We start from the raw sequence: 144,179 nt of genomic DNA, 5'->3' as shown, positions 1-144,179 counted from the left end.
AGCAAATAAAAATATAACTTTCTGAGTCAGATCCTTGAGGGGGCATGAATCATTGTCCAAGTTGGAGGCGAAATGGAGCACCTTGTCTAGTGACCAGGAGATCGGTTTCGGAGGGGGTGCTGGGCGTAGGCGAGCACATGCTTTCGGCAGTTTGTTAAAGATGTCGTTGGACAGATCAATTTGGAAAGCATATAGAATTGGTCTAGTCAAAGCCGATTTGCAGGTTGAAATCGTATTGGCTGCTAATCCTTGTCCATGAAGGTGAATGAAGAAGGACATACAGAAATCAATGGTGATTTCTTTAGGATTTTTTGCTTTAACAAAGGAGACCCATTTCCTCCAGGATGATTCATATTGCCGTCTCGTGGATTCGGTCTTGTATTCCTCTAGGAAGTCTAGACTTTTCTTCGAGATCCCAAACCTCTTCTTTGCGGCAAGGGAGAGAAAATCATGAGATGAAGGTCCTTGATTTTCGATGATGAAGCGAAGACAGTCGACTTCTGTACTTGTTGAGAGAGAACTGGGCCCGGGAGAGGGATCAGCTTGGGCTGCAGCTCCAGGACCAGGGGGTACCAGTTGCTCCGGGGCCACTTGGGAGCCACTAGGGCCGCTGTCCCTTTGAAGGTTCTCAGTTTGGAGAGGACTTTCAACAGAAGGTTGGTGGGAGGGAACAGGTATATCTTCGACCATCTGTTCCAGTCCAGTGACATGGCGTCCACCGCTTCTGCTTTGGGGTCCTCGTACGGGGCTACGTACAGAGGAAGTTGATTGTTGTCGCTCGTTGCAAAGAGATCTATCTGAAGTTCTGGGACTTGATGAGAGATGAAGGAGAATGATCTTGCGTCTAGAGACCATTCCGACTCTATCGGGTTTGTCCGAGATAGAGCATCCGCTGTCACGTTGCGGAATCCTTGTAGGTGAACTGCAGACAGGTGCCACTTCTTCTTCTCCGCCAGACGGAAGATTGGGAGAAGCACCTGATTTATCTGGGGCGATCTTGAGCCCTGGCGATTGAGACAACGAACTACCACCGAGTTGTCTAGGGTTAGACGGATGTGGATCGAGGGCGGCGGGGATAGCTTCTTCAGAGTAAGAAGGACCGCCATGGCCTCCAAGATGTTTATGTGGAACGTCTTGAATAGTGGAGACCAGGTCCCTTGAGCTTGTTTCAGGTGGGAGTGACCTCCCCAGCCCTCCAGTGAGGCATCCGTGTGGATGTTGAGTGATGGAGGAGGGTGTTGGAGAGGAATGGACCTTTTCAGGGCCATTGCTTCCGACCACGGCTTTAGGAGGCGTCGAAGTCTGTTTGGAAGCCGTCTCTTGAGGTCTCTTCGAGCGATGGATGCCGATCGTCTCCAGACTCCCGCGGCATCCTTTAGCTGTGCACGAAGCACTGGGTTTGTCACTGAGGCGAATTGTAGAGAGCCTAGAACTCGTTCCTGCTGTCGTCTTGAAATGCGTTTGGATTTCAGTAGTCGCTTGACAGACCCTGCTATTTCCTTCCTTTTCTTCTGGGGAATGGAAAGGCGGTGTGACTGAAGATTCCAGTGGATTCCCAGCCACTGAAACTTCTGAGCCGGAGAGAGGCGAGATTTCTTCTCGTTGATCTTGAATCCCAGGTGTTCTAGGTACTGGGTAACTTCGTCGCAAGACTTTGTACACTCTTCGGGCGATGGAGCCCAGACTAGCCAGTCGTCGAGGTAGGCCATCACCTGGACGTTTCTTAGGCGGAGCTGTTGTACTATGGCATCCGCCAGCTTTGTGAAGATCCGAGGGGCCACATTGAGGCCGAATGGCATGGCCCGGAAGGCGTAGCTTTTCCTTTGGAGTCGAAATCCTAGGTAGGAGGAAGCGTGATGGTTCATTGGAATGTGCCAATAGGCATCCGCCAGGTCTATAGAGACCGTGTAGGAACCTTGAGGCAGAAGGGTCCTTATTTGTTGAAGCGTCAGCATCTTGAATTTGTTGTTCTCTATGAACTTGTTGAGGGGGGATAAGTCCAGAATGACTCTGAGCTTGTCTGAGTCCTTCTTGGGAACGCAAAACAGTCTCCCTTGGAACCTGGTGGACTTTACCTTCCTTATCACCTTCTTGTTCAAGAGGTCTAGAACATATTCTTCCAGAATGGGGGTCGATTGTTGGAAGAACCGCTGGAAGATTGGGGGTGGTTGCACCCAACTCCAGCCTAGACCGTTCTTGATGATGCTGTGTGCCCAAGGATCGAAGGTCCAACGATCCTGGAATTGGCGGAGTCTTCCTCCCACCGGAAGCACTTCATTGCTTCTGGTGTCCCGAGGACTTGTTGCCTCGGCCGCTAGCTCCCTTTCCTCCTCTACCTCTGGAGGGACGACGAGAGGCGTCTCTGCTTGCACCCCTGGACGAGCCTCTACCTCTGGCATGAAAGGTAGTGGATGGCTGCTCAAAGGCAGGGGTGAAGACCGGTGACTGTGACAACACCGGTTGGGGGACCAATTGAAAGGTCTGTTGTGGTTGGGCAACCACTTGGGAGGTAGCGGGTCCCGGAAACTGACGTCTTTGTTGACGTTGCTGGGGTTTCGGCTTCTGAGGTTTCCTCTTAGGCTGAGGTCCATCGTCCTGAGAGGTTTTCCTTTTTCTGGACATGCCCCACTTGTGGAGAAGGTTCCTATTCTCCGTGGCGGCTCTGTCCGTTATTTCCTTGACAAGGTCAGAAGGAAACAGGTGCTTTCCCCAGATGTTGGAGGAAATCAGCCTCCGGGGTTCGTGTTTCACGGTGGCACCGACAAACACGAATTCACGACAGGCTCTACGAGCCTTTATGAAATGGTACTAGTCCTTCATTACCGTGAGTAAGTGGGATTTGGCCAGTACCATGTAGTGATCGGGTACTGCTGTGTCACAGGCCATAACTTCAAGTTGGACTTGATGAGAAAGGGACGCTGCAAGCCTCTCCTTCGTGTCTTGTTCCCGGCGAAGGAGGTGATCATTGAGCTTAGGGAGGTCTTCATTAAACTGACGTCCGGCGACGTCAGGATCGAGCCTACCCACAACGAAAGTATGTTGGACATCTTTCCATTGTCTAGTGTCAGGGGGTGTCACGATGGAGAAGGGTCTGCACTCCTCCAGTGCAGGGCAGGGTTTTCCTTCTTCCGCCGCTTTAAGGCATGCAGCCAAGGCCTTTTCCAAAAATGGAAGAATCGCAGTGTCAGGTGCGACATATGTAGGATGCTTCTTGCTCAAGGCAGGAAGCTTAGAGCAGGTAAAGCCCCTGCTCTTAAATGCGGAGGCTAGCATAGCCTGGGCCTTTGCGAGATCGAACACTATCTCTTCTTTAGGTTCGGTCTCCTCCTTCGAGGCAGGTTCGGAACGAAGCCGGACGTAACAGTCCGGGTAGGCCTCGAAGCTTGGGAAGAATTCCACATCTTCCAACGGGACCGTGCCGATTTTGTCACTAACAAAGATCCTGCCGGTCGCAATAACCATATGCTCTGCATACCTCCACGGGTTGGCATGAGAGCAAGCTGGGAGATCCTTGACCGAGATCTTCTTCGGTTCTCTGGATCCAATCATAGACCTGATGGACTCCTGGTTCTCCTTCAGTCTGTCGTCCATGACAGCTCTAATCAGTCGGATCAGTTCTTGGGTAGAAGAGGAAGGATCCGGGGTCGAGGAGGTAGACGGGATGGACACATCCGTCGGTGTAGGAGTAGGCGGAGGGATGGACGAGGGAGTAGCTCCAATCTCCGACTCGGTGTATTCCACCTTGTCTTCGTCCTCTTCGGCTCCTTGAGCCATAAGCGTCTTCTCCGTGTCTTCCGAGACGTCAGAGATCTGTTCATCATCCTCGGAATCTAAACGACACTCGTGCATGGACTGAGCCATGACCACATCAGGTTCCACCGTAATTTGGACAGTGGGGATTGCTTCCTTTGGAACCACTGAGTCAGGGGAGGCCTTAGGGAACAACAGGGACCTCAGTTCTTCGGTGGCCAGGTACGGTCCAGTAGCATTTCTCTGAAAACCACGCACCCACTTGCGCAGTTTCTCACGAGCAATGTCTCTAACCTCCGCTGAGGGAGGGTTATGGAAGGCCTCAACTAGGTAGGCCTGGCAGACCGTACATTCCAGTGGATTCCAGAACTTCCAATCCCCTTTCTTGTCTGAGCAAGGGGCGTGAGTCCTGCACGCCGTATGTCCGTAAAACTGGGAGCGTTTCACAGCACAGTATGCGAAATCGCACTTCATCTGCTCCTCCTGTGGAAGAAAGAGAAAATGAGTATGGGGGAGTCATAGGAATGGCTCTTAAATTAAGTTAATATTAATCATTAATTTTAACTTAAAGAAGGTGTGATGCATAGAGAATGAAACAGTAAAGGAGAACACGCTCCATGCATCTCGCCCGGCTGGTTACCATAGGCTTGGTCCTGGGATAATCCAAATGACCGAGATCATTGGATATAGTTTCCTAGGATTCCCATTATATTGGAACTCCATGGAAAGCCAAGGACAAGGTTGGGATCGAATTCATTCGGTTCCCAGATAAGAGCCAGAAGGTCTCATTAAGGGAAACTGCTTCTGGCAACCAGCCGTGCTAAGATGCACATAGCATGCTGGAAATAGAAGAATGCAAAGAGACAGCATGATCACTAATAGAGCAGTACTAGGTACTGATCTTAGAAGCAAAGCAGCTTATCTAATAGCAAGGTAGGGCTATCTTAGTCTTATGATAGCTACAGAGAGGGGGTGCAAGTATTCTTGACGCCTCCGGGGCATCCGGCAAGCCGCCGGCACGCCGGAGCTCGCTCCAGCATAGATTCTGGCACTAGAACAGACAATTTTAAAAGTCAGTTAGATACCAGGATGGCGGCCGCCGGCACAACGGCGGCACGCCGGCAGGGAGCGGCGGCTCCGGCAGCCGGAGGATGCCGGATTGGTGACTGGGGTAAGGATGGTACAGGTAGTATCGGGTTGCCGGCAGTATATGCCGGCACTCCGGAGATCGACCGGCAAGCGGACGATTAGATAGGAGTAGGAGAGCTGCCGGTAGTAGCCGGCGGCAGCCGGCAGTCCCTCGGTACACGGGGGGCTGGCGGCAAGGGTAGGGAAGTCACCAAGAGGGAGGCAGGTATTGCCGGCAGAAGAGGCGGCAAGAGACCGGCACCCGGATAGATAGAGAGACAGGGGGAGGGGGGGAAGGATGCAGGAAGTACCTTCAGGGTTCCAGACATCCCTCCCCCTCCCTGAGGGGGTGTACCCATGATAGAGACAGGCTCTATCATCCATAAGCAGGGGTCACTAGGGACCGGGAGCAGGTAGCCCAAGGGAGGACTAGGGAACACCCAAGAGGGGGGGGGGAGACTCCCCTATGCAGAGCTACACTAGTAACTAACCTTATAGGACACTATGAAGGTATATGTACCAGAGCGGACTGCACAAGGAAGCTCGGGTAGCCCTACTCTTCCACCCTAAGGAGGAGTTGTAGGACAGGGGACAGATGAGTATAAACTAACCTAAGCATAGGCTAGGCTATACAAGAGATAGGTGGGGAGGGAGAAGAGAGGGGTCTTCCCAGGAAGGGTTTCTGTACCAGAGCGGCCACAAAGGGAAGGGAGGACACTCCCTAACCTAAGATTAGGCTGATCGGCTAAAACGGTGCAAGAGTACAGTTTCAGCATGGAACAGAGAAACCTTCCTAACCCGACCTAGATCAGGGCTAAAAGTCCTGAACTAGGCAAGGAAGAAGACGTATCGCTATCGCAGGAAAGTCGTAGACTATCCTAGCCATAGAGGTAGGCTAGCCTAACCTCACTCTCAGACGCAATCCTAAAGGGGGTTCATTCCTTTAGGGAGGACTGAGAGGCGATATAATACTCTATTAGACAATAAATCCCTTTACTCAGAAAAGGGATCAAGGCTAATTAGAGGGAGTGCCAAGGCAGGGGATGAAGGAAGCATATAGGGGTCCTAAGGTTAGGTTAGGCTAGTAAGAATCACTGACTAGCCTATCCCCTATATGGTCCCTGAAGGCGAAAACATTTGCATCACTAGTCAAAAGTATTGTAAAATAATAATGCCACTATCTTCATAACTTAGTCTAGGATCACTGATAAATCATGCATGAACACTTGTATATAGGCTCCTGGCCTGGGGGCTATAGTAGCCGACTGGTATGAGGTCAATCGATGACCGATAAAAAGCGTCTAAACACGATATAAAAGTTCCTAGCTATGAAGACTAAATAAACTAATGTATTCGATTAGTATATAAGGCCGGAAGCGTTGTTGTGGCTAACTAAATAGAACATGCAAAACAACAACGACGCCATAAAATGGCGGGTCCGGTAGAGGCACAGCTCTGCCACAAAACATCAATTATTTCGCGAAATAATATTTACTTTACGGCCAGAGCTTAATTAAACAATACTGGAACCTTGTACTCAACTTTCCAGAAGAAGGCGAGGCTGAAGGTAACGACATAGCGAAGATGCAAAGCGATAAAGTTCACACAAGGGAAAATCCGTCTCAGTAGGGCAGCTACTAAACAAAGGATAAAGACGCGCGTGACGTCATTAGAGCAATGGCGTCCGTTTGTTTACGTCTCGAGTATCAGTAGTAGCCACGAGTGAGATTAGCTGTGGAACGGCTCCCAGCTATTCTCAGCCCTTACACACCGAAGCGTTAACTCTGTTCGGGGTGGAGATAGCTATGTGGCACGACCAGACATGCGTGTCCCCTGTTGTATTACGATGTCTTAAAGGGAAACCTTTGAGATACTCGCTCCAGAAGTTAGAATTCTGTGATAACCTGTGGTTAAATTCTCTGGGAATATCTTAGTAGTCTTATACCCAAGGAAGCTACCAAACAGGAACCTTCCATCAGGACGCCATGGCTTGAGCCCAAAAAGGAGATATTCTATAATATCAATTTGTTTAAAATTTGAGGTCATTTCATGGCTGGCCTATGTGTAGGCCAAGACAGGTTCAATGCAGGTCATGACAGAAGGTTTTACCAAAGAGAAAAAAAAGCAAAGTGCGAGAGATCAGGTTTCTGAGAATCTTTTGTTTCATGACGAGATTTTGTCAACTCGCAGTTTAATCTATTGAAAATTCTTATTTGCCTACTTCTGTACAATGCCAGTTTAGCCTAAATAAAATTAGCAAAACTAAATGCAATAAAACCCATTACCCAAAAATGCCACAATTATCGCAGACCCCTACCGACGCTGGTAAAAGTTTATTTATGGTCAGGGAAACATTTCCAACAGAAAATGTCTGATTTAACCAAATTTTACCTTCATTTCAATCGCAACCAAACAGAACAACCAGTTCGGCTAACTTCATTTGACACAAAAGTTAGCCGAATTGGTTGTTCTGTTTGGTTGTGATTGAAATGAGAGTCAAATTTGGTTAAATACCGTTATTTACTACAGGAAAACAGAGATTTTCTCTTCGAAATCTTTCACCCTAAATATAAAGGTTCTTCAGTGAAACGAAAAATAAAAACCCTAAGCTCCGTATGTACTGGCAAAACTGGTATGTACATACGAACGAACGAACGAATGGGAGCGAATACAACCGATGCGTAGAAGTTCAAAATCTAAATGAAAAATAAACCATTAGTATAAGATATACATAATTTGTTAATTTTTCAATGGATTTATTATACAAGAACATAATGTATAGAGAAGAAAAGGTTTGTTTTCCCATTATATCCTGTTTTCCCCAACCAAAACCCCAAAGTTGGTTTTGACTAAGAAAGGTTTCCCCGACCGAAACTATAATAATATCAACCAACCTGTGACTCAAGAGGGTCCTTTAACCTCATGTTCTTGGGGTCCTGAGGTTAAATCTATCCCATAGGCACAATTTATATGGGAAACTCTGTCTATTAATATAAGGATAAAACGTCTCTAGGGATTAAATATCCTACAGGATATGGGATATGGGGAGGCCACCCACAGACGTATATAATGGCCTTATACAATAACAATACCCTTTATATGATGACAAGATTACATTGATTATACTAATTATATTCTGAAGCAACATTAAATAAGAAATGTAACTTACTTTAGATTATATTATATAAGGAAAACGAAGCCATTTTTCCTTCGAATAACAACAAATTCTCGATTTCTGGTTATTAAAGAAAATGGGTTATTAAGAAATTCAGTTGTCATGGTAGACTTCGATATATCTACATTAAAGTTTCAATTCGTGAATTTTGCATTTTTATTGATTTAAACCAAACAATTGTGTACCATATTTTAAATATATTATAAATATAGATTATTTCTATCAATATATAAATCTTCAAGCCACTAGGTCCATGAAATAATTTCGTTTTTCAAGATTTTTATTACATTAGACAAAATTCTTTCTTATGCTTCAAATCACTTAAAAAAAAAAAAGATCCTATATGTTAATAAAAGATATATGATTGTTAAATAAAAACAAAAAAGACAAAAAGCCTTTAATATACTAGAATTAATAATGAATAAACGAAATATAACGTCTACACATCATGTAGTTTATAGCAAATTTCCCCCAACAATAATTGTACTTGAAGTAACACTAAGTGTTTTTAACCAGAGTTTGCAATATTGCATTAACAAAACTTGCATTGAATAATAGCGAGTTTTCTTCTTTTTGGAGGAAATGTCTGTGAAAAGAATATCTATCAAATAAATAGATTTCTTATATAAATTTTGAAGAAAATGGCGACCTTTTGCAAACTCACTTCCTTTGCACATTTAAGAAGAATTAATGTTATTATCATGATTGCTTTCCAATAGCCATTAGGTAAAGCCAGACTTCTATTACCATTAACAGAAATTGCCCCAAGATTAATTGCTTCATTAAATCAAATGTATCAATACATCATTTCTAATAAGAAAGATATTTAGTGCATGATTGGACAAGAGATTTTGAAACGAATCTGTACTAAATTAAGGGTTTTAGAAATGATCTATTAGATAAATGTCCAACAAGATATTTGAAGATGTCTTTGTTTCTCTATTGAAATATGTCTTACCCAGAGACACAAATACAGGAATGGGCGAAAAGGAATGAACACATAAGTAAAGGGGATGAAAATGATTAAGAATTTTGGACATAGAAGTGTGAAAGGTGAATGGTAAGGAAAGGGTAGCGAAAGTTTCAACTGATTCTTTCTCATTACACAGAGAAGAGAGAAGTTTGAAAGCAAATAAATATGTATGTGGAATACATAGAGAAAATGTTGATTGAATAATATATAGATAACTAATATAGAGATCTTTGGGAAGTCACGAAACAGAAAATAAGTTGAGAATAATTGAAAGATTTATGATGGAACCAAAGTGTGTCTACGTAGGCCTATTGGAATCTTGTAGAAATGAAAGTGGAGATGAGAAAAAATGTGTATTATTGGATTATCTGCATTTCTTTTGTTCAACATCTTTGTGGATGGAGTGATGGGAGATCTCTGAGAGAAGACACAGGATGATGGAACAGAGTCAGTTGTGGGATAAGGAAATGAATGGTGAATAGGGAGAGAGGGCTGGTTGGGGATTGCAAAGGATAGTGGTGCTTGGGGATAGTGAAAAGCAATTGAAGAAACTGGTGAAAGAGATTAAAAGCATTTTCAAAGTAGGAATTTTAGAGCAACTTCGAGCAAGGGGACAGAAATTAAAGTAAAGATAGAGTTAAAGTATGTCAAAATAGATGGATGAGGAAGAAAATAATTTTATTTATATATGCAGTTAGGACTAGTGCGATGTGGGATACTCTAACTACCCAGGAATGTTATACAACAGACAGATCTTGTAGGTCCTGTAGGGCACAGGGCTCCCCTGTGTGATAGGATCAGGGAATTAAACCCTAAACTAAAGTAAAGTAAGTACAGCGGATGATAGAAAGATGACAAAGGAGGTAAGTTGAAGAAACAGTTAAAGTCAGAAAAGCAGCCGGATGTGTGCAAGAGACGGCTACGATACTCGAGTTGTAATGAACCCCAGATTGGAATGTACAGAGGCAGAGTTGAACCCACTTTTCTTTAGAGAAGTTAAGTGCGGATGTTGAATGGGATGAAAGAAAAAAGGTTGAAGCTGTCGAGATGAAGTTTGCATAATATATGAGACGTAAGAAGAATCAATTTGATGAAAATTTCAGAAAAGTGTAAAGGGTTGAGTGAAGGTGACAGTATTGATCAGAGCATTGGGAAGTGGTCTGGTCATGTGGGAAGAATGGGTGATGACAACAGGTTTATTATTATTACTGAGACATTGTTGGAGGCAGGATGAGAGGAGGAGGCCCATCAAAGGATGTGAGAGATGACACTGAGGGACTTGAAGGAAAGGATTGAAGGACCCACAGCAGATGTGCAGGAAGTACTAAAAGATCCCTTGCAAGATGGAGCTGCATAATGGGGCAGTGTCTGTCTCTGTAGGGATTTGATGTGCTGTTGGGGAGGTTTCTGTGTAGGTGTGTGAAGTGACTGGTGTGGATGTTCTACTGTACAGGAGTCTCATCCTTGATTTATCTCTTAGAAATTGAATGAGGCAGTGACAATTGTCTTCTTTTCCCTGAGACAGCCACCACTTAAAAAGAAATGACTACTGTACATTCATGTGTGTTCATAAAATGATGTTTGTACATCTACTTACCTTTCATTTCCTCACATTTCTTCATTTTCTTAACTAAGAAAATCGTAAAATTCGTTAATTCCACAATATTTCCTTATTTTGTCAATTTTTATATTAATTCTTGACATCCCTTCTATCAAAGATCTGTTCTCTCTTTATAAAACTTCGAATAATGACAACAAAACACTTTCCAGGGTCTTAAAACTCGCTATTACATTGACGTATATTTGTAATAAAAGGAAACCATCTTGCCTCCCGTTAAGGCGTTGGTGACGCTGACATGGAAGGCGTCGGTTTGATGACGTCATCGAAACCAAAGCGTCTATTGACTGAGGTCAAGTGAGAGAGAGAGAGAGAGAGAGAGAGAGAGAGAGAGAGAGAGAGAGAGAGAGAGAGAGAGAGAGAGAGAGAGAGAGAGAGAGAGCGACTCCCATTACAAGATGACTTCAGGTTTCTTTCAATGTAAACAAACCACCTAAACTCTTCTTCTTCTTACTAAATGAAGTGTGATTAAAATCAGATTCGTTTCGATGTTTCTGAACTATTTGAATTGTTATTCTTAATTATTTTATTAAGTAATTATGTATATTTACTTATATTTATCCAGAATTACACCATGTGCTAAACAAGTTTATCTACGAGGCCCACAGGCCCCTACCTTAAGTCCAATGTTAGTTTATTTAATAGATCTTGAACAAGTAGACAGAATCTAGAAGCCCCTACTAGATCCTTTGTGCCATTTAATGCATTAAATGATTTACCAACTGGTCCAATTAATTTATCTTGCTTAATCTTGACTAACTTCTCCAGGTACCATTCAGTCCACAACCTTAGAGCCATTGTTTAGTTTAGATCGTCTACCTTCACCATTGCTCAAAGTCATTACAGAAATACTAAATACAGTTCACCACATTACACACTTACCCTCCATTACTGTGTCCTTAGATTTGGCCTCACAATCAAGTTGTTTACATCACTAGTATAGGCCATGCAATAAGGTAGGCTTCACCTTAAGGGAAGATTTTAAGCTCACAGGAATTTTCAGGTTTTGGTATTATAGAAACCCAAATAAAGGAGCAATTTTCCTTTAAGTCAGGTGTGGGGAATTTAAGTCTTTTGGATAAGTAAATACAACAAAGCCTCTTCACTGTCAATACAGAACATGTGGGATGACACTATTATCATTACCAAAGGATCTTTGCAGCAACTCTTTGCCCTAGAGTGGCACCAATGTTGTCAGATACTTTGACATCCATTTCAAAATGTTGTACAATCACTTGAGAGAGAGAGAGAGAGAGAGAGAGAGAGAGAGAGAGAGAGAGAGAGAGAGAGAGAGAGAGAGAGAGAGAGATAACAAATCTTCTTTCCTTCTTAGGTAAGTGGCAATTCTTTTTTCCTACAACAAAAAAGATCATCGGTGATATTTTTAATAACATGATTAAAAATATTTCTGAGCACTTTATTGTTATCATCTTACATTCCAGTAAGCATATCAAGAGTATTGTGCCAGACGTATATCAAAACAAATACCTCCGTCCCGCATTGACCCTTCTGGGACACCGCTAATGTTGAGTGTGTATTCTCTCTCACTAACATCCAGTGGAATGACGAGTGAAACAAGTTGGATGTGGTTTCTGTAGAAGCTATGTCACAATGTGCATGGAACTTTAACTCTCAGTGTAAAGAATCTTTTATGCTCCAAATGAAAAGAAAGTTACATTAGTTTCTGTATTGTTTATATTGATTAGTCATTTTCCAAACTGTTCCTTTTTTTCATTTTTGATTGTTTGCATTGGATATGGATTTTCCAAATAATATTCCTTTTGTTTTCTTTATAACCCAATAAAGTTCTTGCTCAAAGTTTTTCACTTACAATTGTTACAAGTGTATGATAATTATATTACGTTCTGTAATACATTGGCCTGGCAGTGTATGTCGGTATTAATTTATATATATGGTGAGGAATTTCAAGTGTTCAGGATTTCTAATCTAGTAGTTTGCCAACGTAAGCAAGAGTAACATTTACATCATGCTGCCTTTCATGTAAGTTCTGGTTGTTGCAAACTGCAAAACTATATGGACATTTACTAAGAGAGAATCTCGCCCCTTTTCAAGTGTCAAACTTTCCCTCTGCACCAAAATAGAGATTATGGAAAAAGCAGTCAATTCCGATTAGATGGACAACAGAATGGAGTCTTCAATCTGTGTCCAGACAAAACTAAGTTGTCTGTCCAAGGGAAGGTTCAAATGGTTGGCCATAAAACCCAAAAAACCCAATGTTAGGACCAGGGAGACTCTTCAACGCTTGAGGTGCAACTGGGGAAACACTCTACAAATGATGGACAACAGAATGGAGTCTAGAGTGCTGTGCTTGAAGAGGACAGTCAGCAACTCCTCCTGACTACATTCATAGAATTTGGACCATATGTCTTGGTAGTGGGACAATGGAAAATGAACAAGACAACGGGATGAGTGAAATGAAATCTCAATCAAAATGTACTCAAAGCAACAGAGTCAGAGGTGGCCAAGACCCTTTCTATCCAAAAACCCAATCTTGTGATCATGTTCCTTCCGCAACTCTTCAACACAAGATAATTAAATGAAAGGCCCCACTGAAGTATGATTGTAAGAAACCACCCCAACCAATTTCAGAACAACTTAGAACATCTCAAAATTTGCCCCAAACTCTTAACAACCAACATAAGTTTGATTTGCCTCAGAATATTTTCCTGTCAAAACTAAAGATTGGAAAATTTCGATCAATACAAAACATTTCTTAAAGTTAATTTCCCTATTCACAGATACAGAACAATTTTGACTACTGTTCCTTGAAACTCAAAAGGCATCTGAAGGAAAACCTCTCAGTTGAACTGTGAAGTCAAAATTGAAAAATTTGAAAATATAGAAAAACAAAAGTTATTACTAAATACTTTGACTAGACCTGTTGATCAATGTTAACAAGTATCTCATTAGAGAAAGGAAAAACTGCAAAAAGTTGGAGTTTTTGACAAAGTAGTTACATAAATAGCCAGGGGAGCACTCAGTAGAGTGCAGACCTCCACCACAGCAGCTTATTTCTCAGAACCAGCTTAATTGTCTTTACCAGAATCAATTCAGACAGTAGGCCTATTTGAAGTCTGTGTGACAAATCCCTGAAGGTTTCACTACTCTAGGAGTCAAATTGTGGAAGTTGTTCAGAAACAGACAAAAGGGCGAAAAAATGACCTCCTCCCATCTTTGTTGGCGGAGGTATTCATGGCTAGGTCGTAGTTTGAAGATCCTCCAAACACATCAATAGACATATCTTTAAGACCAATATGGTTTGTACACAAAATCAGTGAGTTATTTTAGACAAAACAAATGTTAAGAAGTCCTTTCGTGTCTAACCCACATCCAAACATTAATGATAATGTTGAATCATCTCAACAGGTGAAGCAACTTGGCAACTAACACATTATTCTCTACATCAAATGTAATATGTTTGTTCAACATGCAAGAAAAGGACACACTTCTTTGGCTCAGTGAAACATCAGACAATAGAGTCATTTGCAATATTCTAAATTTAAACAAATCTTGAAAAACTTTCTTTCATCCATTTTTTTCTTAATTAGGATTTTCCCTAATTAATGAGTGCGGCTGGAGGGTAGGAGGCCCGGGTGGGTCTGCCCACTCACTGTGACCTTGACCTAAGACTTGCAGGTGGTTGAGGTGGGCAGAGGAATTTGTGACGAAGCAGGGAGAAGAGTTGTGAACTCAAAGGCAGGATGCAATCGACTGAGTTATATTATTATAGAACACTCTCCTTTATATACAAAACCTCAAGGCAACAGGATATAACATGTTCACAAGACAGACAATGTTACAGAGGAAAACCGGAGACATGAATTTTCATGTTCGTTTTAGTGCGAGGGAAGAGCGAAGATACAAGCATAATATATACACAAGGAATTATGTACAATTGTGTGACACACGGTTGGTACATGGCTCCCCCCCTAAAAATGACATACTGTGCAAGTTAAATAGGTGCCCTAAATCTGGAGAGGTAGTAGTAAAAACTGCGCCGATTAGCGGCAGTGAGGGGCTGTAGAAGTCGTTGGTTGGGGCGCGAGGGAGTGGTGGATGATGGGTGGCTGTGTTGCCGCTCCGGCTCGTCACGGGGTAGGCGAGTGTGTCCTACGGCATTCATAGGCGTGTGTGTCCTACGGCATTCATAGGCGAGTGTGTCCTACGGCATTCATAGGCGTGTGTGTCCTACGGCATTCATAGGCGTGTGTGTTCTACGGCATTCATAGGCGTGTGTGTCCTACGGCATTCATAGGCCTACGGCATTCATAAGCGTATGTCCTACGGCATTCATAGGCCTACGGCATTCATAAGCGTGTGTCCTACGGCATTCATAGGCATGTCCTACGGAAATGGTTGGTACAGTATGGTCATCTATGAGGAACAGGTTTGCATACATTTCATCCCCTTCCTTTGGGTGATCCTTCAATACAATACAAATATAGCTGGAAGAAAATACTACTTTGTTGAGTGGCTCACTTGTATCTAGAGTTCAGTTCAACACATTACGGCAGAGTGTACCTCAGGAGATGCTTTTCATCTCATGAGGTACATAGGATCGCTACACAACCACAGATCCTAAAGATAGTCTGGCTTTTCCAAACTCCAAAACTTGCGCTACTGAGTTTTCCTGAAGGATAGAGAAGAACCAATAGCCATGACTCTGTGAGCTTCTTGCACCTTGGAAGGTCCACCAGATGTCTCTCTAGGTGACGAGTAAGTGTGCCTGATGGTATTATGAAGACAGAGAAAACCCTTGTTCTTTGATATCCTCTTCTTCACTCTACCAGCACTGAGATACAGCCGCTGGTACTCTTGTCTGTAAGGTTGGGTTCTTTTCAGGGAGTGCCGTAGCAGCCTCACTAGTCTGGTCCTGGAGGGTAAAGATGGAGACGGAGGACTCTAACCTGGAGTTGTGATGGCTTGGTTCTGTGTCTTGGCCGTAAAGAAAGGAGACCTTCCTTTGCTCCAAATGACTCATGAGATACCAGATACCAAAATTTCAAGAGCATAAAGAACAAATATATAATAAATCCCAATATTATAAGCCAACGTTTCAGATAGAAGCTGCAACATAATAAATGATAGGAAAAGTCTTTTGGAGAGATGTGGCCCTCCCAAGCCTGCTGCACTCAACAGAGGAGATAGATAAGTTACAATATTAGAAAACAAAACTTATGGATTAATATTGAGAGCTCCAAAGTATACACCAATCAGTGTATAGAGTGCAGAAGTTGGGTCCTCCTGCTACTGCAGCAGAGATATGTACAAAACTCAACTATGTCAAATATATCATGAAAGACAATGAAAATGCATTGGTAAAATAACAATTTCTTGATATGTTTTGAAGAACAACACATGAAAATTAATATCCTGGGTCTCCTCCTCAACATAGAGCATATAGACAAAGTAATAAAAGTGTTGGATTAAAATATATGGGAGGAAATATAAAAAAGAAAAGTACTTTACAAGTTCACTGTAGACGGGAACCACCGTACATAAAGAAGGAAACATATCACTTAAGGAGAAAGGGCATACACCAACAAACTGGATCTGCAATGGAAGAAGAAATTGAAAAAGTCAGATCAAAGAACTCTCTTCACTTTCCATTCCCGAGGCCTGAGCTCTCTGGCAGGACAGGATTGCCCCAACTCCTCATGAGCACAGACAATTCCCAGGAAGAGGAAAGGTAACCATTTCACCACTGAGACTGATATCGGCTATCAATTACTGAAATGTTCCGACCCCAGAAGTATCCAATCAACGACCTCAAGATGGCCCACTCTTCCTCTTTCTCTCTGGCACACAGCTGCAGAGGATATTCACAGATATTCAGACATCCACTTTGCAACGCCTCACAAAAAGCCTTTTGCTGGAGGACGTACTGGATAATTGCCACCCGTGAAGAAAGAGGGATGCCACTGAGTTGGGATACCTTTGCAGGTGGGACCCATAGAGGAGGTTGGGCCATTGGGTTAGTTCTCTCGGTAACACGTCAAAGAAACAAATTGGTTTGAGGCTACTTGGAATGAATGATTTTGAGTTTTCCTGCCTCGTAACATCAAAGGTCATTGATGCTGAAATCACTTGTTATGAATAAATTATGAAAGGCTATTCAACTCAAAACCATAAAAATAAACAGATCAGTATGAAAATTGAGTAGCTCTCATTAAACTGCTTCTGAAATTAATATAAAAAACGGATTTTGACATAGGAAAAATCTATTTTTGGGCGAGATAGTCATGTTTTCCAGATGGAAGTTCCTCATTGGCAGCTTCTACTTGGGATATTTCTGCAAGTGATATACCAGAGAAATTTACCTTAGAGGTATCAACGGAGTTCTGTCCTCCAGAGTGAATATCCCGAGAGATATCGTGTATAAATCAGGGACGTTTTAATAACAAGCCATGGTTATCCTTCCCGAATAGTTAACCTTGTTTCGAAGGAAAGGCGAGGGTAGGATACGTGGGCAGGACAGCTGTTACAACTCCCGATCTCAATACGCTACAACTAACACGTTTCCTGTTGAACCATTCCAGAAGCAGATATCGCATGTCACAAGGTCCCACACTGAGAAATGGGAGGGGATGGAAAAATAACGGGCGGGCCATCAGGACGACATGGCTATCTCATCCAAAAATAGATTTTTCTCATGTCACAATCCGATTTTAGGGCTCGAGCCATGTCGTCCTAATGGAAGTGTAGCAGAGAATTATCATTCTCAGTTGTGGCCAGAAGATTTTTAACCCTGTAACTCCAAAGATAAAAGCATACCTCCGATAGTATTGGTAACTATGGTACCCAACGATAAGAGTAAGCGAGAAGTTTGTACAAAAGTAGCGACAAAGAAAATCAATAGCACAGTCCCACTCACTGTGAAGAAGAACTTATGTCTTCAGTGGATGAAAAGACCAAAGTCTATAAAAGAGTTCAAATATTTTGATTCACTATTTTCATTTTATGTAGATAGCAGGTCCAAAGGAAGGAAATGCAAAATATGGATAGTAGTCTTTCAATGTTTCCAAAAGTACATACATGTAGCAATAATAATACAACAATATATGCCCTATATACATATACAGAAAACCGGAGTTTTTAGACCACTAATTATGTAACAGAGTAGTAAACAGTAATACTCGTGACATAAAAGGAAAATATCACCTGTGAATCGTTATAATATTAAAAAGACATTTGGAACAAAAGATCATAGTTGCTTTGCACAATGTAGGCTGAGAAGTTCCAATTACACAGTCCTAAAGAGTACAAAAGTTCCAGTACAGTCAGGTTATGGCCTAACTAGGAAGGGGGAGGGGCAGAGAAACACCCAAGGGTGGTCTCTAAGGCGGCAGAGAGATTTTAACTTGCGGAGGAGAAAATCTCACCTACCTAGGCCAGGAAAGTTATCCCACAAGTAGGCCCAGTAACAGACACAAGGAAAGGGGAAGAAGGTGGTGGTGATGGGAGACTCAGAAAATGGTGAGGCGGCATGACAGGAAGGCCCAAAGGCAACATTAGAACAGCAATAGTGTTCCAAAGGGGCTACCGTGATAGGGCATAGAGGACAAGTCCTCACAACCCGGCATAGCCTACCAAAGAGTAAGAGAGAAGCCCAATGATGGTTAAGACGACACAAGGAGGTCTACTAGTCAGCATCAGAACAGGGGTTAAGGCATTCCAATGAGTAAACATAAGTAGCCACAGGGAGCAGGATCCCAAGACCTGTGGTGCCTCGCCACACATATACTCTAAGTGGAAAGTGAAAACAGTCTACTTAGGGCAACTGAGAACACTATCCAACTCCCAGAAGGACCTTCAAGACTGCAACTCCCTGCCGTGACAAATCAACAGCATGGGAGGATAGACAGCCTCACCCAACTGGTAAGGTTTGGTGAAAGATTAGTGAAAATTACCAGGCATGGCTGCTGGCTAGGGTAGGCTAGCCTAAGAAAATGCTGATAAAAACACACAAGAAACACCAAGGAATGATTGGGGGATACCATAAGCATACCACACTTTAGAATAATAAAATAAAACATATTCCTGAAGTAAAATAACTAAATAACTAAGCGTTTCTGAGCGATTGAGACGACGTAATCGCGCCGAAAGCATGCCGGCCTCAGAACAATTAAAGCATGCAATACAATAAAAATATAGGGTGGAGGCACAAAATTCTCCAACACACAAAAAAGGGGGAACTCAACTTAGTCGATGAGGAAGAAGCTGAAGCATCCATGATCGAAAATCACTCAAAACATTCAGAAAACTAGCAGAAACTCTCCAAGCAAAATGACATGGATGGCACTGCAAAGGGGAATGGTTTAAACAGGAAATATGTTAGTTGTAGCACATTGAGATCGCGAGTTGTAACGGCTCTCTTGCCCACGTACCCTACCCTCACCTTATCTTCGAGACAAGGCTAACTTTATTTAGGGAAGGATAACCATGGCTTGTTATTAACAAGTCCCTAATTTATACATGATATCTCTCGGGATATTCGCTCTGGAAGTTGGAACTCCGTTGATATCTCAAGGTAAATTTCTCTGGAATATCACTCACAGAAATATCCCAAGTAGAAGCTGCCAATGAGGAACTTCCATCAGGACGACATGGCTCCGGCCCAAAAATGCTGCTAATAAGATTAAACGGGATCAAATATCGTCAAGATATCTCAGAAGATGAGTCCAGTTCAAATGTATGCAAGATGAGGCGAATGTGAACACATGAGGAACAGTAGACAGTACAAAGCACAAAACTTTGAGCTGGTACACAAATCCAACGAGAACTAAGCAGAGGGGCTTTCTGTCGGACAAATGGATTGGTATTTGAAAATATGCGTCCTTGAGGTCTACATACCTGCACTTAATGTCTCTATCTTGAACAAATTTTGCAGAACCACCTTATTCAAACGAGAAAGGTCAATGACTGGTCTTCATCCTACAGTCGACTTCTCCACATGGAACAGCTGACTAGAATCATGGACAACAGAAACATGACTACATAAGATGCAAAGATGAAAGAGATCCATTTCCGGTTTTCTAATGTACTGGCCGCAATTCAGACCAGATTTACCAGAGCACAGCATCATGTATGGCCGTAGAGTCTCCATCCAAAACTGCCAAGAACAATCACTCTGAAAAGAGAAAGAAAAACTAACTGCCAGGTCAAAAGCAGCAGAGAAATCCGACCATACTGATCTGTGGTTGAAGTCATAGCGAGGGTTGCTCTACCTGGCAAGTGGGCGGAGCCTAGCCACCATCCGATAGGCATTGAGTTTATGCAAAACTGGTTGACACAAACCTTGAAAAACTTGGTACATTTCAAAATACTGTATTTAACTAAATGTTTTCACAAAATGAATAATTTACAAAGAGTGGTTCATGAATTTAATGACTAAGTCAACAGATTCTTGATAACAAAAGATTAAACTATTCGAAATTTAAGCAAAATCTCTCACATGAAAGGAAAAGCTTTCACTTTTGGCACCATGATCAAGGCTTGCTAGAGATTGAATAACGTCGTGAGGAGGTGAAAGATTGCTTGCATTAAGCAAACTCTCAGGCGAAAGGCTAGCTTTCACCTCTGACACCCCTGGCCACTGGGATGGCTGCCAGGTTCTCCCAGTAACTCTGAAGAGCCAGAGCGCTCTCGCGTTGGAACTTGAGAATGCTTCTGAGCTGCCTGGATACATGAACTACCTGGCTAGGACAGCAGGTTACAATAGCGACTGCTTCTGCTGAGATCCGCGAAGGGTCAGCACTCAGCAGGCTCAGAGGGAGAAAAAGGTAAGTATATCTCTCAAGTGAAAGACTAACTTCCACTCTAGTGGCAGAGAGCAAAGCTTAGAGATTTGATCTCTGACCAAGTCAGGCAATTGGTCGCAAAGCAACTGCTTCCAATAAGTGAGGCAGAAACGTTAAATCAACAACACTCGCTAGGATGAAAGTTGCTCGTGTGCATCCACCAACAGATCAGCAAACACAAGAGCAGATGGAACAGACTTCCTCTTCAGGGGAATTTTGATCCTCAGACTTAAAAGACGTCTAACTCCATGGCAGTAAAGGTAAGCATCTGGCAACAGTTGCTTACCTTTACCCAACTTAAAACAGTTAATGGAGTTCTGAGTATAATCAACTTGCCAGGTCAAGGAATAAAATCCTTGAGACGCAATCATCAACGGGAAAAAATCCCAAGAGTTAAGTTTCATTTGTCATAGCCAGTGAAGTGGAAGGAGAATGAATGACAGTCTGCTGGAAAAGAAGCCAAGGGATGTATAGAGTAACAAGACGGAGGAAACCTTTGAGTTTGGATGAGACATATGATACAGTAATGATGATAGAATAGCAGAAGGTTTTTATAGAAGAATTTCAGAGAGGAAATGAAGAAATCAAAGCAGATGGAGATAAGGACCAAAGTGTAGGCAGTGAAGTTAAAAGAATAGCTGGAAGAGATGAGACAGAACATCTCAGGAAAATAAAATGAGTAGCAGCACTTGTTTTTTGGTCATTCATTCCATAAAATTATATTGACGAAATATCCTTGAGTAAGGAAAATAGGAAGAAAGTATCACTCAACAGGAGGGATGGGTCAAAGATAACATTAAAAGAAGAAACGGAAAGATAGATGGAACGTTTTGGTAGCATCATGAATAAGATATAAGAGGATAATCTGATAGATATATACCAGTTAATAATTCTTTTGCCCTGTGGTAAGAGTGTAAGAATATTACTAGTGGAAAGGAATAAATGGACATCTGCTGTCTTGTAGTCTTGGTTTTTAGCAAAAGATGAGGCCCACTGCCAATAACTGTGGTTAAGGACTGCAAGATCATGCGATCGTAACAACCCTCTGCTAGGTGGAGCTGGAACAGACACTGATGCAGGTGAGCACACTAGTGACAGGGGGGTTATTTTACTAAATAGTAAAAGTGTATAATTCCCAGACTCATTCGATAGGAGTATGTTAGTTAAGGCAAACTCGAAACTTATATTAGGCCTTAAAAGGAACATAGTTCAGTTTAATCTTCTTACCAGTCTGAGCATCAAGATCCCAGGTTGCATCCCTAAATATACTGGGCCATGTGATGATTGCAGAGAGGACTTCTCATGATTTACCAAAGCCTCCAGATCATAGCAAAACTCGAAGAGTTTGTCTCAATGAAAGAAAAGGATCTCCATCGAGTCTGCGAGTATCAGCCAAACTTCTAGGTATCAAAGTAGACAACTGCTGTGAGACTAAGTTGCCACTATGGGAAGACCCTCGTGAATACCTGGGGGGATGAGGACACACTAAAGCACAGCACCTTGAATTGGTACATCAGGTTGTTCAGGGTGAATCTTAAGTACTTCCTTGAAGATGGATGGATAGGGATCTGGAAGTATGCGTCTTTCAAATCCAGTTTTATAATGAAGTCCCTTGGTCTGACGGCCTGAGTAACCATTTCTGTGGTCTCCATCTTGAACGGAGTTTGCTGGACAAACTCGTTCAAGGTCGAGAGATTGATGACTGGTTTCCTGCCTCCAGATATCTTTTCTACAAGAAAGAGTCGACTGTAGAAGCCTAGAGACCTGTCTAGGACCTCTTGGAAAGCATTCTTCTCTAGCATGGTCTGAACTTTGGCATGAAAGGCCTGTTCATTCAAGGATTCCTTCCCATAGGAACTCGACATCACTCAGAGGATGGACCAAGGTTTGCCCCATGAAACCTCCACCTCTGCCACCTACTCTGCCGCCATCATCCCATCGGTGGACTGGTAAGAGGATTAGCCCCTTAGCGGGCAAGGTCACATCTACCTCGTGACCCTCTAGCCTGAAAGGGCTGTTTGGGGCCCAGCTTCTAAGAGGCAGCCTGCTTTGGGACATTTGACTTTTCCTTGTGCCCCTGTCATCTTGTAAGAGACGATCTCTGTGGCGGTGGTGCTGAGGAGTATGGACGTGTATGTCATTGCCTAAAGGAAGAGGTCTTGGTTCGCCTTCCTTCACTGCTCTGCAACTAACTCAAAGTCCTCCACGTTAAATAGGAGTGACCATTCATTAGGTTATTGCAAAACTTAAAAGCTTTTCTCCTTGGCATGTGCTTCTAGAATTTTGAGATGACGGCATCACACCTTCTCAAAACCCACTTGACTCACTGGCTGAGAACATTGTGGGTTAGGAACTATACTGTTTTGGTGCCTAAGAGAAAGAAGGAGCACATCACTTCTCTCTTCTGCTCGGTGAAGTCTTCATTCTTGAAGAGGTATGCCATTGATCCCAACCATAGTTTAATCCTGAAGAGCACTTCTCAACCCACTTCATAATTGCAGCGTCCGCCACTGTGAGAGTCACCAACAGAGATGGAGGTCTTCCAAGGGTCGAATTCTGGCTTAAGGCAAAAATTGCAGGATCCAGAGGCGGGGGGGGGGGGGGGGGGAGGGGCGATGGATTGTCCTCTACAGTCTCGCAGTATTTCCTCAGTCATACATACAGCTGAGGAAGTGAACGAGATGAGCTTACAAACCTGAGGGACTGGGAAACTCGCGCCACCCAAGACCATGGCAAAGCTACCTTAGTCTTGCTGGGGTATCCTAAAAGAGTTCAAGAACAGTACCCTTTCACTCATGGGAACATCATCTGGATCTCCCAAGGAGTTGATCTTCCTTATGCAGGATAAGACCTGCAGAAAGACGGTCCGAGTCATTCTGTTCCAATTGAGAGATCATTGGACTAGCAGACACCAGCAGCAAGCCACCAGAATGTTCCAAGACATCATCAAAGGAATCTTCAAGCCACGAGCTCACATCCATAAAAACCCGGGTGGGTCAAAGTAATCAACTATGAATCTAGCAGGACTTGAGACCTACGAGGTAAGCCACAGTCCCCTGGTCTTGAAGAGGCCAATCTGGGATCGGTAATGCCTTTCTGAGAATCTGGGATCTCAGATGTCGAGTGCTTTTCTTCAGAATGGTCTACGAGTCCCATCTCTCTCACGGCTGATTGGTAAAGGTCGCGAGGAGCAAAGACGACGCCTTCCTCCTAGCCTCTTTACGTTGTATGACCTTCGGTGGTATGGGAGGAGGAACTATTACTTCAACAGTTAGAGCGAGAGGTTCGAGTTGATCCAAGTCTATTTGTAGCCGCTGCTAGTCCTAGGGTGATGAGAATCATCTGGGGATGGATTTGAAAGGATAATGCCCAGTCTTTCCCACTCAGAGTCAATGCCAGTGTTGCAGGCCTTCGAGTCCTGTGTGAGCAGGGTGGCAGGTCTACCCCTCGCTAACTATCAGTGGGTGGTTTTACCTTGCTATAAAGTCTTTTGGCTGGTTTCAGCTTTTGCTAAGATACATATTCACTGTAAAGAGCAAAGGGGTTTGTATTAGGTGTTGGAACAAATCATGAATTAATTGACTTTTACATTAATAGCTTTATACATTTCACACAGCTACGTCGACCTTTCTCTAAAGTTTGGGAGCCAAAGATTGTGTGTATATAAGAACATATCAATTCCTGCTTATTTAGTTACAGACTGCAGCTTAAATCATTACAGTATACCACTGAAATATAAAGAAAAAATTTTGTTGATCATAGGTACAGAGTACAGTAAAGTATTTGCTAAATAATATGAACATACAGAGGAAAATTATAGGTTTTAATATCAATATTATTGTGTTTATACAATTTTGCTTGACCTCATCAGAGACTAACAAGTTCAAATGTAAAGTGAAAAATTGTCTGTTTTCAAAATCCATCTTCAAAAGGATCAGGTTACTTATGTAAACAAAAACAAAATTACGTTAATTTGTTGGAGTAAACATAGTGATAACTAATCACCTAAATTGTTTGCCCATGTGGAGTAAACAGTGTAGCCATGTCCGCTACATTATTACAAAGGAATCATAACCAAATCTATCTTTCACCCAATTGCCCCTGTGACTTCAGAGCTCCATGGCTTATTCTCTTCTTCTTCTTCTCTGAATATTCATTTGTTAACTGCCAATGTTTAAGATTTAGAAGTAAATATCTCAAATTCTAAATACTTTCTGCCTTGAAACATGACAAATTCGTAGATAATTTGTATTTTTCCTAACTATACAAACCTTAGCTATCTAATAGGGGTACAGTAATACTTTCGGCGTAGCTGAAATGACGAGCCATTAAAATTTATCAAGGGTTCACTACCCACACCGCTAGTTAGCGGGGTTAGGGGAGGGTAGCTTGCTATCCCCCCCCCCTCACACACACCTGTGCTTGAACTCACTTTGCTTGGAGGTAGGACTTCAAGGGGGATAGGGCTGGCGGGCAAGTTTGGTTAAATAGCTAAGGTTTGTATAGTTAGGAAAAATACAAATTATCTACGAATTTGTCATTTTTTCCATAACTGAAATACAAACCACACTATTTAATAGGGGTGACTCACCCATTAGGAAGGGTGGACGTCCCAGCCAGTACTGGCTTTTGGCTTTGCCCGGGGGCTCGTTATTTGAGTGTGTAAGCACCCAAGAAATAAGGCGTCCCTGCATCTCGCTAGAACCTTGCTACGCAAGGACTGCGGCCTACGCAAGCTGTGTGTGAAGGTATGAAGAAGTGTGACTCGTCCTAGGAAGTTGTTCTAAAGCTCTTTAGATGGAAACTTGTAGACTAGGACTTTCCCAATACCACCTCGTCAGGGTATAGGGACGTAACAGTATTAACTTAATACTAGGAACACAAGGGAGCATGGTTTACCTGCAGTGGTTTGAGGTCAGCTATGCAGACAACCCAGGATGCTGCTTTCCTCAAGAGAGGGGAGGATGAAGAAAAGAATAAGGGCAAGTCCAACCTTTTCATTCATGCAGACTAAAACCGGGTAACAATGCCCTCAACCCTCTGCTACTTGTCCAATAAGGAGCTTGAAGTTTTAAACCAGCTGTTGTGCAGCCACCACAGGGCCGATAGAGAACATATCGAGCCTCCTGTGGGTCATGTCATGCAGGCAGTGGGCTGCGAACGCTGTTTGACGCTTCCACACCCCCGCTTGAAGGACCTGCTTCACAGAGAAATTTCTTCTGAAGGCCAGGGACGTAGCTATGCCCCTGGCATCATGTGCCCTAGGGCGACATGACGGAGGAGGATCTGGATTCAAGGCCAGATGAATGACCCTACGAATCCATGCAGAGATGGTGTTCTTGGTGACCCTCCTCTTAGTCCTCCCTGTCCTTACGAATAATGCTGGCACATGAGGACGGACTGCAGCTGTTCTTTTGAGGTATCAGTGAACCCTCGCTACTTCGCGGTTCGACCATCGCGGATTCACCACTTCGCGGGTTTTTTCCATAACCCATATACAGGTATATATACATATCGCGGATTTTCCGGAAATTTCGAAAATACCGCAATATCTGAAGACCCCAAATACGATATTTCGTTACCTGTAATTCCATTAATACTGTAATTAGTAATATCTGCTCTTACTGATTGTTCATTGCATCACATATGACATATAATTAAGCACAGAAAGAAATAAAACACGAAAAGAGAATGTGATCATACGATAATTCAGTACTGTATACAGTACGTAGTAAAATTAAATCGAACATGAAACGCAAATCAGATGCAATCATACCATATTAGAATGGTGTAAGGCTGCTGTTGGCTACTACTGTACTGTACATTACTACAAATGTAATGGAAGTGCTTCTTTTCCATGAATCTTTTGTATGTATACGTACGTAGTACTGCATCCAATAATATTCTTTGTTGCAAAAATCACATTTCGAATAAGCGTACGAGAGAGAGAGAGAGAGAGAGAGAGAGAGAGAGAGAGAGAGAGAGACACACATCCTACAACAAAAGCGTAAAATAGCGTACGTAAAGCTATTATTATTATTATTGTTGTTGTTATTAAAATTATTATTGTTATTATTATAATTATTATTATTATTATCATTATTATTATTATTATTATTACAGTATCATTATTTATTATTATTATTACTGTACAGTATACTGTACGCAGGATATCTTGTACTTTGAATTGGGTTGTGATTGGTTCAAGCGCTGATAGATGACGAATCAGAACCCAAGTTTTGTAATCTAGCCTCTGATTGGTGTTTTGACCGCTTCTCCAACCCGCAGCATCTCTTTCCGCGGTCACTTTGTCTCCCGCTGTATCACTGTGTTGACGTTGTTAATTGTGAACTTTAATCTGTGCTGTGCGTGACTGTTTTAAGTTGAACTTTTTGTTGAACTTTCTGTTAAACCCTACTGTACAATGCCTCCCAAGCCTTCTGCTTCTACTAAGGCTGGTAGTGAGCCTAAACAGCACCGAAAGATGATGACGATTGCTGAGAAGGTAACGCTTCTCGATACTATGTTAAAAGACAGTAGAAGTTACGCGGCCGCAGACCTCGAAGACCTGACGAAATCGGGCAGTGAAGACAGTGAAACACAGGAAGAGATCCAAGAAAATGTCGAAGAAACGGTCTTAACATTAGAACGGCTTGCCAAGCTCTGCAAGCTTGCGAATGAGGTGAAAGAAATGTCGCAAGAGTGGGACGAGGATATGGTTCGTTCTGTACAATTCTGCACCAAGATCGATGAACACATAGCTCCCTACAGGATGCTCTTGCGAAAAAAGAAGCAGCGGCATCAACTTCCGATCACAATGCCCTCAGAAGAAATTGAAGAAGTGTCTCAGGAAGAAGTTGAAGAGGTGTCCCAGGAAAAGACACCTCCGTCTGAGGAGACGTAAAATACTATTATTGGCTGCACAGTAGAAGACATCATCAGCTTCATCATCATCATTTCTACTGTGCAGCAAATTCATCGCCATCATCATTCAAGTTTTTCTTGCACTTCTTTCGTGGTGAGTACAGTAACATTCTTTATTTTTTACTTTAATATTCTAACATTTTAATATTTGTGCCTGTTTTATAGTTTAGTACTGTATGCATTAAGTTAAAGGGAAGGTTTTAAAAGCCTATCATATTTTTTTTGTTTAAAATTTACATTTACGTACGTAAAACAATCTCTCTCTCTCTCTCTCTCTCTCTCTCTCTCTCTCTCTCTCTCGTAAATTGTTTTCCTGCTTTGCTACGTACAGTATGTACTGTATGATTTTATATAGATACGGTAAATAATATTTGTAATAACATATTTTGTAAATGCTTTTACTGTAAATATCATTATTTATCACTTTCATCATGCGCGTTAAATGCCTTCTTTGTTCTGAGCGTGGTTGTTTACTGAGCGTACTTTATGACGCCGTCGTTTCATGCGGCGTCATAAAGAAAAACATTTCATTTGGAAGTCCTAAGGAAAATTAAGTAAAACATTGGTAATAACAAAATCAACATACTGTATACATCAATATAATCGATGCAAAAACTAACCTATACATATATGTGTACACTAAATGAGTTTGTTTCTTCATTATGATCAGAGATAAACGTAAACAAAACATTGGTTGCCATTTTTTATCGTGCTTTTTAGCGTGTTTAGGAAACGCATGATATAAAATCGCCTTTAATATTTGTGCCTGTTTTAGTTTAGGGTACTGTAGTACATGCATTAAGTGTTCTGTACATTAAAGGGTAGTTTGTTAACAGTACTACGTACAAGGGAAGGTTTTAAAAGTCCGAATATACATGTTAAATAGGTAAATATGGTGTCAATACTTAGCGGATTTTCACCTATCGCGGCCGGGTTTGGAACCTATCTACCGCGATAAACGAGGGTTCACTGTATAGCCTCAAACTCCTTAATGGGCATAGTAAGAGATGGTCTGGGTCATCTGTTACAGAGCGGAGACTAGAAATCCGGAAGGAGTCGAATCGAGGATCCGCTTCTCCAGGATACTGAGTCTTAGCAATAAACTCAGGGACGAAGTTGAACGTTACCTCCCCCATCCCATTGAATGGGCCATGTCATACGAGAGACCATGAAGTTCGCTAACACGCTTGGCCGAAGCCAAAACTAGCAGGAACACTGTCTTCCAGGTTAGGTGGCGATCTGATGCCTGGTGTAATGGTTCATAGGGAGGTCTCTTAAGAGACCTGAGAACTTGAACCACGTTCCATGGAGGAGGTCTAACTTCCGACTGAGGGCAGATAAGTTCATAACTCCATATGAGTCGGGAAAGTTCTAGTGATGAAGATATGTCCATCCCTTTCAGCCTGAAAGCTAGACTTAAGGCTGAACGATAGCCTTTCACTGCCGAGACTGAAAGGCGCATTTCTTCCTACAAATACAGGAGGAACTCCGCTATTGTTGGAATAGTGGCATCGAGTGAAGAGATACCCCTTCCATGACACCAACTACAAAAGACTTTCCACTTTGCCTGGTAGACTGCTGCGAATGACTTTCGCAGATGTCCAGACATCCTGGCAGCAACTTGCTGCGAAAATCCTCTCTCAGAGAGATGCTGGATAGTCTCCAGGCGTGAAGTCGTAGCGAAGCTACGGCTTTGTGGAAGAGGTTGGCATGTGGTTGCTAGAGCAGATTGTGCCGAGGAGGGAGTTCTCTTAGTAGCTCCGTTACGAGTTGCAGACGGTCCGGGAACCATTCCGCGTGATGCCATAGCGGAGCTATGAGGGTCATTGAAAGAGTGACCGATGTCTTGTTGAGCACCCTCCTCATCAGACAGAACAGGGGAAAGGCGTAAACGTCGATGTTGTCCCAACGTTATTGGAGAGCATCTTGCCAGAGAGCCTTGGGGTCTAGGACTGGGGAGCAGTACAGCGGGAGCATGAAGTTAAGGGCTGTTACGAACAGATCCACAATAGGAGAACACCACAAAGTCAGGACTTTGTTGGCAACTAGATGATCCAAAGACCACTCGGTACTCACTATCTGAGATGCTCTGCTCAGATTGTTGGCGAGCACATTCCTTTTGCCTGGAATGAAGCGTGCCGATAGCGGTATCGAGTGGATTTCGGCCCATCTTAGTATCTCTACTGCTAGATGGGATAGCTGCTGTGAAAAAGTACCTACTTGTTTGTTGATGTAAGCCACTACTGTGGTGTTGTCGCTCATCACCACCACAGAGTGACCCGTCAGGTATTGTTGGAACTCTTGAAGGGCCAAGAAAACGGCCTTCATCTCTAGGAGATTTATATGGAGATACTTTTCTGACTCTGACCACAGGCCTGAGGTCGTGTGGTGCAGTACGTGGGCCCCCACCCTTTCTTTGAAGTGTCCGAAAACAGCATCAAATCCCGGGAGAGGACGAGAAAGTCCACTCCTTTTCGTAGGTTCTCGTCTGCCACCCACCACTGGAGGTCCGTCAGTTCCGCAGGTCCCATAGGGATCAGGACGTCCATGGAACCGTAACCTTGATTCCACCGGGACTTGACTCGCCACTGGAGGGATCTCATCCTGAGGCGACCGTTGGGAACTAGACGAGCCAATGATGAAAGGTGACCGATGAGACGTAACCACGATTGGGCTGGAAATTCCTCTCGTCTGAGGAAAGGGCTTGCGACCTTCCTCAGCCTGGCTATCCTGTTGTCTGATGGGAAGGCTTTGTGGAGATTGGTGTCTATAACCATGCCTGGATATACCAGTCTTTGAGTAGGAAGCAGTGAGGACTTCTCGAGATTTACCAGGATCTCCAGATCCTCGCAAAGTCTCAGAAGTTTGTCCCAGTGTTCAAGAAGGAACGACACCGAGTCTGCTAGGATTAACCAGCCGTCCAGATAACGAAGGAGACGGATGCCAATCCTGTGTGCCCACGAAGATATTAGGGTGAACACTCTGGTGAAAACTTGCGGTGCTGTGGAATGACCGAAGCACAGCACCTTGAACTGGTACTCTTTGTTGTCTAGACTGAATCTTAAGTACTTCCTTGAAGACGGAGGGACTGGGATCTGGAAGTACGCTCCTTTAGGTCCATTGTACACATGAAGTCTTGCGGTCTCACGGCTAGTCTGATTGTGTTCGCCGTCTCCATGCTGATCGGAGTTTGTTTAACAAACTTGTTCAGAGATAAGAGGTCGATGACTGGTCTCCAGCCTCCAGACGCCTTCTTTACAAGAAAGAGTCGACTGAAGAAGCCTGGAGACCCGTCGAGGACCTCTTGGAGAGCGCCCTTCTTCAACAGGGTCTGGACTTCAGCCCGAAGGGCTTGCCCCCTTGCCGATCCCATGGCAAGGGAGCTCAATGACACTGGATTTGTCGTCAGGGGAGGTAGAGATGTTGTGAACGGGACGCGATATCCCTGACTGATTATGGAAATCGTCCAGGAATCAGCCCCAAGTTGCTGCCACCTGTCTGAGCAACTTTGTAGGCATTCCCTCACTGATGGACATACATGCAGAGGGACTGCCAATCCTAGCGTTTTCGGCCTCGGCTGCTCCCTCTAGGATTCTTACCTCCCCTGGAGGACTTTTAGCCTTTCCTATCCTTGACAAGAAAGGGCTTAGACACCACTGTCTTCGCTGCTGTCGTTGATTTTGCGGTCTTGGTCGGACGAGACTGCTGGGGTGCTAGAGGCTTATAGGGCCTAGATGTCAAAGCCCTATGAAGGAGGGAGTCTTGGTGAGACTTCCTCCACCTCTCAGCAGCCTGTTCCACATCCTTAGGCTCAAACAGGATCGTTCCTTCTAAAGAAGAATGCCTGAGCCTATTGATCTCGGTGCTAGGGACCTTCTGATGGAATCTCTCAGCCACCGCATCCCGACGTTTCAGGATGGTGTTTGCCCACAAGTTTGAGACTTGGTGGGCCAGAAACTCGATTGTGTGAGTGCCTGAGAGAAGGAACGTCTCCATAGCTTTCCTGGTACGTTCCTTGGAGAAATCCTCAGAGCGTATCAGGATACCTAAGGTTCGTGGCTTGCATATCACACTTTGCAACCTTCTCCTGGTTAAGGATCTCGGTTGCCAAGAACGAGACCTACAGGTTGGAGTCTTTCTCAAGAGGGACTCCCCTGGTAAGCTCTTCCAACAAATGGTGGAGAGAAAGAGCTAAACAAAGCTCCACAAGGATCTCGAAGTACCTCCTCTGCTGTACGCGAGGAGGTGGGAGAAGCTTGTTGCCGGCACTGGAACGGTTCGAGGAGGACAGCTCGGAGAGCTGTACATCGATCTTGTCCCTGGTACTCTTAACCCCCTGAGACCAGGGCAGAGCCGCACTGGTCTTGGATGGTTTCTGAGTACCGTATACGCGGTCCAAGACTGTGTCCTTGCCCTCTCGAGGAGGGATCTCTGGGTCGGAAAACCCATTGAGAGCCCTCATTAAAGTCAGAACTGGCCAAAACGCTGATCTCCTCTTGATGTTGGACTTGCAGCGAAGTCTCCTGTCACCAAAGGCTCTTCTTGGGGAGAGTCGCGGACGTTCTCCGAGTGGCTAGTTAGCTCCGTCCTTGGTCTTGTAGGGGACTTTGGTAGAGTCTTCGAGTCCTTCGCCTCCTTCCTGAGAAGGATGTAGGACTCCAACATAGAAGATGGCAAGTTCTTTCCAGCCCCACTTGGGAAGACTTCTCAGCGCGAGGAGGGGTTTCCCTCATTGGTGCGATGGGGGAAAGTCTCACCTCACATGATTCCCCTGAGGACAGGAAGTACTCCTCCGACAGGGAAGGAGAGAAAGTCAGGGGGATGAAGGAACCTTCCTCGAAGTCTTGAGTGGAGTCAACTTAGCCCTTGGAGAAGTTACTGCGTCCGGAACTCCTCTTTTTCTCTTCAGAGGGGTAGAGACAGCCATGGATCTGTGCCCTAATTCAGAGGAAACAGGCTTGAATGCCTGTGTAACTACTCTGATTTGTGCACCGAACCAAGGTTGTTGACTGACAGACACCCCCTTTGAAGGGACAGGGATAAAATGATCCCTGGGAGGAGTTCCCATAGGTGGGTTCGCCTGAAAATGAATAGGGTTCCTGGACCCCTCTGGATGTTTCCCTTCCACCGCAATACACGCTATTATGCGTTTGCGGGGAGGGGAATGAGGCGATGGTGACCTTGCCGTGCGTTGTCTAGCAGCCTCGCGAGCGGGAGGATATTGACGCTCGCGCGATGGAGAATACCAGGGGTCGCCCGTGGGCGACTGCTGGTGCGTGTGTGGGCGCGCGGGCGACTGCGAGGGTGCGCGGGAGACTGATGGCGTGCAGGACCACACATGGGAGACTGTGGGTGCACAGGGATCAGGGCGTTGAACGCGCGGGCACGCAGGCGAGAGTTCGCGTGCCCCTGAAGAAGCTGTAGGGCGAGCGCGCGCAAGAGAGATACCCCTGGCGCGCGAGCGCACAGTTGATGCCTGTGCTGCTCGTGGGCGCCCATCTTGTGGGCGCGCAACTGCAGGAGAGAATGGGCGAGGGCGCGCACGCGTATCCTCGTGGACGCGAGCAGGAGACTGCTCGTGTCGGCGTGATGGCGAGTGCTGGCGCGCTGGAAAAAGCTGGCGCGTAGGTGAGTGCTGGCGCGTTGGCGCGTGGGAGAAGTCAGTATAGACTTCCCAACAGCGCCCAGATCCCAAGATCGTGGGCGCGCAGGAGATGACTGCTTCGCGTGGGTGCTGGCGCGCAGGAGATCGCTGGCGTGCAGGAGAACGCTGGTGCGCAGGAGAGCGCTGGTGTGCAGGAGAGCGCTGGCGCGTTGAGAGAACGCTGGCGCGCAGGAGGTTGATGGCGCGCAGGTTAGGGATGTTGCATAGCTGGGCGTGGGCGCGCTTGCTCTGGCAAAGCCTGGCACGCAGGAGACCGTGGGCGCGCTTGCTCTGGCAAAGCCTGGCACGCAGGAGACCGTGGGCGCGTATGCTCTACTCTGCTGGTATAATGCGTGAGGGAAGTATGCGCGCGTTGGCGCATACGCCCTTGATGCCCTGTATTAGGGTTAGAAGATGATGCCTAACGAGCGTGGAGGTCAGGTTTTGTCGGCGTGTACCGCACATCAGCACTCAGGAATGGTGATGGCAGGTCGGCAGGTCTGACGAGTGGAAGGTCGACGCGTTCTTTTAAAGGACGATCTTCCACCGAAGGGGATCGTGAACGATCCGCTGAGAGGTCCAGGACCAAAGCAAGAACAGTCGGTGATCGCTGATGAGGCTCCTCTGCGGTGGACTGCAACGAAGATGTAGAACCAAAGAGGCGCCTACTCACCGCAGGTGAAGGAAGGCCTCTCTGGGTAAGAGGAAGGCAAGCCTTGCGACGAATACGCCCTCTGGGGGCTGTGGGATCAGCAAGCTGACCTTCTGCAGTCCTCCGAAGAGGAGTCTCTGTAAGTGAACTCCCCCGAAGGTGAGAAACACTAGCAGGAGAGACTGTTGGACTTAAGTTTCTCCCTCGTTGGTTGAACAGGAACAGGAGAAACTAAGCCTTCAGCTACTGTGGGGTTTGAAGAGTCAGAGGTAGTAGGAGATACAGCATTGGATACCTCTAACACCACAACATCGACAATCGACAGAAGACCAACCTCTGCCGGAGGCGGCAATTGCTTGACAGCGGCACCCAATCGGATGTAGTCAAGTAAGACTTCCTTGGAGGGCGAACCCTCAAGCCCCAAAGAAGACCAAAGCTGGAAAAGAGGGATTACTGACAAATCCTCCCCCGGGGGAGAGGTGGAGCTGCCTAACTAGGGGAGGCAACGCCATCTTTCGAACCCAGAGCTTGGAAAACAGTACAACGGTCTACGCTACCACTTGACGGTCTCTTGAAAGAGACCGCCGACTGGGAGCTTCGGAGGAGGTTTGAGCAACGGAAGAAGAGGGCTTGGGTTTTTCTCCTTTCAAAGAAACCTTCAAAGGAGAAATATCCCGTTTGGACTTCCGTCACCGTAAAAACCTCTCCAACTGGGAGGTAGACCACTCCCTGCACTCACTACAGGCAGTCCCCAACTTACTAACATCCGTGTTACGAACATCCGGAGATACGAACACAATTTGACGGAAGTCCAAACATGTTCGTAAACTTCCGTAGATTTTATCGCAAGTTTAAATTTTGAAATTAGCGCCACTCCCGACTTGTTTCCAACACCCCCGCTACCCACGCCGTGCAGCACCCGCTGCCCGCTTTGTTCAAAACACATTGTGTTCACTATCGAGATCGCTATAGCTGTTCCCGTGTATAACTCCCGCTGTATTTTCGTAAAATACGTATTAACAGTAAACATTAACTATGGCTGATAAGCAGATTGCGAGTGGTAGTGGAATGAAGCGCAAGCTTAGTGGTGATAGAGGTAGTGTAAAGAAGAGGCAATCAATTTCAATGGAAATGAAAGTAGCCATCATCAAGAAGCTAGATCGTGGCGAGAAGATGGGAAGTGTTGCGAGTGCCTATAAATTAAATCGGTCAACAGTTGGCACAATTTATAAGAGCAAGGACCGTATTATGGAACATGTGAAAAGTGCGGTACCAATGGCTTCGACCATTATTTCCAAGAAAAGAGGAAAGTGTATGGAAGAGATGGAAAAACTCCTCGCTATGTGGATCGAACATCAGAAACAAAGGAGGGTACCTCTATCTCTGATGCTCATACAAGAAAAGGCTAGAAGCCTTTACGAAAATGTGAAGGCTAAGGCAGGTGGGGAGGCAGCTGGTGAGTCTTTTGTAGCAAGCCATGGTTGGTTTAATAGATTCAAAATGCGCGCTAATTTACATAACGTAGGTATTACTGGTGAGGCAGCAAGTGCGGACAAGAAGGCTGCTGAAGAGTTTCCAGTTTACTTAAAAAGTGTAATAGACAGTGAAGGATATATTCCACAGCAAATATTCAATGTTGATGAGACTGGCCTTTTTTGGAAAAAAATGCCATCGAAAATGTACATCAGTCGCGAGGAGAAGAGCATGCCGGGTTACAAAGCTGCAAAGGATAGGCTAACGTTAATGTTGGGTGCCAATGCATCAGGCGATTGCAAGCTTAAGCCGCTCTTGGTGTATCGTGCAGCAAATCCTCGGGCTTTCAAGAACATTAACAAAAGCACTCTTCCTGTCATCTTGATGTCCAACCTTAAGGCCTGGGTTACTCTTGCTATTTTTCAAGATTGGTTTAACCTTCAGTTTATTCCCGAAGTTAAATTGTATTGCCATGAAAATAACATCCCTTTTAAGATTCTTTTAGTCTTAGATAATGCCCCTGGTCATCCTCCTCACTTAGACGACTTCCACCCAGATGTTCAAGTAATTTATTTGCCCCCAAATACCACCTCTCTTCTTCAACCCATGGACCAAGGGGTCATAGCAAATTTTTAAAAATATTATACGCGGCGTACCTATAGGCAGGCACTGAAGGCAGTCGACGATGAAACCTCCAATCAAACTCTGAAAGACTTCTGGAAGTCGTACAATATTTACGACTGTGTAAAAAATATTCATGCTTCATGGCGGGAAGTTCAAAAATCTAACTTGAATGGCGTGTGGAAGTACCTTACTCCACAGTTTGTTAATGATTTTACCGGCTTCGACCAAGATGAAGAAAGCCAGAAAATTTTGAATAATCTTGTGGACCTCAGTAAGAAACTTGAGCTGGACCTGGAGGAGGAAGCTTTTCATGAACTTCTCGAGTCTCATGGAGAAGAACTCAGCAATGAAGACTTGATGGAGTTGGAGGCGATGCAACGTCAGGAAGATAATGAAAACAGCGAAGAGGAGCCACCTCCCGTCAAGAAATTTGATACAAAATTTTTAGCTGAAGCTTTCTCTAATATTGAGGAAGCTTTATCCATTTTTGAGCCAGGACCCCAATGTTGAGAGGTTTACAAAAGTCTCCACCTGTGTGCACGATGCAATTAATTGCTACAGTGTTATTTATGATGAGAGAAAAAGGAAAACAAAACAGACCTCTTTGTATAAGTTTTTTAAATCTCGGCTTACCACACCAGTACAATCTCCTTCATCAGCACCTGATTCCCCAGATATGCCTTCTCCTGCACCTGACTCACCCATGCTTTCTACATCAAGAGCCTCGTCTCCTTTCATCATATCTCCGTCACCGCAATAGAATGAATTAAAAACGTAAGTTACTGTACAGTATTTTATTGCTTACTTTATCTAATATTTAATATTGACTGCAGTGTGTGTGTTGTGTACATACATATGTAAGATAGAGCGTACATGTATATGTACAGTACGAGAGATATCGTACTTGTAGATGTACGGGTACGTACAGTACGAGAAATAGAGAGCTTTATGTAGATGTACGGACACGCGATACTTTATCATGATAAATAGTCTTTTAGCAGTACGGTACATACTGAACAGTACAGTACAATCATTTTACATCTTAAATAAAATTTACAGTAACTACTGTACTGTACCAAGCAGTATTAATTGAAAAAAGGAATTACTAGTACAGTACGCTAATGCGTAATTATTTACAGGTTGTCGCGCATCAGCTGACGTCATCCGTTAGGACAGCCTACTGTACAACCCAGCTGATTCCGTCGGTCGTCAAAATTAAAATAAAACAACACAGTAAACTAACCTTCTGCATTTTATTTAACAATGCCAAAACAACCATGAAGCAGTTAAATGCACAGTACTGTTACATACAGTAAATACAGTACGGTACAAGTCAGCTGATTTGATCACCGTGAAAAGGTAAACATTACAGTCGTACAGTAGATAATGCAAATGGCGCTTGTTTACGTAAGTTTCTGGCAAAAAAAAAAGGGTAATGGAATAATAAAATAGCTTTCAGTATATACATTTATTTAAAAAGGAATTATAATGCACAGTACACTATATTTACTACGAGAGAGAGAGAGAGAGAGAGAGAGAGAGAGAGAGAGAGAGAGAGAGAGAGAGAGAGAGAGAGAGAGAGAGAGATCAGCTGTTGTAATCGAATGGCATGTTTTTGTTTCGTGAGAAACTGATCGCCACGACTAACAACAACCTACTGTACTAAACTTTACAGTATTATACAGACTACTGTACTGTAATATGATAAAGTAAAATATTTGTAATAACCTATTTCATATGAAATGGGGCTATTTGTTGACTACTACGGCTGAAAATCGTAAACAACCGAGTTAGGTTACGCTTACTCTTGACAAAATTTATCACTAACGACTTACGAACAATCCAGCTTACAAACGCACTCTCGGTCCCCATTGTGTTCACAAGTTGGGGACTGTCTGTACACTTATTATCACTGTTACACCGTTGACCTCTACAGGAAGGGCAAAGGGCGTGAGGGTCTGTCTCGATCGCCGACATGAATGTTCCACAGGGGCGGTCGGGTAATCCAGGGCAGGTGCACATAATAGCAGAGGCCAACTTCACATACAAAACTGTCAAAAAGAGAAAGCAAAAAAACCATTGATGGCTGCCAATGAGCGGCGAGGATGACAGTGGACACATCCGACTGTCATCCGAGCCGAGAACAAAGCGAGTTCAAGCACAGGTGTGTGTAAGGGGGGGGGAGCAAGCTACCCTCCCCTACCCCCGCTAACTAGCGGTGTGAGTAGTAAAACCTCGTTAAATTTTAATGGCTCATCATTTCCGCTACGCCGAGAGTAATACCCCTATCAAATAGCTAAGGTTTGTATTCCAGTTACGGAACAACTGTCCATTTAATAATACTGAAGTGTGAAAGGAACTAAAGTGTAAATTGAATAAGGACATTTCTTTAAAAATAATTTATTCAATTAAAAACTTCACGTGAAAAATACAATATCTCAAATTAATAATTATTTGTTTTAAGTAAAGAATTATATAACATACACTTAAGTTACATACATGTAAGCAATAAAAAAATAGAAGAAATATTCAAAGTTAATTTACAACTATACAGACACAAAAACATTCCCTTTTCTTTATAGTCTAACTGACAAAAATATTCATTTAGGAAGAACTTCAAAGTAAGGTAACATTTTGTACTTAGGAATTCTGAACTTTCCCTCAGAATTCAAATTGAAAAGGAACCTTTCTATCAGCAAAGACACCACCAGGTAAGAAAGCTAGTGTCAAAGTCTGACAGATTCTCACTGCACAAGAAGAGAATGCAAGATAATCACAGTGCGTTTTGCACTGCTAGCTTTGGCAAAGGTAGGAAGAAAAAACTGGAGAAGGATACAGCCCAAAAAGGGGCTCTCAGCAGCAGAGGGACACATACATATTTGTTCTCTGATATCCTGTGTTTGCAATAAATTCTTTCCTTGAGGTTTGTCTCTTTACTGATAACATTAACTTAATGGTCTTTCTTTGACTTGTGTTTGGATTTAAGATACAAATATGAGGAGGAGGAGGAAAAAAGGTTATTAAATTTTTCAAGATACAAACAATATGCAGGATTGGAGAATGAGGCAAATGGTACAGGTGGCCAACTGCATGCACAACAGGAGAGAATCACCATAGCAAATGGTGAGGTCTTTCTTAGAGGTTATTCATAAGACAGTGGTCCCGACTGCTATCTTTGAAGAGGTAGGGTGAAGAGGCAAATTCCACAAGAAGCAGATGAGGAAGGCTATTGAAAGAAGAGAGTGAACAATTACTGCTTCTGCTCGTGAGATTGTAACATCTCGTGTCCTTGAAATTGGCAATGATCGTGAACTTATATAAACTCTAGGTCAAACCAGTAATCATCATGTTTGTGGGAATGATAGTACGTGTAGAGGAAGACTAAGAGGTGTATGCGAGGAAAAGGTGCTCACTGCTTATGAAAAGTGATCTGAAGAGTCAACCTTCATAGGAGAGCTCCTTATGGTAGCTCATTGTCACCTGCTTGTTCATGAGTGTGAAGAGAAGGTTACCAAATTGCTGGCAAGCATCCTGGCAGGAGAGGAATTAGAGCAAGGGTATGTATCTTGACCAATAGACCTTGTGGCTCATCTCTCATGAGATTTGGCACTGATAGCAGAAGCGTGACCCCTTGTACTTTGTATTGCACCTCAACGCCTTCCCAATGGAAGGGTGTTGCTATAATATTGTTCCTCCAACAAAACCATGCAGAGGAACCAGACTGAGATTGTGGAGAATCAGACTTGTAGGTCGTCCTGTGCTTCTGTAACTTCTTCCTTGGCAGCGCCACATCAGAAGATTCTGTTGTGATCTCAGGAACCCTTCAACGGGGACCCGATATGGCAGCAGGTATTGACATTACCGGCATGCACTGATTCTCTCTCCCAAAAGAGAGAGAGAGAGAGAGAGAGAGAGAGAGAGAGAGAGAGAGAGAGAGAGAGAGAGAGAGAGAGAGAGAGAGAGAGACGGCAACTCATAGATCAGCCCTCCTTGACCTCTTTGAAGATGAAAGATAGAACTTGAAGTTCATCTTCTGCAGTCAGAGATCGGCAGAAACTGAAGGTCACGTACACATGAGGGATAGGAGAGCATCAGACATGCAACCCAACAGGAACAGGTATACAGTATTTGATAAAGGCAGTTAGCACAGATACTGTAACACAATTACGCTACCTGGTGTATAGGGAAAGCCTACTCGCCAACTACTACCACTACTACTACCTGAAGTCATCATTCTATGAAAGGTCAAAGGTTTGTATGATGTGTAGCAATAAACCAATAATAGAAATTGAAATACAAAACAAATTCAGCGCAATAATAAACCAATTGAGTTAAATTTAACTAAGTACAAAAATCCTTAAAGAAAGCTGCACTACAGTAATTATGTCCTTCCTCCACCACATACTGCAAAAGAGATCAGCAGACAAATGCAAATAAAACACTTTTGTTTTCTGTTGTTCAAGTATTTCCTCTAACCATTTAATCTCCACAAATACAGTTAAGGTTCCTAACTGTCAAATGTTCCTAAGAAACAAAGGATGTGAATAATTAGGGAGTCAGAGGTACAGTACAACGAGGAGGTGCATAACCAGCTAACATGAGATGACCCATCAGAGTGCAATAGCACAAGCAGCTGAACATCACCAGGGAGACACAGATCTCCTTTAATCGGACATGTTTCTCTGGCTTGATCAAAATTACATTAAACTTGTTTGTAAAAGTCCAGTAAAGAGACATTTGCAATGGAACTGTCTCAATTCCAGTTGATTGACCCAACAAGAGAGAGCACAACTAGAGTTTAGCAAATGTGGAAATTTAATCGCTTTGTACCAGCTTTCTCTTCTTTTAAAAAAAAACACGACTTCCCCACTTCCTTGAACATTTTCTCCAGCACAAATCTTCCTCCTAGGCTTTGAAAAAAAGTGTTCTCCAGGCAAATGTCATATCACACACACTGCACTTAAATGGCTTCACTCTTTGTCTTAATACCTTAATTGGCTCTAAAACTTTAAATCAATCAATTATATTAGTGATGCAATGGACCTCAACTTGGGGTCTACGGTTGCACCTCTATACTCCACTAGCCTTGTATCCGAGGGCTGTTTTCAAGATGGTCACTGTTCCCTTGATGGCAGCAATCTGCTCCTCATTTATGCTTGTGCAACTTGGTATCCCCTGAAGGTATTGTCTCAGGCTTTTCTTCATAAGTCCTGTTGCCCCCACCACCACAGGTATTACTTCTATTTCTTTCAGTTCACAAGCATTTTTCAGATCGTTCTTCAGTTCTTGATATTTTGTTATTCTCTACCTCTCAGCTCTATTAAGGCCAAAATCCCAGGGTACTGTCACATCTATAATCTTTGCTGTTTTTCTTCTTTATTTCAGATCACAATATCAGGTCTTATAGCACCTCCTTCTATATATCTTCCTGTCGGGATTATCTCATCATAAAAGATGGTAATGTATCTGTTGGTGGTAACTGGATCTGGTTCATGCTCCCATATCTTATCTTTTACTTCAATTTTGTATTCTTTACATATTTTCCAATGTATATATTTACAGATCTTACTGCGATGAGCTGTGTAGTGACCATCTGCGAATTAGAGTCTGGCAGGCTGAAACCAGATAACCAACACTCTCAACTGCTGCATGACAAAACCTACACTGGTCGTTTCCTGATATGCCCACCATTTTCTTGAAGCTGTTTGTTAGGAGTCCTTGGTCTTGTGTTCCTATCATCATCCTTTCTCCATCAAAACCCATTATGAATTTTATGATGCCTTGAGAGATTACTTTTCCGAGAAAATGCTTTGTCACAGACACTGCACTTGAATGGTTTCTCCCCAGTGTGAGTTCTAAAATGTATTGTAAGGAGACTTTTCGAATGAAATGCTTTGTCACAGACATTACACTTGAAGGGGTTCTCCCCAGTGTGAATTCTAGAATGTGTCGTAAAATTACTTTTACTATTAAATGCTTTGTCACAGACATTACACTTGAATGGTTTCTCCCCAGTGTGAATTCTAAAATGTCTTGCAAGGCCACTTTTCGAATGAAATACTTTGTCACAGACATTACACTTGAAGGGATTCTCCCCAGTGTGAATTCTAGAATGTGTTGTAAAATTACTTTTACAATTAAATGCTTTGTCACAGACATTACACTTGAAGGGGTTCTCCCCAGTATGAATTCTAAAATGTTTTGTAAAATTACTTTTACTATTAAATGCTTTGTCACAGACATTACACTTGAATGGTTTCTCCCCAGTGTGAGTTCTAAAATGTATTGCAAGATCACATTTTGTACGAAATGCTTTATCACAGACACTGCACTTGAATGACTTTATCCTATTGTGGGTTTTATAATGTACTTTAAGATCAATTTCATTAGAAAATGTTTTGTCACTTTCTCTGCATCTGAACAGGTCTTCAGTGTGAATTAGCATTCGAGTGTTGGGGTTAACTACTCCACTAAATTGCTTTTCAGAATTTCCACCCACAAACGACTTCTCTGTCATACCAACATCAATTTGAGTTTTGGAATCACTTTCCTGACAAAGAGGTTTTTCACAGCCTCTGTTTTCCATCTGCTCCTCTTTCTGTGAACATTCTTTCCCCCTTCCTCTTCCCTCTCCTTTGTCCTCTTTCCTACTGGATCCCAAATGTATGTCACTTTCCTCTTTTACACTTGTCTTTACACTCTTCTCCTCCTCTTTATTGACTTCCCTTTTGCTGATTTGTAAATCCTCCTCACTCACTGATGCATCAGAGTCGAAACAGTATTTCATGTCACCTTCATTTGACTCAAATATTTCTGGCTCTGCTGCGAATTCTGGCTCTGCTTTGAATTCTATTTCTGGCTCTTCTTTGAATTCTATTCCTGGCTTGGCTTTGAATTCTATTTCTGGCTTGGCTTTGAATTCTATTTCTGGCTCTGCTTCAAATTCTGGCTCTGCTTTGAATTCCATGTCTGGGTCCATGAAAAGAGAGTCATCATCAAAGAGTCCACAACTGTTGACCAAATCATCATTTTCTATCTTGACTGCAGTGTGTGAAAAGGAATCTTCCATTTCGGTTTTTACTGGAAATTCTATTGATTCAGAGTTCTTAATCCCCTCCCTATCACTGGATGACATCCTCTTCAATATTATCTTCAACAGCAGACAAATATAAAGTTAACAACAAACTTCCTATTCTCTACATGAAAGTCTTACAGCATGAACTAACACAGACCCTTCTTCCTTTTTCCAGTCCTGTATCTCTTGTAGATATCTTCAGTAGTTTACATAATCTTCGTCACAATAGATGGATGATTATTTCCTTTGGGATGAAAAATCTGAAATAGTAGAGAACATTTATCATTGGAAAAGGAAAAGATGAAAATATTTGTTGGAGTTTTCTGAAATGAAAAGACAATATTCAACCGAAAATGAGTTTTTTCTTAAGTAATTTGTATTTTTCCTATCCATACAAACCGAGTCCTATAATTTGGGCCACTCACCGATTAGAAGGTTGAAAGTTAATTGGAACCAAAACTGGAAGGTTCTGTAACTTCCCTGGAAGTGTTCCAGGCTTGATCTGTGGAGAAGCAAAGAGAGGTCACTATTGCCCCTAAGTGTTTATCATAGGAGAAAGTGATAGGCCCTGGGTCATACATGAATTATATCCTCCCATGTAAAGAGAAACCGTACCCACTGGAGGGGCGTCAGTAAGAATCACAAACCAAGTATAAGAATAATGGGTTGGTAGTGTTGCGAGGTAGCTGTTAGGTACGAACAGAAAGGTGAGGTGAATGTAAGTGACTTTACTCAACAAGATAACGAGCTTAAATACAAATGGTTGAGAGAAAAAAAAGCAATAGCATTACAGCATATGAACGTGTATGAAACACCTGCATTACATGGCTTTCCCCTAAAAAAGACATGTATGTGAGATAGGGCGACCTGCCCTAGAGAGGCAAACTGTGGGTGGGTCATCATGCAGGAGATACGCAGGTTTTTGGCAATTAAAGAAGACTCCGTCTTCTGTACCACGAATGGTGAATAAGAAAGCCTTCAGTGTGCGATGGATAACGAGAAAAGAGTCCGTGTAAAGGGGCGTTAGCGGTGGCTTGCTAGTGTCAGTGGCCACAAAAGACACGAGTTGTGGTGTTCAAATCTTTTGGTATGTGTTGCTTTTCTGGGGGCTAGTACCTCTGGCAGCGGGAGTAAATTTTCCCACAAAGGGACGCAGGCACTGGAGATTGTCTGAGGAGGTTACAAACGGAAAATAATTCATCACTGACAACGAATCGGTTGCCATTTTTCCTTTATTCCTTATAAACTGCAGATTTCTTAGCCCTGAAGTTATCTGTTATTTTGCGCAAGTTAGCAAGAAGAGGAGCTTTTAGCACTTGTTGGAGAATTGGTAATGTTACCCCACTATGTAAATATGTTTGTGGTAGATCAAGTCCAACTGATTACCGCCCAATTTCCCTAACTCCCATATTATCTAAAGTTTTTGAACATCTTCATAGGTTTGCTGAAGGTAATCGTCTGTTCCCTAGTTTGCAATTTGGTTTTCATAAAGGTCTTGGAGTATATGATGCCCTTCTTATACCCTCAAATGCTGTACAAAAATCCCTTGATTGTGGTCAGGAAGTTTGTATGATTGGCCTTGATTTTAGTGCTGCCTTTGACCATGTTAATCATGAGGCCCTTGTTGTCAGACTGAAACAGTTGGGAGTGGGTGGGTCGTTTCTTAGCATTATTATTGAATTTTTAAGTAATAGACACTATAGTGAGTATAGAAATGAGATATCTGGTGTTGCTCAGGGTAGTCTTCTTGGCCCATTAATTTTCTTAATATATACACATATGTGGTTTGGCCTAGAAAATAAGCTTATCTCACATGCAGATGGTGCTACTCTCTTTGCATCAATTCCATCTCCTTAATGTAGATTTGTGGTTGTTAAATTCCTTAATAGAGATCTAAGTGATAACTTAGTGATAAGAAACAGTACACTATGTCTGCTCCTAACTGTGTCTGCTTCATATGTAATGAAACGGATGGAGAACGGAGAAAATGGATAGTATGTGAATGTAATAGACTCTACCATAAGAGATGTGTGCATATAGTGACAGCCATCAGTGAGAATGAACGGAAAAACCTAGACTGGTTATGCCCACACTGCGTACGTGAAGCTAGACAAAAAATTTAGTAATATCAAAATTAAAGGAAAATGTAAACGTGAGAGATCTGTCCCTGAACGAACAAGATGCAAAAATAGATGACTTGGAAAATAAACTTGCGGACCTTAGCGCAGATGCAGCAAATACCACCCAGACCACCGACCTCACTGAGAAAGTTGACATTCTTGTCATGTTTATGGAATCAATTAAAGCAACACTTCGAACACTGAAAGACCCAAAACCGGAGAAACCGACATTTGCTGACAAAGTTAAGGAAAAAAATCTGTTGATAATTAAATCAACTAACAACTAAAATCACTGAAAGAAAACGTGAGGTTGAACAAGCACTTAAAGACATTCCTATACTTAACATGAGGTCAACTACGAATGGAAATGTTGTTGTAAACTTTGCAAACAATATGATCAGAGAAGAGGCGGTAAACAAAATTCAGATATTGGTGGCTGACACTGAAACGAGAAAAATCCAAAAACTAAAACCCAAAATAATGATATACAATCTATACAATGATGATGATGATGTAGTAAATGCTTTGATTCAAAGAAATCGCTGCCTGGACCAAAACCAAAATATAGAAGATAAGTGTAGTCCTGAAGAAAAATGCCTTGTGGGGTACCACCCACCATGTGCTGAAATGTGATCCTGAAGTTCGGAGGGTTATTCATGATAATGGGGACAAAGTATTGTTACGATGGGGTATCTATAACATACGTCATAGGTACCACGTGATCACCTGCTACCACTGTCAGAGGTATGGACATTTTGAAAAAGATTGCAAGTCAAAGAATGAAGATAAAGTCTGCGGGAAATGTTCAGGGAGACACTCCACCAGGGAGTGTAATTCACAAGTGTCAAAGCGTATAAACTGCACAAAGTTAAACAGACCAAGTGACCACACAGTAAATTCTAGAGAGTGCAATGCTTTTGACTTGGAATTGAAAAGACTAGCGGAAAATACTGATCATGGTTACGAGGGATGTCATAAACTGTGGCTATGTAAATATACAATCTGTAGGTAATAAGACTGTTCAAATTCGAGAATTGATAAACGAGAAATATTTAGATATGCTAGCATTATCTGAAACATGGTTAAATAACTTGGACAAGGCAAAGATCACTGAAATGACGCCCCCCACACATGCCTTCTTTCACATACCGAGAGAAGGTAGGTCTGGTGGGGTGTCGGACTCTTTATTCATAAAAGATACTCAAATCTCAAAACGTTGAAAAGAATTAGTGTTTAAATACTCTGAACGAACAAGGTAGAACGACAGTGGAGGTCTTGTAGAGATTGATTGATTGAAAGTTTTCTGGCATCCTGACATCTAAGGTCATTGACGCCGATACCATTTACTGTATATGAAAATTAAAAGAGAATTCGATTAAAACCATAAAAATTAAGAAGTTATTAAAATAGTTAAATAGTTTTCAGAAGACCTGCTTCTGAAATAAATCTAAAAATTCCGCTCGCATAGTAAGACACATCATGTCCAAGAATCTTGGCAAGGATAAACCTGCCATCCTCACCTCGAGCCTCAAACAGATATCTATTTCTTAAGTTAGTAAAATTAGGGCATTCGGTCAACAAATGCCTCACTGTTAAAGGTACTAAGCAGTCCTCGCAATACGGTTGGTGTTGGCCCTTCAGCAGAAACTCGTGTGTCAACCGTGTGTGACCAATACGGAGACGACAAAGAGTCGTCTCCCATTTTCGGGGAATCATGTTATACCTCCAAGGTGATATGATATTTGTTACTTCCCTCATTTTATTGCCATCTTGACTGTCCCAGAGCTGTTGCCATTTATCACAAACCAATTTCTTGATGTAAGGTAGGAGATCGTTACATGGAATGGGATACATCCTTGGTAGCAACTCGGATGCCGCATTCTTCGCCAGTAAATCTGCCTTCTCATTCCCAGACACACCTACATGTGCTGGAACCCAACAAAATCGAACAGTTATACCTTTCCGTCCAATAATAAAAAGCCATTCTAAAATCTTTAAAACTAGAGGGTTACTAGAATTAAAAACTTCTAAAGCTTGAAGAACACTCCTCGCATCACTAAAAATTGTAAAATTACCCTCCTTTTCCAAAGCTATTTTCTCAATAGCGGTTAATATGCCATACAGTTCGGCAGTAAATATGGAAGCTGTTAGAGGAAGTGCACCTCTACAATTAAAATCATTACTATGTACTCCAAATCCAACGCCATCATCAGATTTGGAGCCATCAGTATATATAAAAGTCCATCCCCTATGTTCTTCGACATGTTCCATAAAAAGAGACCTGGATTCTAAGTCAGTCATATTCTTCTTAACTCCAATAAAGTATTTACAAAAAGATATGTCAGGTAATTTCCATGGAGGCGTTGATGATACCTTGAATGGAAGTACATTATTTCTAATTATATCCAGACTATTTAAAAATCGTTTCACCCGAAAGCCATAAGGTTGAGGAGATTTTGGGTGCAACTCAAAGTATGATGCGTGTCTTACAAGGCTTGCAGTCTGAAAGGCTAGAGAGCTAGGGAGTCTTTGCAATCTAAACCAATACCGAAGAATGGAAGACATTCGGTAAAGGTCTAGAGGTAACTCTCCAGCATCAACAAGGAGACTTGGGATAGGCGAGGTTTTAAAAGCTCCAGTAGATAATCTAATACCTGCATGATGTATCGAGTCTAATATTTTTAACCGGCTTGGGGTGGCTGAGGAATATACCTCACAACCATAACTAATTTTGGAAAAAATCAAGGCCTTGTATAATTTTAAAATAGTATTGCAGTCTGCCCCCCATGATGTATGGGCCAATACTTTTAAGATATTCAGAGCTTCAACACATTTAGCTTTTAGCGCTTTTAGGTGAGAAACCCATGTAAGTCTACAGTCAAATATCAAACCTAAAAATTTGGTTTCCGATACACATGGTATCCGTTGACCTTTAATGTATATATCCGGGTCTGGATGTACTCCCCGGATACGACAAAAATGGACAATGGTAGTTTTACTTGTCGAGAACTTAAATCCATTCATGTCAGCCCACTGGATAATTTTATCAATAGAGAGTTGGATTTTTCTCTCAACCATTGCCATTCTAGTGCCAGCAAATGATATTGAGAGATCATCCACAAATAATGTTGAGAGAACATCCTGGGGAATGGCTGAGGATATCCCATTAATTGCTAGTGCAAAAAGGGTTACACTCAGCACACTACCCTGAGGAACTCCTTCTTCCTGGCACTTACTCTCTGATAGAGTTTCCCCCACTCTCACTTGAAAAACTCTACGTGAAAGAAATGCCTGAATAAATAGTGGCAGCTCTCCTCTCAATCCCAATTCATGAATGGTTTTAAGAATACCATATCTCCATGTGGTATCATATGCCTTTTCAAGGTCAAAAAATACTGTAACATGGTGCTGTTTGGAAGCAAAGGCTTCACAAATAGAAGACTCAAGTCGTATCAACACATCAGTAGTTGAGTGCATTTTTCGGAATCCACATTGAATTGGTGATAAAATACCTTTTTTTTCAAGGTACCATATCAGCCTTGCATTGACCATCTTCTCCATGATTTTACATAAACAAGATGTCAATGCAATAGGACGATAGTTTGCTGCTAAAAACTTGTCTTTACCGGGTTTTAAAAAAGCTAAAATAATGGCTAGTTCCCAAACACTTGGGTAACTATGATCATGCCATATTCTATTAATAATACTTAAAATAAATAGCTTTGTATTAAAATGTACATGTTTAATCATTGCATATGGAATTCCATCGGCTCCAGGGGCTGTATCGTTGCAATGAGCAAGTGCGGAATCAAATTCTCTTTCAGTGAAAGGAGAATTATACGACTCTTCCCTTCTTGTTGCAAAATTTAAAATTTTCTTTTCTTCAGTGCTCCTATACTGGTGACCAGGGGCTCCTTCACACTTGCTAGATACATTTGAAAAATGATTAGCCAGGGCATTGCTAACTTCATTTGCTTCAGTTACATACTGGCCATTCACCCTCAACACTGGTGGTGGGTTGGGGGTGAATTTGCCAGCTATCTTTTTTACTTTCCTCCACACAGAAGATGGTGGTGTTCTACTGTTAATGGAGGAAACAAAAGACATCCATGACTGGCGCCTTGCTTCTTTCATGGCACGACGGAACTGTGCTCTACATTTCTTGTACATAATTAAATTCTCATCAGTTCTGCGTCTACGCAATCGTGTTAGAGATCTTCTTGTGGCTCTGTGGAGTGCAGTTAGTTCTGAAGACCACCACGGGACTGGTCGTCGTTTGAATAACCCTGTTGTTTTGGGAATTGAATTGACTCCTGCTGTATGAAGAGTTCCATTCAGTAGGTCTATGGCATCATCAACACTTTCAAACTGTTCTGCTCTCCCTTCGATTTCACTTAGCTCACAAAATTTAACCCAGTCTGCCTTGTCTAGATTCCAACGTGGCAATCTTTGCAAAGGCGGATCCTTGTTGGTGTTTATAATGATTGGTGCATGATCACTAGTATGCCAATCGTCTAATGTCCTCCAATCAAAATCAAGAAGGCAGTTAGAGCTTGCAATTGAAAGGTCAATGCATGACAAAGTACCTGTCTGAACATGGAAGTGTGTGGGCTCTCCTGTATTAAGGAGTCCCACATCCTCATTCTCCACAATTGATGAGATAATATTGCCCCTTGTGTTGGCCAAAACATCACCCCATAAAGGATGTCTACCATTCATATCTCCCAGTAAGAGAAAAGGTTGAGGGAGTTGTTGAATGACCTCTGCTAAATCATCATATAAAATATTATCATTTGGAGGTAAGTACAGAGAGCATATTGTATATTTTCTCCCTATATCAATTTGTACAACAACTGCCTGCAGGGTTGTACGTATAGATATAGGTATTTGGGGAACATCTCGACGAATGTACATGAGACTTCCGCCATGGCTCCCTACTCCGTGATCATAAGGTGTCCTATAACTAATATATTCGCGAGGACAAGGGGTATTAGCATCAAGCTTGCTCTCCTGAAGACATACAATTATGGGGGAATGCTCGTGAATTAAGAGCTTAAGTTCTTCATATTTGGCCCTCAAACCCTGACAATTCCATTGCAAAATGGATGAAAAAACTATGTATTATTTTCTGGAAGACATCTTTGATGAGGTCTTCCCATTGACAGTTTTTGATTTGACAATATTTTCTGTAGGCTTCTTAAGTTTGGGTCTTGATAAATTAGGTTTTATATTAGCCTTTTCAGTGTTGTTGTTACCTATTTCTTGTGGGGGATGGTGGACCTCAACTTTAATTTTTGATTGATTCAAGAAGTTTTCCTGTTGATCTGAAATATCAACAGGCAAAACATCATATCTATTTGATGACATAACTTTTGTGTTTTTAATGGATGGGGGTGAGAGAGATGGAGGTCTCTCTCTTTTCCTATTGACAGGTGGTGATTTATTAGGTTTTGATGCTTTCCCCACTACAGGCGCACCTGATAATTCTGTTTCATGTGGAACCTCCATCAAATCAGGCAAAGATATAGCCTGAGAGAGGTTAGAATTATCCTTTGTAGTGGGGGACAAAGGTTTACTAGAGGTGAGAAAGGTCTTACGTGATATTCTTGCCTTATCCTCTAGAATTCTATCAGAAGATGGCAAATTTCTTTTCTGGGGAATAGAGGCAGTATTAGGTGGGCTGGATGTCTCCTGCCTCATTTTTTCTCCAGATTTCAATACTTTTGCATAACTTGCTGATTTACTCAATAGTCTCTTTGCATGCCCCACACTTATGTGTTCAATACTGGATTTATTGAGAGCAGCCTCTTCTAATTTATATTGCTGGCAGTTCCTATCCGTAGATTTGTGATTCAAATTGCAGTTTATACAATTGGCCTCTAGTGTACAGTCTCCATGGTAAACATTAGAGCATGTACTACACATTTTATCATTCTTACATACTTTAGATGGATGCCCATATCTATAGCAATTAAAACATTGCAGCGGCTTCTGCTTAAAAGTTCGCACTTTAATTCGTTCATTCTGTATGTAAATGTGGAAAGGCACATCAGCATCCTGGAAAGTCAGGATAATCATTGACGTTCCAGGGACTTTATGCACTTTCCACACAGTTAAAGGACACATGGCCAATATCTCCTCTTCTGTGAATTCATATAAGTCTCTATTAAAAACTACTCCCCTTCCATAACTGAAGTTTAGATGGGGTTTCACATCCAGCTTTATGTCTTCGTTATCTGTATTTAAATTGGAAAGTATAACCGATTGAGTTTCTGATTTGGCACTTATTAGGAAACTGTTCTTTCCAAACCGAGATATATCTCCTGGTGCGATAGTACCTACTTTCTTTTGAAGAAATTTACATATTTTGAAATAATTTCCAGTACTCCCTTTTGATTGAGCAATAAGCCACTTTGATGGTTTTGGCTTTCTCTGGGAAGGTACAACTACCTCTATACTTTTATCAATCCAATCTGCAGGCCTATATACATCCAGATTCTTGGGTACCCGATCGCAAAGAGCACCCTTGAAATTCAAATTACTGATTTTAATATTTATGATATCATTGATAGCTTTGAATGCTTCATCATGGTTATCAAATGATATCCATGAATCCCATTTGTCACCTTCAAGCCTCATCCTAATTTCCCTGATGTGACCATAACATTGAAATAATTTATATAGAACATCGTAATTGGTTTCAATGGGGATCTGAGTGATGTGAAGGATTCGCAAATTCTCCATGTCACCCAAATTACTTTGTTTTTGAACATAAGTAGCATGGTCCTTTAGAGTTTCCGGGTCGTCAACAGAGGGGTTAGTTTTAGGAGTAGAAGCAAGCCGGGTTATCCACCTCTTATCAGAGGATTTCAGTCCTCCTATCCCATGTGGCCCAACACGAGAAGAGGCTTCAGCGGGGACCAGTCCTCTATTAGAGAGGGGCTGCCTCTCTTAAGGTGGGCGTACACTGGTCAGTGGGGGTAGTTAGCCCCTCCCACCGACGACTCCAATGCCTAGCGTCACCCATTACCCGCAAATATGGGTGACTTAAAACCGGATCATTGGAGCCCGACTCTTAACAGACTTAGTCTGCACCCAATGGGGTCTGCCAGAGGGTGATGGCGTCTAAATTTGTACAAGTTGAGATGGCATGACATCCATCCCACCCTGCGCCAAATCCAAAGCAGCAGTCAAAACCTAAGTCGTACAAGCTAAAGTCGTCAACAAGTTCATGCCCAAGAGGAAGAGATGGGAGAAAATAAGAAGTAATCAAAGGAACGGAGAGAAAGTGCTGACTAATTTAGTTGGATCAACAGTTGGGCACCGAGGTCCAGTGGGGAAGTAGTTCCCATTGTTCATTAGAGCCCAACTGCTAGTCCCTAAGCCCCCCATCCTCATCAAGGCTTCAGCATCTGGGGGGGTCTTGTAGAGAGCGGGGTTCCCCTGCTGTATGGGACCAGAAAAGCAGCCATCAAAGTAAAAGTAAAGTAGCTAAAATTAGTACATGGTGCAAATTATGTGGTATGGAATTGAATCCAAACAAAACTCAAGTATGATTGTAAGTAGGTCAAGTACAGTGGCTCCTCAACATCTGGATCTCAGCATTAATGATGTTTCTTTAACTTTGTATGGCTCTTTTGAAAAATTAGGTGTGATTCTCAACAGCAAATTTACTTTTGAGAAACACACTGGGTGTCTTTTTCAATTGCACAAAAAATTGGCTTATTGAGAAAGTCTTTCAAGATATTTGGTGATCAACTATTTTGAAGAAGTGTTTTAATTCTTTCATTCTACCTCCTTAAGTATTGTTCTTCTGTCTTGTCTTTAGCTGCTAATTCTCATCTTGATTTGTTGGACAGGAACTTACGGTCTATTAAGGAGACCGTCCGCTATGGTGTTTAACATAACAGAAAAAAAACGAAAATTGTTTTATAGTTTCGATGTACAGTGAACCCTCGCTACTTCGCGGTTCGACAATCGCGGATTCACCACTTCGCGGGGTTTTCCCATAACCCATATATATATACATATCGCGGATTTTCCGGAAAATTCGAAAATACCGCGAAATCTGAAGACAACCAAATACGATATTTTGTTACCTGTAATTCCATTAATACTGTAATTAGTAATATCTGCTCTTACTGATTGTTCATTGCATTACATATGATATATAATTCAGCACAGAAAGAAATAAAACACGAAAAGAGAATGTGATCATACGATAATTCAGTACGTAGTAAAATTAAATCGAACATGAAACGCAAATCAGATGCAGTCATACCATATTAGAATGGTGTGTACTGTAATGGATGTGCTTCTTTTCCATGAATCTTTTGTATGTATACGTACGTAGTACAGTACTGCATCCAATAATATTCTTTGTTGCAAAAATCACATTTCGAATACTGTAAGCGTACGAGAGAGAGAGAGAGAGAGAGAGAGAGAGAGAGAGAGAGAGAGAGAGAGAGAGAGAGAGAGAGAGAGAGGCGTAAAATAGCGTACGTAAATCTTTATTATTATTGTTATTATTATTATTATTGTTGTTGTTGTTAATAAAATTATTATTGTTATTATTATTAATCATTATTATTATTATTATTACTGTACAGTATTATTATCATTATTTATTATTATTACGGTATTGTACTTAATCTACGTACGTTCAGTATGCGCGGGGGCATCTTCTATGAGTAACCAACGCACCATAGTACTGTAAGACGGGTTGTGATTGGTTCAAGCGCTGATAGATGACGAATCAAAACTCAAGTTTTGTTATCTAGCCTGTGATTGGTGTTTTGCCCGCATCTTCTACCCGCAGCATCAAAGTTCTCGCGGGGCTGGATCGTTCACTTTCTCTTTCCGCGTATTGCTGAGTAGACGTTCTTAAGTTTGTGAAGTTTAATCTGTGCTGTGTGCGACTGTTTTAAGTTGAACTTTTTGTTGAACTTTCTGTTACAATGCCTCCCAAGCGTTCTGCTTCTAGTAAGGCTGGTAGTGAGCCTAAACGCCACCGAAGGATGATGACAATAGCTGAGAAGGTTACGCTTCTCGACATGTTAAAAGATGGTAGAAGTTACGCGGCCGCCGGCCGCCATTTTGGCATCAACGAATCCACCGTTCGCTACATCAAGAAGGACGAGGCGAACATTAGAAAGACTGCTGCAATCACCTTTAGCAGATCAGCGAAGCGAGTCGTTACAACGCGTAATAAAACGATCGTACGCATGGAAGGTGCTTTAGCTGTGTGGATTGCCGACTGCCGGAAGAAGAACATAGCGTTGGATACGAACACCATCCAAACAAAGGCTTTGAGCTTATATGAGAATTTTGCTGCAAAGGAACCTAAAGACGACGACGGCAACCATGCTGAAGATGATGATGATGCAGATGATCCTCAACCAGGGACATCCACTCATTCCCAGCCTCAGAAACGTTTTTCCGCAAGCAAAGGATGGTTCGCGAAGTTTCAGAAACACTTCGCCCTGAAAAGCGTTTCCCTGCATGGGGAGTCTGCTTCCGCTGACACTGCCGCTGCTGAAACTTACGTGAACCAGACTTTCAAGAACATTATCGCTGAAGGTGGATACAAGCCGGAACAAGTGTTTAATATGGATGAAACCGGCTTGTTTTGGAAGAGAATGCCGTCGCGAACTTTCCTGTTCAAAGAGGAAGCCAAAGCCTCTGGCTTTAAGGCATTCAAGGATCGCGTTACCCTCGTGATGTGTGGCAATGCTGCTGGATTTTTGTTAAAGCCGGGGCTTATTTATAAGTCGAAAAATCCTCGCGCTTTGAAAAATAAAAATAAGAATCTCCTTCCCGTGTACTGGATGCATAATCAAAAAGCATGGATTACGAAGATGCTGACCTCCAACTGGTTCCACCAGTGTTTCATCCCGCAAGTCCATGAATATCTCTTAGAGAAGGGCTTGCCATTTAAGATCCTTCTCCTTATGGATAACGCTGGTGGACACGCAACTGACCTGTCGCGTGAGGGCGTTCAGGTTGAGTTCCTGCCACCCAACACCACGTCATTAATTCAACCGATGGACCAGGGGGTTATCAGGGCGTTCAAGGCCCTCTACACGAAGAATACCTTGGCGGACCTCGCTGCGTGTGTGGATGCTGCCCAAGATGACGAGGATGAAGATTTCAACTTGAAGGCGTACTGGCGGCAGTACACCATAGCCACGTGCCTGCAGAATATTCAAAAGGCACTTCAAGAGATGAAACCTGCAACCGTGAATGCGAGCTGGAAGAAGCTGTGGCCCGATATTGTTTACAACGACAAGGGATTTACTCCGTCGGAAATCCAACACTCTGCAATATGGAAATCTGTGCAGTTGGCTGCCATAATTGGAGGTGACGGGTTTGGCGACATGACGACTGAAGACGTCGATGAGTTGTTGGACTGCCATTCCCAGCCCCTAACTGACGCAGACCTCGAAGACCTGACGAAATCGGCAAGTGAGAAAGAGAGTGATACCCAGGAAGAGACCCAAGAAAATGTCGAAGAAACGGGCTTAACATTAGAACGGCTTGCCAAGTTCTGCAACCATATCAAGGAGGCGAAAGAAATGTTACAAGAGTGGGACGAGGATATGGTTCGCTCGATGCAATTCTCAAATAAGGTCGATGACATCATGACTCCCTACAGGATGCTCTTGGATCGAAAAAAGAAGCAGCGGCAACAACTTCCGATCACAATGTTCTTCCAGCCTCGCAAAAAAGAGCCAGTTCCTCCTGCTAGTACGCCTTCGGAAGAAATTGAAGAAGTTGAAGAGGTGTCCCAGGAAAAGACACCTCCGTCTGAAGAGACGTAAAATACTATCATTGACTGCACAGTAGAACACATCATCAGCTTCATCATCATTTCTACTGTGCAGCAAATTCATCGCCATCGTCATTCAAGTTTTTCTTGAACTTCTTTCGTGGTGAGTACAGTAACAATCTTTATTTTTTACTTTAACCTGTTTTATAGTTTAGTAATGTACGTACTGTATGCATTAAGTTAAAGGGAAGGTTTTAAAAGTCTACATGTTATAACCTATCATATTCTTTTTGTTTAAAATTTACATTCGTACGTAAAACAATCTCTCTCTCTCTCTCTCTCTCTCTCTCTCTCTCTCTCTCTCTCTCTCTCTCTCTCTCTCTCTCTCTCTCTCTCTCTCTCTCTCTCTCTCTCAAATTGTTTTCCTGCTTTGATACGTACAAGTACTGTATAATTTATATTTGTAAGGTAACATATTTTGTAAATGCTTTTACTGTAAATACTGTATGTACTGTATCATTATTTATCACTATCATCATGCGCGTTAAATGCCTTGTTTGTTCTGAGCGTGGTTGTTTACTGAGCGTACACGCCGTCGTTTCAGGCGGCGTCATAAAGAAAAACATTTCATTTGGAAGTCCTAAGAAAAATACGTAAACTAAAACATTGGTAATAAAAAAATCAACATACAGTACTGTATAATCAATATAATCGATGCAAAAACTAACCTATACATATATGTGTACACTAAATGAGTTTGTTTCTTCATTATGATCAGAGATGAACGTAAACAAAACATTGGTTGCCATTTTTTATCGTGCTTTTTAGGTGTTTAGGAAACACATGATATAAAATCGCCTTTAATATTTGTGCCTGTTTTAGTTTAGGGTGCTGTAGTACATGCATTAAGTGTTCTGTACATTAAAGGGTGGTTTGTTAACAGTACTACGTACAAGGGAAGGTTTTAAAAGTCCGAATATACATGTTAAATAAATAGGTAAATATGCTGTCACTACTTCGCGGATTTTCACCTATCGCGCCCGCGTCTGGAACCTATCTACCGCGATAAACGAGGGTTCACTGTATACAGAAACATGTCGTACATCTTCTCCAGAAGTTTCAGCCAATTATTTCAACAAATAATGAAGATATTATTTATTATTATAATTATTACTAGCCAAGCTACAACCCTGGTTGGAAAAGCAAGATGCTATAAGCCCAAGGGCTCCAATAGGGGAAAATAGCCCAGTGAGGAAAGGAAATAAGGAAATAAATAAATGATGAGAACAGATTAACAAAAAATCATTCCAAAAGCAGTAACAACGTCAAAATAGATATGTCATATATAAACTATTAACAACGTCAAAAACAGATATGTCATATATAAATTATAAAAAGACTCATGTCAGCCTGGTCAACATAAAAACATTTGCTCCAACTTTGAACTTTAGAAGCTCTACTGATTCAACTATCCGATTAGGAAGATCATTCCACAACTTGGTAACAGCTGGAATAAATCTTCTAGAATACTGTGTAGTATTGAGCCTCATGATGGAGAAGGCCTGGCTATTACAATTAACTGGCTGCCTAGTATTACGAACAGGATAGATTTTAATGTAAAGGATGGTCAGAGTTATGAAAAATCTTATGCAACATGCAAAATGAACTAATTGAACGACGGTGCCAAAGATTAACATCTAGATCAGGAGTAAGAAATTTAATAGACCTTAAGTTTCTGTCTAACAAATTAAGATGAGAATCAGCAGTTGAACACCAGACAGGAGAACAATACTCAAAACAAGGTAGATTGAAAGAATTAAAATACTTCTTCAGAATAGATTGATCACCAAAAATCTTGTAAGACTTTCTCAATAAGCCAATTTTTTTGTGCAATTGAAGAAGACACAAACCTAATGTGTTTCTCAAAAGTAAATTTCTATTAAGGGATTCACCAACCCACGATCTACATTCAGGGGATGGAATTGATGCAAAGAGAGTAGCATCATCTGCATATGCAATAAGCTTGTTTTCTAGGCCAAACCACATGTTATGTGTCTATAGTATGAAAAGTAATGGGCCAAGAACACTACCCTGTGTAACACCGGATATCACATTCCTATACTCACTATGGTGCCCATCAACAACAACTCTTTGAGATCTAATACTTAGAAATTCAATAATAATGCTAAGAAACGACCCACCCACTCCCAACTGTTTGAGTTTGAAAACAAGGGCCTCATGATTAACACGGTCAAAGGCAGCACTAAAATCAAGGCCAATCCTACGAACTTCCTGACCACAATCAAGGGATTTCTGTACAGCATTGGAGATTGTAAGAAGGGCATCACATGCTCCAAGGCCTTTACGAAAACCAAATTGCCAACTAGGGAGTAGATGATTACCTTCAGCAAACTTTACTAGAGATATATTGTTTCGGCATAGCTAGAAACTAACTATAGAATTTTCACATGAGGTAAAGAACCCGACGCTAGTTAGTGAAAAGTAAACCAGTTACCGCACTCACCTAGTATATTGATTCACTTTTTATTGCAGGGAATACTTTCTAGGGGGACAAGTATAGAGAGATCAAGTTTGTCTGGTTCTGAAAAATATAAATTACTTTCAAATTTGTCATTTGTTGCTACACAAATACAAACTGTGTGCTCTTCACTACGGAGACTCAGCCTTAGGTGGGTGGAAGTCCAGAATCCAACTGGCTGGATAATTGACCTGGAGTATGACTCTGAGCTCGTGCAAGCGTGAGAGGGGTACCTTTGACACCTCGCAGTCTCTCGGTCTGATGAGCTGGAGAGCTAAATGAGCCGGAATATTGGAGTGAAAGCAATCCTCTTGCTTACCCTGGGTATTTCCTGACTCCCCCCTCACAGGATGAACGGGGACATAACAAATATATACTGTAATATATTTCAGGCTACACAAGGGAAATGGGTATTACCTGCAGTTGGAGGTACGCCAGCTTGTAGAGTCCCCCAGATAATGTACCCAAAGGGAACTGAGGTAGCTTAAATCACTTGTTGTGCTGCCAACACAGGACCTAGGGGAAAGATAAACAGGTTCCTATGGGTTATATCTTGTAGGTAACAGGTTGTAAAGGTGTTGTGGCTGTGCCAGAGACCTGCCTGAATGACCTGTACCACAGAGAAGTCCCATTTGAATGTTAGGGGTGTGCTTATGCCCCTAATGTAGGGTGCTCTGGGTCTGCATTCGTCATGAAGAGAGTCAGGGTACCAAGCACGGACGGTGACCTAGTAAATCCCTGTTTAAATCATCTTTTAAGTATTATCCTCTTGACCCTGCCTGAGCTTACAGACATGTTTCTGATACGCAGGCGAGATCTGGTTGTTCTTCTGAGATCATGCCTTATTCATCTAGAACCATTGAAAAGGGGTTATCAGCCAGATGACAGAGAATCCCCCTTCAGAGAAACACTGAGTCGTGGCAATATACTCATGGATGCAGGCGAGTGTAACTTGTCCCCCATGTTGAGGAAGATACCATGTCCCTTGCTAACTCTCTTAGCGGAGGCCCAAGCGAGAAGGAAGAGCTGACTTAAGAGTCAAGTCATGATCTGAAGAATGACAGGTGTTAAGAAAGTGTTCCTTTCCAAGAGCGTGGTACAAGAACTACGCTCTGAGGAGGTAGTCTAACTTCCGACTGGGGACCAGTAAGCTCGACTGTATGAGGGAACAATTCCATTGAGAAGAAAGTGAAAACTCTGTTCATTCTAAAAACGAGGCTCAAGGCCATGCAGTAGTTTATCATGGCTGAAACAGAGCTGGGTCTTTCCTCCGGGAGATATAGAAAGAACTCTGTTATCCTAGGAAAAGTGATATCAAGCAGAGCGAGGCCTCTTTCTACATCGATCTTTTGAGGATATATCACTTCGCCCGGTATGCAGCGATAGACAACCTATGAAGGTATCCAGCTATCCTTTTCGCTACTGCTCATGAAATATCTCTCTAAAAGGGAAGATATTGAATATCCTTCAGGTGAAAAGTCGTAGGAACACAACTGATTGTGGGGAATCTCGGTGAGAGATTGCATGGGAACGTTGAGAAAAGAGTCAGAAGCTCTGTCGATGTCTGCAGGCAGGAGTAGACATTCTGGGTACTATTATTCTTGCTACCACTGCTGAGCTATCAGGGTCATCAACCAATCTCTCGATGCCCTTATCTTAAAAATGAGTCTCCTCATCATACAAATGGGGGAAAATGGATATTGGATGGCCTCTAGCAAGGATGCCCAACTATCCTGTACTGGCTAACAGTCCTGCGTAAACTTCCAGGTATGAGACATCCTAGACTGACATCTCATCTGCATTCCAACTCCCGGGTCAGGACTTTTGATGGCTAATTGAAGAAGAAAACTTTTCTTGGCTGCTCTGAAAAGGCATTCAAGTTGTCTTCCATCCAACTTCATATTCTTGCGGCCAGATGATAAAGCAGCTGCGCAAAGAATACCTTGGTTTGTCCGGGTATTCTACAACCGTCGTGTTCTCTGATCATTATAAAAGTTAGATAGCTTTCAGAAGACCTACTTCTGAAATAAATCTAAAAATGCCACTATTAATGTTGCTATAATTAGGGCATTAGGTCAACAAATGCCTCACTGTTAAGGGTACCAAACAGTTGTCACAATATGGTTGGTATTGGCCATTTTGCTGCCACTCGTGTGTCAACCGAGTGTGACCAATGCAAAGACGACAAAGAGTAGACTGCCACATTGGCAGCCCTGATACCTCTTCCCTGATACCTCATATTCTGAACTGCTGTTGGTAACACTTACTGCTGGAACAAGAGTCCAAACTGTTCTTTCATTATCTGCATATTACCAGAAGTGGGTGGGACTAGCTAAATTATCCAGATAAGTATTTAATAATATCAATTTTAGAATGAAAATTCCATATTGATAAACATCACCTTCGGATAATTAATCATGCCCAGTTATCCCCACTGTCAAGGAGGAGGGAACTGGAAGACTTTCCCCTTTCTAGAGCAGGAGGTAACAACAAAGGCTAATTTAAGCGAGAAAATACTGAACCTCCACAATTCTTACCTGAAACAAACCGGACTGCAAACAGAAAAACCAAAGGAGAATTGAATGTCAGTAACAATAAAAAGTGCCAGCCTATAGAATCGTACCAACTACCAGGTGAAAAGAGCCAAGACAAAATAAACTATTCATTGCTAAAGGGAGGTCACCAGACAACACCTTCAGAGAAGTGCCAGAGAGCGGCTGAAGGTGAACAAATGAGACTCCTGTAACCAACAAAGAAGACTGCTTCCTGCCAACTACCTTTTCCTCACACAAAAATGAGACCCAGAGGCAAGAGACATAAAGAACAAAAATACTAATTAAAACTACTAAAGCAAAATGAAATCTTGCAAAGAGCATGAGGAGGACAAAAGACTGAAAGAGACTCCGACTGAAAATTTGGCTCATAGGAAAAAACGAAAATCTTCATCATAAATCAATGGGAGACCGAAGACGACCACTCAAGAGCCAATCTCGGTCTGACATCAAAAGAAGTCCTTCGTCGCAGCAAAGGCCCCAACCGAGAAAGGAAATCAAATAAAGGAATCCTAAACGTCTTGATGGGAAGGCCCCACATAACTCCTTTGGCCAGAAGGCAAAAACGGGGGAGTACACAAACATAATTAGAATCGTAACAATCACCAGGACAACCTTGTAACTGATTCTTCTAAGGTGACGACCGGGAAACACTATCAAATGCCGAAACACTCCTAAAAATGACATAAGAGGAGGAAAAGGCCTAGTTGGCAACTCCGTCTACCAGAGAGATACTAACCATCTTGTTGGAAGTGTTAGATGAAAGGGGAAACTTCACACAAACCAGGGTGGCAGAACACACTTAGTCAGAAAGAGAGTGGATAGGTAGATGGTGACTCATGAGCAAGAAGTGAGCGCTGAGACTGATCAAACCTCACAGTGTTAAGCAACCTGTAGTTATGCCTAACGAAAGCAAAGGTCGCCAACACTAAGGTTACAGTGGCCATGTCCCTGACTGGTGAATGCAAGACTGAAGTTCCAGTCCCACTCAAACCTGTTAGTTCTATTGGTTGCTGCAACCTCACCATCCTTGTGAGGTAAGGATGGGGGGTTTGGGGGAGCCTATAGGTCTACCTGCTGAGAACATCTCCCACCAAACTCCTGAGGAGCTGTTGCCAAGCGACATTAGGAGTCGCCAGGCAACGATTCGCTTGACAATGAAAGAGCCTGGGTAAAACCCAAAGCTGTCAGCACAGGCCTCAAACTATCTTAACACCAGAGAAGATAATGTGCTACCGCCAAGAGAAAAAAAACGTGGGAAGGGAAAGCAGTGACCCCACGTTTATCGCAGTAGAGAAGTTCCAAGACCGGCCGTGATACTTGAATTTCCACGAAGTGCGGACACCATAATAATCTATTTAATGTGTATTTGGACTTTCTGAAACTCTACCTGTACTGTTAACAACCCACCCTTTATGATCAACAGGGATAACTGTTAGCAATAAGAAATCAATAGGTAAGTTTACAGTACCATATAACAAGGGATAAATATGACAAGTTTGGAATAATTTGTATTTTTCCTAACTATACAATCTTGGAGCTCTTTACGTAGGAGTATTATTTTGGCAATAACTGAAACATGCCGTTAAAGCTTTTGTGAGGTGTAACTACCCACTGCTAGATAGCAGAGGGGGGTAGCAGTGGTAACTATCTGTGCTACACATAAGCTGTCTACAGGGCACCCTACACTTCGTGATTCTTAGAAGATGACAGCCTGGGCAATTATTGCTAGCATAGGATTTAGCAATGAGAATTCACCAGGTAAGCATAAAATTGCAGCTATGCTCTTCACTTAACCTAGACATTACCCAACTCCACCTCACTTGGAGACTGGGCATATATCAAGTACAGTATTTACATATTTATCAGATAACACAAAGGACATGGTACCCACCTGCAGTCAGAGGAGTTCAGCTTGCTGAGTTCCTCGGATGCTGAGCCCCAACAGAGGGGAGGGTGAAATACTAAGTGGCCAGTCACTCTTACATTCATCCCAGACTTACTCGTTGGTAACATCTGCCCTCAATTAACTGCTACTTGTCCTACCAGGGAGCTGAGGTGTTATTGACCATGTTTTGTGCAGTCACCACAGGACCTGAGATAAATACGTCCAGTTTCCAGTTTGTTATGCCTTACAGGTAGAAATTTCAGTCACTAAATATGTCATTTACCTACTACAGAAAAATGTTGAAAAGAGGATAGATTTTTTACCCCAAAAAACATACAAATTATTCTCATCTCAGGAAACTTTCCCTTATGGTTAATCCCTCCGCCCCGGATCTCAGCAAATGGGGCTCAATTATTGTAGAATAGTTTTAGCTTATTTCCATATTCAGATTTTGGGTGAATTTTTTTGCAAATATGACAAATTCGTAGATAATTTGTACTTAAACCTAACTATACAAACCTTAGCTATTCAATAGGGTTATTACTTTCGGCGTAGCTGAAATGACGAGCCATTAAAATTTTAACGAGGATTTATTACCCACACCGCTAGTTAGCGGGGGGGTAGGGCGGGTAGCTTGCTACCCCCCGCCCCCCTCACACACACCTGTGCTTGAGCTCACTTTGCTTGAAGGTAGGACTTCAAGGGGGATAGGGCTGGCGGGCAAGTCTGATTAAATAGCTAAGGTTTGTATAGATAGCAAAAATAAAAATTATCAACGAATTTGTCATTTGTTCCGTAACTGACATACAAACCACGCTATTTAATAGGGGTGACTCACCCATTAGGAAGGGTGGAAAGTCCCGGCCAGTACTGGCTTTTGGCTTTGCCCGGGGACTCATTATTTGTGTGTGTTAGCGCTCAATAATAAGGAGTCCCTGCACCTCGCTAGAACCTTGCAACGCAAGGACTGCGGCCTACGCAAGCTGTGTGTGAAGGTATAATAAAGTGTAACTCGTCCTAGGAAGTTGACCTGTAGTCCTTTAGATGGAAACTTTAGGCTAGGACTCTCCCAATACCACCTCGTCAGGGTACGGGGACATGACAGTATTAGCTTAATACTAGGAACACAAGGGAACATGGTTTACCTGCAGTGGTTTGAGGTCAGCTGTGCAGAAAACCCAGCATGCTGCTTTCCCCAAGAGAGGGGAAGATGAAGAAAAGAATAAGGGCCAGACAAACCTTTTCCTTCATGCAGACTAGGACTGGGTAACAATGCCCCCAATCTTCTGCTACTTCTCCTCTAAGGAGCCTGAGCTTCTAAACCAGCTGTTGTGCAGCCACCACAGGGCCGATAGAAAACGTATTGAGCCTCCTGTGGGTCACGTCTTGCAGGTAGTGGGCTGTGAAGGTCATCTGACGCTTCCACACCCCAGCCTAAAGAACCTGTGTCACGGAGAAATTCTTCTTGAAGGCAAGGGACGTAGCTACGCCCCTGACATAATGTGCTCTAGGGTGTCGTGAAGGAGGAGGGTCTGGATTCAGGGACTGATGGATCACCCTTCGAATCCATGCCGAGATGGTGTTCTTGGTGACCGTCCTCTTAGTCCTCCCAGTGCTAACAAACAATGCCTGCACCTGAGGACGGACTGCAGCTGTTCTTTTGAGATATGACCTCAGACTCCTTACTGGACACAGTAGAAGATGGTCTGGGTCATCTGTTACAGAACAAAGACTCGAAATCTGGAAGGAGTCGAACCGAGGATCCAGCACCCCCGGATTCTGAGTCTTAGCAATAAACTCAGGGACAAATTTGAACGTTACCACCCGCCATCTCCTTGAATGGACGATGTTATATGAGAGACCATGAAGTTCACTGACTCGCTTGGCCGAAGCCAAAGCTAGTAGGAACACCGTCTTCCAAGTTAGGTGGCGATCTGAAGCCTGGCATAATGGTTCATAGGGAGGTCTCTTAAGAGACCTGAGAACTCGAACCATGTTCCATGGAGGAGGTCTCACTTCCAAATGAGGGCAGGTAAGTTCATAACTTCGTATGAGTAGGGAAAGTTCCAGCGAGGAAGAAATGTCCATTCCTTTGAGCCTGAAGGCTAGACTTAAGGCTGAACGATAGCCTTTCACTGCCGAGACTGAAAGGCGCATTTCTTCCCGCAAATACACGAGGAACTCCACTATTGTTGGAATAGTGGCATCGAGTGGAGAGATACCCCTTCACGACACCAACCACAGAAGACTTTCCACTTTGCCTGGTAGACAGATGCGGATGACTTTCGCAGGTGTCCAGACATCCTAATCGCAACTCGTTGCAAAAATACTCTCTCAGCGAGGAGATACTGGATAGTCTTCCAGGCGTGAAGTCGTAGCGAAGCTACGGCTTTGTGGAAGATGTTGGCATGTGGTTGTTTGAGTAGATCATGTCGTGGAGGGAGTTCTCTCGGAAGTTCCGTTAGGAGTTGCAGAAGGTCCGGAAACCATTCCGCGTGATGCCATAGCGGAGCTATGAGGGTCATTGAAAGATTGACCGATATTCTGGTCTTATTGAGCACCCTCCTCCTCAGACAGAACGGGGGAAAGGCGTACACGTTGATGTTGTCCCACCGTTGTTGGAAGGCATCTTGCCAGAGCGCCTTGGGATTCCGGGACTGGGGAGCAGTATAGTGGAAGCTTGAAGTTCAATGCTGTCGCGAACAGATCCACAGTCGGGGAACCCCACAAAGTCAGGACTTTGTTGGCTACTAGATGATCCAAAGACCACTCGGTACTCACTATCTGAGACGCTCTGCTCAGATTGTCGGCGAGCACATTCCTTTTGCCTGGAATGAAGCGTGCCGATAGTGGAATCGAATGGACTTCGATCCACATCAGTATCTCTACTGCAAGATGGGATAGCTGCTTCGAAAAGGTACCTCCTTGCTTGTTGATGTAAGCCACTACTGTGGTGTTGTCGCACATCACCACCACAGAGTAACCCGCTAGGTATTGTTGGAACTGCTGAAGGGCCAAGAAAACGGCCTTCTTCTATAGCAGATTTATATGGAGGCACTTTTCTGATTCTGACTACATGCCTGAGGTCATGTGGTGTAGAACATGGGCCCCGCACCCTTTCTTTGAGGTGTCTATAAACAGCATCAAATCTGGGGGGAGGACGAGAAGGTCCACTCCTCTTCGTAGGTTCTCGTCTGTCACCCACCACTGGAGGTCCGTCTGTTCCGCAGGTTCCATAGGGATCATGACCTCCGGGGAATCGTAACCTTGACTCCACCGAGACTTGAGTCGCCACTGGAGGGATCTCATCCTGAGGCGACCGTTGGGAACTAGACAAGCCAAAGATGAGAGGTGACCGAGGAGACGTAACCACGATTGGGCTGGATGTTCTCGTCTGAGAAAAGGGCTTGCAACCTGTGGTCTGATGGGAAGGTTTTGTGGAGATTGGTGTCTATAATCATGCCTAGGTATACCAGTCTTTGAGTGGGAAGCAGAGAGGACTTCTCGAGATTTACCATGATCCCCAGATCCTGGCAAAGTCCCAGAGGTTTGTCTCGGTGTCGAAGAAGGGATGACTCCGAGTCTGCTAGGATCAGCCAGTCATCCAGATAACGGAGACGGATGCCGATCCTGTGTGCCCATGACGATATTAGGGTGAACATTGGTGAAAACCTGTGGTGCTGTGGAGAGACTGAAACACAGCACCTTGAACTGGTATTCCTTGTCTAGGCTGAATCTCAAGTACTTCCTTGAAGACGGATGGATTGGGATCTGGAAGTACGCGTCCTTCAGATCCAGTGTACACATAAAATCTTGAGGTCTCACTGCAAGTCTGACCGTGTCTGCGGTCTCCATGCTGAACGGAGTTTGTTTGACAAACTTGTTTAGAGCCGAGAGGTCGATGACTGGTCTCCAGCCTCCAGACGCCTTCTTTACAAGAAAGAGTCGACTGAAGAAGCCTGGGGACCCGCCGAGGACCTCCTGGAGAGCGCCCTTCTTCAACATGGTCTGGACTTCTGCCCGAAGGGCCTGCCCCCTTGCTGATCCCATGGCAAGGGAGCTCAATGACACTGGATTCGTCGTCAGGGGAGGTAGAGATGTTGTGAACGGGAAGCAAGATCCCTGACTGATTACGGAAATCGTCCAGGAATCGGCCCCGAGTTGCTGTCTGCACAACTTTGAAGGCATCCCCCACTGGTGGACATGCAGGGGGATTGCCAATCCTAGCGTTTGCGGCCTCGGCTGCTCCCTCTAGGAATCTTCCCTCCCCTGGAGGGCTTCTTGCCTTTACACCACTGTCTTCGCTGCCGTTGTCGGTTTCGTGGTCTTGGTAGGATGGGGCTGCTGGGGTGCTAGAGGTTTATAGGGCTTGGATGTCAAAGCCCTATGTAGGACGGAGTCTTGGTGGGACTTCCTCCACCTCTCAGCGGCATGCTCCATGTCCTTAGGCTGAAACAGGTTCGTTCCCATCACGGAAGAATGTCTGAGCCTGCTTATCTCGGTGCTAGGGACCTTTTGATGGAACCTCTCAGACACCGCATCCCAACGTTTCAGGATGGTGTTTGCCCACAAGTTCGACACTTGGAGGGCCAGAAACTCGATCGTGCGAGTGCCTGAGAGTAAAAAGGTCTCCATAGCTTTCCTGGTACGTTCTTTGGATAAATCCTGCAAACGTATCAGGATACCTAAGGTCCCTAACCAGATATCCAGCCACGAAGTGGCCTGCATGGCACACTTCGCAACCTTCTCCTGATTAAGGATCTCAGTCGCCGAGAATGAGACCTGCCGGTTGGAGAGTCTTTCAAGAGGGACTCCCCTGGTAAGCTCTTCCAATGAATGAAGAGGAAGAGCTAAACAAGACTCCTCTAAGATCTCGAAGTACCTCCTCTGCTGTACACGAGGAGGTGGGAGAAGCTTGTTGCCGGCACTGGATCGGCTGGAGGAGGCTAGCTCAGAGAGCTGGACTGCAATCTTGTCCCTGGCACTCTTAACCCCTTGAGACCAGGGCAAATCTGCACTGGCCTTAGAGGGTTTTTGAGTCCCAAACACTCGGTCCAAGACCGTGTCTTTGCCCTCTCGAGGAGGAATCTCTGGGTCGGCAAACCCATTGAGAGTCCTCATAAGGGTCAGAACCTGCCGAAATGCATGTTCTGACTCCTGTACCTCTCCTCCTGAAGGACTAGCAGCGAAGTCTCCTGTCCCCAAAGGCTCTTCTTGGGGAGACTCGCAGACGTTCTCCGAGTGACTGGCTGGCTCCATTCTAAGTCTTGACGAAGGACTTCGGTACTGTCTTGGAGTCCTTCGACTCCCTCCTGGGAGGGATGCAGGACTCCAACAACGACGGAGGTAGGCTCTTCTCCGCCCCTACCTGAGAAGACTTTCCAGCGTGAGGTGGGGTTTCCCTCATTGGTGCGATGGGGGAACGCATCACCTCATGTGACTCCCCTGAGGACGAGAAATCCTCATCCGAGGGGAGGGGGAAGAAGTCTGGGGGGGAGGGGGCCTGCCTCGAAGGCTTACGAGGAAACAGCTTAGTCCTCGGAGAAGTCACCGCGTCCGAAACTCCTTTTTTTCTCTTCAGGGGAGTAGACGCCGCCAAGGATTTGTGGCCCAGCTCAGAGAGAACAGGCTTAAAAGCCTGCATGACCACTCTGATCAATGCCCCAAACCAAGGCTGCTGCCTGATGGCTGCGCTGTCAGACACTCCCTCTGGAGGGACAGCGATCGAACGATCCCTGGGAGTAGTTTCCATAGGGGGTTCTCCTGAAAAGAAGAAGACAAAGAAGAAATGTCTCTGCACCTTCTGGAACCTACCCCCCTACCGGCGAGCGCGCTATTCTACGCTTGCGGGGGGGGGGGGGGAGTGTGGCAGTGGCGACCTTGCCACTCGTTGTCCTGCAGCCTCGCGCGTAGGAGGATATTGATGATCGTGTGATGGGGAATACCTGGGGTTGCGCGCGGGAGACTGTTAGCGCGCGCAAGGGTGATTGCGAGGGTGCGCGCGATGGCGTGTAGGAGTGTGCACAGGAGACATCAGAGGGTGCCCAGGAAGAAGATTGCGCGCTCGCATGCAGAATCAAGATGAAGAGTCCGTGTGGGCGAGGGATAGTGCACTCTAGATGTCGTTGGGCACGCGCAGGAGATATATCTCCCCCTGCGTACGTTGGCGTGCTTCTTGTGGGCACACATCAGGCTGGCGATGCATCACTGCTGTGGGAGATGGGAGTGGGCGCGCATCCTCGTGGGTGCATGTAGGTGACGCGCAGGTGAAGGCAGATGGCGCGTTGGCGAGCGCTGGCAAGTAGGGGAAGTTTTAAACTACCCTAAACTTCCTTACTGCACCTAGATCCGAAGATCGTGGGCGCGCAGGAGATCGTTGGCGCAGTGGTGCGTTGGTGAGCGCTGGCGCGCAGGAGAACATTGGCGCACATGGCGCGCTGGTGCTTATGTGAGCGCTGGTGCGCTTTAACAGGACCATTGGCAACAGGTGCGCGCTTACGCGCTTTATCAGAAACGTCGGCAGCAGGTGCGCGCCTGCGCGCTGTATCAGCAACAGCAGGAGACCGCTGACGCGCTGTCTCTGAAACCTCAATGAAGTTAGGAGAACGTTGGCGCGCATGCTTTGCATGGCGCATAAGGGACGTGTGCGTTAATTTGCGCATACGCCCTTGTTACCCCGAAGGGACCATTGCCTGTTTTATAAAAACAGGTTTAGTTGGCGCCCACAGCACATCAGCAGCCAGGAACGGCGACGGCAGGTCAGCAGGTCTGACGGGTGGAAGGTCGGCCTGCCCTTTGTAAGGACGACCTTCCACCGAAGGGGATCGTGAACGATCCGCAGAGAGGTCCAGGGTTGTAGCAGGAACAGTCGGAGATCTATGACGAGGCTCCTCTGCGGTGGACTGCAACGATGATGTTGAACCGAAGAGGCGCCTCCTCACACCCTTACGAGGTGACGGAAGGCCTCTCCGGCGAAGGGGAAGGCGAGCCTTACGACGTATGCGCCCTCTGGGGGCCGTTGGGTCAGCAAGCTGACCATCAGCAGTCCTCCGAAGAGGAATCTCTGTGAGTGAACTCCCTCGAGGGGGAGAATCACCGGCAGGAGAGACTGTTGGACTTAGTTCCTCCCTCGTAGGTTGAGCTGAGGGAGAAACTAAGCCTTCAGCTACAGCACATTGAGAAGTTGCAGAGGTAGGAGATACCGCATCGGATACCTCTACCACCACAAAGTCGACGATAGACAGAGGATCAACCTCTGCCAAAGTCGGCGATTGCTTGACAGTGGCACCCAACCAGATGATGTTAAACAAGGCTTCCTTGGAGGGTAAACCTTCGAACCCCAAGGAAGACCAAAGCTGGAATAAATCAGTTACATTGACATTAACATTTAAATCCTCCCCAGGGAAAGAGGTGGAGCTGCCTCGCTAGGGGAGGCAACGCCATCTCCCGAACCCCGAGATCGGGAAACAGAACCATGGCCTACGCTACCCCTCAACGGTCTCTCGGAAGAAACCGATCGAGTGGGAGCTTCGGAGGAGGTTTGGGCAGCGGAAGAAGAGTCCCTAGGATTTTCTCCTTTCAAAGAAATCTTCAAAGGAGAAATATCCCGCCTGGACTTCTTCCGTCGCTGAGAAAACCTCTCCCACTGGGAGGTAGACCACTCCCTACACTCACCACACTTATTACTACTATCACACCGTTGGCCCCTACAGTAAAGACAAAGGGTGTGAGGGTCCGTCTCGACCACCGACATAAATGTACCACAAGGGCGGTCGGGTAATCCAGGACATTTGCGCATTTTTGCAGAAGCCAACTTCGAACAAAAACCTGTAGGAGAAAAAGTAGAAAGACATTAATGGCTGACAAAGAGACGAGGGTGAGAGCGGACACGTCCGACTACCACCCGAGCCGAGAGCAAAGTGAGCTCAAGCACAGGTGTTTGTGAGGGGGGGGGGGTAGCAAGCTACCATCCCTACCCCCCCGCTAACTAACGGTGGGGTAGTAAACCCTTGTTAAAATTCTAATGGCTCGTCATTTCAGCTACGCCGAAAGTAATAACCCCTATTAAATAGCGTGGTTTGTATGTCAGTTACGGAACAAACTTTTTTTCTTCATACTTATTTTCTTAATTTATTTGTAATAATTATTTATTTTAGATTTAGCTTTCATTTACTTTTTTGGAAGAATAGAATATTCTTTGAAGTTTTTTTAATAGTAAAAGATTGCGAATTGCTTCGTAAATGAATTTTTTTTTAGTTTTTTTGTGACCTCGGGTCGAGGTCGACCCATCGATAACTAATTAAGGTGGTCAAATAACGATACCTATCCAGGAATACAATCAATGGCAAGTGTTTGCGGGAGAGAGTGGCTGTATGACTATCCTCTACCCAGCCAGAAAGTAAAGTGAGTGCTCAGCCCAGGAATGTGAGTGAGAGGGGTAGTTGACTACCCCCACCCCCACTAGCTAACCAGCGGTTGGGGTGCTTATCCCTCCCTAAAATTGTCATGGCTTCTCTTTCAGCTTCGACGAAAATAATACCCCTATAAATAGCAGTGTTTTTCTTTGTGCAGGAACAAGTAAGCTAAATGTAAGGTGAGTAGTCAAACAGTGCCAGTCGTCCAGAGGAAAATAGCGAACACTTACTTTACAGTTAAGCTGTACTGTAGTGACAGTACTGTACATATATTACAGTAATATACACTACAGTATCAGCGAGTGTTATACATATTAGATAGGAACAACAGTGTTGTGTTGTTTTAAGCGTCTCGATTACTGTTGTAAGGTTACCGTGTCCAGTACATCTCTCTCTCTTCTCTCTCAAAGTAACATTACTTCAAATACAAAAGGCTTTCTTGGTATATAGTCATCCCTCAAACTCCCCCCCCTCTCTCTTAAGGTACCTTATTGCATATAAATAAGCTTACTATAGTGAATATGTATGCACATGTACTGTACACTTACTGAAATGTCTTCCTTCCATTACAAAATACTTATAATGTGATAGAAACCAAGTAAAATGACAAATTCGTAGATAATTTGTATTTTTCCTAACTATACAAACCTTAGCTATTTAATAGGGGTATTACTTTTGGCGTAGCTGAAATGACGAGCCATTAAAATCTAACGAGGGTTTACTAACCACACCGCTAGTTAGCGGGGGCCAGTCCCCCCCCCCCCCTCCCTCACACACACCTGTGCTTGAGCTCACTTTGCTTGGAGGTAGGACTTCAAGGGGGATAGGGCTGGCGGGCAAGTTTGATTAAATAGCTAAGGTTTGTATAGTTAGGAAAAATACAAATTATCTACGAATTTGTCATTTGTTCTGTAACTGGAATACAAACCATGCTATTTAATAGGGGAGACTCACCCATTAGGAAGGGTGGACGTCCCTGCCAGTCTGGCTTTTTGGCTTTGCCCGGGGCTCGTTATTTGAGTGTGTAAGCACCCAAGAAATAAGGAGTCCCTGCACCTCGCTACAACCTTGCTACGCAAGGACTGCGGCCTACGCAAGCTGTGTGTGAAGGTATGAAGAAGTGTGACTCGTCCTAGGAAGTTGTTCTGAAGTTCTTTAGATGGAAACTTGGAACCTAGGACTTTCCCAATACCACCACGTCAGAGTATGGGAACGTAACAGTATTAGTCTTAATACTAGGAACACAAGGAAGCATGGTTTACCCACAGTGGTTTGAGGTCAGCTATGCAGAGAACCCAGGATGCTGCTTTCCCCACGAGAGGGTAGGATGAAGAAAAGAATAAGAGCCAGTCAAATCTTTTCATTCACGCAGACTAAAACCGGGTAAAAGTGCCCTCAACCTTCTGCTACTTGTCCAATAAGGAGCTTGAGGTATACAACCAGCTGTTGTGCAGCCACCACTGGACAGATAGAGATCGTATCGAGTTCCTGTGGGTCACATCTTGCAGGAGAAAGGTTGTGAAAGTCACCAGGAGCATTAACATCCTTTCTTTTAAAACCTGCATCACAGAGTAATCTGTTAAGAAGGACCAGGGGCATAGTTATGCCCCTGACACTGTGAGTCGTCATGTCGAGATGATGTTTCAGTGATCCTCTTCTAATCTCTTTCGGTGCTGACAAAAGGAGGGACCCGGGCAGGTTATTGCCATTTACTTTAGGTAAAGTCTCATGCCTTACCCTGGGTAGAGTAACGGATGATCTGGATCGTCCGTTACCTAGTTGCGACTTGTGTAGGATCCGCCACCTCTGGAGACTGTGTCTGGTGACATACTCAGGGACGAAACTGAACCTTGTCTTTCTCCCTTCTCAATACTGGGTGATGTCGAAAGAGAGACCATGAAGTTCCTTAACTCGTATGGTTGCTGTGTGAGTGTGTAGGAACATTGTGTTCTTAAATCAGGAGGAAATTTGTTGCCTGGTGAAGTCGAACACAAGGAGGTCCCTTTAGGGATCGGAGATTGAACTATGTTTTGAGAGGAAGGTCTCAATTCCAACTGGGGAAAGGCAAGTTGTAAGTCCGTATGAGTTAGGAAAAGTCTATTGATGAAAGGGTGTCCCTTTCTTTCAGTATGAAGGTGAAGGATCAAGGTTGAGTGATCATCTTTACCTGTCAAAACTGAATAGGGGATCTTTTCCTCTTGCATATACTCGAGGATTCTGCCATTACTGGAATCGAGGTATCGAAAGAAGAGACACTTTCCCATGACGCCAACCACACAAGACGTGACACTGCCTGGTAGACTGATGCTGAGAAACTCCTCATGTATCTAGATAACCTCTTCGCAAGGAGGTATTGGGTATTCTTCAGGCGTACACTCATAGCAAAGCTATAGCTTGTGCTAGGTGTCGAAGTGGGTTGTCTGATATGCGGAGAGGGTTCTCTTGGAGGCTCTATCAGGAGCTGCAAAAGGTTTGGAGACCTTTCTATATAATACCATGGCGGAGCTAGGAGAGTCCTTGAGAGGTTGACCGATGTTCTAGCCTTGTTGAGTGCCCTTCTCCAGATAAAACAGGGACAAGACGTAAACGTCATTGTTGTACCCACCGTTGCTGCCAGAGAGCCTTGGGGTCTAGGGCTGGTGAGCAACGGTAGCCTGAGGTTCAGGAGCATTGTGAACAGACTCCCTAGTTGGAGGACCTCGTAAAGTCGGGACTTTGTTGGCTTCATGGCGATCCAAAGTCCATTCGGTATACCTATCTGAGATGCTGTGCACAGATTGTCGGTGAGCCTGTTCTTCCAGTCTGGAATGAAGCGAGCTGAATGAGGTACCGAACGGACTTTGGCCCATCTTAGTGTTTATACTATTAGATGGGAAGATTCGACAAGCCAGTTCCTACTTGCTTGTCGATGTGAATCTCTATATGGTGTGCGGTGTGTCGTCCATCACATCACTGAGTGGTCTGTTAGGAACCGATGAGGCTGTTGAAAGACCGGAAAGTTGGCCTTCGTCTCTTCAGAGATCTAAGTGAAGGTACCTTCGGGCTTTGTCCAGAAGGCTGAGGTCGTGTGGTGCAGCACTATGGTCCCTATTTTCTTCTTTTTCTGACTCCAGTCTCCTGGAATGGAAGTCGTTCTAGTTTCGAGAAGGTTTTTGTGGAGATTGGTGTGTAGAATCATTCCCAGATACACCAGTCTCCTGGGAGGGAAGTAGGGAAGATTCCGTAGGTTTACCTTGATCACTGGATCTTGGTAAAAAGACTTCAGAAGTTTCAGTGTTAATGCAAGGTTGCCACTGAGTCTGCTAAGGTCAGTCAGTCGTCGAGAGAGCCGATCCTGTGAGACGAGGATGGGTGTAGTGGAAAGACCGAAGAACAGTGCCTTAAACTGATGTTTCTTGTTTGTCTAGACTGAATCTTCCAACCTTCCTAGATGGATGGTTTGGACCTGGGAGTAAGTGTCCTTTAGGTCCTGTGTGCAAATGAAGACCTGAGGTCTTAACCCTCGATCGAACTCCAACATGTTGTGGACATCGACCCAAAGGAACAGCTCCTTGGTGATCCTTTGCATGGAAGATTGTCGACACTGGAGTCTTGACTCGTGTCGTAAAGGAACAGGAGCGATACCCAGTGTAAGGATTCTTCTCTGAGAGAGAATTTCTTTAGAAGGAAGGCCACGCTTAGCCTTACCACGCGCCCTGATGGGATTGATGCTATTCCTAAGAATAGAATTAATCTGGCGAATGTTAATCAATGGTTAACCGTTGGGTATCGTGGATACTGTGCAGTTGGAGAGTGCTCGCAAGTAGTTCCCTGTTGGCAAGCTGTTGATGAGGGTTGTCGAACGTTTACCGATCCCTTTAGTGTGATGGCAAACGGCCAGTAGCGAGAAGTATGTTGTATAACTTCTGATCTAGGAACTGCAGGAAACGGTTGACTAGTAAGTTCGAGACACGAACGGCTGGCAAATGGTGAATTCGAGAACAGCCAGCTGATTATGATCCCCCTGTTTGGTCAGTGATGAGCAAGCTGAAGATGGGCTGGTCAGAGATCAGCGAGCTGAGTTCAATGATCGAAGAAAGATGAGCTGCCCATCAGTGATCTAGTGATCAGCAAGCTGATGACTGGTTATTGACAGGCAATTGATGATTGGAAATGCTAGCAATTGGAGATTGTTAGTCATTGGAGGGACTAGAGGTCAAAGATCAGCATTGAGCTAGCAATTGGCGATCTGGTGATCGACGACCTAGCGATCAGTAAACTGTGAACTAGCCATCAGCAAACAGTGATCTAGAGATCAGTCTGTTGATGCTTTCCTGTTTGCTGCCGCTGGTCTGTCAAGGAAAAAAGAAACTTTAGAAGAGACAGGGACCAAGGATTCCCCGATTCGATTCCCTTGTAGGTTGGAATCTTCAGGACCTTGAATCCTTCTGTGGAGCCTTATTCCTCTTTTCCCGGTGGCAATGTTTATGTGCTTGTGGGGAGGAATGGGGCAATGGTGACCTGTCCAAAAAGTTTTACTCCTTTTTACTGACAATTGCGCTAGTGTGTAGGTGAGTCTGGAGCGATGGCACACTGGATGATGCTGGTGCTTAATATCTGCCTGGAGAGCAAGCAAGCGCTGGTTCTTAGACAAGAGCTGGTGCATTGGATCTGCGAGCCTTGACTCTTTGGCAAGAGCTGGCGTATGAATCCGGGGACCGTAACTGCGCAGGAGGGGCAGGAAAGTGAGGAAGATCGCTGGTGCGCCGTAAGGCACTGTGTAGTTTAGTGCATTCTCCCTAGAATGCACCGAAGCGTGTGACTGGTTGCCCAAGAGTGGGAGCATTGGTGCGTGCGTGAGAGTACTACGTGGAGATTGTTGGCACGTACGTGCGGAAGACCATCGGCATCCACACGTAGAAGACCGTCAGAGAGCACGGAAGGCTGTGTGCATGCATTCAAGATTATTGGAGTGCGCACAAGCGAAGGCAATCGGAGCGCGCCCGCGCGTAAGGCCGTCGGTGCGCTTGAACGGTAGACTATTGGCGCACGTGCAAGATACCATCGGCGCCCGCGCGCAGAAGAAAGTCGGCACGCACATGCGCAATACCGTTGGTGCGCGTGCGGGGAAGAAAGTCGGCTGTGCACGCGGAACTGTTGCCGCGCGCACGTGCAAGACTATGAAGCGCGCGCAAGAGAATTGGCGCTTGCGCGCTTGTTGGGACTAGCGCGCAAAATCATCGGCGCGCGCGCTTGGGGACCCACGCGCGGAAGATCATCGACGCGCGCACGGCAGACCATCGGCACCCACGCGCGGAAGATCTCATGGTGCGTGCGGAGGACTATCAGTGCGCAAGACTATCGGAGCGCAAGCGTGCAAGACTATTGGCGCGCGCGCGCGCGAGAGACCATCGGTACCCGTGCGCGGAAGATCGTCGGCGCTCGCGCGCGTAAGAATGTCGTTAAGCGCGCGCAAGACGGTCAGTACCCGAGCGTGGAATATCATCGGCGCTCGCGCGTAAGAATGTCAGTGAGCGTGCGCGGGAGACCATCGGTACCCGCGCGCGGAAGATCGTCGGCGCTCGCGCGTGTATATAAGAGCACGCACGTGAGCGAGAGACCATCGGTTCCCGCACACGGAAGATCGTCGGCGCTCGCAAGCGCGCACGGGAAGGTAGTGCTAGTAGGTTGGAGGGTCAGCTGGTAGGTTGACCAATGGCTGAACGATCAGGAACTGGGATATGCCCTTTAATAAAGGGCGAGCATCCACCGATGGGACCGTAAAAGGTCCGTGTTAGGGTCCAGGACCGAAGTCCAAAAAACTACGTTGCAGCACAAGGTTGCGCTGGTAGATCGGTAGGTCACTGGAAGGTCTGCTTGATCCTCCAAGGAGGTGTCTCTATGAGAGGCCTCTCCTGCGAACGAGAGAGGTGACTACTTTATAGAAGAGACTTGAAGACACTCGTGATGACGCCCCTTAGGGCCGGTGGATCAGCAAGCTGACCTTAGCAGTGGTGATCCTCCGAGGAGTCTCTATGAGTGGCCTCTCTCGTGAACGAGAGAGGTGAACACTTCGTAGAAGAGACTTGCTAAGACTGTGCTCCACCCCTGAAGGAAGAGAAACTCAGCAAGGGGGGAGAGAAGTCTGGCTGAAGGGCAGCAACAGTAGTCAGAGGCGATGGATTTTTTAAGGTATGGGAAGTTCTCCCTCTGAAGGGAGAGAACAACCTCACACTTGGGGAGGAAACCTCCCACGGAAGGGAAGTTGTCCAACTCCTGGAGGCAAACCTCCTTTAGCATTCTTAGATGATCTGAAGTGCTGAAGGGATGACGACGTCCACTGAGGGACGGTAGTGACAGCAGATTCCCCAGGCATGAACAGGACAGCTCTGCTTCGTTGGCACTCTTTAGTGGAACGAAAAAAAACTGCAGAGTTAACTGGGAAAATAAAATTAAATAATTATTTAACAGAAATTTCCTAGGGAGGAACTCCGAAGAGGAACCCCGAGGGAATAACATAAAATAAGAATTAAGTTTGCGCCCTTCATTCCCCAGATGACATCCACGGGAGAAGGGGGGAGCGGAGTAAATGTAATAAAAACAGAATAATAATTATTCAAATCATCTAAGAATATTCGGTAATAGTGAGAACCACTGACCCCCGAAGGGAAGTATTCCCCACGGAGAAAGATGACAAATTCGTAGGTAATTTGTATTTTTCCTAACTATACAAACCTTAGATATTTAATATGGGTAATTACTTTCGGTGTAGCTGAAATGACGAGCCATTAGAATTTTAACAAGGGTTAATTACCCCACTGCTAGTTAGAGGGGGGTAGGGAGGGGTAGCTTGCTATCCCCCCCCCAAACAAACACCTGTGCTGATAGGGCTGGCGGGCAAGTTTGATTAAATAGCTAAGGTTTGTATAGTTAGGAAAAATACAAATTACCTACGAATTTGTCATTTGTTCCGTAACTGAAATACAAACCACGCTATTTAATATGGGTGACTCAACCCTTAGGTAGGGTGGTAAGTCCGAGCCATTACTGGCTTTTGGCATTTTACCCGGGGACTCAGCATCTGAGTGTGTCGGCACTCAACAATAAGGAGTCCCTGCACCTCGCTAGCACCTTGCTCTGCAAGGTCTGTGGCCTACATAAGCTGTGTTTCAAGGAATAAAGTGTAACTTGTCCTAGGAGGTTGATCTGAAGTCCTTTAGATGGAAACCTAAGGCTAGGACTCTCCCAATACCACCTTGTCAGGGTATGGGGACGTGACAGTATTAGGTTAATACTAGGAACACAAGGGAACATGGTTTACCAGCAGTAGTTTGAGGTCAGCTGTGCAGAGAACCCAGGATGCTGCTTTCCACAAGAGAGGGGAGGATGAAGAAAATAATAAGGGCCAGACATACCTTTTTATTCATGCTGACTAAAACCGGGTAACAATGCCCTCAACCTTCTGCTACTTGTCCATCAAGGAGCCTGAGGTTTTAAACCAGCTGTTGTGCAGCCACCACAGGCCCGATAGAGAACGTATTGATCCTCCTGTGGGTCACGTCTTGCAGGTAGTGGGCTGTGAAGGTCGTCAGATGCTTCCACACCCCTGCTTGTAGAACCTGCGTCACTGGGTAGTTCTTTTTGAAGGCCAGGAACGTAGCTATGCCCCTGACATCCTGTGCTCTAGGGCGACGTGACGGAGGAGGGTCGGGATTCAGGGACAGATGGATTACCCTTCGAATCCAAGCTGAGATAGTATTCTTTGTAACCCTCCTCTTTATCCTCCCAGTGCTTACTAACAATGCTTGTACGTGAGGACGAACTGCAGCTGTTCTCTTAAGATAGAGCCTCAGACTCCTTACTGGGCACAGTAGGAGATGGTCTGGGTCATCTGTTACAGAACGAAGACTCGAAATCTGGAAAGAGTCCAACCAAGGGTCCGGCACTCCCGGATTCTGAGTCTTAGCAACAAACTCAGGGACAAAGCTGAACGTTACCTCCCCCCATCTCCTTGAATGGGCGATGTCATACAAGAGACCATGAAGTTCATAGACTCGCTTGGCCGAAGCCAAAGCAAGTAGGAACACCGTCTTCCAAGTCAGGTGGCAATCTGAAGCCTGGCGTAATGGTTCGAAGGGAGGTCTCTTAAGAGACCTAAGAACTCGAACCACGTTCCATGGAGGGGGTCTCACTTCCGACTGAGGGCAGGTAAGTTCATAACTTCGTATGAGTAGGGAAAGTTCCAGCAAAGAAGAAATGTCCACTCCTTTGAGCCTGAAGGCAAGACTTGAGGCTGAGCGATAGCATTTCACTGCCGAGACTGAAAGGCGCATTTCTTCTCGCAAATACACAAAGAACTCCAATATTGCTGGAATAGTGGCATCGAGTGGAGAGATACCCCTTCCCCGACACCAACCACAGAAAACTCTCGACTTTGCCTGGTAGACGCCTGCGGATGACTTTCGCAGGTGTCCACACATCCTTTTCGCAACTTTCTGCGAAAATCCTCTCTCTGCAAGGAGATGCTGGATAGTCTCCAGGTATGAAGCCGAAGCGAAGCTACGGCTTTGTGAAAGATGTTGGCGTGTGGTTGTTTGAGTAGCTCGTGTCATGGAGGGAGTTCTCTTGGGAGTTCCGTTAGGCGTTGCAGAAAGTCCGGAAACCATTCCGCGTGATACCATAGCGGAGCTATAAGGGTCATCGAGAGATTGACCGATATTCTGGTCTTGTTGAGTACCCTCTTCATCAGACAGAATGGGGGAAAGGCGTAAACGTCGATGTTATCCCACCGTTGTTGGAAGGCATCTTGCGAGAGTGCCTTGGGGTCCGGGACTGGGGAGCAGTACAGCGGGAGCTTGACGTTCAACACTGTAGCAAACAGATCCACCATCGGGGAACCCCACAAAGTCAGGACTTTGTTGGCTACTAGACGATCCAAAGACCACTCGGTACTCACTATCTGAGTCGCTCTGCTCAGCCTGTCGCCGAGCACATTCCTCTTGCCCGGAATGAAGCGAGCCGATAGTGGAATCGAGTGGACCTCGGTCCATCTCAGTATCTCTACTGCAAGATGGGATAGCTGCTCCGAAAAGGTACCCCCTTGCTTGTTGATGTAAGCCACTACTGTGGTGTTGTCGCTCATCACCACCACAGAGTGACCCGCCAGGTATTGTTGGAACTGTTGAAGGGCCAGGAACACGGCCTTCATTTCTAGCAGATTTACATGGAGGCACTTTTCTGATTCTGACCACACGCCTGATGTCCTGTGGTTCAGAACGTGCCCCCCCCCCCACCCTTTCTTTGAGGCGTCCGAGAACAGCATCTAATCCGTGGGGAGGACGAGAAGATCCACTCCCTTTCATAGGTTCTCGTCTGTCACCCACCACTGAAGGTCCGTCCGACCGCAGGACCCATAGGGACCACGACGTCCGGGGAATTGTGTCCTTGATTTCCCCGAGACTTGAGTCGCCATTGCAGATCTCTCATTCTGAGGCGACCATTGGGAACTAGACGGGCCAAGGATAAGAGGTGACCGAGGAGACGTAACCACGATTGGGCTGGGAGTTCGTCTCGTCTGAGGAAAGGATTCGCGACCCTCCTCAGCCTTGCTATCCTGTCGTCTGATGGGAAGGCTTTGTGGAGATTGGTCTAAGATCATGCCTAGATATACCAGTCTTTGAGTAGGGAGCAGAGAAGACTTCTCGAGATTTACCATGATCCCCAGATCTTGGCAAAGTTCCAGAAGTTTGTTTTGGTGTCGAAGAAGGGTCAACTCCGAGTCTGTTAGGATCAGCCAGTCGTCCAGATAACGGAGGAGACGGATGCCGATCCTGTGTGCCCACAACGATATCAGGGTGAACACTCTGGTGAAAACCTGAGGTGCTGTGGAGAGACCGAAACACAGCACCTTGAACTGGTAGATCTTGTTGTCTAAGCTGAATCTTAATTACTGCCTTGAAGACGGATGGACTGGGATCTGGAAGTACGCGTCCTTCAGGTCCAGTGTACACATGAAGTCTTGCGGTCTCACTGCAAGTCTGACCGTGTCTGCCGTCTCCATGCTGAACGGGGTCTGCTTGACAAACCTGTTCAGAGCTGAGAGGTCGATGACTGGTCTCCAGCCTCCAGACGCCTTCCTTACAAGAAAGAGTCGACTGAAGAAGCCTGGGGACCCGTAGACGACCTCTTGGAGAGCGCCCTTCTTCAACATGGTCTCGACTTCTGCCCAAAGGGCTTGCCCCCTTGCCGATCCCATGGCAAGGGAGCTCAACGACACTGGATTCGCTGTCAGGGGAGGTAGAGATGTTGTGAACGGGACGCAATATTCCTGACTGATTACGGAAATCGTCCAGGAATCGGCCCCGAGTTGCTGCCACCTGTTCGCGCAACTTTGTAGGCATCCCCCCACTAGTGGACATGCAGGGGGACTGCCAATCCTAGCGTTTGCGGCCTCAGCCACTCCCTCTAGGATTTTTCCCTCCCCTGAAGGACTTTTTGCCTTTCCTGTCTTTGACAGGAAAGGGCTTTGACACCATTGTCTTTTCTGCCACTGCTGGTTTCGTTGTCTTGGACAGGCGAGGTTGTTGAGGTGCTGGAGGATTATAGGGCTTCGATGTTAGAGCCCTATGTAGGAGAGAGTCCTTGTTGGACTTCCTCCACCTCTCAGCCGCCTGTTCCACATCTTTAGGCTCAAACAAATTCCTCCCTAAGATGGAAGAATGTCTGAGCCTGCTGACCTCGGTGCTGGGGACCTTCGTGTGGAATCTCTCAGACACCGCATCTCGACGCTTCAAGATGGAATTAGCCCACAAGTTCGAGACTTGGTGGGCTAGAAACTCGATGGTACGAGTGCCTGAAAGAAGGAAGGTCTCCAAGGCCTTCCTGGTACTCTCCTTGGACAGGTCCTTGGATCGTAACAGGATGCCGAGAGACCCTAGCCAGATGTCCAGCCACGAAGTTGCCTGCATGGCACACTTCGTCACCTTCTCCTGACTGAGGATCTCCGTAGCCGAGAAAGACACTTGCGGTTGGAGAGTCTCTCTAGAGTGACTCCCCTGGTAAGCTCTTCCACAGAGTGGTGTAAGGGAAGAGCTAAACAAGACTCCTCCATGATCTCAAAGTACCTCCTCTGATGGACACGAGGAGGCGGGAGGAGTTTGTTGCCGGCGCTGGAACGGCTGGAGGAGGCAAGCTCGGAGAGCTGGCCCTTGACCTTATCTCTGGCACTCTTAACCCCTTGGAACCAAGGCAAAGCCGTGCTGGCCTTAGGGGGTTTTTGAGTACCAAAGACTCGGTCCAGGACCGTGTCCATGCCCTCTCGAGGGGGAATCTCAGGATCCGCGAACCTGTTGAGATTCCTCATCAGGGTCAGAACGTGCCAGAACGCATGCTCTGACTCCTGTAGCTCTCCTCCTGAAGGGCTGGCAGCAAAGTCTCCTGTCCCTAAAGGCTCTTCTTGGGGGGACTCGTGGACGTTCTCCACGGGTTTTGCTGGCTGTGGTCTCATCCTCGAGAACGACTTTGGGACAGTCTTAGTGTCCTTCGACTCCCTCCTGGGAGGGATACAGGACTTCAACAGCGATGGCGGCAGGCTCTTCTCCACCCCTACCCGAGAAGACTTCTCTACGCGAGGTGGGGTTTCTCCCATTGGTGTGATGGGAGAACACCTCACCTCACGTGTATCCCGAGGACGGGAAATCCTCATCCGAAGGGGAAGGAGAGAAAGTCTGGGGGGAGGAGGGAATCTTCCTCAAAGACTTCCGAGGAGCCAGCTTAGCCCTTGGAGAAGTCACCACGTCTTTTACTACTCTCTTCCTCTTCAGGGGGGTCGAAACTGCCGCTGATTTGAGGCCCAGCTCAGAGATAGCGGGCTTAAAGGCCTGCATGACAGCTCTCACAAGGGACCCAAACCAGGGCTGCTTATTGACAGCAGCGCTGTCAGAGACTCCCTCTGGAGGGAAGGGGATCGTTCGATCCCTAGGAGTAGAAACCAAAACAGGGTCTGCCTGAAAGGAAGAAGAAGCAGGAAAGTTTCTGGACCTATCCTGTGTTCTCTCGCCCTCCCTCAGGCGAGTGCGCTGGTCTGCACTTGCGGGGGGGAGGGGGGGAGAGACGCAATGATGATGACCTGGTCGCGCGTGGTCCTGCAGCCTCGCGCGTGGGATCGCGCTGGGAATTGCGCGTGGGGGCGATGGCGAGGGTGCACCTGGCCGCGCGGGCGAGCGATGGGGCGCAGGGGCGCGTTCTGGAGAATGTAGATGGCGCGCGGTAGGCTGAATAAGTGTTCGCGCGCGCGTGGATGCGCAGGATCCTGATGAGCCTGGAGAACGCTCGTTGGTAACTGCGCGCGATGGGGCGTAGGTGAAGGATGGCGAGCAGGTGGGGTCCGATGGCGCGTCGGTGTTTGATGGTGTGTTGGAGAGCGCTGGCGAGCAGGGGAAGAAGGTATCTTCCCTCCTGCCCAGATCCGAAGATCGTGGGCGCGGAGGAGATCATTGGCACGCAGGAGATCGTGGGCGCGCATCAGGATGAGGGCGAGCAGGTGAGCGCTGGCGCACAGGAGATCGTTGGCGCGCAGGTGAGCGCTGGCGGGTTGTCTCTGGAACTGGTGATCGCTGGTGCATTGTCTCCGGAACAGCAGCTGGAGAGCGCTGGCGCGCAGGAGAACATTTTGACACTATGTGAGAAAGTCCCTTTTGCCAAGAAGGGACTGTTGCCCGTTTGATAACAGGTTGTGTGGGCGCCCACAGAGCATCAGCGGCCAGGAACGACGACGGCAGGTCAGGCAGGTGAAGGAGATCGCGAACGATCTGCGGAGAGGTACAGGGATGCAGCTGAAACGGTCGGTGAACGACGACGAGGTTCCTCTGCGGCGGACTGCGGCGATGACGAACCGAAGACGCGCCTCCTAACACCCTTGTGAGGTGAAGGAAGGCCTCTACGGCGAAGGGGAAGGCGAGCTTTACGCCTTATACGCCCTCTGGGGGCAGCAGGCTGACCATCAGCAGTCCTCCGAAGAGGAGTCTCAGTCAGTGAACTCCCCCGAGAGGGAGAATCACCAGCAGGAGAGACCGTTAGACTTAGTTCCTCCCTCGAAGGCTGTTCGGAGGGAGAAACTAAGCCTTCAGCTACATCAGCAACTTCAGGAGCAGAGGTTTGAAACAACTTATCAGAAGCCTCTGCCACAACAACGTCGACGATAGACAGAGGATCAACCTCTGCTAAAGTCAGCGACTGTTTGACAGCTGCTCCTAACCTGATTATGTCAAACAGGGCTTCATTGAAGGGCGAGCCCTGAAGCCCAAAGCTGCAACAGATCATTATTAGAAACATTTACATTAGATGATATACTTAAAACCTCCCCCGGGGAGGAGGAGGAGCTGCCTCGCTATGGGAGGCAACTCCCTCTCCCAAACCCCGAGATCAATCAACAGAAATGCGGCCTACTCTACCACTCGACGGCCTCTCGGAAGAAACCAATCGAGTGGGAGCTTTGGAGGAGGTTTGGGCTACGGAGGAAGAGTCCTTGGGATGTTCTCTCTTCAAGGAAGCCCTTGAAGGAGAAATATCCCACCTGGACTTCTTCCAGCGCCGGGAAAACCTCTCCCACTGGGAGGTAGACCACTCCCTGCACTCACCACATACATTATCTCTATCCCACCGTTGGCCCCTACAGTAAGGACACATTCCCTTGGCTCAGAATCCAAGTTTCCCGTAGGAAAAGAGGAAAAGGTGAAGACAATAGTTGAATGAAGAGGGTCCAGGTGATGACGATTCCCCTGCTGCGGCCGAGTTAACGGATATATGCCGAAGGGAAGACAGATGGACCCGAGAGGGAGAGGACGTTCCCCATGAAGTTGAACTGTGCTGGCCTTACTACTACGCAAGTGTCGTTGTCATATATCACACACACAGCGCAAACACTGAAAAGGAAACTTACTACAATTCTATACACATATATACATAAACATTAAGAATGTTTATATATATATTTACAAGTATAAGAAAAAGTAAGTTAAAAGACAAAAATTAATGGCAGTCCAAAATAGGTGAGGAGAGAGAGAGGAAACAACTGTTCTCGCTCCGAGCCAAAAGTAAAGTGAGCTCAAGCACAGGTGTGTGTGAGGGGGGGGTAGCAAGCTACCCTCCCCTACCCCCGCTAACTAGCGGTGTTGGTAGTAAACCCTTATTAAATTTTAATGGCTCGTCGTTTCAGCTACGCCGAAAGTAATACCCCTTTTAAATAGCATGCTTTGTATTCCAGTTATGGAACAAATCAATATTAGGAGCATAAGCAATGGGCAGTGAGTTGGTAGGGTTAGGAGTTATCCCACCCAAGGGCAGCCAGTATTTATGGATTCTCGTTCTCCGCGCCTATCTCTGTTACCTAACCACTGTGAAGAGCGAGGGCTGACTATACAAGGAGAGTCCTGCGAGCAAAAGAGACCTCTGCAAGCAGGACAAAGGAAATGATGATCGGTCTCATGAAGGTACCGGACTGGCGCCCTTCACTGCAGGGACAAACACGTAAGACGAGACACCTAAAACATGACAAACTTATAATTTACTTTAGGAGATATTCTAGCGCGAGCTGGATAATATGGCAGAAAAACCTTAACAAGGTCGTTAATGACCGGACAGGTAATTACCCACCTGACAGTGGTGGGGGACCGCCGGTCGGTAGCTGCTGTTTACCTTCAATCGGATTCTAGTTAGGACTATCCTAAGGGGGCGGTGATGGAGGGAAGATTTGTGTAAAGAATTCGGGTTTGCATGTTAGGAAAAATACAAACTCTGTTATAAGTTTGTCATTTGTTCCTACACTAAATACAAACCCTCATTCTTTACTACAGGAGACTTAGTCTTGAGGCCAGGGTGGCCAAGGAGTTCCCTATCTTTAGGGAAGATAGTCCTCAGACTAGACTCTTTTGAAGCAACAATCTTCCGTATCTTCTTTCTTTGTAGATCCCAGAATCTCAGTACGACTGAAGGTTTGCAACTTCAAGGAAACAAATGTTTCAGGATGAAGTGGGTCAGGAACATTCGACTCGGACCCCTTCAAACTTAGGATTCCCCCGACCTTGCCAAGGGGAAACCTCGTGACCACGAGTATAACTTATACTCTGTGAGAGGAATCGGATGAATATCAAACCTTATTTCCATTGGCGAGTCCACCTGAAACTGGATACAGGCTAGGATCCCCAGATGTTGGGGAGAAGGAGATGAAGAAGATCGATGGATGTCCTTCTTAAAACCTAGTGTAACCCAGAATCCTCAACCAATGGTTACTGTCCCCTGAAAGGGCATAAGGTAGTAACAGCATCTATTGACCTGTCACAATAGGCCCTATAAATAGGGTGTCTAGAGACCTATGTGTCACGTCGCTCAAATAGTGAGCAGTGAATGTAGATTAGCGTTTCCAGACCCCAACACTTGAGACTTGGGAGACAGAAAATTCTCTTAAACGCCAGAGAGGCAGCCACTCCCCTAACTTGATGGGCTCTGGCTTGTGCTGCCTCTGGGTCTCCATGAAAAGTCCTTGCAAGAACTTTCTTAAGTCAGAAAGAGATAGCGTTGCGAGAGAATCTCTTCTTTACCCTGTTGGAACAAGGAAGAGATGACGGAGACGTGGTCGGAAAAAGTCTGATGCGCTTCAGATATTTCTTTGACGCTCTGACTGGGCATAGTAACGACTGGACTGCATCCTGTGTTACCTATTGAGAGTTGAAATTCTCAAAATCTCCCATCGGTAGATGAAGGATTATGAGTCCAGCCACCAAGCCCGGTACGAAGTTGCGAGACACCCCCCCCCCCCATCTCTTAGAATGGGTGTCGTAAGACAGACCATGTAGTCATTGACCCTTTTAGCGTAGGACAGAGGTACGAGGAAGACGGTCTTAAGGTTCAGAGAGTAGTCTGAGGCCCTTAAGGGCACATAGGGCAGACACTTCAGCGAACGTAAGACACGTCTCAAGGAGATGGTCTAATCTCAAGTGGGGGGCAAGATCACTCCAACACCGAAACAATCAAGGTGATGTCTACTGAGGCAGAGAGGTCAACCCCTTCTCCGTCTACAGATGAGGCTAAAGGCTGCGCAATAGCCCTAAATCGCCGACACTGAGAGAAGCTTTCCTCACTGAGGTACAAAAGGAAGTCTGGGAACTACTGATCCTTCCTTTTGAGGATCCAACTGCTTCACATTGTCGCTGTTGTAGTGGTTAAGAAGTCCATTGTCTTAGCCCCAGTATTTAGGACTTCTTGTAGGGTCTGCCTAGAGTTTTGGTTTGACAAGTCCTCGTGGCTCCCAAGGTAGCCGACAGTATCAGACCACGTGTCAAGCCAGAAGGAACATTGAAGTCGCTTCCCTTGCCAAGGCTTCTGTGACTGAGAAGAGCCTGGAAGAGTTGAGTGTCTCTTCGAGGATTAGTCTGGCGTGAGCCTTGCCGTGAGGGGATCTAAGATCAGAGGAGAAGGTTGACGTCTCTGAGCTCGGAGAACAGACCAGGTTTAAAGGTCGCTCAAGAAAGGCAGAGGCGAAGGACAGTGACATTGCACTAGCCGTTAGAACAATGTCCTAGAGACTGACCATATATGGTCAATGACCAAGCCTCCTCTCCATCCCAACTAGAACCAGGGAAGGCTAGGCAGTGGCTGCTGAAGACTCAGCAGATGGATCTATAGGCTCCCCGCAACCTTAGATTACAAAGATGGTAAGGTTGTAGGCACTGAAGGCACTAACGAGTCTGGGCAGGTCTCGAACCCCAGACTGTCAATACATAGCCTGTCTAAGGCTGGAGAGTCAAAGGGTTGAGGAGACAGATGCAAATCGCCGAGGTATGAGATATAACACATAGTTCTTAAGAGTCCTTAAATAGGAGGCTTCTAAGTCCCTCGACGACAGCAATCACGAGGAATCCTCAGGCTGCGATAATTCCTCGCGTGTTATTACAGGAAAAAGTGGAGACGCGAGTAGCAGACAAACCTTATATCTTACCTCTCGTATCTTTCTTATCGAAAGGGGAATAATGGTAGAAGTCGGAGTGTCTGGAGGTAATGGCGAACACCGCTGACAAGAGTCGGAAGGCTCTGTCATAAGAGCAAACTCTTAATGACGATGATCGCGTGCATAGCGCTAATTGCGTGCGTGCACGGACACTCTGGGCTAATATTTACGAGAGCCCGACTACTCCACATAACTGAAACTCGGAGGTTCCAAGTTGTGTGAACTCGAAAGTCCAACGCAACAGAGGCCCGAAGGACTCCTAATGTCATGAGAACCTGTAGGATAAACATGACGAAAGTTTAAAAGCTCCCGATCACACCCGGCGAAAGGGTGATCGTCACGAGACCCCGAGGGGTCAGCGTGAGGGGAACCAGTAGGATCAAAAAGACGTCTCCTACCAGCACGAGGGGGAGAACGTCAGGGATGAAAATAACTCCTCCGCAGGCTAGATTTGTTCTCCTGAAGGAGAATGTCACTTAATACAAGGCTCTTGCTCCGCCCCTGGAGGAGAACCAAAAAGCGTAAGAGGGAGGAGTGTAAATCAATAAACTCCAACAAGTTTCTTCTCGTGATTGGTATGGGGAAAAGCGTAGGCGTATTAACTTTTCTCTCTCAACGAGGGAAAAAGTCTTCCCGAAGGAAGGATTGCCAAAGGCAAGATTTCTCCCCCTCTCTATGGGGAAAAGCGTAGGTTTAAAAATCTCTCTCGCAAACGAGGGAGAAGTCCTCCCGATGAAGGACATCGCCTGAGCCAAGCATACTCCCAGGGAGAAGTTCCCCCCGAAGGAGGCATAACCCGTAGATTTGCTTTTCCCCAGCTCCAGGGGAGAAAGCACAGTCTTCGGGGACGAGATAGCAGAGGTAAAACTCATTGAGCTGTTCGCAACTCCTTACGAAGGAGGGAAGGTTGCTGACTGTCTGAAGTGGGGAAGCTTTCCCTCGGAAGGGGGATGGATCTTTGACGCAGTCCAATTTCGAGGAAGGTTATCACTCCCTCGTAAGGAAAGGATCTCTACTCCCTGGAGGCGAACCTCCTGTCAGCAATGTAAGTTTCCCAATAAGTTGATCAAGTTGCAGGTTGACAACGAGTGTTACCTCGTAACATGGGCACTTCATGAGCTGCCACATGAAGCGCAGGATAACGAACAGAGTGGCCGAAACCCTCGGCATCGCGTTCTACGTCGCTGCAATCTGGGTGTTATCTTTTAGCCTCTCTAACACGTTTCCCTTTTCCCTTCTGCTCTCAACCGAAGAGAAGAAGGGGCGAACCCCTGCATCTTCTTTCGAGGTTTCCGAGAGACTCGAAATCCTTAACTCGTTAGGGATGTTGTCGTGTCTGAAACACGGAAGCGAGGGATTGACCCAGCGAGTGTATGATCGGAGATTTGCGTGTGTAGCGCTAATTGTGTGCGAACACCTGCGTGACTGGGGTCTGAAGACTCTGCCATAAAAGTAAAACTCCTGATTGTTCTGGGCGTAGTGTTGGATGGGCGTACGCGAACACTCCGCATGACAAGAGTTCGAAGACTCTCTGACCTAAGAGTAACACTCTTGATGACTTGTGTCATGAGAACCCGAAGGTTCAGCGTGATCGTGCGTGCCCCTAGAGGTTGTGTTGCGAGAACCCGAAGGCTCAGCGTGAATGTGCGTGCCCTTAGAGTTTGTGTTGCGAGAACCCGAAGGGCTAGAGCAACGGGAAAACGGAAGTCTCCCTTGTCACGATACACCAAAGTGTCAGCGAGACTAAATGCACGAAAACCCGAGGTTTCAGCAAATAGCTGTGAGAAAACGAAGGGATAGCGCACCGGGAAACCGAGGTTTCCTTGTCACGAGACCCCAAAGGGTCAGAGATCGAGAATTCAAAGGTGAGAGCGATCTCTGTGAAGATAGAGAGTAAAGCAAGGAGAAGCGCTCTATCTGACTTTTTCTAGAGAAGACGGAGACCCTCAAACTAATATGCGAAGAAGAGGGTTCGAGGTTAGGACGTGCTTTGCCCTTGGCCGTGCTCCTGGTTTCTTAAATGATCCCTCTCACGACGACGACAGCGAGGCAGAACGATGACGAGAGGGATCGTTCTTCTCAGGTTTGTGGCACAAGTGTATATAATCTCGAGGCAGGAAGTCTTGGGGAGAGACTGAAGGCAAGAAAGAGCAAAAATGATAACGTCTCTTCCTATCTCGCCTGTCTCTTCGGTGAGAATATCTAGATGAAGGCGAAAACGTGCGTGCGAGAGAGTTATCTCGCACGTCTGTGCCAGCCGCAGGGAGCATGCAGGAGAAAATTCCTCATAGTGGAATCATATAGGTGCGTGGGCATGCGCGCATATCCTTGCGGATGCGGGAGAAGGTTGGTGCGCCGGTAAGTGTTGGCGCGTTGCAAAGCGATAGCGCGTTGGTAAGCACTGGCACTGCGGGAAAAGGCAGCTTGGCTGCCTTGTCAGAAGACCTTATTTTAGAATGATTTATTGTTTATTTGTTCTCTTCATTTATTTATTTCCTTATTTCCTTTCCTCACTGGGCTATTTTTCCCTGTTGGAGCCCCTGGGCTTATAGCATCTTGCTTTTCCAACTAGGGTTGTAGCTTGGATAGTAATAATAATAATAACAGTAGAATGTTAACGCGCAGGTTTTACCTGTCGCGTAGGATGGTGTTGGGCACGTATGCGCACGTGCAGGAGCGCATAGGAGAGCACTGGAGCGCAGGAGAGTGCCATCGTGCAGGAGAGGGCCATTGCGCAGAAGATTGGTGGCGCGTGATGGAGTTATGCTCTTGTTGGAGCGTATGCGCATGTTGGCGCATACGCTCTTGATGCCCTATATTAGGGTAAGAAGGAAGCACTTTTAAGTTTGTGACGAGAGGGCTTGGTCTAGCGGTGAGACATCTCGTGAAGAGACAGAAGGCGAGGAAGAGCAAGAACGATTATGTTTCCTCCTATGTCGCCTGTACTCCGGAGAGAACGACTGGGCAAAGGAGTGCAATCTCTCCTTTTCCTCTACATCTTTCCCTCCTAGCCTCCGAAGAAGAGAGGACAATGAAGTGGAGGAGGAGGAGGAGAAGGTACTGTGAGGACCACTTCTACATACTTGGCATGGGAACCCATCCTCCGCAGGGTAACAGAACACCCATGACCTCCGTAACGGGGCATAGGGAAAGAGGATCCACATTCAGCGGTGACATAAAGGCGTCGTGAACACTTCCTCAAAATAGAGGACATCATCTACAAAGAAAAAGGAATAATCGAAACTCCAAAAAAAAGAAAGGCTAATCTGCCAGCAAATAAAGCAGGAGCAGTAGTGTTACCACTGCAACGGCTAGAATTTGATTGAAGGTAAACAGCAGCTACCGACCGGCGGTCCCCCACCACTGTCAGGTGGGTAATTACCTGTCCGGTCGTTAACGACCTTGTTAAGGTTTTTCTTCCGCATTTTCCAGCTCGCGCTAGAATATCTCCTATAGTAAAGAATGAGGGTTTGCATTTAGTGTAGGAACAACCAAGTACTCCTTAAAAGAGCAAAAGAAAGAAAAAAATTAAAAGTCTGTTTAGTTTTGAGCCAAAAACACAAGTGACAAGATTTGAACAGTGAGTTTGAGAGCTGGTCTACAAGCTAACCCTTCCCCTGCTAACTAGAGATGGGTGGTTATACCTCGCTAAAAGTCTCATGGCTAGTTTCCAGCTTCTTTGAAAGCATATTCCCTGTAAATAGCAAAAGGGTTTGTATTGAGTGTCAGAACAAACAAATTGTTTTCATTAAAAAACTATTTGAAAGCAAATCTATAAAAGTTCTTTAAGCCATAAATGCAGTAATGTGAATTTCCAATATTCCAAGCCATAGGCCGTCCTTAAAGGACGACAGTTTGTAAACATTTAAGAACAAAAGCAAAATTACAAATACATAACATAATACAATATATTGGCACTACTTTCTATTAATTGATGCAAAATGGAGTTTTTATGATAAAACAAAGTTTTATGAATACTTACCTGGCAGTTATATATATATAGCTGATATCTCTAAATCGGCAGAATTTTTCAAAACGAGGCAACCGCCTTGTGGTGGTTGGGAGGTAGGTGGTAACACCCGTCACAGGGTGGTCCAAGGAATCTTTCCCATGTCTAAGACTTCAGTTCATCTATGCCCGACCTGTCTCCTGAGGGGAGGTGGGTGGGCCTTAGAATATATATATAACTGCCAGGTAAGTATTCATAAAACTTTGTTTTATCATAAAAACTCCATTTTTATGAATAGTACTTACCTGGCAGTTATATATAGATAGCCGATTCACACATTTGGAGGAGGGAAACAGACAGTAAACATCGTTGGGGAAACAACCAAAGAGTTATAGGAAAAAAAAAACCTTGATTCCTTGCCTGGTAAGGTAGCTGATTCAAAGGTACAGCCTTTAGAGTGGCTTTCCCTTAGGAGTTATCCAGGAGTAAGCCTGCAAAGCTGCAAAAAACTCAATCGAGTCTGTCAAAGGGATAAGACCAACAACTTGACTAGACTTCAGAAACTACCTTCGCCCCATATAATAAAAACTGCAACCTTACTCAAACTAACCACCTAACCCTGCAACATAGACATAAACTATCTATCTAGACTGAGGGAACCGCACCACAAGACGAAGTCCAGAGACCATCATAAAAACACAAACCCTCATACATGCATATAAACCAAGGTTGAGTGGGGTTATTAACTCCTTTGCCTAATACAGAAACCGCAGCTATGTATGGGCCCAAGGTATAGCACTTGCCAAAGTCTACTCTCACCTCTCTAAGTTAATGAGAAGCGAAGACAGAGTTGCTCCTCCAGAAAATAGCATCCATGAATAGCCTAACTAACATATATTCCTGATATGCCAGAGAGGTAGCAATGGCTCTCACTTCGTGAGCCCGTAATTTCAACAGGGCGAAGTGTTCCTCCTCACATAAGAGGTGGGCTTCCCTAATTTTCTCCCTCAGGAAAAAGGACAAAGCATACTTAAACGGGTTTTGGCGGACCTTTCACTGAACACCAAAACAAGTTGGATGCACAGCTCACGTTCATAGTGTGAGCCAAAAAAAAAAAAAACTTGAGGGACCTAACTGGGCAGAGGAGTCTTTCCTTCTCTCGACCCACTAGGTTCGTGAGGTTAATGACATCAAACGTCGTAGGACAGGGTTACGAAGGGTTCTCGCTCTTTACGAGAAAGATGAACCTTAAGCCACAAACTGCCCTATCCTAATTGAAGTTCACCCTCTTCCCAATCGCCTGGACTTCGCTGACCTCTTGGCATTCGCTAGAGTCATAAGGGAGAGGGTTTCTTTGCTACAACCCGAAGAGAGGCTAGCGAGATAGGTTCAAATTTCTTGGAGCACAGAAACTTAAACATCACATCCAGGTTTAAGAGTACCTATTACGTCGTCTGAAAAGACCCAATGAGGTCCTGCAAACCTTGATTTTGGGACAACTCTAGGCCTCTATGCCTAAAGATGGCGGAGAGCATACTGCTGTATCCATTGATGGTAGATACAGCCAGCTTAGCATCCTGTCTGAGGTACAAGAAGAAGTCTGCAATCTGGCTCAGAAAGGTAGTGGATGAGGAAACCTGTGCCGCCTGCACCAAGCTCTAAAGGTCTCCCACCTAGATCGGTAGACTCTTTGTGAAGAGATCCTCCTTGCTCTGGCGATAGATTTCGTCGCTTGTGCCGAAAAGCCTCGAGATCTGACAAGCTTCTAGTCAGTCTGAAGGAAGTCAGTTGAGAGCAAGGGGGGTAAGATGATACCTCTCAAAGTGGGGCTGTTTGAGAAGATCTGGACTTGGCGAAGTCTTCTTGGGAGTCCATCAGCATGCCCACCACTTCCGCAAACCATTCCCTTGCAGGCCAGAATGGAGCCGCTAGGATCATTCGTCCCGAATCGAGGAGAGCGAATTTCCTGATGACCAGATTGATGATCTTGAACGGGGACAACGCATACAGTACATGTCCATCCCCGTCCAATCCATCAAGAAGGCGTCCACTGCTACAGCTTCCTCGTCCGCGACTAGGGAGCAGTAGTTGGGGATCCTCTTGTTCAAGTTGGAGGCGAAAAGATCTGTTACAGGTCTGCCCCACAACATCCAGAGACTGACAGACTTGCGGGTTGAGAGACCATTCTGTAGGAATAACTAGTCTCTTCCTGCTGAGCATGTCTGCCCTGATGTTTCTTTGCCCTTGAACAAACCTCGCTCGATAAAAACTTTCTTGATCCAAGAGATCGGAACGAAGGCGTCCTTGATCTCGACATACGATTCGACTAGTGTCATTACGAAGTCCTAGATTCTCACGTTCAATGTCATGCCTCATGCTAGATCTTCGACGTCGAGCGTCCTGAAAGACGAGGCGCCGATCGTCCTGTAAGACGTGGCGCCGATCGTCCTGTAAGACGTGGCGCCGATAGTCCTGTAAGACGTGGCGCCGATAGTCCTGTAAGACGTGGCGCCGATAGTCCTGTAAGACGTGGCGCCGATAGTCATGTAAGACGTGCAGCCGAGCGTCCAGGAAGGTGTGGCACCGATCGTCCTGTAAGACGTGGCGCCGATCGTCCTGTAAGATGTGGTGCCGAGAGGTTAACAGAGCGAGACGCTGAACATTCTAAAAGACGTGGCGCTGAGCGTCCTGGTGTCAGAAGAGACTCTTCTTGTTGACAGGAAGACCCAATTCTTCTGATAGGCTCAACGTTATCTAAAAATCCTTCATGAAGATCGTAAGAAGGAGCTCTGAGAAGCCAAGCGTCCAGATACAGGGATGCTCTGATTTCTCTTGAGTGCAGTATTCTGCTACATTAAGCAAAAGTTTCGTGAACATTAGAGAGGCGGAGCTGAGACCAAAACACACGGCCCCGAAACTGACCCATTCTTCCCCCTTTCCTCCTTGTAAACAAACCTCAGATAAAGTTTGATTGCACAGTCTGCCACTTAGACTCCTCTCAAGATCTGGGAGAGAGATTTGTTGGAGCTAAAACTAAAGGAGGTTTCCCTATAAAAGGAAATTTTAAACCTCTTTCAGAAGATGTACTGACCAAAGGTCTGCTCCCCTCTTCTCCAAAGATTGCCAGAAGTTGTGTAGTCTGGCTCTACTGCCTGGAGGCGAAAGCAGTCAAACTCTGCTTCACCCTGTGACCAGGCTGACACGAGTCTTATATAGTTCATGATTTCGATGTCTCCATGGAGAACTTTGACTTCTGAACGAAGGCGTTAAGAGCATTTACGTCCAGGACCGGACAAAAGACTCCCTCTCCCAAAGAGACACATTTGATGTTGCAAAGTCGGTTAGGCAGAAAGGTCTTATCGGAGTAACTAACAAAGGAGGATTCACTAGGAAAAAGATTTCGCATCCATCCTTTAGTAAAAACACGGACCAAAGGCCTGCTCCTCTTCTCTCCCAGGCTCGCCAGAAGTAGTTAAGTCTGGCTCCTACTGTTGTTGGTGCGGTTAGAGAAAAAGCATGCAGAAATTTTCTTGCTGATTAAGACACCAACACCTTTGTCCATGGGCCAGAAAGTGAAACCCCCCCCCCCCTAGGGAATTTTCACGACCCCCATAGTTTTCTTCCTTAGGGTGTCCTTTATGCATATCCGGGTGTTTCCAAACACATAAATGTGGCAAAAAGGAAAAAATTATCACTTTTTGTACAAACCGCACACCAAATTTTCACATTTTCAGCCGCACTGACTTTGCGTCGCTTTATTGGCTCTAACTTCCTTAATATCCAAACTAAGTGAACATTTTTGGTACCACCATAATGCCAAGATCAAGAGCTACACAATGGTATATAATTATGTCCATAATTAATGATTATTACGTATTCCAGGGCCATTATTGTACCCCTACCCTCAACTTTTGTTCGAAAATGGGCACGTGTAACTAGTTGCTACTGATACTGATGAAATTGTTAAGGCATTTGGTTACACTTCTGTATTTCATTTTGTACATAATCTTATTTAAAATATTTTATATCAGTTTCGTTCACTAATTTCCCAAAACATATGAATTAAGTGACAATAATCAATTGATTGTATAATGGCTACATATTATTAGCAATGCCCACTTTTCTCCGTAACTTCTGTAAATGGTTACATAACTGCACCATTTTGGTGTCAATAGATAACAATATACTCTCAAGCTTTTTGAAATTGGTTCTGTGCATAAATTATGATGCATTTGCATTTCAGGCAAAGGATCCAATATCAACTGGTGATAATTAGTCAGCATGGCAGAATGTCCAGTTAGTTTACTGAAAAAGAAAAGTCAGAGGAAAAAAATCTCTGCAGTGTGCCAAAAGGACTTACATTATACATTTATCTGAACAAAAAAGACAAAATTGTTCGAAAACTGACTGATGTGAGCTTTGAAAAGATCAAGGAATCAGTGCAGCTCCGCAAAGCTAGTACTGATGCTAATGTGAGGATGGATGAAATCTATGAAGAAGTTCCAGAGACGCTGAATGCAAATACCAATGGAATACACAGGAAGTGTTATCAAAACTTTATAAATGTTGGTCATATCAAAAGTAGAAAACGACAACATCTAGCTGAAGATGACGAAGTGCCTTCAACTTCAAATCGAAAGCAAGTATCATCCTCATCAATTTTATTTCCTTCAGAGGGGTGTCAGAGAGTTTCCAACAAAGTGTGTTACAGAAACTGCAGTTGAGTCAATACTACAGGCTGCAAATCATAAAAATGACTACACATTACTTGGAAAGATTGAAGGCTGTGACTTGCAAGCACGAGAGGCACATTATCATAATTCTTGTCGCAGAGATTACACTCGTAAGCAGGAGTGAAATGTTAATAAAGAGCCGGATCAGAGTGCTGTTGAACATTTAGCTGCTCATAGCGAAGCATTCTCCTACATCTGTGATTATGTTGAAGAACATATAATCAAGGGGTGCAACGTAGAACATGTGACAATGTTAAAAGAGAAATATTTGCTATATTTACAAGAACATCATCCCTCAACTTACAATCCAAACTACAAAACCTATAAACTCAAGAATAAGTTGGAGAAACATTTTAGTCTCAAGGTTAAATTCTGGGCACCCAAATACCGAAGTGAACTTATATATTCTGATCTCTTACCAGTTGGACAAGCAGTAGAGGCAGCATTTGAGATGCCCGCCTCTGAGGAAAGGTTTCTCCAGGAAGCAGCTATGATACTCAGGCGACAACTGATGGATGCCAAAAGGAATGCAGCCATACTGCCATGGCCACCTACAGCAGCGCAGTTGAAGTCCATTGAGAACAAATCACCACCAATCCTGATCAACTTTTTGTCGCAGCTTCTATGTGGGAAACCATTTAAAGATATTTCATCAAAGATGGAGAGATTGGTTGATTCATGTGCTCAAGATGTATGTTATGCTATGAGCCGAGGAGACTGGAAAATGCTTAAACATGTTCTTCTTAGAATAACTTTGAGACATATGACAGGAAGTGCTGAGCTCATTACACTGCTGAATCATTTCGGTCACTGTTAGTCATATTCCCAAGTGATGGAGCTAGAAACTGCCATATGTAACCAAACCAACACACAGGAATCCTTACTTCCCGCAGCCATATCATCCTGTATGAATAATGTAGTTCTCCACTCCAGCTGGGACAACTTCGACCTGTATGAAGAAACACCATCAGGGGCTGGAACAACACATGTAGCACATGGTATTGTCATTCAGGAGACATCTAGTAGTGCAAGTTGTGACATGAACAGGGAGCAGGTACCTCAGCAGTCAGGGAAGAGTAATAAAGACAGGTCAATTCGTTATGAGGATAAAGAACTGCCACCTTGTTTCATGAGTAGGACTGAGCCTAATTTGAGAGTGAAACATGTATCTGTAACAATACCAGTTTCATTTCATGAATCCAAGGAATCAGACTTTGCTTGGACTATTGCAAGATTGTACAAATCTAATGAACAAAGTGTTCCTGGTTGGGCTGGATGGTTGTCACAGACTGGAAAAGGTGATTATGTTGAAGCCTGTGCTCAGTCTACAGTTGATTACATGGTGCCAGTACATAGGGCAATTACTGATAATGCCACAGTTCAGCACATACTCCGACTATGCCAGCAGACCACAAAGGATGTGCAGCAGGAGGTCACTATCGTAACTTCAGATCTAGCTGTAGTAATGAAAGCTTACTCTATCATGTGGCAAAACCCACGAGAATACAGTGGTGTTCTTGTAAGGATTGGGGCATTTCATACAATTTGCTCATACCTTGGAGTCATCGGGAAGACGATGTCCGCCACAGGCTTTGAGGACATCATTATTGAGGCTGGTGTATGTGCAAGTGGATCGATTGATCAAATGTTGAGGGGCAAACATTACAACCGTGCAATGAGAGTTTACAAATTGATGTATATTTTGTGTATAAGGGCGAATGCACTCTCCTTATAAGTGAGGATGGATTAACTGTTCAGACCATGCAGGTGAAGGACCTATTTTCTTCACAGGAGGAAGCAGATACTCGGATCATTCTGCATTGCATCCATGCTGCCAAATCATTTAGTGCAGAAAAGGTGATTGTAGTCCGTTCACCAGATACTGATGTCTTCCTATTGCTGTTGAAGTTTTCTCAAGATATTGACCCGTCTGTGTTATTTGATACTGGCGTTTCAAACAAGAGAAGACTAATTAATGTGAGAGCTGTTATTAGCAAACATGGTACAGATTACTGTAAACTCATGTACTCTTTTCATGCATTCACAGGATGCGATACAACAAGTGCCTTCGTTCGCCGAGGTAAACTTACACCAAAGAAGACACTTGATGCCCATCCTGAATACCATTCAGCATTAATCTCTCTAGCAACCACTGCTGAACTCTCTGAAGAAGCATTCAGTGAACTTGAACAATTTGTCTGCTGTATGTATGGAAAGACCAACTACAAAGACCATAAACAAGCTGCTCTATGATATGTTTAGATAAAAATTCCAGCCCAAGAAAGGCCAAACTTTGTCCAGTTGTGATGGCATTGATCTGAGCTTGCTCCCACCATGCAGGTCATCACTGCACATGCATATCCTCAGATGCAACAACCAAGCATATGTTTGGAATAAGTCCAGTGTGCCATATCCAGATATACCAAGTCCAGTAGGCAAAGGCTGGAAACTTGATGACTCAGGACAGCTGCAGACTGACTGGGTCAAAGGTGATATACTGCCACAGTAACTCATTGATATCATGCTAGACAGAGAAGCTGACAGCAATGACGATTTGGATACAGAGGATATTGATATCAACAACCTAGCCGACACCATTTATGATGAAGAATTATGAACGCAATGTGTAAATTGTCAAGCTACTTCTTTTCTGTAGTTGTCAGTTGCCAGTGACAAAGAGAGACTAACTAGGCCATCATACTCCACGTATAATGATATTGTAAGGACAGTGAGACAAGCGTCACCAAGATCAACTGATACTTTATTCGAATGTGCACGGAAGTATATTACAAGGTGCGGACGGAAAGGTAGGATGACGTTGGCGCCAAATCAGATTGAAGTGCCCGCCAAAATATATGTGTTTTCTTACACTTACAAATATATGAATTATGGGTTAACAGAAACATGTTATGAAACGATACATACAGTGAACCCTCGCTACTTCGCGGTTCGACCATCGCGGATTCACCACTTCGCGGATTTTTTCCATAACCCATATATATACAGTAATATATATATATATGTATGCATGTATTTATGTATATATGTAGGTATGTATATGTGTATACATATAAATATATATATATATATATATATATATATACACACACACACATATATATATATATATATATATATATATATATATATATATATATATATATATATATATATATATATATATATATATATATCTAAAGTAGGAAGATGTGATGTAGTTCTAAGGGAAAAGTATGGGAAATATGTCTGGGTAATAAGCAAAGCTCTACCTCCAGTTTGTTTCTAGGCCTACATTATGATCAGAGATAAATGTAAACAAAACATTGGTTGCCATTTTTTATCGTGCTTTTTAGCATGTTTAGGAAATGCATGTTATAAAATCACCTTTAATATTTGTGCCTGTTTTAGTTTAGGGTACTGTAGTACATGCATTAAGTGTTCTGTACATTAAAGGGTAGTTTGTTAACAGTACTACGTACAAGGGAAGGTTTTAAAAGTCTGAATATACATGTTGAATAAATAGGTAAATATGGTGTCACTACTTCGCGGATTTTCACCTATCGCGGCCGCGACTGGAACCTATCTACCGCGATAAACGAGGGTTCACTGTATATCAAAATGTAGCTCTGGTAGAGTGGAATATATATACATAGGAAACCACAGTGTGGCGAAGAGAAAATTTAAATAAATAAGTAGTTTGTCGATTTTCTGGACGACGAAGGGATCGGTGTCCTTACAAGTACTCCCCCCCCAAGACATCGGGCGGCGTAGAGGGCTGATGATCAATCTTCGTATCTTTTCGGGCGTCGGAGGGTTCCTCTTGTTTTTGAACGGAGGGGCGCGCTGGCGGTCGGTGTAAGGGTCTCTTCCTCTTGTCGTCGTTTGATGATTTTTCTTTCGTTGGGCGGCTTGTTTTGAGGCGGAACTCTGGGTCTGCCAGGTCCAGCGGAGGCGGTGTCGCTTCCTTCGAGAAACGCTGGTTTCACGCGGTCTATTGAGACCCAGTCCTCTTGGCCATGGACGTCGAGAAGGAAGGCTTTCGTTGTCTTTTTAATTACCCGGTAGGGACCTCGATAAGGTTTAGTCAGTGGTTGTCGATGAGCGTCGACACGGACGAAAACGTACCTGCAGTCATCCAGGCTTTTAGGCTTGAAGTGCTTGGTTCTGTCCTGGTAAGTTTTGAGACACGGCCTGAACTTCCTGGCGATGTCCCTTAGGTGATCCAGCTGCGTGTCGTCGGTTGATGAGGGAAAGAATTCGCCAGGAACTGCGAGCGCTTCCCCGTAAACCTTTTCGGCGGGCGAAGGTTCGCCGTCTGCGCGAGGGGCGGTGCGAAGGCCGAGGAGTACCCAAGAAAGTCGTGATTTCCAGTCCCCGTCGGTGCAGCTCGCCATCAGGGACGCCTTGAGGGCGCGGTGAGTTCTTTCGACCATGCCGTTTGCCGCGGGGTTGTATGCCGTGGTGCTGTGGAGCGTCGTCCCCATCAGGTTCGCCAAAGCGAGCCATATTTCTGAGAGGAAAGCGGGGCCTCTGTCAGTCGTGATGTCGTCAGGAACGCCAAACCTGCTCACCCAGCTTGACAGGAGGGCTTCGGCACATGCTTGAGTCGTAGCTTCGGTCATCGGCGATGCCTCCAACCACCTCGTGGAGCGATCGATGATCGTAAGTAGGTAGCGAGCGGATCCAGAAGGGGGCAATAATCCCACGACGTCGATGTGTATACAGTGAACCCTCGCTACTTCGCGGTTCGACAATCGCGGATTCACCACTTCGCGGGGTTTTTCCATAACCCATATATATATACATATCGCGGATTTTCCGGAAAATTCGAAAATACCGCGAAATCTGAAGACCCCCAAATACGATATTTTGTTACCTGTAATTCCATTAATACTGTAATTAGTAATATCTGCTCTTACTGATTGTTCATTGCATTACATATGATATATAATTCAGCACAGAAAGAAATAAAACACGAAAAGAGAATGTGATCATACGATAATTCAGTACGTAGTAAAATTAAATCGAACATGAAACGCAAATCAGATGCAGTCATACTATATTAGAATGGTGTGTACTGTAATGGATGTGCTTCTTTTCCATGAATCTTTTGTATGTATACGTACGTAGTACAGTACTGCATCCAATAATATTCTTTGTTGCAAAAATCACATTTCGAATAAGCGTACGAGAGAGAGAGAGAGAGAGAGAGAGAGAGAGAGAGAGAGAGAGAGAGAGAGAGAGAGAGAGAGAGAGGCGTAAAATAGCGTACGTAAATTTTTATTATTATTGTTATTATTATTATTATTGTTGTTGTTGTTAATAAAATTATTATTGTTATTATTATTATCATTATTATTATTATTATTACTGTACAGTATTATTATCATTATTTATTATTATTACGGTATTGTACTTAATCTACGTACGTTCAGTATGCGCGGGGCATCTTCTATGAGTAACCAACGCATCATAGTACTGTAAGACGGGTTGTGATTGGTTCAAGCGCTGATAGATGACGAATCAGAACTCAAGTTTTGTTATCTAGCCTGTGATTGGTGTTTTGCCCGCATCTTCTACCCGCAGCATCAAAGTTCTCGCGGGGCTGGATCGTTCACTTTCTCTTACCGCGTATCGCTGAGTAGACGTTCTTAAGTTTGTGAAGTTTAATCTGTGCTGTGTGCGACCTTTTTAAGTTGAACTTTTTGTTACAGTACTGTACGTAAATCCTACTGTAATGGCTCCCAAGCGTTCTGCTTCTCTTAAGGCTGGTAGTGAGCCTAAACGCCACCGAAGGATGATGACGATAGCTGAGAAGGTTACGCTTCTCGACATGTTAAAAGATGGTAGAAGTTACGCGGCCGTCGGCCGCCATTTTGGCATCAACGAATCCACCGTTCGCTATATCAAAAAGGACGAGGCGAACATTAGAAAGACGGCTGCAATCACCTTTAGCAGATCAGCGAAGCGAGTCGTTACAACGCGTAATAAAACGATCGTACGCATGGAAGGTGCTTTAGCTGTGTGGATTGCCGACTGCCGGAAGAAGAACATAGCGTTGGATACGAACACCATCCAAACAAAGGCTTTGAGTTTATATGAGAATTTTGCTGCAAAGGAACCTAAAGACGACGACGGAAACCATGCTGAAGATGATGATGATGCAGATGATCCTCAACCAGGGACATCCACTGATTCCCAGCCTCAGAAACGTTTTTCCGCAAGCAAAGGATGGTTCGCGAAGTTTCAGAAACGCTTCGCCCTGAAAAGCGTTTCCCTGCATGGGGAGTCTGCTTCCGCTGACACTGCCGCTGCTGAAACTTACGTGAACCAGACGTTCAAGAATATTATCGCCGAAGGTGGATACAAGCCGGAACAAGTCTTTAATATGGATGAGACTGGCTTGTTTTGGAAGAGAATGCCGTCGCGAACTTTCCTGTTCAAAGAGGAAGCCAAAGCCTCTGGCTTTAAGGCATTCAAGGATCGCGTTACCCTCGTGATGTGTGGCAATGCTGCTGAATTTTTGTTAAAGCCGGGGCTTATTTATAAGTCGAAAAATCCTCGCGCTTTGAAAAATAAAAATAAGAATCTCCTTCCCGTGTACTGGATGCATAATCAAAAAGCATGGATTACGAAGATGCTGACCTCCAACTGGTTCCACCAGTGTTTTATCCCGCAAGTCAGCAAATATCTCGTAGAGAAGGGCTTGCCATTCAAGATCCTTCTCCTTATGGATAACGCTGGTGGACACGCAACTGACCTGTCGCATGAGGGCATTCAGGTTGAGTTCCTGCCACCCAACACCACGTCATTAATTCAACCGATGGACCAGGGGGTTATCAGGGCGTTCAAGGCCCTCTACACGAAGAATACCTTGGCGGACCTCGTTGCGTGTGTGGATGCTGCCCAAGATGACGAGGATGAAGATTTCAACTTGAAGGCGTACTGGCGGCAGTACACCATAGCCACGTGCCTGCAGAATATTCAAAAGGCACTTCAAGAGATGAAACCTGCAACCGTGAATGCGAGCTGGAAGAAGTTGTGGCCCAATATTGTTTACGACGACAAGGGATTTACTCCGTCGGAAATCCAACACTCTGCAATACGGAAATCTGTGCAGTTGGCTGCCATAATTGGAGGTGACAGGTTTGGCGACATGACGACTGAAGACGTCGACGAGTTGTTGGACTGCCATTCCCAGCCCCTAACTGACGCAGACCTCGAAGACCTGACGAAATCGGCAAGTGAGGAAGAGTGATACCCAGGAAGAGACCCAAGAAAATGTCGAAGAAACGGGCTTAACATTAGAACGGCTTGCCAAGTTCTGCAACCATATCAAGGAGGCGAAAGAAATGTTACAAGAGTGGGACGAGGATATGGTTCGCTCGATGCAATTCTCCAACAAGGTCGATGACATCATGACTCCCTACAGGATGCTCTTGGATCGAAAAAAGAAGCAGCGGCAACAACTTCCGATCACAATGTTCTTCCAGCCTCGCAAAAAAGAGCCAGTTCCTCCTGCTAGTACGCCTTCGGAAGAAATTGAAGAAGTTTCCCAGGAAGAAGTTGAAGAGGTGTCCCAGGAAAAGACACCTCCGTCTGAAGACGTAAAATACTATCATTGACTGCACAGTAGAACACATCATCAGCTTCATCATCATCATTTCTACTGTGCAGCAAATTCATCGCCATCACCATTCAAGTTTTTCTTCAACTTCTTTCGTGGTGAGTACAGTAACAATCTTTATTTTTTACTTTAATATTCTTACTGCCTGTTTTATAGTTTAGTAATGTACGTACTGTATGCATTAAGTTAAAGGGAAGGTTTTAAAAGTCTACATGTTGTAACCTATCATATTTTTTTTGTTTAAAATTTACATTTACGTACGTAAAACAATCTCTCTCTCTCTCTCTCTCTCTCTCTCTCTCTCTCTCTCTCTCTCTCTCTCTCTCTCTCTCTCTCGTAAATTGTTTTCCTGCTTTGCTACGTACAATACTGTATAATTTATATTTGTAAGGTAACATATTTTGTAAATGCTTTTACTGTAAATACTGTATGTACTGTATCATTATTTATCACTATCATCATGCGCGTTAAATGCCTTGTTTGTTCTGAGCGTGGTTTTTTACTGAGCGTACACGCCGTCGTTTCAGGCGGCGTCATAAAGAAAAAGATTTCATTTGGAAGTCCTAAGAAAAATACGTAAACTAAAACATTGGTAATAAAAAAATCAACATACAGTACTGTATAATCAATATAATCGATGCAAAAACTAACCTATACATATATGTGTACACTAAATGAGTTTGTTTCTTCATTATGATCAGAGATGAACGTAAACAAAACATTGGTTGCCATTTTTTATCGTGCTTTTTAGGTGTTTAGGAAACGCATGATATAAAATCGCCTTTAATATTTGTGCCTGTTTTAGTTTAGCGTGCTGTAGTACATGCATTAAGTGTTCTGTACATTAAAGGGTGGTTTGTTAACAGTACTACGTACAAGGGAAGGTTTTAAAAGTCCGAATATACATGTTAAATAAATAGGTAAATATGATGTCACTACTTCGCGGATTTTCACCTATCGCGCCCGCGTCTGGAACCTATCTACCGCGATAAACGAGGGTTCACTGTATGGCCGAAACGTCTTTTCGGCTGGGGAAAATCGCCTACCCCCGATTCGGTGTGACGGCTGACCTTGCTTGGCTGGCAGTTGATGCATGACTTCGCCCATTCCCGGGCGTCCTTTTTTATCCCTGGCCAGACAAACTTTTCAAACAGAAGGCGAGCGGTGGTGCGTCCTGAGGGGTGCGAAAGTCCATGGATGATATTGAAAATTTTCCTTCTGCAGGAGGCTGGTACCCAGGAACGTGGGCGGCCCGTGCTGGTGTCGCAAAGAATAGTTACTCCTGCTGGTCTGAGGGGAATCGCACTTATCTTGAGCGCGGATGGCTCCGTCAGGTGATCCTGTGCTTCTCGGTCGGTGCGTTGTTCGGTTGCGAGACTAGCGAAGTCGATTCCCAGGTGGATCGCGTCAATTTCAATCCTTGAAAGGGCGTCCGCGACTGGGTTTTTCTTTCCTGGGACGTAACGTATGGTGCACCCGAATTCGGCGATTGATGCGAGATGACGTTGTTGTCGGGAGGACCATGCGTCCGTCGATTTCGTGAAGGCGTGTACGAGGGGTTGATGGTCCGTCGCGATTGTGAAGGGGGTACCCTCCAAGATGTGACTGAAGTGGCGGACGGCGAGGTAGACGGCGAGGAGTTCCCTATCGAAGGTGCTGTATCTTGTTTCGGCGGGTTTCAATTTCTTGCTGAAGAATGCCAGCGGTCGAGGAGAACCATCGACGAGTTGCTCAAGCACAGCCCCGCAGGCGACGTTGCTGGCGTCAGTCGTTAGTCGCAGGGGCGCGTTGTCGTCGAAATGAGCCAGGGTGGTGGCATTCGCAAGGGCATCCTTCGTCCGAGCGAATGCCTGTTGCTGGGGCAAACCCCACTCGAGTTTTTTTGCTTTTCCTTTCAGGACGTCGTCGAGGGGTGACAGGGTTTGTGCGATGTTGGGGATGAAGCGCCTGTAGTAATTGACCATTCCCAAGAACTCCTGAAGTTGGCGGATGGTCGTAGGCATTGGGAACTTCCTGATGGAGTCGACCTTGGTTGTCATGGGTTTTACCCAGCGCGAGGATACGCGGTGACCAAGGAAATCCACTCCCTCCGCACCGAACGTGCATTTGTCGAAGCGTACGACTAGGCCGTTCTCCTGTAGGCGCTTTAGGACGGTGCAGACGTGTCCCCGGTGTTCCTCCTTGGTTTTCGAGAATATCAGGATGTCGTCGACGTAGCAGACGCAGAAAGGTAGGTCACCCAGAATGCTATCCATTAGTCATTGGAAGGTAGCCCCGGCGTTGCGTAGACCGAAGGTTGAGTATGCGAAGGTGTAGGATCCGAACGGCGTTACAATGGCAGTTTTCGGGATATCTTCCAGGAATACGGGGACCTGGAAGTAAGACTTGAGGAGGTCCATCTTGGTAAAAAACTTTGCGCCGTGCAACGCGTTCGTTAGGTCCTGCATGTTAGGCAGCGGGTAATGATCGGGCGTTGTTTCTTAACTGAACACCATAAAGCTTCAGATTGGCCTCGTAAAGGTTTAGTTCGCTTTAAATAGAACTTAAGAGCTCTCACAGGGCATAAGACTCTTTCTAGTTCATTGCCTACCATATTCGATAAGCTGGGAATATCGAACGATTTCGGCCAAGGTCGAGAAGGCAGCTCATTTTTGGCTAGAAAACCAAGTTGTAGCGAACATGTAGCTTTTTCTGACGAAAATCCGATGTTCTTGCTGAAGGCATGAATCTCACTGACTCTTTTAGCTGTGGCTAAGCATACCAGGAAAAGTGTCTTTAAGGTGAGATCTTTCAGGGAGGCTGATTGTAGCGGCTCAAACCTGTCTGACATGAGGAATCTTAGTACCACGTCTAAATTCCAACCAGGTGTAACCAAACGACGCTCCTTCGTGGTCTCAAAAGACTTAAGGAGGTCCTGAAGATCTTTATTGTTGGAAAGATCTAAGCCTCTATGCCGGAAGACCGATGCCAACATGCTTCTGTAGCCCTTGATAGTGGGAGCTGAAAGTGATCGTCCTTTTCTCAGGTATAAGAGAAAGTCAGCTATTTGAGCTACAGAGGTACTGGTCGAGGATACAGATACTGACTTGCACCAGTTTCGGAAGACTTCCCACTTCGATTGGTAGACTCTAAGGGTGGATGTTCTCCTTGCTCTAGCAATCGCACTGGCTGCCTCCTTCGAAAAGCCTCTAGCTCTCGAGAGTCTTTCGATAGTCTGAAGGCAGTCAGACGAAGAGCGTGGAGGCTTTGGTGTACCTTCTTTACGTGTGGCTGACGTAGAAGGTCCACCCTTAGAGGAAGACTTCTGGGAACGTCTACTAGCCATCGAAGTACCTCGGTGAACCATTCTTTCGCGGGCCAGAGGGGAGCAACTAGCGTCAACCTTGTCCCTTCGTGAGAGGCGAACTTCTGCAGTACCTTGTTGACAATCTTGAACGGTGGGAATGCGTATAGATCTAGATGCGACCAATCTAGGAGAAAGGCATCTATATGTATTGCTGCTGGGTCCGGGACTGGTGAGCAATATATTGGGAGCCTCTTGGTCATCGAGGTTGCAAAGAGATCTATGGTTGGTTGGCCCCAAGTGGCCCAAAGTCTCTTGCATACATCCTTGTGGAGGGTCCATTCTGTTGGAATTACTTGCCCTTTCCGACTGAGACAATCTGCCATGACATTCAGGTTGCCTTGGATGAACCTCGTTACTAGTGATATGTTTTGACCTTTTGACCAGATGAGCAGGTCCCTTGCGATCTCGTACAACGTCAGTGAGTGGGTCCCTCCTTGCTTGGAGATGTACGCCAAGGCAGTGGTGTTGTCCGAGTTCACTTCCACCACTTTGCCTCGAAGGAGAGACCTGAAGCTTTTCAAGGCCAGATGTACTGCCAGCAGCTCCTTGCAGTTGATATGCATGATCCTTTGACTCGAGTTCCACAGTCCCGAACATTCCCGACCGTCTAATGTCGCGCCCCAGCCTACGTCCGATGCGTCCGAGAAGAGAACGTGGTTGGGAGTCTGAACAGCCAGGGGAAGACCCTCTCCTAGGTTGATACTGTCCTTCCACCAAGTCAGGCAAGACTTCATCTTTTCGGAAATGGGGATCGAGACCGCTTCTAGCGTCTTGTCCTTTTTCCAGTGAAAAGCTAGATGGTATTGAAGAGGACGGAGGTGTAGTCTTCCTAATGACACAAATTGTTCCAGGGATGATAGCGTCCCTACCAGACTCATCCACTTCCTGACTGAGCATTGTTCCTTCTTCAGCATGTTCTGGATGCATAACTGGGCTTGGCTTATTCTGGGGGCCGACGGAAAAGCCCGAAAAGCTAGACTGTGAATCTCCATCCCTAAATACACAATAGTTTGGGATGGGACCACTTGTGACTTTTCCATATTGACAAGGAGATCCAATTCCTTGGTCAGATCTAGAGTCCACTTTAGATCCTTCAGACAGCGACGACTGGAAGAAGCTCTGAGAAGCCAGTCGTCCAAATAGAGGGAGGCTCGGATGTCCGATAAATGAAGGAATTTGGCTACATTCCTCATCAGCCTCGTAAACACAAGAGGAGCTGTGCTTAGGCCAAAGCACAGGGCTTGAAACTGGTAGACAACCTTTTCGAAAACGAATCTCAGAAAAGGTTGGGAGTCCGGGTGGATGGGGACGTGGAAGTAGGCGTCCCTTAGGTCTAAAGAGACCATCCAGTCTTCCCTTCTGACCGCTGCTAAGACTGACTTTGTGGTCTCCATGGAGAACGTCTACTTTGTGACAAAGACATTCGGAGCACTGACGTCTAGCACCGGCCTCCACCCTCCTGTCTTCTTTGACACCAAGAAGAGTCGGTTGTAGAATCCCGGAGATTGAAGGTCCGAGACTTTGACCACCGCTCCCTTCTCTAGTAAAAGAGACACTTCCCATTTCAAGGCTCGTCTCTTGTCTTCCTCTCTGTACCTGGGAGAGAGATCGATGGGAGACGTTGCTAGAGGGGGTTTCCGTACAAAAGGGATCTTGTACCCCTCTCTGAGCAACTTCACAGATTGTGCATCTGCGCCTCTCTTCTCCCAGGTCTGCCAGAAGTTCTTGAGTCTGGCTCCCACTGATGTCTGAAGATGCGGGCAGTCAGACTCTGCCCTTATAGGACTTGGATCCTTTCTTCTTTCCTCGTTTCCCTTCGGCACGAGCACCTCCTCTGCTGGAGGCTCTGCCATGAAAGGGCGGAATAAAACGGGACGCTGGAGTGTCCATCCTTGGTCTAGCTGACAAGGTAGGCAAAGGGGGAGCTTTGCGAGCGGAGGACGCAACAAGATCGTGAGTGTCCTTCTGCACCAATGAAGCGGCTATTTCCTTAATCAGGGCTTCTGGAAAAAGGCACTTGGAAAGAGGAGCAAAGAGAAGCTCAGATCTCTGGCACGGTGTAACTCCAGCTGAAAGGAATGAGCATAGGTTTTCACGCTTTTTAAGGACTCCGGACACAAATGATGCAGCAAGCTCATTAGACCCATCACGTACGGCCTTGTCCATGCAGGACATAATGAGCAAGGAAGTCTCTTTCTCTGTCGGAGAGATCTTTCTGCTTAGGGCTCCTAGACACCAGTCTAAGAAGTTAAAAACTTTGAAGGCCCTAAAGATACCTTTCAAAAGGTGGTCCAGGTCCGAAGATGACCAACATATCTTTGAGCGTCTCATGGCAAGGCGGCGGGGAGAGTCTACAAGACTTGAGAAGTCGCCCTGGGCAGAGGCAGGAACTCCCAAGCCGAGAACTTCTCCCGTGGCATACCAGACGCTCGATCTAGAAGAGAGTCTAGCAGGGGGAAACGCAAAGGCTGTCTTCCCTAAACTCTTCTTGGACTGCAACCATTCTCCTATCACCCGCAAAGCTCTCTTGGACGAGCGTGCGAGGACGAGTCTAGTAAAGGCAGGAGTGGTAGACGGCATGCCTAACACAAACTCTGACGGCGGAGAACGAGGAGCCACAGAAACAAACTGGTCCGGAAACAACTCTTTGAAAATGGCCAAAACTTTTCTAAAGTCCAAAGAGGGTTGAGTAGACTTAGGCTCGTCCAAATCTGATTGTGGTTCATCTATGTGTGCAGCAACATCATCATCAGAAAGTTCCTCATCCGACAACTGATGAGGAAACGGCAACGGAGTGGGTAACGGCTGGTTCGCTGAGTCCGGTCGCACGGGTGCATGCGTGACTGAGCCGGACGCAACGTCATGGAACTGCTGCCCAGTCTGTGAGCTGGCAACAACCATGGCAGCGCGGGAACGCACAGCGTCTACTCCAGACTGTCTGGACTGATGTGGGTGCGCAGTGGAAACCACACTGGGTTGCGGAGGTTGACGCACCGCGTCAAAACAAAGCAACTCTGACGGTTGTTGAACCTCCATAACGTCAACGGCAACCTCCGTGCGTCGCTTAACGTCAACATGCGGCTGGCAGATCACACTGGAACGCATGGGTGGAGGAACTCTCTCAACTGGTGTGCGTGAGAAGGTTACCTCAGCGTCCACAGGACGCACAACCGATCGTGTGGAAGGTTGTAGGCTAGGTACTGCACTAGCTGGTGCGGCAGCAACCTTCTCCGCACGAAAGTCCTGCATTAGAGACGTCAGTTTAGACTGCATGTCTTGCAGTAGAGACCACTTAGGGTCTACGGGAGCAGGTGCGGCGACAGACGGTGTTACTGTCTGAAGCGGTACCGCTTTGCCTCTCTTAGGCGGTGAGCAGTCATCGGATGACGGCAGCGAGTCCGAACTGACCCAGTGGCTACAACCGGGCCGTTGGACTTGCGCTGAAGGGACCGACTTGCGTTTTAACGGTCGTGAGACCTTGGTCCAAGGTTTCTTGCGAGAAACACCTTCCGAAGACGAGGTATAAATGGGCTCTCTCGTCTTAGTTAGGTAGGAGCGATCTTGGGTAGATATGCCCGATACCACGGAGGGAACGTCTGTTCGCTGATTAAAGCCTCTCGAACCCATTTGTCGTACGACATTGCTTCTCCCCTGGACTTGGGAGCTTGCAAGAGGTCCCGGACTAGGAGGACGACAGGCACGAACAGACGAACCCTCAAGCGCAACACTATCACTCGGCACTTTAGCACTTCCCACTGCACTTTTGCACTTAAGCTCCTTCACATCCGCCATGAGCTGATTACGGTCACTAGCAAGGGACTCAACTCCCTCACCCAGAGCCTGGATGGCACGCATCATATCAGCCATCGATGGTTCCTGAGTGCCAGGAGGGGGGTTAGGAGCAACCACTACAGGGGAAGGAATAGGTTGTGGGGCATGGGGAGAGGATATATCAATAGAACGAGAAGAACTTCTCCTAACTCTATCTCTCTCTAGCCTACGTGTATACTTTTGAAATTCGATAAAATCGAATTCCGAAAGGCCAACGCACTCCTCACACCGATCTTCCAATTGACAGGTTTTATCCCGACAATTGGAACAAACAGTGTGAGGGTCGATAGAAGCCTTCGGAAGACGCCTTGAACAGTCCCTAGCATTGCACTTCCTAAATTTGGGGACTTGTGAAGGGTCAGCCATTTTGAATTGGTCAAAGGGAAATTCAAAAAACTATCAAAAAGTCATCAACAAAGAATCCGTTATCAAAAAGAGTTCAAGGATTTGTGTGAATAGAAACCCTGCACAGCGAAAGCTCAAAACTAGAATAAAGTACTTCACCAATTAGATGTGAAAAAACTCCAGTTTAGCAACAGCGAGTAAGTACGTCTTGTCGACACCTCGACAGAGAGAAAATTGAGTCTTTGTTTACATTGAGAACTGGGTATCTGGTCGACAGATGGCGCTGTTGGGCACACCCGCAACCTGTGTAGCGATCGCTGGCGAGTTTTTACCGTAGAGTTGTCTGTCGAGCAACAGAGTTGCAGCTATATAATCACCGGCTAAGTTAAATATTGAAAAATTAAGGGTAGGGGGTACAATAATGGCCCTGGAATACGTAATAATCATTAATTATGGACATAAATATATACCATTGTGTAGCTCTTGATCTTGGCATTATGGTGGTACCAAAAATGTTCACTTAGTTTGGATATTAAGGAAGTTAGAGCTAATAAAGCGGCTGAAAATGTAAAAACTTGGCGTGCGGTTTATACAAAAGTGATAATTTTGCCTTTTTGCCACATTTATGTGTTTGGAAATACCCGGATATGCATAAAGGACACCCTAAGGAAGAAAACTAGGGGGGTCGTGAAAATTCACTAGGGGGGGGGAGGGTTTCACTTTCTGGCCCATGGACTACCTGTCTTTGACTAACTCTTGAGGGAGAAGAGAGAAAGAAAAAAGGAGAGGTGCGTACCTCAATTATGACTTCTGATTTCAAAATTATCCAGCCTCATTGCCTGTATTCTTAAGAGACTCAGCAATCAACCAAGGGGGTTGTAAAAAAAAAACTGTGGGGCTGCCAAAAGGTCTTTGACCTTAACGTGGCTAGACCTCCACCCTTGCTATCCTGGCCTACCTGATAAGGAAGCTGGCATTATAGGGTTTTAAGAATGAATAATTAATATATTCTCAACATTTATTTATCTCAATATTTCCTTTCCTCAGCAGGCTATTTTTTCCCTATTGGAGCCTCTTGCTTTTCCAACTAGGGTTGTAGCTTGCTAGAAAAAATAATAATAATCTCCTACCAGATATAAGATCTAGAGTCCAGTTTATTCAGAGGAAAAAAGAAAGTTGTCTTTCCTTGGTCCTTCTGAGACTCTAACCAGTCTCCCATCATCCTTAAAGCTCCATTAATGACCACGTGAAAATTCAGAGGGTGGGGAACGTGGAGCAACAGAACTTAGGATCTTCTCCTTCTGTTAATCTCAAATAATTCAACAGGAGAAAAGTGATCACTAATGTCATCCTTTGACAAAGATCTTATAAGACGTGGCACCGATCGTCCTTAAAGACGAGGCGGTGATCGTCCTGTCGTCCTGAAAGACGAGGCGGCGATCGTCCTGTCGTCCTGAAAGACGAGGCGGCGATCGTCCTGTCGTCCTGAAAGACGAGGCGGCGATCGTCCTGTCGTCCTGAAAGACGAGGCGGCGATCGTCCTGTCGTCCTGAAAGACGAGGCGGCGATCGTCCTGTCGTCCTGAAAGACGAGGCGGCGATCGTCCTGAAAGACGAGGCGGCGATCGTCGTGTCGTCCTGGAAGACGAGGCGGCGTTCGTCCTGAAAGACGAGGCGGCGTTCGTCCTGAAAGACGAGGCGGCGTTCGTCCTGAAAGACGAGGCGGCGTTCGTCCTGAAAGACGAGGCGGCGTTCGTCCTGAAAGACGAGGCGGCGTTCGTCCTGAAAGACGAGGCGGCGTTCGTCCTGAAAGACGAGGCGGCGTTCGTCCTGAAAGACGAGGCGGCGTTCGTCCTGAAAGACGAGGCGGCGTTCGTCCTGAAAGACGAGGCGGCGTTCGTCCTGAAAGACGAGGCGGCGTTCGTCCTGAAAGACGAGGCGGCGTTCGTCCTGAAAGACGAGGCGGCGTTCGTCCTGAAAGACGAGGCGGCGTTCGTCCTGAAAGACGAGGCGGCGTTCGTCCTGAAAGACGAGGCGGCGATCGTCCTGTCGTCCTGAAAGACGAGGTGGTGATCGTCCTGTCGTCCTGAAAGACGAGGCGGCGATCGTCCTATCGTCCTGAAAGACGAGGTGCCGATCGTCCTGAAAGACGAGGAGGCGATCGTCCTGAAAGACGAGGCGCCGATCGTCCTGTCTTGAAAGACTTAGCGCCGAGTGTTAAGGCAAAATGATCTCCATTATGGCGCTCGGCGCGTTCGGTTCCGACCAGAGGGTTCATATGACCGACTGGCGCTCTGGGAAAAAAACCGTGTCTATGTTGGTTCGTAAGCATTGATATTATCAGCGAATATCTATGACTTAAAGTATTGCCATTATCAGAAAATGTGATGCAATGCAAGACTCTAAAAGCAGTGTAAGTAGCTTAACGTCCAACGCTCTTTGCTTTCCCATGGCAAGGACGAGCATTCTTGGGAACGTGAACAGGAACGCTCGCGAGGACGTTTGCTCGTGAGCTAACGCCTCTCGTTTCCTTTCGCCAATCGACGGTCCTTCTCCCATGGGCCGGGGAGCTTGGAAGAGGTCTAAGGCTAGGAAAACGACGTCCACTGTGCTGAATGAATTCACTGCCCTAATTTAGCACTGAAACATGACAAATTCGAAGATAATTTGTATTTTTCCTAACCATACAAACCTTAGCTATTTACATTGGGTTTACCTTTTAGCGCAGCTGAAATGACGAGCCAATAGTTTTAACGAGGGTTAATTACCCCCGCGCTAGTTAGCGGGGGGTAGGGGAAGGGTAGCTTGCTACCCCTCCCCCCCCACACCGGTGACTTGCTTCACTTCACTTAGAGGTAGGACTTGACTTGGGGGTCAGGGATGGCGGGCACATATGTGTAAATAGCTAAGGTTTGTATGGTTAGGAAAAATACAAATTATCTTCGACTTTATCATTTGTTCCGTAACCGAAATACAAACCACGCTATTTACATTGGGTGACTTACCCCTTAGGAAGGGTGGAAAGTCCCCAGCCTTACTGACTTCGGCTTGCCCGGGGGCTCGATCCCTCAGTGAGCAGCACTAGAGAAAGGGAGCTCCTGTACCTCACAAGTTCCTAGCATCGCTAGGAACGAGTGGCCTACATAAGCAGTGTGTGGAGGAGAGTGTGACTCGTCCTATGAAGTTGACCTTGAGACCTTCAGATAGGAATTCTAGGATAGGACGTTCCCAATACCACCTCGTCAGGGTATGGGAGACACAACAGTATTAAGCTTAATACTAGGAGCACAAAGAAGCATGGGTTACCTGCAGAGGTCGAGGTCAGCTATGCGAAGACCAGGATGCTGCTTCCCCAAGAGAGGGGAGAATGAAGAAAGAAGTAAGGGTTAGACATACTCTTTCATTCACGCAGACTAAGACCGGGTAACAACGCCCTCAACCTACTGCTACTTGTCCAAAAAGGAGCCTGAGGTTAGACCAGCTGTTGTGCAGCCACCACAGGGCCGATAGAAAACGTATCGAGGCTCCTGTGGGTCGAGTCTTGCAGGTAGTGGGCTGTGAAGGTCGTCTGACGCTTCCAGACCCCAGCTTGAAGTACCTGCGTCACAGAGAAGTTTCTCTTGAAGGCCAGGGATGTAGCAATACCCCTGACATCATGTGCCCGAGGGCGACGTGACGGAGGAGGGTCCGGATTCAAGGCATGGTGGATAACCCTTCGAATCCAAGCAGAGATGGTGTTCCTGGTGACCCTCCTCTTAGTCCTGCCTGTGCTCACAAACAAAGCTCGCACTTGAGGACGGACTCCAGCCGTTCTCTTCAAGTAGTGCCTCAGACACCTCACTGGACATAGTAGCAGCTGGTCTGGGTCGCTTGTTACGGAACGGAGACTCGGGATCCTGAAAGAGTCGAAGCGAGGATCCGGCACTCCAGGATTCTGAGTCTTGGCAACAAACTCAGGGACGAACCTGAACGTTACCTCCCCCCATCCCCTTGAATGGGCGATGACGTACGAGAGACCATGAAGTTCACTAACCCGCTTGGCCGAAGCCAAAGCGAGTAGGAAAGCCGTCTTCCAAGACAGGTGGCGATTGGAGGCCTGGCGTAATGGACTCGAACCATGTTCCAAGGAGGAGGTCTCACTTCCGACTGGGGGCAGGTAAGCTCATAGCTACGTATGAGTAAAGAGAGTTCCAGCGATGAAGAAATATCCACGCCCTTCAGTCTGAAAGCCCAGCTTAAGGCTGAGCGATAGCCTTTCACTGCCGAGACAGAAAGGCCCATTTCTTCCCGCAGATAAACGAGGAAGTCCGCTATTGCTGGAATAGTGGCCTCGAGTGGAGAGATACCCCTCCCACGACACCAACTACAAAAGACTCTCCACTTTGCTTGGTAGACTCCCTCAGAGGACCTTCGAGGTGCCGAGATATTCTCTCCGCAACCTGTTGCGAAAAGCCTCTCTCCACGAGGAGACGCTGGATAGTCTCCAGGCGTGAAGCCGAAGCGAGGCTACAGCCCTGTGAGGGACGCCGGAGTGGGGTTGTCTGAGAAGCTCGTGTCGTGGAGGAAGTTCCCTCGGGAGCTCCGTCAGGAGCTGCAGAAGGTCCGGAAACCATTCCGCGTGATGCCATAGTGGAGCTACCAGAGTCATCGAAAAGTTGACCGATAGTCTGGTCCTGTTGAGCACCCTTCTCATCAGACAGAACGGTGGGAAGGTGTACACGTCGATGTTGTCCCACCATTACTGGAAAGCATCTTGCCAGAGTGCCTTGGGGTCCGGGACTGGGGAGCAGTACAGGGGCAGCCTGAAGTTCAAAGCTGTCGCGAACAAGTCCACAGTCGGGGAACCCCACAAAGTCAGGACTTTGCTGGCTATCTGAGGATCCAAAGACCACTCGGTACTCACTATCTGCGAGCACATTCCTCTTGCCAGGAATGAAGCGAGCTGATAGTGTTATCGAGTGGATTTCGGTCCACCTCAGAGTCTCTACTGCGAGATGGGATAGCTGCTGTGAAAAAGTGCCTCCCTGCTTGTTGATGTAAGCCACTAACGTGGTGTTGTCGCTCATCACCACCACGGAGTGACCCGCCAGGGACCGCTGGAACTGCTGAAGAGCCAAAAAGACGGCCTTCAATTCTAGCAAGTTGATGTGTAGGCACTTTTCTGATTCTGACCAAAGGCCTGAGGCCCTCTGGTTCAGAACGTGCGCCCCCTACCCTTCTTTTGACGCGTCCGAAAACAGAGTCAATTCCGGGGGGAGGATGAGAAGACTCACTCCCTTCCGCAGGTTCTCGTCGACCAGCCACCATCGCAAGTTCGTCTGTTCCAGAGACCCCATTGGGATCAGAATGTCCGGAGAATCGGATCCTTGATTCCACCGGGACTTGAGCCGCCATTGAAGGGATCTCATCCTGAGGCGGCTGTTTGGAACCAGACGAGCCAGGGAGGATAGGTGACCTAAGAGACGCAACCACGACTGGGCGGGGAGTTCTTCTCGCCTGAGGAAGAGTTCCGCCACCCTCCTCAGCCTTACTATCCGGTCGTCTGATGGAAAGGCTTTGTGGAGATTGGTGTCTATTAGCATGCCTAGATAAACCAGTCGTTGGGACGGCTGCAGAGAGGACTTCTCGAGGTTTACCACGATCCCCAGATCCTGGCAAAGATCCAGAAGCCTGTCTCGGTGCCGAAGAAGGGTCGACTCCGAGTCTGCTAGGATCAGCCAATCATCCAGATAATGAAGGAGACGAATGCCGTTCCTGTGCGCCCAAGATGAAATCATGGTGAACACTCTGGTGAACACCTGAGGAGCTGTGGAGAGACCAAAACACAGCACCTTGAACTGGTAGATCTTGTCATCTCGGCAGAATCTCAGGTACTTCCTGGAAGACGGATGGATTGGGATCTGGAAGTACGCGTCCTTTAGATCCAGTGTACACATGAAGTCTTGTGGTCTCACCGCAAGTCTGACCGTGTCTGCTGTCTCCATGCTGAACCGGGTTTGCTTAAGGGCGAGCAGAAGAATGCTGGCATGCTAAGCGTTCCTCAGGAACCACAGGATGTAGGATGTCCTCAGGAGAGCGCTGACGAGGAGGGCGAACATCAGGAGAGCGCCGGCGAACAGGTGAGCGCTGACGAGCAGGAGAGCATTGACGAGCAGGAGAGCGCCGACGAGTAGGAGAACGCTGACGATCAGGAGAGCGCTGACGAGCAGGAGAACACCTGTGCGCTAGCACTGCACGTGGAAGGGAAGAATCCCTTTGCCCCGAAGGGATCGTTGCCCTTCGGGTGACGAGTTCCCCAGAAGGTGAAGATCTAGCAGGAGTTGGAGAACGGTCTGCAGAGAGGTCCAAAGGAGCAGGAGCTGTAGGCTGAGTACGACGAGGAGAGTCCCCTTCGGAGGAAGAAGATCCAAAAAGGCGCCTCTTAACCCCCTTATAAGGGGAAGGGAGGCCCTTGCGACGCAGCGGACGGTGAGCCTTACGGCGGAGGAGGCCAAGGGGAAGATCATCAGGACCATCAGTCCTCCGAAGGGGAGTTTCAGTCAAAGCACTTCCCTTAGAAGGAAGCTGAACAGCAGAAGAGCCTGTAGGACTCACTTCCCCCTTCGAAGGATGTACGGAAGGGGGAGGAGAGCCATCAGCACCATCATCCTCAACTGCACCTGCAGAGGATTGCCCAGCCACGTCGGAGGCCTCTGCCACCACGACGTCGACGATAGACAGAGGGTCTACCTCTGCTACCGCCGGCGACTGCTTAACGGCGGCCCCCAACGATACAAGGTCAATCAAGGCGACCCTGGAGGGCAAGCCCTTAAGCCCCAGGGAAGCCCAAATCTGTAAGAGATCATCATTAGACAAGGAGTTATCAATGGCCTCCCCCGAAGGAGGAGGGGGAACCGCCCCACTATGGGAGGCGACGCCCTCTCCCCCCACCCAAGGTCGGGAAACAGAACTAGGGCCTGCGCTACCACTCGGCCGACTCTCCTTAGGAGCCGGACGAGGGGGAGCTTCGGAGGAGGTTTGGGCGGCGAAAGAAGAGTCCCGAGAACCTTCCTCCTTCAAGGCAACCCCCGAAGGAGAACGGTCTGTCTTGGACTACTTCTTACGCCGGCGGCCAAACCTCTCCCACTGGGAGGCAGACCACTCCCTACACTCACTACACATGTTCTCCTGGTCACACCGTCGGCCCCGACACTGAGGGCAAAGGGTGTGAGGGTCCGTATCTAATGCCGACATAAAGGTCCCACAAGGGCGGCCGGCAACACCAGGGCACGTACGCATAGTAAGATAATAATAAACAGTAGTCAACTTCAAACAAACACACAAGCTGTAGTAAAGAAAAAGCAGAAAAAAGATTAAAGGCTGTCAAGGAGGACGATGAACAGACACGTCTGTTCACCGCAGAGCCAAAAGTAAAGTGAAGCAAGTCACCGGTGTGTGTGGGGGGGGAGGGGTAGCAAGCTACCCTTCCCCTACCCCCCGCTAACTAGCGCGGGGGTAATTAACCCTCGTTAAAACTATTGGCTCGTCATTTCAGCTGCGCTAAAAGGTAAACCCAATGTAAATAGCGTGGTTTGTATTTCGGTTACGGAACAATTACACTTTTGAACTCTTACACAAAAGACCATGCAGTAATTAGTCCTGCCCATTGTGAGAGAACTTATTCTGCTGCCACAGGCTTGAATGAGAATGCAATATCGTCTCTAGTACTTGCTATATAAATTGTAACAAAATATTTTTATAAAATATTAAACTGACATTTCCATAATAAAATAAACTTTCAAACATACTTACCCGGCGGTCACATAAAAATAACCACCGGGCAAGTGTTGAGTTTAAAAATAAATGTTGAACACACTCACCCGGTAGTTACATATAACCACTGGTAAAATTAAATGTCATAATTACCTACCCGGTAGTTACATACAACCACCAACAGTGATTTGTTATGATAAAAAAGAACAGATATAGCAATAACGTATCTATAAATATAAATGTAAACAACCCTTAAATCTTGAAGGTTCCCCCCAAAAAAGTGATTTGCCACACTTTACAATTGGAACATATAAATGAATATACAGCTAAAACTAGAATTCCCAATATCGAAAAGAACGCTACCATGGCATGTTGGGACTACATCGATTGTAATGAGAACTACACTGCGTAAATTAACCATACGCTAGTTCTATTTGATCTATGAAATTAGATCGATGATTTAAAGAACGAATACCAAATGGACAAATATTTTCTTTAAAATTTTACATTAAAAGTTAAAGAACTTATATAAGTGGAATTCCTCCCATTCTTTACAAGAAAAAACAAATAAAGATAATTTGCAAGTCATACAATGTATATACAATGTAGATTACGTCACACGACTGTGACGTCATAGAGTTGGCGGAACGTATTTCCGCCATCAGGTTTTAATTCTTTGCACCTATTATATAGTGCACATACAAAACCCCTGCAACTCATACAAACTGTGAGGGTCAACCGACACTTTCGGTAACCTCATCTTGCATACATCACTCGCACATACACGAAAATTAAGTTTTTCACTCATGATAAACAAAGCAAATAGTACAATAACAACAACAAAACACGATTGCCAAAACCCTTAATCAGTGTACTTCACCAAACGAAGTCCAAAACAGCGAAGAAGGGAAAGCGATTCAAAAAACTCTTAATAGTGGACCAACGATGTTTTCGATCCAGCCAGCATTGATGAACTGAAGTATAGAACACGGGAATGATTCCTCGTACCACTCTGTGACGGGTGTAACCACCTACCTCCCAACCACCACAAGGCGGTTGCCTCGTTTTGAAAAATTCTGCCGAAAGTTAGAGATATCGGCTATATATATATAACTGCCAGGTAAGTACTATTCATAAAATCGAACTTTTATACCTCTCCGTCCAATAATAAAATACCACTCTAAAATCTTTAAAACTAGAGGGTTACTAGAATTAAAAACTTCTAAAGCTTGAAGAACACTCCTTGCATCACTAAAAATTGTAAAATTACCCTCCTTTTCCAATGCTATTTTCTCAACAGCGGTTAATATGCCATACAGTTCGACAGTAAATATTGAAGCTGTTAGAGGAAGTGCACCTCTACAATTAAAACCATTACTATGTACTCCAAATCCAACGCCAACATCAGATTTGGAGCCATCAGTATATTTAAAAGTCCATCCCCTATGTTCTTCAACATGTTCCATAAAAAGAGACCTGGATTCTAGGTCAGTCATATTCTTCTTAACTCCAACAAAATAGTTACAAAAAGATATCTTTGGTAACTTCCATGGAGGCGTTGATAATACCTTGAATGGAAGCACCCTAATTCTAATCATATCAAGACTGTTTAAAAATAGTTTCACCCGAAACCCATACGGTAGAGGAGATTTTGGGTGCAACTCAAAGTATGTCGAGGGACTTACATGGCTTGCAGTCAGAAAGGCTTAAGAATTAGGGAGTCTTTGCAATCTAAACCAATACCGAATAATAGCATAAATTCGGTAAAGATCTAGAAGTAACTCTCCAGCATCAACAAGGAGACTTGGGATAGGTGAGGTTCTAAATGCTCTTGTGGACAATCTAATACCACCATGCTGTATTGAATCTAATATCTTTAACTGGCTTGGGGTGGCTAAGGAGTATATTTCACATCCATAACTGATTTTGGAAAAAATCAAGGCCTTGTATAATTTCAAAATAGTATTGCGGTCTGCCCCCCATGATGTATGGGACAATACTTTTAAAATATTCAGAGCTTCAACACATTTAGCTTTTAACGCTTTTAAGTGAGAAACCCATGTAAGCCTACAATCAAATACCAAACCTAAAAATTTAGCTTCACTTCCACATGTATCCGTTGACCTTTAATGTATATATCCAGGTCTGGATGTACTCCCCGGATACGACAAAAATGGATAATGGTAGTTTTACTTGTCGAGAACTTAAATCCATTCATATCAGCCCACTGGATAATTTTGTCAATTGAGAGTTGTATTTTTCTCTCAACCATTGCCATTCTAGCTCCAGCAAATGATATTGAGAGATCATCCACAAATAATGTTGAGAGAACATCACGGGGAAAGACTGAGGATATCCCATTAATTGCTAGTGCAAAAAGGGTTACACTCAGCACACTCCCCTGAGGAACTCCTTCTTCCTGACACTTACTCTCTGATAGAGCTTCCCCCACTCTCACTTGAAAAATGTTATTTTCATTAGTAAAATAAATTTTTGAATATACTTACCCGATAATCATGTAGCTGTCAACTCCGTTGCCCGACAGAATTCTACGGAAGGGATACGCCAGCGATCGCTATACAAGAGGGGGGTGTACTCACAAGCGCCACCTGTGGCCAGGTACTGCAGTACTTCTTGTTGACACCACTTCAATTTTTCCTCGGTCCACTGGTTCTATGGGGAGGAAGGGTGGGTCAATTAAATCATGATTATCGGGTAAGTATATTCAAAAATTTATTTTACTAATGAAAATAACATTTTTCAATATTAAACTTACCCGATAATCATGTAGCTGATTCACACCCAGGGAGGTGGGTGAAAACCAGTGTACATGTATATCAAGAAGCTAAGTATCCCGTATTTCATATTATCAGTTATTCAAAATAACAATGAAATTACAAGTACCTGGTAAGGAAGTCGACTTGAGCCATTACTCTGCCTTAAATAAGTTCGTCTTCCTTACTGAGCGCAGCGTTCCTCTTAGGAGGCTGAACAACTCTAAGGTGCTGAAGTATCAAGGGCTGCAACCCATACTAAAGGACCTCATCACAACCTTTAACCTCGGCGCTTCTCAAGAAAGAATTGACCACCCGCCAAATCAACAAGGATGTGGAAGGCTTCTTAGCCGACCGTACAACCCATAAAAAGTATTCAAGAGAAAGGTTAAAAGGTTATGGGATTATGGGAATGTAGTGGCTGAGCCCTCGCCTACTACTGCATTCGTTGCTACGAATGGTCCCAGGGTGTAGCAGTACTCGTAAAGAGACTGGACATCTTTGAGATAGAATGATGCGAACACTGACTTGCTTCTCCAATAGGTTGCATCCATAACACTCTGCAGAGAATGGCTCTGTTTGAAGGCCACTGAAGTAGCCACAGCTCTCACTTCATGTGTCCTTACCTTCAGCAAAGCAAGGTCTTCTTCCTTCAGATGAGAATGTGCTTCTCTAATCAGAAGCCTGAATAGTAAGAAACTGAGTTCTTAGAACTTGGAAAAGAAGGTTTCTTGATAGCACACCATAAGGCTTCTGATTGTCCTCGTAAAGGTTAAGACCTTTTTAGATAGTACCTAAGAGCTCTAACTGGGCAAAGTACTCTCTCCAGTTCATTCCCCACCAAGTTGGACAGGCTTGGGATCTCGAACGACTTAGGCCAAGGACGTGAAGGAAGCTCGTTTAGCAAAAACCGAGCTGCAAGGAACATGTAGCCGTTTCAGATGTGAAAACAATGATCCTGCTGAAGGTGTGGATCTCACTTACTCTTTTAGCTGTTGTCAAGCACACGAGGAAAAGAGTTTTTAATGTGAGGTCCTAAAAAGAGGCTGATTGGAGAGGTTCAAATCTTGATGACATAAGGAACCTTAGGACCACGTCTAGATTCCAGCCTGGAGTGGACAACCGACGTTCCTTTGAGGTCTCAAAAGACCTAGGGAGGTCCTGTAGATCTTTGTTGGTGGAAAGATCCAAGCCTCTGTGGCGGAAAACCGCTGCCAACATACTTCTGTAACCCTTGATCGTAGGAGCTGAAAGGGATCTTACTTTCCTTAGATATAACAGGAAGTCAGCAATCTGGGTTACAGTGGTACTGGTTGAGGAAACTGCATTGGTCTTGTACCAGCTACGGAAGACTTCCCCTTGAGACTGATAGATTCTGAGAGTGGATGTTCTCCTTGCTTTGGCAATCGCTCTGGCTGCCTCCTTCGAAAAGCCCCTAGCTCTTGAGAGTCTTTCGAAAGTCTGAAGGCAGTCAGACGAAGAGCGTGGAGGTTTGGGTGTACCTTCTTTACGTGAGGTAGACGTAGAAGGTTCACTCCTAGAGGAAGAGTCCTGGGAATGTCGACCAGCCATTGCAGTACCTCTAAGAACCATTCTCTCGCGGGCCAGAGCGGAGCCAACCAACGTCAGCCGTGTCCCTTTGCGAGAGGAGAACTTCTGAAGTACCCTGTTGACAATCTTGAACGGCGGGAATGCATACAGGTCGAGATGGAACCAATCCAGCAGAAAAGCATCCACGTGAACTGCTGCTGGGTCTGGAATCGGAGAACAATACAACAGGAGTCTCTAGGTTATCGAGGTAGCGAACAGATCTATGGTTGGCTGACCCCACAGGGCCCAAAGTCTGCTGCAAACATTCTTGTGAAGGGTCCACTCTGTGGGGATGACCTGACCCTTCCGGCTGAGGTGATCTGCCATGACATTCATACCGCCCTGAATGAACCTCGTTACCAGCGTGAGCTTTCGATCTTTAGACCAGATGAGGAGGTCCCTTGCGATCTAGAACAACTTCACGAAAGAGTCCCTCCCTGCTTGAAGATGTAAGCCAGGGCTGTGGTGTTGTCAGAGTCCACCTCCACCACTTTGTTAAGCTGGAGGGACTTGAAGTTTATCAAGGCCAGAAGAACCGCCAACAACTCCTTGCAATTGATGTGAAGTGTCCTTTGTTCCTGATTCCATGTTCCCGAGCATTCCTGTCCGTCCAAAGTCGCACCCCAGCCCGTGTCTGATGCGTCCGAGAGGAGAAGGCGGTCGGGTTTCTGAACAGCCAAAGATAGACTTCCTTGCGAAGAAAGCTGTTCTTACACCACGCGAGAGAAGACCTCCTCTCTTCGGAAACAGGAACTGAGACCGTCTCTAGCGTCATGTCCTTTATCCAGTGAGCAGCTAGATGATACTGAAGGGGGGGAGGTGGAGTCTCCCTAACACGATGAACAGGGCCAGCGATGAAAGTGTCCCTGTTAGACTCATCCACTACCTGACTGAGCATCGGTTCCTTCTCAGCATGCTCTGGATGCATTCTAGGGCTTGGAAGATCCTTGGGGCCGACGGAAAAGCCCGAAAAGCTCGACTCTGAAGATCCATACCCAGGGAGACAATGGTCTGGGATGGGACAAGCTGAGACTCCTCAAAATTGACCAGGAGGCCCAGTTCCTTGGTCAGATCCATAGTCCATCTGAGAATCTCCAGACAGCGACGACTTGTGGGAGCTCTTAAAAGCCAGTCGTCTGACGGAGCCGGACACAAGATCATGGTACTGCTGCACAGTCTGTGAACCGTCAACCATGGGGAAGCGAGGAAGTACAGTGACAACCCGAAGCTGTCTAGACTGTCTGGGTCGTACAGACAACTCCTTATCGGGTTGCTGAGGTTGCCGCACTGCGTCACAACAAGTCACTTCTGCTGGTTGTTGAACGTCTTCCCAGTGACACACTGACTCCGTAAACAAAAAAATCCTCTAACAAGGACTAAACTAGGACTGCATGTCTTGCAACACAGCTCAAGGTCTATGGGAGCAGGTGTGGTAACAGACGGGGTTAGCGACTGAAGTGGAACCATTACCTTCCCTGGGAGCATGTTATGCTTAAATAAAAGTCCATAGGAGGCTACGCAGCTAAAGGCTCCTCTCCAAATGACAGAGTCCTCAAGGGAATATCAGAAGGAGGGAGAAAAGCACTTTCTCATCTACAGGGACCATATCCGAGAAAAGCTAAGTTCTCTCAGTGAGGGTTTCACTGGTGCAAAAGCAGCAGACTAGAAGGCAACGTTATGAAACTGCTTGACAGTCTAGTGAGTTGGCAACAACCAAAGATGTGTGACTGAGAAGCATGCGGTAAGGTATGCAGAGCATGTTGTATGCAGAGCATGCTGTATGCAGAGCATGCTGTATGCAGAGCATGCTGTATGTAGAGCATGCTGTAAGGTAAGCAGAGCGTGTTGCATGGCGTGTAACATTTCTCAGAAATTCCATGACCAGTGCTAGAGTGAGTAATATCGCATTACCGTCCATTGAAAGTGCACGTGCCGAGGGAATTGATTTAGACTGTTTTGTTGATGAATTTGATAGCCGGCATGATAATCGTAGAATTAAGCTACACTAAATGTACTATAATCTACTTCACCTCAGGAAAGGGAAACTCGCCCTGTTGGCAACACTGCATTACTACATGCATGCTTGCATGGGGTTTAAAATCAACATAATATTACCTTACATTCATAACTCATGATTCATTTTTGTTTAGAAGATATTTTTGCCATATTTTGCGATTTGTTAAAAATATATTGCAAGGAATACATATATATTTTTATATAAGTAATACAAATAACCTCCATTATCATAATGTTTGTGTAGGCATACATGTATATGATTACAAATGCAAGTTATGAAAGTAATGAGGTGTTATTGTCATTTGTTATTCCCAAGTTGAATGGGAAGAAGCTCAAGTTGAGGAAAAAGTGGCAGATGCATGCGTTGAGGTGGCTGACTCATAGCATGAGGTTGCTGCCTCAAGAGTTGCGCTTGCTGTAAGGATTGCGGATGCGCAGTAGCAGGTTCCTGAGGAACGAGTTAAGGTTCCTGAGGTGTGAGCTGCGAGAGTTGAGGTACTGCAGCGAGTACTGAGGTGGCTGCCTCATTGATGGAAGAGGTTGTCGTACCTCAAGAGATTGTTGCCTCGCTGGTGGAACCGCAAGCGGAAGCGGAGGAAGTAAGGCATAAGACTCCTGCTCCCATTGCTGAGGTTGCCTTAAGGAAGGTTAAGGTTGCTGCACAACGCTGGTAACTGGCAACTCAGAACGCGGTAAGGTAGCCTGAGGAACCTCAACTTCGTACGCCTGGCAGACTGGACTGCGGTGAGGCGGAGCTCTCGCAGGAGGAGGCGGAGGTTGCTGCACACCGCTGGTAACTGGCAACTCAGAACGCGGTAAGGTAGCCTGAGGAACCTCAACTTCGTACGCCTGGCAGACTGGACTGCGGAGAGGCGGAGCGTTCGCAGGAGGAGGTGTAACCTTCTCAGCCTGAAACTCACGCATTAAGACCACAAGCTGCGACTGCATGGACTGCAGCAAAGTCGTCTTGGGATCAACAGACGATAAGGTCTGTTGAGGCAAAGCCTTAATAGAAGATGAGGTCTGTTGAGGCATCGACTTACCTCTCTTAGGAGGTGTGCAGTCACCTGATGACTGAGGAGAGTCAGAGCTAACCCAATGACTGCATCCGGGTTGTTGAACTCTAACTTCGTACGTCTGGCATAGGTCTGGACTTTACGTTTAAGAGGTCTTGAGACCTGAGACCAGCGTTTTCTCCCCGAAATTTCTTCTGCAGACGAGCAAAATAAGGGCTCAATCGTCTGCGGGTGGGAGTGACGGTCTCTGTAAGACACGCCCACAACCACCGAGGATACTTCTGTGCGCCGATCAAGGCCTGCCGAACCCTTTTGCCCTTCGACATTGCTTCTCCCCTGGGCTTGGGAGCTTGCAAGAGGTCCCGGACTGGGAGGACGACTGGCACGCACAGAAGTACCCTCACGCACAACACTGACACACTTTGCGCTAATCACTTATCACTTTTGATTTTCTGTTTGCACTTATTTCACTGAACTCGAAACTTTAAGTGGTTTGTACCTGAAACACGCAATTCTATCCTTTCTCAAAAGTTAGTAATTGCAAAAACAGAATTACAATGTAACAGAAAAATCTAATGAAAGATAAATAATTCAGTGGCTGGAAAGAGACTAAACACTAGATCAAATAAACTACGTTTAAAATCTCTCACCGCATAAAGCTTGAGAACAAGAAAAAACTCTAGAAACGTTTACCTTCTTCCCCTAAAGAGACTAGGGAGAAGAGCAAAAACGATAACAACGTTACTCGCTTGAACGAAACGTTTATCCTCCTCTTTCTCCCTCCGTCTCTATCTCTCTCTCTCTCTCTCTCTCTCTTGACTTAGAACCTGAGAGAAGAGCCCAATCATATATATCGTTAAAACATATTATTGTTAAAGGAAAAAACTGAAATATTTCCCAAAATGAAAAGTTCCTTTATTAGAATTAAAACCATTAAGTTAAGAAAGAATGAACAAAACGCTAGACACGGTTACTCTTACTGCAACGTGACACCGTGAAAATTCTCTCTCTATCGTAACGATAGAGCGCAAGTTGAACGTTCTGAACGTCAACAACTGCAGAGACAAAACAAAACGTTAGTTCAACTTTGAAAACAGTACGAGACTATCAAAGAAATTCTTTCAAAAACATTAAAATAGCATAATATGTTAACAGGTAAAACCGAAATGACGGGCTCAATGTTAATTAACTTCGGTACCAAGAAAAGACCGCCTACTATTAGGAAAGGTCGGATATAAACAAATATAAAAATTAAATTTAATAATTTTATAATAAAAGGAAGTTAATCGAAGAGGCCTATAAAAGGCGGAGAGATATAAAATAAATCTATAACTTTTGTTAAGCAAAATTAAGAAAGAGAGTCTATACTCTCTTAGACACCAACACTTCCGTCTAAGGGAAGGGTCGGCCATTTAAAGGTGAAAGAGAGTTCATACTCTCTTCGTCACCATAATTAATCAAATTAATTCCAAAAGCTAGCTAAGCTAATAATAGAACTTCCTGAATAGCGAAAGCTGAAATCTTAGAGCAATACTTCACCAAAATCCGTGAACAAGACTCCAAAATTATAAGCGTATCCATGAACGTCTTGCCGGAAGCACGACAGAGGAAAAATTGAAGTGGTGTCAACAAGAAGTACTGCAGTACCTGGCCACAGGTGGCGCTTGTGAGTACACCCCCCTCTTGTATAGCGATCGCTGGCGTATCCCTTCCGTAGAATTCTGTCGGGCAACGGAGTTGACAGCTACATGATTATCGGGTAAGTTTAATATTGAAAAACTCTATTTGAAAGAAATGCCTGAATAAATAGTGGCAGCTATCCTCTCAATCCCAATCCATGAATTGTTTTAAGTATACCATATCTCCAAGTGGTATCATATGCTTTTGCAAGGTCAAAAAAGACTGTCACATGGTGCTGTTTGGAAGCAAATGCTTCACAAATAGAGGACTCAAGTCTTATCAACACATCAGTCGTTGAGTGCATTTTTCTGAATCCACATTGAATTGGTGATAAAATATCCTTCTTTTCAAGGTACCACATCAGTCTTGCATTGACCATCTTCTCCATAATTTTACATAAACAAGATGTCAATGCAAAAAGTCGGTAGTTTGCTGCTAAAAACTTGTCCTTACAAGGTTTTAAAAAGGCTAAAATAATGGCTAGTTCCCAAACACTTGGGTAACTATGATCATGCCATATTCTATCAATAATGCTTAAAATAAATAACATTGTATTAAAATGTACATGTTTAACCATTGCATATGGAATTCCATCAGGTCCAGGGGCTGTATCGTTACATGTAGCGAGTGCGGAATCAAGTTCTCTTTCAGTAAAAGGAGAATTATACACTTCTTCCTTTCCTGTTGCAAAATATGACAAATTCGTAGATAATTTGTATTTTTCCTAACTATACAAACCTTAGCTATTTAAAGTGGGTAATTACTTTCGCGTAGCTGAAAGGACGAGCCATAAAATTTTAACGAGGGATTATTACCCCACCGCTAGTTAGCAGGGGGTAGGGAGGGTAGTTAGCTACCCTCCCCCCTCAAACACCTGTGTTGTAGCTCCAGTTTTGCTTAGAGATAGGACTTCATGGGGGAGAGGGCTGGCGGGCAAGTTTGATTAAATAGCTAAGGTTTATATAGTTAGGAAAATACAAATTATCTACGAATTTGTCATTTGTTCCGTAACTAGAATACAAACCACACTATTTAAAGTGGGTGACTTAACCCTTAGGAAGGGTGGAACAAGTCCCAGCCATACTGGCTTTTGGCTTTGCCAGGGGACTCATTATCTGAGTGTGTCAGCACTCAACAATAAAGAGTCCCTGCACCTCGCTCGCACCTTGCTATGCAAGGGCTGCGGCCTACGTAAGTTGTGTGTGAAGGAATATGTGTGACTCGTCCTAGGAAGTTGACCTGAAGTTCTTTAGATGGAAACTTAAGGATAGGACTCTCCCAATACCACCTCGTCAGGGTATGGGGACGCGACAGTATTAACTTAATACTAGGAACACAAGGGAACATGGTTTACCTGCAGAGGTTTGAGGTCAGCTGTGCAGAGAACCCAGGATGCTGCTTTCCCCAAGAGGGGAGGATGAAGAAAAGAATAAGGTCCAGGCATACCTTTTCATTCATGCAGACTAAAACCGGGTAACAATGCCCTCAACCCTCTGCTACTTGTCCATTAAGGAGCCTGTTGTGCAGCCACCACAGGGCCGATAGAGAACGTATCGAGCCTCCTGTGGGTCACGTCTTGCAGGTAGTGGGCTGTGAAGGTCGTTTGACGCTTCCACACCCCTGCTTGCAGAACCTGCGTCACTGAGAAGTTTTTCTTGAAGGCCAGGGAGGTAGCTACTCCCGACACCATGAGCTCTAGGGCGACGTGACGGAGGAGGGTCAGGATTCAGGGACAAATGGATGGCCTTTCGAATCCATGCTGAGATGGTGCTCTTGGTAACCCTCCTCTTCGTTCTCCCAGTGCTGACAAACAAAGCCCGCACTTGGGGACGAACTGCACCTGTTCTCTTCAGGTATAGCCTCAGACTCCTTACTGGGCACAATAGGAAATGGTCTGGGTCATTTGTTACGGAACGAAGACTTGAAATCCGGAAGGAGTCGAAGCGAGGGTCCAGCACTCCCGGATTCTGAGTTTTACCAATAAACTCAGGGACGAAGCTGAACGTTACCTCCCCTCATCATCTTGAATGGGAGATGTCATACGAGAGACCATGAAGTTCGCTAACTCGCTCGGCTGACGCCAAAGCTAGTAGGAACACCGTCTTCCAAGTAAGGTGGCGATCTGAAGCCTGGCGTAATGGTTCGTAGGGAGGTCTCTTAAGAGACCTGAGGAGTCGAACCACGTTCCATGGAGGAGGTTTCACTTCCGACTGAGTGCAGGTAAGTTCATAACTACGTATGAGTAGGGAAAGTTCTAGCGAAGAAGAAATGTCCACTCCTTTAAGCCTGAAGGCTAGACTTAAGGCTGAGCGATAGCCCTTCACTGCCAAGACTGAAACGTGCATTTCTTCTCGCAAATACACGAAGAACTCCGCTATTGCTGGAATAGTGGCATCGAGTGGAGAGATACCCCTTCCACGACACCAACCACAGAAAACTCTCCACTTCGCCTGGTAGACTCCTGCGGATGACTTTCGCAGATGTCCAGACATCCTTTCCGCAACTTGTTACGAAAATCCTCTCTCTGCGAGGAGATGCTGGATAGTCTCCAGGGGTGAAGCCGAAGCGAAGCTACGGCTTTGTGAAAGATGTTGGTGTGTGGTTGTTTGAGTAGCTCATGTCGTGGAGGGAGTTCTCTCCGAGGCACCGTAAGGAGATGCAGAAGGTTCGGGAACCATTCTGCATGATGCCACAGCGGAGCTATGAGAGTCATCAAGAGGTTGACCGATAGTCTGGTCTTGTTGAGTACCCTCCTCATCAGACAGAACGGGGGAAAGGCGTATACGTCAATGTTGTCCCACCGTTGTTGGAAAGCATCTTGCCAGAGAGCCTTGGGGTCTGGGACTGGAGAACAGTACAGCGGCAGTTTGAAATTCAACGCTGTCGCGAACAGATCCACAGTCGGGGAACCCCACAAAATCAGGACTTTGTTGGCTACTTGACGATCCAAAGACCACTCGATACTCACCATCTGAGACGCTCTGCTCAGACTGTCAGCGAGCACATTCCTTTTGCCCGGAATGAAGCGAGCCAAAAGTGGAATCGAGTGGACTTCAGTCCATCTCAGTATCTCTACTGCAAGATGGGATAGCTGTTGTGAAAAGGTACCTCCCTGCTTGTTGATGTAAGCCACTGCTGTGGTGTTGTCGCTCATCACCACCACAGAGTGACCTGCCAGGTGCTGTTGGAAGTGTTGAAGGGCCAGAAAAACAGCCTTCATTTCTAGCAGATTTATAAGGAGGCCCTTTTCTGATTCTGACCACAGGCCTGAGGTCCTGTGGTGTAGAACGTGGGCCCCCCACCCTTTCTTTGAGGCGTCTGAAAACAGCACCAATTCCGGGGGAAGGACGAGAAGATCCATTCCCTTTCGTAGGTTCTCGTCTGCCACCCATCACTGAAGGTCCGTCTGTTCTGCGAGACCCATAGGGATCAAGACGTCCGGGGAATCGTGTCTTTGACTCCACCGGGACTTGAGTCGCCATTGCAGAGATCTCATTCTGAGGCGACCGTTGGGAACTAGACAGACCAAGGATGAGAAATGGCTGAGGAGACGTAACCACGATTGGGCTGAGAGTTCGTCTCGTCTGAGGAAAGGACTTGCGACCTTCCTCAGCCTTGCTATCCTGTCATCTGATGGGAAGGCTTTGTGGAGATTGGTGTCCAATATCATGCCTAGATATACCAGTCTTTGGGAAGGAAGCAGAGAAGACTTCTCGAGATTTACCATGATCCCTAGATTTTGGCAAATTCCCCGAGGTTTGTCTCGGTGTCGAAGAAGGGTTGACTCCGAGTCTGCTAAGATCAGCCAGTCGTCCAGATAACGGAGGATACGGATGCCGATCTTGTGTGTCCACAAAGATATCAGGGTGAACACTCTGGTGAAAACCTGAGGTGCTGTGGAGAGACCGAAGCACAGCATCTTGAACTGGTAGATCTTGTTGTCTAGGCTGAATCTTAAGTACTTCTTGAAGACGGATGAATTGGGATCTGGAAGTACGTGTCCTTCAGATCCAGTGTGCACATGAAGTCTCGCGGTCTCACTGCGAGTCTGACTGTGTCTGCCGTCTCCATGCTGAACGGGGTCTGCTTGACAAACCTGTTCAGAACTGAGAGGTCGATGACTGGTCTCCAGCCTCCAGACGCCTTCTTTACAAGAAAGAGTCGACTGTAGAAGCCTGGAGACCCGTCGACGACCTCTTGGAGAGCGTCCTTCTTCAACATGGTCTTGACTTCTGCCCAAAGGGCTTGCCCTCTTGCCGATCCCATAGCAAGAGAGCTCAACGACACTGGATTCGCTGTCAGTGGAGGAAGAGATATTATGAACGGGACGCGATATCCTTGGCTGATCACGGAGATCGTCCAGGAATCGGCCCCGAGTTGCTACCACCTGTTCGCACAACTTTGGAGGCATCTCCCCACTGGTGGACATGTGGAGGGACTGCCAATCCTAGCGTTTGCGGCCTCGGCCACTTCCCCTAGGATTCTTGCCTCCCCTGGAGGACTTCTTGCCTCTCCTGTCCTTGACGGGAAAGGACTGTTTGGACACCGCTGCCTTTGCTGCTATTGCCGGTTTTGTTGTCTTTGCAGGGCGAGGTTGTTGGGGTGCTGGAGGCTTATAGGGCTTTGATAAGCCCTCTGGAGGAGGGAGTCCTGGTTGGACTTCCTCCACCTCTCAGTCGCCTGCTCTACATCTTTCGGCTCAAACAGACTACTCCCCAAAAGGGAGGAATGTCTGAGCTTACTGACCTTGGTGTTGGGGACCTTCGAGTTGAATCTTTCAGACACCGTATCACGGCATTTTAGGATAGTGTTAGCCAACAAGTTCGAGACTTGGTGGGCCAAAAACTCGATGATACGAGTGCCTGAAAGAAGGAAGGTTTCCAAGGCCTTCCTGGTACTCTCCTTAGACAAGTCTTCGGATCGTATCAGGATGCCAAGAGATCACAGCCAGATATCCAGCCACGAAGTGGCCTGCATGGCACACTTCGCTACCTTCTCCTGTCAGAGAATCTCTGAAGCCGAGAACGACACTGGCCGGTTGGAGAGTCTCTCAAGAGGGACTCTCCTGGAGAGCTCTTCCACCGAGTGGTGGAGGGGAAGAGCTAAACAGGACTCCTCCATGATTTCAAAGTACCTCCTTTGATGGACACGAGGAGGTGGGAGGAGTTTGTTTCCGGCACTGGAACGGCTGGAGGAGGCTAGCTCGGAGAGCTGGCTCTCGACCTTATCTCTGGCAATATTGACCCCCTGGGACCAGGGCAAAGCCACGCTGGTTTTAGGGGGCTTTTGAGTACCAAAGACTCGGTCCAGAACCGTGTCCTTGCCCTCTCGAGGAGGAATCTCTGGATCCAAAAATCCGTTACGGTTCCTCATCAGAGCCAAAACTTGCCAAAAGGCATGCTCCGACTCCGGCGGCTCTCCTCCTGATGGACTAGCAGCAAGGTCTCCAGTCTCCAAAGGCTCTTCTTGGGGGGACTCTTGGACGTTCTCCGCGGGCTTAGCTGGTTCTGGTCTGATCCTCGATGAAGATTTCGGGACCGTTTTGGAGTCCTTCGACTCCCTCCTGGGAGGGATGCAGGATTCCAACAAAGATGGTAGGGGGCTCTTCTCCGCCTCCACCCGAGGAGACTTCTCGGCGCGAGGTGGGGTTTGTCCCATTGGTGCGATGGGAGAACGCCTCACCTCACAAGAATCCCGAGGACGGAAAACCCTCGTCCACGGGGGATGGAGAGAAAGTCTGGGGAGGGGAGGGAACCTTCCTCGACAGCTTCCGAGGAACCAGTTTTGCCCTTGGAGAAGTAACCACGTCGTCCACTCCTCTCTTCCTCTTCAGGGGGGTCGAGATAGCCGCTGATTTGAGGCCTAGTTCAGAGAAAGCGGGCTTGAAAGCCTGCGCAACCGCTCTGATCAAGGGCCCAAACCAGGGCAGCCGACTGACAGCAGCTCTGTCAGAGACACCCTCTGGAGGGAAGGGGATCGTAAGATCCCTAGGAGTGGAAACTACAACTAGGTCTGCCTGAAAAGAAGAAGCTGTAGAAGATATCCTGGACCTGTCCTTCGAGGGAGGATGCGGTAATGTCCTCTCCTTCCGAGGAACAGGAATCGACCATGTAGGTGGTCTCTTCGGAATCTCAAATTCCTGCAGCTTGTTCTTTCCCGCTCTCCCCAGTGAGCGCGATGTTCTGTGTTTGCGGAGAGGAGAACAAGGAGATGGTGAACGATGAGGAACGCACGTCTGGTGATGTTTGCTTTCCTCTTTTGGAGAGCGACGAGTTGCTGGGGAACAACAGGAAAGAGACAGGTGTGCAGCCAAAGACCGATGACGAGCTGAAGAGGAACAGGCTTTTGACTCGCCAATCAACGTGTCGACAATCGGCGATTCGGCGATTGGCAAGTTGGAGATTGGCGAGCAGGAGATCGGCGCGCTGCCGATCGGTGGAAGGGCGAGCAACCACAGAAGAGGATCATAAACGGATCCTTGACGGCAAACGATGAGCAGCTGTACAGTCAGAAGGTGAGTCACGAACCGAAGTTCGTTGACGAGTAGGACACAAGGTGAGATGGTCTATTTAGCGCCGCAAGGCTGGCAAACAACGAGACCGCAGCGATTCCAAAAATACCGGTGAAGGTCGGGAACTAGGTTTAAGAAGAGGAGGAAGATCATCCAAAGAGGATTCCTGCACAGAGGACGCTGAAGAGCTGAACAAATCTTTTCACCGGAGATGAAGGAGCTAGTCTGAGGCAAAGGGGTGGGTGAGCTCGGCGAAGGGGACTACCCCGAGAACGAGCCTCTGCAGGAGCAGGTTGATCAGCATGCCGATTGTCAGCAGGCTTCCGAAGAGGAGTCTTCATGGGTGGTCTCTTGCAAACGAGAGAAGTGATCACCTGCAGGAGAGACATGCCTTGGAATTTGCTCCAACCCCGAAGAAAGGTTGGTGAGAGGGGGAGCGCAGTCCTCGGCATCAGCGGAAGGAGCAAAGGAAGAGACAGGAACAGAGTTGGCCAGCAAAGCAGCAGACGACTCCTCAGACACCCCAAGCTCCACAAGGGCGAAAGGATCCACCTCCGAAGCAGACGAGCGCTGCACCAACATCTCCTTGGAAGGTGGATCAAGCAGTCCCAGGAACAGCCAAATCTGCAAAAAAGGAGAGAGAGAGACAAGGACTCACCAAGGGGGCGAGGCAGAGCCGCTTCGCTAGCGTCCTCGTCTCTCGAGGACCGAGGTTGTCCAGGAGCTAAAGGGCCTGCGCTACTCCTCGATGGTTCCTGGAGGAAACCAGTCAATAAGAAGCTTTGGAGGAAGGCTGGGAGCTGGAAGAAGAAGCTTTGGGTTTCTTCTGTTTGAGGAGACCTTCAAAGGAAAAGAATCCCTTCTAGACTTCTTCTTCTGCCATATACCAAACCTTTCCCACTGGGAGGCAGACCACTACCAAAACTCACTACACTTGTTATCAATATTACTCTGTTGCCTCCAACAAGCCGGACACAAAAGGTGGGGAACAGTATCCTCAGGGGACAAAAAATGTTCCGCAGGAGCTGCCATCGGGCCAAGGGCAGGTACGCATGGCTGGCAGGGGAGACACACACAAACTGAAAAGAAAAAACAAAAAAGTGATTAGTAATGGCTGTCCAAATTGGTGAGAAGGAAGAGCAGCAACACCCATTCTCCGTCCGGGCCAAAAGCAAAGCAAAGTACAGTCACAGGTGTGTAGTTGAGAGAGGAAGCTACTAACCCCCATCTCCCCGCTAACTAGCAGTATGGTTGGTTAACCCTCGCTAATTTCTAATGGCTCGTCATTTCAGCTTCGTTGAAAGTAATACCCCTATATATCCCCTATAAATAGCGTTGGTTTGTATTCCAGTTACGGAACCATTGTCATTTGTTCCAGTGCAGCATACAAACCTTCTGCTCTTTACGTAGGAGACTCACCTTAAGGTGGGTTGAGAACCTCAAACCAACTGGCTGGTTTCTGTCCCAGGATGACCTCATGTGCTTCATAGGAGCTCCTCAAGAGGCAGCCTGACACCTCGTTTTCCTTGTAGGATGACAGCCTGGGCAATCAATGCTGGAAGGAGTAAAAGACTTCAATGGGAGGTGAATAGATAAGTATACAGTAGGGGTGAGCCCATTCATAATCTATACATTGCCCAACTCCACCTTGTTTGGAGAAAGGGGACATAATAAATATGACATATTTCTAAGTAATTTGTATTTTTCCTAACGATACAAACCTTGAGCTCTTTATTAGGGATATAATTTTGGGGAAGCTGGAGGACGAGCCATAAGACATTTAGCTAGGTGTAACTACCTCACCACTGGCTAGCGGGGGTGGAGGGGTAGCCTGCTACCCCGCTCACACACACCTGTCTTGTCTCGTCACTTTTGATTGCAAGCAGGACTTACAAGGGTACAAGTAATGGTGGGCCAAAGAGCTTAAGGTTTGTATCGTTAGGAAAAATGCAGATTACTTTCAAATTTGTCATTTGTTACGACACTAAATACAAACCCTTTTGCTCTTTATTAGGGAAGAATCATCCTTTAGGAGGGTGGAAGTCCAAACCAACTGGCTGGTGTTTGACCCAGGGTTTTCCCAAAACATGCTCCACATGTAACAGGAAGAAACCCTGATACTTCACTAAAATCTGTGCAAAACCTGGTTAGCTTCCTGAGCAATCTGTGTGATTGTGTGAAACTAGCAGTGTGACTAGTCTAGGTAAGATTTCTCAGAAACATAGGACTCTCTGAATCAACCATAGACGTTACCCAATCCCACCTCGCCAGGGGGTATGGGGATGCAACAAGCATTATTTCTATGTTTGGTTACACAAGGAAATGGCTTTACCTGCAGACAGATGAGGCAAACTTGCAGAGGACCGTAGGTGCAGTTCCCCAAGAGAGGGAAAAATGAAAGAGAGAAGGAGCCAGTCATTCTTAACATTCATCCCAGACTAATCCCGGGTAACCTTTGCCCTTAACCATCTGCTACTTGTTCCTCAAGAAGCCTGAGGTGTTTAAACCACTTGTTGTGCAGCCACCACAGGGCCAATGGAGAACGTCTCCAGTTCATGTAGGTCACGTTTTTCAGGTAGTGGGCGGTGAAGGTATTCTGACACTTCCACATGCCCGTTTGTAAGACCTGCATCCACAGAGTAGTTCTTCTTGAACACTAGGGACGTGCTGATACCCCTAACGTCATGAGCTCTGGTTTGTCTCGTCTGTGGAGGAGGATCGGGATTCAGGGCCAGGTCAGTGACCCTGCGAATCCAAGCAGAGATGGTGTTTTTGGTGATCTTGCTCTTGGCCTTCTCTGTGCTGACACTCGGGGGTGAGCTGCTGCTGTTCTCCTGAGAGAGAGTACCTCAAACTCCTCACTGGATAAAGTAACAGTTAATCTCGATCATCAGTTATGTTATGAAGACTCCCAATCCAGAAGGGCCTAAATCTAGGCTCTGCTACTCCCAGATTTTAAGTCTAGCCAATAAACTCAGGGACGAAGCCGAACATTACCTCCCCCCATCCCCTTGAGTGGGAGACGTCGTATGAAAGACTGTGAAATTCGCTAACTCTCTTGGCCGAGGCTAATACAAATAGGAAAACTGTCTTTAGAGTCAGGTGGGGATCTGATGCCTAGCGTAATGGTTCGTAGGGGGCACCCTTCAGGGCCCGAAGGACAAGAATCACGTTCCATGGAGGTGGTAAAACTTGCAACTGAGGGCAGATAAGCTCGAAACTCTGTATGAGGAGAGAAAATTCCCACAAAGAGGAAATATTAACTACTTTCAGCCTTACTGAGAAGTAGCCTTTCACCGCCGAGACCGAGAGGAGTTTTTCTTCCCAAAGGTGAACAAAGAACTCCACTATTGTTGGAATAGTGGCATGAAGGGGAGAGATACCCCTTCCCATGATACCAACCACAGAAGAAAGTTCACTTGGCCTGGTAGACTGAAGCGGAAGACCTTCGAAGGTATCCAGACATCCTTTTCACAACCTGTTGCAAAAAGTCTTTCTGAGGGAGGAGATGCTGGATAATCTCCAGGCGTGAAGTCACGGGGATACTACAGCTTTGTGAATGATGTTTACATGTGGTTGTCTGGGTAAATTGTGAAGTTGAGGGAGTTCTCTCGGAACCTTCGTCAGGATATGAAGAAGGTCCAGGAACCATTTGGCGTGATGATATAGCGGAGCTATAAGGGTCATTGACAGGTTCTTAGATGATCTGGTCTTGTTGAGAACCCTTCTCATCAGACAGAACAGGGGAAAGGTGTAAACGTCGATGTTGTCTCACCGTTGCTGGAATGCACTTTTCCAGAAAGCCTGAGGAACCAGAACTAGGGAGCAGGAGGGAAGGAGCCTATTGTTCAGGGATATCGCGAACAGATCCACAGTTGGAGAACCTCAAAAAGTTAGGACTGTTGGCTACTAGATCATTCAAAGACCACTCGAAGCCCATCATCCGAGTCACTCTGCTTAGATTGTCTGCAAGCACATTCCTCTAGCCTGGAATGAAGCAGGCTGATAGGAACAATGAGTTGTCTTCTGCCCATCTTAGCATCTCCACTGCTAGATGGCAAAGGTGCTGCCTAAAGGTACTGCCTTGCTTGTTCACCTAAGCCACGACCGTCATGTTGTCAGTCATCAACACCACAGAATGACCCGCCAGTAAATGATGGAACTTCTGTATGCCTAGAAAGGTTGCCCTCATATCTACAAGATTTATATGCTGGTACCTTTTGGACTCTAACTAGAGCCTGGAGGCCATGTGGTGTAGTATGTGGGACACCACCTCCTTTTGACGCATCTGAAAAAGCATCAACTCTGGGGGAGGAACGAGAAGGTCGACCCCTTGGCGGAGATTCTCGTCTGCTACCCTTCAGCTGCTCGGGTACCACGGGGACCAGCGTATCCAGGGAGTCCTCATCTTAAACCCACCTGGATTTTAGCTGCCACTGAAGAGATCAAATCCAGAGGCAGCTGTTCACAACTAGATAGACTAGGGATGACAGGGGACATAGGAGACGTAACCACCATCAAAGCGTCTCGTTGAGGAATGGGCTTACCACTTTCCTCAGCCTCTGGATTTTGTAGTCTGATGGGAAGACTTTCTGCAGGCTGGTGCCGATGATCATTTCTAGGTAAACCAATCTTTGAAAGGAAAGCAGGGATGACTTCTCAAGAATTACCACGATCTCCAGATCTTGGCAAAAGACAAGGAGTTTGTCTCGGTGTTGAAAGAGGGTTGCCATTAAGTCTGCTAGCATCAGCCAGTCGTCCAGGTATCTTAGGAGGCAGATGCCGATCCTGTGGGCCAGGTTGACACTAAGGCAAAAACTCTCATGAAGACCTGAGGTGCTGTTGAAGGACCAAAGCACAGCACCTTGAACTGGTATTGCCAGTTGTCATGTAAGATCCCTAGATATTTCCATGAAGGTAGATGGACTGGGATTTGAAAGCAGGCATCCTTGAGATCCAGTGTGGACGAGAAGTCTTGAGGTCTTACCACTTGTCTGACTGTCTTTAAGCTGAACGGAGTTTGTAAAACAAACTTGTTCAGAGCCGAGAGGTCAATGACAGGCCACCAGCCTCCAGACGCCTTTTTCACAAGAAAGAGTCGACTGAAGAATCCTATGGACACGTCGACGACCTCCTGCAGAGCGCCCTTCTCCAACATAGTCTGGATTTTGGCCTGGAGGGCCAGCTCCTTTACAGATCCCTTCATATTGGAGCTCAATGGAACTGGATTCTGAGTCAATAGAGGGAGAGATTGAGTGAAAGGGATGCAATACCCAGAATGAATCACAGAGATTGTCCAAAGATCCGCCCCATGCAGCAGCTGTAGTGGTTTGCACACTACGGACAGACATAACACGCACACTGCCTAGTGTCCAAATGCCCACCACAATACACCTTTTCACTAAACAAAAACTATAAGGTGGAATACCCAGAGATTTGGGCAAAAGGTAAGTCAAAAATGAACTGGGCACTGGGCACCACCCCTTGATTTTATACTAGGCAAGGGGACCCAGCTACAACCTTAGAATTTCTCATCTTTTCTAGAGTTTACCGTCCCTCTGCTTGGTAATGTATTTTCAATAAAGAAGAACCAAGTTGTTTTTTTTTTTTATTTTGGTAGGTGTTTCTTAATTTCAAGTAATAATGACATGACAAAATCAGAGATAATTCTTATTTTTTCCTAAAGATACAAACCTTTAGCTATTAATAAGGAAGATAAGAAGGAAGTAATGTTCTAGCTGGGTCCCTTTGCCCAATATAAAATCAAGGGGTGGTGCCCAGTGACCAGTTCTTCCTTGATTGTTTACCTTTTACCCAGATTTATGATTATTCTACTGTTTTATCTTTTTGTGTAGTGAACGTTGGAGTGTGGTCGACATTCGAATACTAGGCGGTCTGCGTTCTATATCTGGCCACAGTCTGCAAACCCCTGCAACACTGATGTGCTGGAGAGCGTGGACACGCTGGGGAGCACTGACGTGATAGAGAGCGCTGGCACACAGGAGAGTGCTGCTGCGCTGGAGAGAGCTGGCGCGCTGAAGAACACTGGAGAGCTGGAGACTGCTGGCGCGTAGGAGAGTGCTGGCGAGCTGGAGAGCACTGACATTCTGGTGAGTGCTGTCGTATTGGCGAGCGCTGGCATGCTGGCGAGCTGGCAAACGCTGATGCGCTGGAGAAGGTGGACCCGCGGAGAAGCACTCACACACTGGAGAGTCCTGGCGTGCAGGACAGTTCTGGCCAGCTGGAAAGCGTTGGCGTGTAGGACAGTGCTGGCAAGCTGGAGTGTGCTGACAAGCAGGAGAGCGCAGGTAAGCTGGAGAGCGCCAGCGAGCTAATAGACACTGACATGCTCGTGAGTGCTCTCGTGCTGGTGAGCGTTGGCGTGCTGGCGAGAGCTAACGCTTTGATGAGTGCTGTCGTATTGGCGAACGCTGGCATGCTGGCGAGCTGGCAAACGCTGATGCGCTAGAGATTGGATGTGCTGAGGAGCGCTGACACACTGGAGAGCACTGGCGCGCAGGACAGTGCTGGCAAGCTGGAGAGAGCTTTCGCGCTGGACACTGCTGGTGAGCTGGAGAGTGCTGGGAAGCAGGAGAGCACAGGCAAGCTGGAGATCGTTGGCACACAGGAGACAACTAGCAAGCAACAGAGCGCTGACGTGCTGGTGAGAGCTGATGCGCTGGCACACTGGAGAGCACTGGTGCGCTAGAGTGTCCTAGCGCACTGGAGAGCACTCGCGAGCAAAAGAGTGCTAGATCGAAGCTAGCAAGTGTGCAGGAGAGTGCTGCCAAGCTGGAGAAAGCAGGAGCTCAGGAGAGTATTGGCGAGTTAGAGAGCACCGACGCACAGGAGAGCGCTGCAGAGCCGGAGAGAGCCATAGAGCGCTGGCGCATAAGAGAGCGCAAGCAAGCTGGAGAGCGCCGACATACATGTACTGGTAAGTGCTGTGGTACTGGTGAGCACTAGAGAGCTGGCTAACACTGATATGCTGGAGGGCGTGAATGCGCTGGGGATCGCTAACGCGTTGGAGACCAGTGCCGATCCAGAGGGTGCTGGAGCGCAGGAGAGTGCTGCTGAGACGGAGAGAGCTGGCGCGAAGGAGAGTGCTGGCAAGCAGGAGAATGCTGGCAGGCAGGAGAGCGCTGGTGAGGTGGAAAGCGCTGACGCACAGGAGAGTACTGGCCAGCTGGATAGCTCTGCCATGCAGGAGAGCGCTGGCGTGCTAGAGTGTTAGCAAGCTGGAGAGCACAGGTGGGCTGGAGAGCGCTGATGAGCTGGCAAACACTGATGCAATGGACAACATGGATGCGCTAGGGAGCGCGGACGCTCTAGAGTGCTGACGCGCTGGAGAGAACTGGTGCCCTTGAGAGCGCTGGTGCACAAGAGAACACTACCGAGAAGGAGAGCACTGGCGCGGAGGAGAGCCCTACAGAGACGGAGAGCACTGAAGCACAGGAGAGTCATGCCGAGAATAAGAGCGCTAAAGCGCAGGAGAGTGCTGGCTCGCAGGAGACCCCTGGCCAACTGGAGAGAGCAGACTTCCTGGTCAGCTGGCAAACGCTGATGCGCTGGAGAGCACTGACCCGCTGGAGACCAATGGCACGTTAGACAGCACGAGGGAGCTGGAGGGAGCTGGCGCGCAGGAGAGCGCTGGCGAGCTGGAGAGTGCTGGCATGCAAAAGAATGCTGACACGCTGGAGAGAGCTGGTGCGCTAGAGAGCGCTGGCGAGCACCGACGTTCTGATGAGTGCTGGCTAGCTGACAAACGTTGATGCGCTGGAGAGCGTGGCCTATGCTGAAGAGCACTAGCAAACTGTAGAGCGCTATTGAGCTACAGAACGCTGACGTGTTGGCGAGCTAGCAAATGCTGAGGCGATGGAGAGCGATTATACACTGGAGAGTGCTGACACGCTGAAGGGGGCTGGCACGCAGGAGAGTACGAGCACGCTGGTGAGCTGGAGAGTGCTGGGAAGCAGGAGAGCACAGGCAAGCTGGAGATCGTTGGCGCACAGGAGACAACTAGCAAGCAACAGAGCGCTGACGTGCTGGTGAGAGCTGATGCGCTGGCACACTGGAGAGCACTGGTGCGCAAGAGTGTCCTAGCGCACTGGAGAGCACTCGCGAGCAAAAGAGTGCTAGATCGAAGCTAGCAAGTGAGCAGGAGAGTGCTGCCAAGCTGGAGAAAGCAGGAGCTCAGGAGAGTATTGGCGAGTTAGAGAGCACCGACGCACAGGAGAGCGCTGCAGAGCCGGAGAGAACCATAGAGCGCTGGCGCATAAGAGAGCGCAAGCAAGCTGGAGAGCGCCGACATACTGGTCTAAGTGCTGTGGTACAGGTGAGCACTAGAGAGCTGGCTAACACTGATATGCTGGAGGGCGTTAATGCACTGGGGAGCGCTAACGCGTTGGAGAGCACTGCCGATCCAAAGGGTTCTGGCACACAAGAGAGCGCTGCTGAGCTAGAGAGCGCTGGCGCACAAGAGAGCTAAATAGCTCTAGCGTGCAGGGGAGCGATGGCGTATAATAGAGTGCTGGCGAGCTGGAGAGCGCTGCCGCACAAGAGAGTGCTGTCGCCCTAGCGAGCGCTGGCATATGCTGATGCGCTGGAGAGCGCTGGTAAAATGACAAGCATTGGCGCACAGGAGATTGCTAGCCGCGCTGAAGAGTGCTGGCGCATAGAAAAGCGCTAGCGCGAAGGAGAGCGCTGCCGAGCGGTAGAGAGCTGGGGGCACAAGAAAGTGCTAGCGAGCTGGATAGCGGTGACAAGCAAGAGATTGCTGACCAATTGGAAAATGCTGGCACACAGGGGAGCGCAGGCACGCAATACAGTGCTGTCGTTCTGGCGAGCGCTGGCATATGCTGATGCGCTGGAGAGTGCTGGCACAATAAAGA

At 45.9% G+C, this 144,179-nt stretch overlaps 2 protein-coding genes across 3 annotated transcripts; one reads left to right on the top strand and one right to left on the bottom strand.

The window, feature by feature from the left end:
* The first annotated feature begins 34,720 nt into the window (after window positions 1–34,720).
* LOC137637444 (tigger transposable element-derived protein 1-like) lies at window positions 34,721–36,292 on the top strand. The gene is made up of 2 exons (XM_068369638.1): window positions 34,721–35,722; window positions 35,825–36,292. Exons 1-2 carry the CDS (start codon window positions 34,721–34,723, stop codon window positions 36,290–36,292), a joined length of 1,470 nt encoding a protein of 489 aa, XP_068225739.1.
* A 4,517-nt stretch (window positions 36,293–40,809) lies between these two features.
* Window positions 40,810–136,840, bottom strand: LOC137637446 (zinc finger protein OZF-like). 2 transcript variants are annotated; one of them, XM_068369640.1, is made up of 3 exons: window positions 136,708–136,840; window positions 62,731–62,931; window positions 40,810–43,117 (listed from the first exon to the last, which is right to left on the bottom strand). In XM_068369640.1, the coding sequence occupies exon 3, from the start codon at window positions 42,915–42,917 to the stop codon at window positions 41,535–41,537; it is 1,383 nt and encodes a 460-aa protein (XP_068225741.1). In that variant the 5' UTR covers window positions 42,918–43,117; window positions 62,731–62,931; window positions 136,708–136,840; the 3' UTR covers window positions 40,810–41,534. The 2 variants fall into 2 exon arrangements, with proteins under 2 accessions (XP_068225741.1, XP_068225742.1); XM_068369641.1 differs by lacking the exon at window positions 62,731–62,931.
* Window positions 136,841–144,179: the final 7,339 nt, after the last annotated feature.

This window comes from Palaemon carinicauda, unplaced genomic scaffold (genome assembly GCF_036898095.1).
Source record: "Palaemon carinicauda isolate YSFRI2023 unplaced genomic scaffold, ASM3689809v2 scaffold75, whole genome shotgun sequence".
Classification (NCBI taxonomy): Eukaryota; Metazoa; Arthropoda; class Malacostraca; order Decapoda; family Palaemonidae; genus Palaemon; species Palaemon carinicauda.
Note: the sequence above shows the minus strand (reverse complement) of the source record. Positions and strands in the feature narration are given on the sequence as shown.

Coding starts and splice junctions, on each gene's coding strand:
- LOC137637444 (XM_068369638.1), top strand. CDS start 34,721: ATGGCTGATAAGCAGATTGCGAGTGGTAGTGGAATGAAGCGCAAGCTT. Junction 35,723..35,824: donor ACTTCCACCCAGATGTTCAA/GTAATTTATTTG, acceptor ACCTATAGGCAG/GCACTGAAGGCAGTCGACGA.
- LOC137637446 (XM_068369640.1), bottom strand. CDS start 42,917: ATGTCATCCAGTGATAGGGAGGGGATTAAGAACTCTGAATCAATAGAA.